Source organism: Notechis scutatus, chromosome 3 (assembly GCF_049901735.1).
Source record: "Notechis scutatus isolate UNSWTSFEM ecotype Mainland chromosome 3, rNotScu1.2, whole genome shotgun sequence".
In the NCBI taxonomy this organism is placed as follows: Eukaryota; Metazoa; Chordata; class Lepidosauria; order Squamata; family Elapidae; genus Notechis; species Notechis scutatus.
In genome coordinates, this window is record NC_142011.1 from 58,226,246 (window position 1) to 58,368,108 (window position 141,863).

Consider the following 141,863-nt stretch of genomic DNA (forward strand, 5'->3'; position numbering starts at 1 on the left):
CTCATGAGAAACAAAGCTGTGTGTCCACAATCCAGGGGGAAAAAATTAGATTCACTTTAGTAAATTCCATATTGGAAACCCGGTCAGTGTCCCTTGTTTTCACAATGGCATATGCCAATGAGATAATGGTATCAAAATATTTTTGAATAGAAGAATTTGGTAGTGATATGCATTGAAAAAGAGGTTGGGAATATCAGGATGAGATAAAACAGACTACACAGTGTTAAGAGATTTTAGGAAGAGAATTGTTTTAGTCTTTGATGGTCAGGAGGAGGCTGGTAACTCTTTTTCTGATGAACCAGTTTTATTGAGAGACACAAACTTTTGAAAGTTGCAACTCACTTCATTAGATGCGCAGAATGGCTATATTTATGTAGGTAGAATTGGAGTGAGGGAAGCATGGGTGGAGGGGAAGACAGGATAGCTGTGCAAGTTGTATGTAAAACAGATTGAAGAACCTTATTAATGAGCAATAGTAATGTGTTAGAAAACCATTGAGTTTGATGAGACATTCTGATATTGCCTTTGCTTGATGGTGCTGTTAAAAGTCCAGCTTTGCCGTAACAGCCCTTTTGCGATCTGCAGTGATGTACCCTGGCAAGTTGCGGTGTTTTGATATTACTTTGTCCTTATTTTGAGTCTTGATATTTTGATATTACCTTGTCCTTGTTTTGTGTCTTGACACACATAAATTCTTTTGCACAAAGTTTGTCCCATTTGTCCTATGTAGCATTAAGAAGGGCATCTGGCATATGAAGAAAAGCATATGAAAGCCCTCTAATCTTTTGTATGTATTTGTTGGGGCGTGTGACAGTGCTGTTGGCATAGATGTGAGGGCAAAGTCGACCTCTGGGATTGTTGCAGGGGCCAGTTCCCATGTTATCTCTCGTTGAATGTGAGACTCTAATTCAGGTTGAGTGGCTGCATGCAAGTATAGCTTGAGACAATTCAGTATCATTGCCCAGAATGAGCTGTAGATTATTAATAACACATCTGAGTGGTTTGAGCTGTGAGCTGTAGGTGACAACCAATTGTATTCTATTGTTCTATTTCTGTGATCTGTCTTTTAATATGTCCTCCCTGGGAATCGATCTGGCTCTATTGATTTGTCTATTGATCTTGATGAGTGAGGATAGTTAGATCCAGTGTCCTGGATCTCTGAGCATTAGAAGTGCTACACAAATATTTTTTTTTAATGTGAAATTTTTACGTATACGTTTCCTGATCCCCTGCTTATTTGCTTTTTTTCTTTAGTGAAACAGAAGCCCTTTGCAGTGATTAATGTAGCTTCTTGTCTAGAGAACTCTGGCAGCTGAATGTAGAATCCATGTCAATGCCTGTGCTGCTTTAAAAATGCTGCTTATCCCTCCCCATTCCACTGTGGGCTCTAAAACCTGTGTATTCATGTGCTGCGGTTTCCTTTGAAAAGTGGAATTAATGGATAACTTGGCCATTGCCATAGGGATGGAAGGGGAAGAAGACAAGCTCTGCCTTTCTAATCACAATGTCTGAGTTGAACTTATCAGAAAAATGAATAGGAGGACCTGATTTTCAGTTTGATGGTGAGAAGAGGAATATCTCCAAACCATTTGTATCATAACATTAGAGACCCTGGTTCAAGTCGAAGCTTAGTTGCAGTAGTTCACTGGTTGACTGTCAATCACATACTCTGAGCCCAGTCTCTCTCATAGGATGGTTTATTTATTTATTTTATGTATTTATTTTGTCAAAAGCTTACCATACAACAGAAACATAAGTTTAAATACAAGAAATAGGAACTAATAATTGGAGACAGTAGGACAGGGATGGTAGGCATGATTGTGCGCTTATGCACGCCCCTTACAGACCTCTTAGGAATGGGGTGAGGTCAATAGAGGTTAGTTTGGTGATGGGACAGTTGGAGGAGGGAGTACTATATGTGCCATCTTGAGCTCTTGATGAAAAGATAAGACATAAATCTGATAAATAAATAGGGTTGGTTGAAGGAGAGACACTGATATGCTTCTGCTCTTGCCTAGGTGGCCCTTTTAGTGGCCTTGGAGAAGTAATCCACCGGGAAAGTGTACCTATGCACACTTTTGCAAAGTACCTCTTTTCTGCCTTACTGCCCCATGATGCTGACCTGGCCTACAAGCTGGCATTGCGCTCCATGAGGTTGGTACCCCTATTTTTTTACCCCCCTTTGTTAAGAAAATCAAGTGAAAACAACAGTGATAGATTCCCCCCACCTCCCCCCAAAGCCTGGCGTATCTTACATTCGTCTCAACTTTCCCCAATAGCAAAATTCTTGCAGCATTTTTAATAGATTTTTAAAGAAAGCAGGTTCACATATGTTCATCCTTTTTTTAAGTATGTGAAAATGGAGTTCCTGATTAACAAGCATGGTTGGTCGATTTCATTGATAAGTATCAATTCTCTAGGATTGATATTTGAATTTGCATTTTATTTGAATTTGAATTTAGGATTTTATTCAAACAGAATGAATTTACATTTTATTCAAACAGAATATAGAAATTATAGTAGCTCCATGCTTGCAAGTAACAGTGGTAGAACATGGCTTCTGTCATATGCTCATAACAGAGAATATAAAAATCAAGAGTTTAACAGGAAGACTTCACTTATTGGCCACTGTTGGGACTGGCAACTCTGTCACTAAGTGCTAGAGACACAAAGCGAAAACTCATGTGTCTGCACCAGGTTTATAGTATCATCATAACTTGAGGACTCTTTATATAAACATGTGAACGAGTAGCTCTAAAGTGCATAAGTGCATAAGATATCTAGCAAGAACTTGCACATGCAGCCCCTTCATTAAGGAGAACCAGATAACTGCAGTGCAAATCAAGTTTTGCTCTGACATAAACCATAAGAAATGTGTATGTCTAAAATTTTATTTTTCTTTACAAGTATTTAAATCCATTCTTAGTTCTCTAGTGATCTTTCCAACTTGTTCAAGACTAATTTGTAACCATGAAACTCAAATCTTTTGGCCACCTAATGAGAAGGAAGGACTCACTGGAGAACAGCCTAATGCTGGGAAAGATTGAGAGCAAAAGAAGAAGGGGACGACAGAGAATGAGGTGGCTGGATGGAGTCACTGAAGCAGTAGGCGTGAGCTTAAATAGACTCCAGAAGATGGTAGAGGACAGGAAGGCCTGGAGGAATGTTGTCCATGGGGTTGCGATGGGTTGGACACGACTTCACAACTAACAGAAACAACTTTGTAACCATATGCTGCTGAAAGTCTTTGAAAGATTTCCCACATCATTCTGAGCCTCGGTGGCGCAGTGGTTAGAGTGCAGTACTGCAAGCTACTCCTACTGCAATTTGACAGATCAAATCCCACCAGGCTCAAGGTTGACTCAGCCATCCGTCCTTCCTAGGTGGGTAAAATGAGGACCCAGATTGTTGGGGGCAATATGCTAACTCTGTAAACCGCTTTGAGAGAGCTCCACATGCCACAAGAAGACAATACAGAGAGTATTTCGTATGATTACCAGCAGGTATCCTTCTATTGACCTAATGTTGTGGCTTTGTTCTTCCTAGGCTGCCTGTTTTGGAGACAACCCCCTCAGGTGATGTCACACATCCTCACCACATTGTTTCAGTGGTCCCTAGCAGGTATCCCCGTTGGTTTACTCTGGGGCACTTGGAATCACAACAGTGTGAACTTGCTTCCACTATGCTGACAGCAGCCAAAGGTGGGTGAAGGATTCCTAATATAACTGTACATAGTTCACTAGAGAACCAGGTGAAATATTCACCAGCTGGTCTTCAAGAGAAATCTAATAGAAAGTCAATTTGTACATGTCATTCAGACCCTGTTGATTACTAGAATAGTAGGCACAGTCATTTCATTAAAAATGAAGGAGAATTTCTGAGTAAATTGTTGGATACAGCAGCTGTTTCATCTTTCGAGCATTTCTGCCAATCTGTACAAGAATGTTCTGACACCGAGACATTTTTGATGCCTGAGAAGTGAAAAGAAATGCCAATGTGCATGAGCAACTGGAAACATCTGCTGTATGCAGACAGTGGGCCTACTCATAAAAGCAATTGCACACTCCGGTGCAGCCTTTATGATTAGTACCAGCAAGCTGGAGACTATTTCCTGCTGGGCTGTATGGAAGAGGGGAACTCCTGGACAAAATAATTCTTTCTCACTTTATCCACAAAGACAAATTGCATTTGTTGATGTGAGCCCAACCATCTATATTAGGGGGAAGGGATTCTTACCTGACTGGATAGTGGGAGTCCCAGAAATCCAAAACTCCCAAAAAGCAAAGTTGAGTTACTCCTAGGATTCCCATTCCATATATTGCAGTGCAGTTGTGGTTCTCGCTGCATATAGGAGGGTTGCTAATACTGGAATGATGGGCTAGTGGGACAAACTACCACTGCGTGACATATAATTGCTTCCTTCGTGTCCTCTTTTCAGACAATTATTTTTCCTAGTTAACTATTGAGGAAAGCTTTGAGACACTATCTTTTGTTTGATTTCTGTATAAGAACTGTAGATCTAATGGGATTCCCACTTACACAGGGCTCATCAGTTTCTGCCCCAGGTTCTCTTCCTGAACTGTGCCAGATGTTATGAGAAATACAGTTCTGAAACAAACCTGAGCAAATCAGGCTTATTGGTTACAGATTTGCTGAACTATAGTAGGACCCAATTGCTCTTTGTCTCATTTTCCTTTGAATGGTTTCTGGCTCTCACCACTGTTTTGCTTTCTGCATGACACCCTTGACAATGTTTTACTCTCTAACCACTTTTGATAGCAGTTTTGGTTCTGATCTTATGGTCTAGTTTTCAAGACAGATGGACATTTAGCTACTTGTGGTGAACAAAAAGGCCAGGAAATTAAAGCTTTATGTTTCAGAGACCAAAGGCATCTCCAAACCAGGAGTGGGATGCTACTGGTTCTGCCCGGTTCTATAGAGCCGGTAGCTCTGAAGAGCAGCAGACACTGAACCAGTTGTGTGTTTGCTGCTATTTGGCCCACCCTCCCACCCAGGCTCTTACCTGTCCTTTATTTCCTGCTTTTTCAAAACCAGCGCTTTGCGTGGCATAGCTGAGGTTGAAAAAGCAGGGAAAAAGAGGCTTTTCAAACACTGTGCACTTACATGCAGTGCTTTTCAGTTGTCCGGGAGGCACAGCCTAAGGTTAATTTACACGCGCGCATAGCACGCGTCAGGCGCACATGTGCACAAAGCACACAAAACATAATCACCAAACCGGTAGTAACGCCGGTTGAATCCCACCCTTGCTCCAGACCTATTCCAAATAGAGAATATTTTTATCTGTAGTTGAATTGAATTTTTTAAAATAAGTTTTGCCTGTTGCAAATTTAAAAATGAAACTTGACTTTGACTTTTATAACGCAATCTAATGTGAACTAGTATATATTGCTAGTATTTATTTTTGTCTGGTAATTTATGATTGCAGTTCAGATTGCAGATTATATACATTGAGTTACAGCCTTTTATTTCTGTGCTATATCTATGCTTATTTCTCTACTTGGCTCTAGAAACAGGCAAAATGGAGATTTGTCATAGAATCCCTTGGTATAGTTGCTTGAGCTGAAAAAAGTTAATTGGAAAGACACTGATGGATCTGAGAAGAAATCCGTAATATTTGAGCCCTCAAACTGATTTCTATCTAGCAGGATATGCAAAATAAGAATAATGTTACTTAGGCTTACCAGTTTATGTAGGAAGATATTTACTATTATTTTAGAAAGGTTTATTGCAGACGTAACCAACAAATGGATAAACTATCTTATACTGCAGGTGACATGCTGCGTCTACGGACTGTCTTAGAAGCAATTCAGAAGAACATCCACTCCTCTTCCTTGATCTTCAAACTGGCTCAGGATGCTTTTAAGATTGCCACACCTGCTGACAGTAATGCTGATACAACACTACTTAATGTGGCATTGGAGTTGGGGCTACAAGTAAGGACATTAATAATCATCAGGAAAAAATGAATAATTTCCAAATCTTTACAATAAGTTGGAAGCCTGCCTTGAGGGTTAATGAAATGTCCATGTTAGCCAATGAAAAAAATCTGCTGAGTTGTGATCTTAAGTGATAATCCTGCTCTCTTACAGGATTTTGGGCATACTGGCCATTTAAATCGGGGATCCCCAACCCCTGGGCCACAGCCCAGTAGCGGGCTACAGTCCATTCAGAACCGGGCTGCACAAGCAGCAGGCAATCATGTGCAAAGTTCCATTTGTGTGAGCAGTGTGCATGCACACCCGCTGCTTGTGCAAATGGAGCTGCATGTGGCACTTGCCACTCACACAGAACCATTCCCTCCTCCCACCACCACCTCTGCCACTGGTCTACAAAGCCGGCAACATATGGGGACCCCTGATTTGAATAATTAAATAACCGCAGTTACATTTCTCAGCTAAAAGATTCAGAATGGGACATAATGCTTCCCACATGGCCTCCAATCTAGGCAGTTTATGAAGTTAGAAGCCAGACCTGTTAATCTTCAAAACGGGTTGAAACAACTTATGTTATTGTGATAGGCTGATCTAGGGAAATGCAACCATTTCTTTGGATATCACTGGTGGGTGAAAAAAAATATTTTCTACTCATTTCTACCATTCCAGGTAATGCGCATGACCTTATCAACATTGAACTGGCGACGGAGGGAGATGGTGCGATGGCTGGTGACCTGTGCTACAGAAGTTGGTAGGTATTTTCACAAATCCATACTTAAAATGAAAGCTGCAGCCTGGAGCAAGCCTCACTCAGCCTTTCCCAACATTGGTTTGAGATTCTGGGATCTCAATTCCCCAACCATCAGGACGGCACACCTGTGTAGTATATTCTGCTCACCCAAAAGATATTAAGACGCTATTGGGCACCAGAGCCAAATCTGGATGACAACTAATATCCAAACTCATGACAAAGATGAGTGATTTCTAACTCATAGTCTATTCCTCCCAGTGTTGACTCCCTAGGTAGCAAACATTGAAGGATTTAATTATAAGGAAAACACACGAAATGAAGATAGGATATGTGACATTTTCCAAATGAATTCAGTAAGTAGCTCAAATTATAGCAATCTTTGTAAATCTTTTTACAATAGAGCTCAAAACTTCATTGCAAAAAAAAAGAGAGGCCAACTCCTACAGGTTAGTGCTGAACTAGACTGTGATGTGCTACTTTCAAGACAATGAGAGACAAAAATATAATTGACTGCAGTATTGGGTGTCCTGACAGAACTATGGGCTTGGTGCTACAGGTCCAGTCTGTTTCAAAATAAAATACAATTATTGCTCAGTTTGCTTACTACCATTGCATGCACCTTGCTGGTTCTTCCCTAACTGGCTGAGCAGTTCGTGATTCTGTCTTGCAGGTGTCCGGGCCCTGGTTAGCATCTTGCAGAGTTGGTATTCACTCTTTACCCCTACTGAAGCAACTAGCATAGTAGCAGCAACAGTGATGTCCCACAGTACCATTTTGCGCCTCAGCCTGGACTATCCACAGCGTGAAGAACTGGCTAGTTGTGCTCGCACGCTGGCCCTGCAATGTGCCATGAAGGATCCGCAAAACTGTGCACTCTCGGCTCTGACCCTCTGCGAGAAGGACCACATTGCTTTTGAGACTGCTTACCAAATTGTTATAGATGCTGCGTCCACCGGCATGACTTACTCCCAGCTCTTCACCATTGCACGGTATATGGAGCACTGCGGGTACCCATTACGGGCCTTCAAGCTGGCCTCGCTTGCCATGACACACCTCAACCTTGCCTATAACCAGGACACACACCCTGCCATCAACGATGTGCTTTGGGCATGTGCACTCAGCCATTCCCTTGGTAAGAATGAGCTGGCCGCTATTATTCCATTGGTAGTAAAGAGTGTTCACTGTGCCACAGTGCTATCTGACATTCTGCGCCGCTGCACCATGACGGCGCCAGGCCTTGCTGGCATCCCTGGCCGCAGGAACTCTGGGAAACTGATGTCAACGGACAAAGCACCTTTGCGCCAACTGCTGGATGCTACAATAAGCGCTTACATCAATACCACACACTCCCGTCTTACCCACATCAGCCCACGGCATTATGGGGAGTTTATTGAGTTTCTGAGCAAAGCTCGGGAGACTTTCCTGCTTGCTCAGGATGGCCACCTTCAGTTTGCGCAGTTCATAGACAACCTTAAGCAGATCTATAAGGGCAAGAAGAAGCTTATGTTGCTAGTGCGAGAACGATTTGGTTGAACTTCTGCATTGGGGGGGCGGGAAGGGAAGAAGAAACTCTGATCATTGTTGGTGGAATCATGCTTATCAGGCAAGACTAATCGTAATTTTCATCGTAGAAAATCTCCCAATTCTTTTGCGGAACATTAAACCAAAAGCAGCATGTTAGGAAGAGTTTGCTTCCCAATGACCACTTACTTGCAAACACTTCAGCAATACCAAAAGGCTAACTAGGAAACTGAATACCTCTTTCCCAAACAGCATGGTGGATGGAGGCAGAAAAGCCAATATGGAAGCACATTACTCAGCCTCTTGCGCGGCCATCTGTGTTCTCAGCTGGCGGGTTTCGAGATGTGCATCCTGCCATAACCGGCGTCACCATTGAGTTAGTGCAGCCTTCTCCAACCTGGTACCCTCCAGATTTGCCAGACTTCAAACTATTTGCTTGGCTGGGGAATAGGATGAGTTGACTCCAGAGTAACTAGGGTGAGGGGTGGGTGGGTGGGGAAATAGCTGGGGCTGGTTGGTTTAGTATGTGTGCAAGTGCGTGCGTATGAAAATCCTTAATTAAAAAAAAAAAGTTAACGGTTCTCAGGGATTGCTTTACTAAAAGTAACAGAAGCATTTATGATACTGTAAATACAATAGTATATGTGTCGAATATTAAATTGTAAAGTTCTAATTATTTATAATTATTGTTTTTTTGTTTGTTTTTGTTTGTTTGGGGATACTTGAAATGTGTTGTGGGCTGGGCTAAGCATTTCCAAACCCGAGAAATGTGAACGTTTCTCAGGTTTTTACCCCAGCATTGTTGGCAAAAAAAAAATAACAAAAGACAAGTGGGTGGGATTTGACTAATGGAAAAATAAACAAAAGCTTGAGCAGACCTACCACAACACGCAACCTTGGAAGAGAGGAGACCAAGGTGGAAACCGCAAAGCCAGATACACCTCAGCATTTCAAGGCCATCAGGGTGTGGATTCGGCCCACTGGCTAAAAGCCACAGCACATTACTTGACTGCTACTTTGTACCATGGCTCCGTATATGGGACACAACATGACCCCAGGAAGCTGGAACAAGACTGTTAGCCGGTTCAGCCCATAGTGCAAAATGCTCTATTTTTGGCCTTTCTCCAAATGCAAACGAATTGATTTGTGCAAGAGATGTATTACTCTATGAATTTAGAAAGGGTCTTCTGTTTTTATTTCATTTTGGTCACCTTGAAGAGCAGGAGCAATTAGCCTGCATGTGAGTCTTTATTTTCAATTTCATTTCAAAACTACTGTCTTTGCTGGCCTCTGCTTAGGTTGGTGCCTTCTTGAGGACAGCTTTCCGCCATAGTTTCTGCTACTTGATCTCCTACTACTGCTTTGCCTCCATCTGAATGTTTAAATGGAGCGTAGCAGGAGCAGAATAGTTTTTTTCCCCTTTTCTAAATGTCTTTGTGTTCCCCTGTTCCAGTGCATCTTAGTTCTAAAAGGGGCAGGGAGGGAATGGATGGGGGCAGGGGTTAAGATGAAGCGTAGTTTAGGAAATGTGGATTAAAATTACGTACTGTCTGACTCCGGTTTTGTTTTGTTTTCGTTTGTTGTTTTTTTTTTTAAAAAATAATCCTGAGAAACTGGTTGGAAGACCAGATAAGCCCTACTCACCCAGTATTTGTTGCCATAAAAGTATCATTCTTCTGTCTCTTTATTTTGTATGTACAACTTCTTGATCTGATGTTTAATAAAAAAAAAAAAAAGGAAGGAAGACTTCGTTGTATCACTCCAGCCCTTTTGGTATCAGTCCATTAATGCTGCCAGTCAGAAATCCTTCAAAAGGAGAGCCATTCAGAGACAATCTGTGCTGCTACTGAGATGGGACTAGGGAGAGGTTACAGTTCCATATTCTGTAACTGGAAGGGGAGAAAATAGTTTTTTCCTTTTCTGGGATAAACAAGATAATTTGCATATAAGCTAAAAGGGGACAGATTATCCCTTTCTCAGACACAGGATACTTAGCCTGCAGAAGCAGGCCATTCAGGAATATGCATGAGGCCTATCTCCTCCTCCCCACATCTTGTGGTACTTCTGAATATTAAAAGCAACTCAAATAATAATAAAAAAAAAACATTGCTGCAAGAAACAGATGGGTAGGAAGCAAGACAAGACAGCCAAATCCTGTACGGAAGGACAGCTGAAGTTCAATTACAATAAAAGGTGTTCATTGATTGTCGGAGGCACTCGGATTAGTTTTGTAATCAATAGGAGCAATTTGGGGATAAACAGTACACAGTTGGGACAATATATGTTTCATAATGAATCCATTTTCTATGGTAGAGGCTGAGAAGAAGATAACGTGTGTGAAAAACCTGCAACTCCCCGGTTCCTTTTGCCAGTTCCTGCTGCAGCCTTTGTAGCTAATTACACCGAGATCCTTTCCAGGATGTTCCCTCTCAATGACAGATACATTTGCTTAGCAGATGACCCATTTCTTTTCTTTTTGCTTATGGATTGTTTCCTCCGAGTCTCTTAAGAACATTTGTTCAGATTGCAAGAATGCATGTGCACAGCATCCACAAAAGCCCCTACGTGTTCTGGGTTGATGTCAGGATAGAGACCGTGGCCCAAGTTGGCAATGTAACGCTGGGAGCCAAAGCCTTCCAACATCTTTTTTACCAGCTCCCCGATCTTCTCCTGTGGAAAATGAAAAATGATTAAGCAGACCAGAAAGCAATAGCACTTAGACTTATATAGCACTCCATAATGCTTTACAGCCCTCTTTAAAGGGTTTACAGAGTCAGTAAATTGCCTCCAACAATCTGGGTCCTCATTTTACCGACCTCAGAAGGATGGAAGGCTGAGTCAACCTCAAGCTTCTTCAGGATCTAACTCCAGACTATGGGCAGTCAGCTTGCAATATTGCATTCTAAGCCTTGCGCCACCTCAGCTCTTTTACATCACATTTTCAATCTTCAAAACTATTGGGGAACTGGGTAGACATAGCCTAGCACAATTCCTTTGCTCATTTGCCTAGCTTACTGTCACATTAGATCAGGGGACTTCAAACTTGGCAAGTTTAAAACTTGTGGACTTCAACTCCCAGAATTCCTCCTCTGGTCATGTTAGCTGAGGAATTCTGGGAGTTGAAGTCCACAAGTCTTAAACTTGCCAAGTTTGAAGACCCATGCATTAGATAAACAAATGGTTAGAGTTGACTGTAGTTTATGACCAATCCATGTTGGAAGCAATCTGAGTTAGAGATAGCCACATTTTGCTCACACTATGCAAAATTCTGAACGGGTTACATAAGTGGGGGTGGAAAAACCAGTGCCTTAAAGCCAACCTTGGTTTGTTTCCATAACAAAGGCATGGTTTGAAGTCATTGATTGGTCACTTGGTCCACAGCACAGAAAAACAGTTGTTGGCAACAGCTCATTTGACCTTCGTTAACCTATAAGCAAGATTTCATTTACAATAGGAAGGTACTGATCCGTGGCTAGTTTAGTTGGGTTAGGATTTGAAAATTGTCTGTACTCCATATCTGAACTTCTCTATCATGGTGTAGGGTCTCCCGCTTGGGTGGGGGGTTGAACTACCCTGTTTCTCCAACAATACGGCCTCCCCCAATAGGAAGTCCCAGCATGTTTTATAGGCATGAAATGAAATTAAGCCCCTCCCCCCAAATTAAGGCCTATATTAAAACATGCAAAATGGTGGGGAATGGTGGGGGGGCTTGTCGTTAGGAAGTACTTTTGTTGCACACCCGGATATGGTGCTGCTTGCGTTGACCCCGATACGAAGTGCCCCACCAACGCCGAGGTCAACATCCAAGCTGTCGCCGCCCGCCCCGAAGATGCAAGGGGGGGAATTAAGTCACCCCTGAAAAGACGGCCTAGCCATTTTTTCGGGGCTCAAAAAAAAATAAGACCCAGCCTTATTATATGAGAAACACGGTAGATGACCTACAAGGTCCCTTCCAACTCTGATTATCTGTTATCTGTTATCAATGAAAGGCCTTGGTTTCTTGTTTCTTTTTACAAAAAAAAAAGAGAGACAAGAACATGAGTTTTCAAACTTTTTCAAGCCGGGGAACTGATTTTGAAAATAAAAAAGACCCAGAACCCCTTAATCAAGAGGGGTAGGGCTTCTGAATGTCAAGCTAGAAAGTCCTTGCCAACTTTAAGCCTAGAGGATTTCAAAGCTGGCTGGGGAATTCTGGGAATTGAAATCCTCCAGGTTTAAATCTGCCAAGGTTGGAGACCCCTGCTCTGTGGGTGGCTTTTTCTTTGTCACTAAGAGCTTTTTCCTTCCTACTCTCCACAAGGATCTAAGGTAAAATATTCTCCCCCCCCCCCTTAATATCTTGTAGAGATTTTTCCCCCTTTGTCCAGCAAAACCCATTCAAGTCCCATAGAACCCAGGGAGAAAACAAATGAATTGATACAAGAAGCCAGTGGCTGCAGGAATGAGCGTAACCTGATCGTTACAACTTAATGCATGTTTCCTTACCTTGGATGCATATAGAGCACATGGATCTAAATTCCCTTGTAAGGTAACGGTTCTTCCAGTCCGCTGGCTGAATCGGTGGGAGGGGGGGATTAAAATGTAAGAAAGACACTTAACCAAGATAAAAGGGCTTGCTGGACATCATTGCCTCAACATACAATGATAACTCCTAAATAAAAGACAAGCTATCAGTCAACCCCATCCATCCTTCTCTGACTAAATTCCAGCTAAAATGCTGAAGCAGAGGAAAGAAGCTACCCTCAAAATCAGAGCTTAGGTAGCTGAGTGGAAATAGAAAATTACTACTTTTCCCATATGGTACCTTATTTTTCTTATTTCTAATTAAAAAAAATAAGGTACAAATTTATTTCGGATTTTGTAAAAGAAGAGCAAGAGAACATACTGTCCATTCTGTTACACTGCATCAGCGTAACCTGTCCTAAAACAGTCATTTCTACACAAAGGTAATATTTCATGCACAACCTATGATTGGTATCTTTACTTAGTCTTAGCTTCAGCTACCATCCCTTTATTTTTCAAGTATCATATGAGAGAGGGATTTGACTTTTATGACAAACTACTCTATTATTGCAGAACTGAGGAAGAATCCCATTTAGAAGAGATGACACTCATACGGAGTTCCCAAGGGAATACAACCCATTTCTCACCGAGCCTCTTGAGGACATGTGGTCCAGTCCAGGCTAACCACCTCATATCCAGACTGTGCCAAATCCTCCAATGCATAGTGGGCATTCTTAGCAAAGATGATCTAGTGGATGGAGAGGGGAGCAGAAGATAGAAAACAACGAGGACAGGGTTATAAGCGCTTGGTCACATAGGAACTCGAATTTTGCATGAAAAAAAAGTTATGTCATGGCTTTAAAATTATGCATAGCAACATGTTTATTTGAAGATTTTCCTTTTCCCTTTATTTGAAGATTATCCTTTTAGGCATTAGAGAGGATGAAAAAGACACTTCTATAAAAAGTAGCGGAAGTGCAAGCCTATTGTCCACCACCTCTGATTATGGAAAGTCTACACTCTAAAATTAAGTTTTGAAATGCCAGCTTTACGCCCAGTTATGATTTGAGGGGAGGGCGAACTGTTCTACTTCAACATCCAAATTCTTTCATTTAGAAATGTATACTTCTATACTAAAAATATGAAGTTCTTCATATTTTCATACTGTTTTGATTCGTCAGGAAAAAGTTCTGATAAAGGAGACTTGAAGAAATTAAAAAAAAAGATAATAAAGTTTATTCTCTTTCATTGGCTACTAAATCAGGGTAGCTATGAACTTTCTGGCAATAGCGGAGGCTACAATTTTTTTGTATTAGTTGCTGGAGTCCATAACTAACTGTACTCCTAGCTTACTTGCAAGCGCTCCATAGCTATCTGAACATTGGATTGTGTAGGTCTTTAGTCTGATCCAGGTCTTTTTACCGGCACCTATATTTTCCTCTCTTCTACCTTTAAGTTTTCAAGAAAATGTCTGTTAATGGTCTTTCAATTGTTGAGAAATACATATGATAGGCGAAACGAGCTTCAGGATTCTACCAAAATGTGATATTTGCCTTTAAAATAAACAAAATGTTGCCATTCTGGATAGAATCGCTGTAAATTCTGGGTAACAATTCAGAAAAAAAGGCAGAAGGAAACAGTCCCATCTCTTACCATTGGCACTGCAGGGAGAGCATTTTCTTGTAGCTTATTCTTCACACCTTTGGCAATGGACCGAATGAATGGGAGGGCAAACTCTGCAAACTGGTCTGGCCCCAGATGTCCTGCGTGGGACTCAAAAACCTGCAGAGCCTGGCAAAAAGGACAAGCAGAGAATCAGAATATACTTCCTGGTTCACGGCTATTCTCCCTCTCTTCTTCCACTTATCTGGGAGGCCCACCCCACTGTTCAAGGCATTCAGTCCAATCTGTCCTGGCATAGAACGTAGGGTTCTTCCACTGGAACAAATCTAAGTTTCAATTGTCTTTGGGTGCACCAAAATGTATTTAGGAGAAAATTACACCAGAAAACCCTCAGGTAGTATTGTCCATTGTTCTTGTCTTTGTTGAAGGTTTTGTTCCAGGATTAGATTGTCACATGATAGCTGCATAGCTTTTATACCTTTTACGGCTACAGAGAATAGCTTTTAATCCTATTCTCAAGTGAAAGAATATTGACCACCAGGTTGCAGTTCCTACATATTTGGTATAATACAAGATTGAGTATTATATAGTCAGTTATATAGTATTATATGTGAGTATTATATGCTAGGCTTCTTGAATAAACCTAGCATGGTAGCCAGTTATATGAATAGATCCCAGTTTCATCATAATAGTTGTCAACTCATAAAACATTTTGTATACACGTTTTATAGTTGACAACAGAAAGAAGGGGGGGAGTTTCAAAGAGCAGACAGCAGTGTGGAATAGAAAGTACATTCCATTCATATTTTTTTCAAAGACTGATTAGATGGCTGAAGCTTCTGACACGAAAAAATCTAATTGGAGAGCATGATTGATGACTCTTGGCTATGGACGTTTTTCGTTGGATGATACACCCAGAGAGGTGGGGGGGAAAGCAGGATCAAGGGTGACAGTGAATTACGTATCTCAGAGTTGGCTATGCCCAGGTTAGTGCCGGACATAGAATGGTGGCTTCAAATAAATCCTCTTTAGTTTTGGGAGTGTGGCTCGAGGCTCATGATTTAATTGGAGTAACTGCTGGAAACCTGACAATAGTAACTGCATAGTTGGATAGTTGGAAGAAGGGCAGAACTCATCAGAAAACTCTTACTGTCTTGGCTATATATATGAACTAGCTGCAAGATATCATCTCTTGAAACATTTTGGGAAGAATAATAATCTGGGAGGAAAAAAAGAGTTTTCTAGAGCTCATAAAGCCAGATCAAAAATTTCAAAAGTTGAAAGTGACTGGTATTTTATATACCATTTGCTGTGGTGCAGAGTTTTCAGGGGTGGGATGCTACTGGTTCTGCCCGGTTCTAAAGAACTGGTAGCTCTGAAGAGCAGCAGACACCAAATCGGTTCTGTGTTTGCTGCTGTTTAGCCCACCTGCCCGCCCAGGCTCTTATCTGTCCTTTGTTTCCTGCTTTTTCAACCTCAGCTGCTTTGCGCGGCACAGCTGAGGTTGAAAAAGCAGGAGAAAAGTGGCCTTTAAAACGTTGCCCACCCGTGCGCAGCGCTTTTCAGCTCTCCGGGTGGCACAGTTTAAGGTTGGTTTACACGTGTACACAGGGAATCGGTAGTAACACCGGTTGAATCCCATCCCTGAGAGTTGTGCTCTGTCCAACATCATCAAAATCAGCTTCGATTTGTTCTTGTGAACTCCAGAAATCTATTCTTAAAAATAATAGAGGAAATACAATCAAATATTTTTGAAAATATGTTCTAAGAACAACGGCCTAAATAATGCACTGCTGATTTATCGATTCAATTACCCTTCCTTGAAAGGATCCTTTTCGGCAGAAAGATAAAAGGAATAGTATATCTTCAGAAACCAGGAACCAGTCTATTTAAGTAAATGTGATGCCTACAAACTTATGGACAGAGGCTCTTCGGAGTCCACTCACCTGAGCACCTGCAGCCACCTGTCTCACCAGATATTCCACAATAACATCAGTCAATAAAGTGAGCAGCCGATAGCTGGCCTCAGGATGCCGGTAGAGCCAGGCCTTGGCTTTGGCCATTGTGTTGGAGCCACCACCTTCAATCATATAGGACATCAAAGTCCACTAGGGATTAGAGTGAGCAAAAAGGAAAAGTACATATGAATAAAAAAGTCAACTTCCAAAGCTAGGCCAGCTTCTGCAATCACATGAACCTTGCAGAAACAGTGAAGCAGTTCTATTACATACAGATTATATGGTTTGCATTGTACTGTACTCTCCTCTGAAACTATATCAACACTTTGTTTATTCTGGAGAGTTACACATCCTGTCCCAAAAAAGGAGCTTGTGAAACAATTCGTTTTCATATCAAACCACGTCTCCTTTGGAATGAAATGCAATAGATAAAAAACCCATCTGGCTCAAATTAAGTGTCACAAAATAAAACTGGTAGATCTTTGTGGAGTAGATGGTTGGCTAGGCAATTGATCAATGTATTAAGTTAATGGTGGAGGAGCAAGAATATAAAAGGTCTGGCTGAAAGTAATTCAGAACCAAGACACTTTCTCCTTCCTAAATGACTTGTCAAATGCTGCTGCCAAAGACTCAGAACCTTCCTGGTGTCCAATAACAACACAGAAATGTAGCACGTTCCTATACTACCCAATAGAAAAGTATTAAGATGCAAACAGGGATTTCTTGAAAGGTTTGTGTTTCCAAATAACTGAACTCACTGGGGCACCAGAGAAGCCGATCAGAGGCACCTTCCCTTCCAATCTGTGCCGTGTCAGTGTGATAGCCTGGAAGACATAGGCCAGTTCTGTTGCCACATCGACCTTCTGCCGAAGCTTCAGCAGGTCCTCTACTTCCTTTAGTGGTTCTGGAAATGTGGGCCCTTTTCCTGGCACCATCACCACCTCCATGCCCAGTGCCTGAAGGGGACAAGTCATGTGGGATAGAACTCATTCCTGTTTTAAAGGTTTGCAAGCACCTCTTCTCCCATGTAAAATCAATTAGCAGCATCTCCTCCCCCTCAGCCGTTTCTCATACCTGAGGCACCACCAAGATGTCAGAGAAGATGATGGCAGCATCAAAAGGAAAGCGTCGTAGAGGCTGAAACCAAAGAGAGTGGAGAAAACACATAAACTTGATTTTTAACTAGGCTTGATTTGTACATGCATGTTATATGACATAGGTGAAATCTAGCATTCATGACGGTAATGGAAATATAAAGCAATTTGATATGACAAATTCAGAGAAAAAGTAAAATGGGGCTAGCATTTTTTATGATGCCATTCTGTGTGGAGTGTTTTTCTATATAAAAGAAAATTAAGAAAACGTAATTGCAGATCTCACCAGAGGCAGCTTCAAGTGCTTCTTGGATAATTAACAAACCCAGCATTGCTGTATCAATGGCACAATCTTGCCTACCATACAGACATATATTGTGCACTAAAGAGTTTCTCTATAGACCAGGGGTCCCCAACCACTGGGCCCCGGACCAGTACCGGTCCATGGAACATTTTCTACCGGGCTGCCGGTTTGCTGGGCGCCGCCATCTTGTTTTGATGAGAAAGTGCTTCCGGTGAGCTTTTCCGGTTGGAAAGCAGCATTTGGGTCCTGAAGGAATCCTCGCGCCTTAGTTTCATCGAAGGGGGGGGCGGCTTCGAACAAAACTAAGGCGCGAGGATTCTTTCAGCACCCAAGGCAAGGCGAGCTGAGCGACCGTCCCGAAGCCCATCGACAAAGGTACAAAGGAGGAGTTGAAGGTGGCGGGGAGAAGCGGGGGATGGCTGGCTGGCCGGTCGCTCGGCTCGCCTTGCCATGCGTGCTGATGCCGGTACCGGGCCGCGGATCATTTGTGATGCCGGTACCGGGCCGTGGCACAAAAAAGGTTGGGGGCCACTTCTATAGACCATTCTACTGCTTTTCAGAATCCACATCACCTCTGATAGTACTATATTGTTAATATTATTTATGTTCTACTAATGAGGCACCACCCTTTTATAAATATATGCTGAAATTTACAGGGAATGCAAGAATGCCTATCTTAGCAGGAGGGAAATTATTGTACATTTGGGGCAGAATATTGTTATATAAAATATGATAATTAACTAGGGTCTTTTCAAGAGCTACAATATGATTGTACAAGAACCGTGGTGGCACAGTGGTTAGAATGCAGTGTTGCAGACTAACTCTGCATTTCGCATTGCCAGCAGTTCAATCCTGACAGGGCTGAAGGTTGACTCAGCCTTCCTTCCTTCTGAGGTGGCTAAAATGAGGGCCCAGCTTGTTGGGGGCAATATGCTGACTCTGTAAACCACTTAGAGAGGGTTGTGAAGCACTGTGAAGTGGTGTATAAGTCTAAGTGCTATTGCTTTTGGAGGGTGGCAATAATTGTGTGCAGGCATTCCAGTCATACTACTAGAAATGTTGGTAATTCTAGGACAATGTGCCGGATACTTGCTGACCTTTTGTGTCTAAAGAAAGAAATAATTTGGTTCAAGAAATTTGCCCTTGACTGACTAGGTGAGCCCTATAATGTGTGCATGAACAGTTACATGTAATGCTTTAGTTACTATTGGAGAATATTCTTCACTTTGCTTAATAAAGATTAACTGTTGTTGTTGTTATTGTAGTTAGTCACGAGGTTGTATCCAACCCATCACGACCCCATGGACAATGTTCCTCCAGGCCTTCCTGTCCTCCACTGTCTGGTTAAATATGTCTGGGCACCATCAAATCTTTCATGCCCTCTCTTATGTTTCACAATTACCCTGTTCCCCTCCTCAAAGGAACAGCCCTTAATGACAAAGAGGAGGAGGAAGTGACCAATAAAAATAGAGGGAGGGAATGATTAGCAACAGCAACTACTTAATGGGAAAAAAATTGAAAATGCATGTGATTGGAAAAGTAAGTAGCTCAGATGAAGAGGCAACTAATGTGGGAAGTTGCCAATGAAAGTATTAAAAGTAGTGATTTAAAATTTTTATAAAGGGGTGAATATTATAAAGTTAATTTTTAAGAAACATATTTTTTTCTATTTTTAAATTAAAATTATATTCAGGTTAAAGACAAAACTCTCAATGGGCTAAACTAGAATAAGATTAATGTATGGAAAAAAAAGAAAAGAGGGTTTTCTTCAAAATGAAAATTATAAAAACAGAACCAAATAATGTTTAAAATGATGCTGTCAGTCTGACAATGAACACAGAAAAAATATTGACAAGTTTATAACAATGTGACAGAAAACAGAGGAAGCATTATATAAATAGAAGATTAAAAAGCGGAAAATGAAATCCCAAAGCAGACAGCAATGTATATAATTTATTTTGTAGGCAAATGAAACTTTAGGTCATTAATGGGTTTTTTTTTTTAAGGCAAAACTACACTGGGTAAATAAATGAAAATAAACCTAATGAAAATATCCCAAATTAAATTCTAATAGAGAACGTAAGAAATACAGACAGTATATCAGTACAACAAGGATGAATAAATAACAGAAGCAAAGAAAAATGAAAAACACCCAGGATACACAGACATTAAACAAGTGGGGCAGAGATAACTTCAGAAAAGAACAAAATGAAAATACACTTAAGAGGTAATTCATGTCCTGAACAGAACTTCAGTCCTGAACTTCAGCCCTACTTAAGAACAACATAAAGCTCTCTCCATACTTGCAGTGTGAGTTCACAGCATGTCTCTGGTGAGCGACAGGTTGCAAAGAAATCCTGAGCTGCTCGAGTCTCACGGAATTCTACAAAATAATTAGAAAGTGGATGGAATGTGGATCGAAGGGTCATTAAATGAACTGTTGTAAGTTGAGGAATACCTGTATTCACTCCCAGGATTCTCCCTAGAATCTGATCTTTAGAATTTTTTTCCATTGCTCTCTTCTCATTTGACAGGAATTTCCTCTTACCTCATAATTCATGGCTTATATATTGTATTAAAATAAAGTGTCCTTACCCAACCCAAGAGAGTCAGGCTGACATAGTGGTTAAGGCATCAGGCTAGAAACTAGGAGACTGAATTCTAGTCCTGCTTTAGTCATAAAATCAGCTGGGTAATCTTGGGCCAGTCACTCTCTTTCAGTCGTAGGGAGAAAAAAAAACAATGACAAATCACTTCTGAAAATTCTGGCCAAGAAAACTGCAGAGACAGTTAGTCAACCAGAATCAATATTGACTTGAAGGCACAAAAACCAATACCACCCCACCCCAAATACTACCAATCACTTCAAAGGTATAGAAAAAGCTATAATATCTAGCCTCCCAAATTCAGATAACTAGCAGGATCCCTTTTCTCTTTGCTGCCATCTAATGGCTATCTGGACATTTACAACTCAGATATGACACACTGGCTAGACTATATTGGGACTATAATTCCATTCAACTCAACCGATATGGCCAATGAGTAAGAATAACTGGCACTGCAACTATTTGAAAGCGATAAACTGTGCACCTCTTGTATAATTCAAGTCACCCTTTCTGCTTTAATTACCTGGCAGGTATCTTCCTGCCTGTCTCATGCACCAAACAGGAGTGTATTTTGTCTCTTCTCCGTGTGCTGCTCGCAAGAAAGTGTCATTTTTCAATTCAGGAAACCCTGTAGGACTAATCAGAGGAAAACAAAAAGCAATATGAACATAGAAGATGGAGACATCCGGATCACTATAGCTGGTGGTATTAAGCAATTACTTCTCAATATAAATTCACCAGCCTTCCTTAGTCTAGAAATGATAAGAGTGGAAATCCTGCATCTGTACAGGGAAAATCAAATAATATCTTTTTAATTCCTCTTTGGGATTATGGGTGCAGTCAAAAGTTAATGATGTCTGCCATAAATATTGTGGCAGCTGATTAAAAGAGGAAAACATCAAACATGGCTCTGGGAATTCTTTCCAAGCTCTTTACCAATGGGAGGCATCCATAATGAAGTAACACGCTGCGTCTGTGCATGAGCATTTTTGTTCCTGTCCCATGGGGTCTGTGCACTGGGAGGAGAGTGGGCTCCATATGTTCCACTCTGGAACATATTTGAGTTGTTATGATTTGATCCCATTTTCTTCACTTTCCAGAGAGTTATCCTGCTGACAGGCAGGCAGGCAGAGTTCCAACCTCTTCACGTTTCTTTCCAATATTCCAAAGGGTTGGAATAAATAGGCAAGGAAATCACAGCTTCTGGAAATTCTTCCCCAACCCCTTTAGCCCTATAAGCAGCCTTAGGAAGCATCTGGGTTTCCTCCCATACAATAATGGGCTGCATCTGGGTACACTTTCTCCCCAGGCACTAAGCAGGTTGAATGCACACACAGATACTCACATATATAGAGAGAAAGAGATAATTGAGTGAGCACACATGTAGACTGTGTATGTTTGTGTGCTCTCCCCTTATGTTGTACATATGTGTATTATTTATCCATATGTGGGAAGCACAAGACAGATGGCATATACTCTGTTCTTGGTCATTCGAATCATAATGAATGCAGAGTTAAAATGGATGTACCACAGGCTCACATTATAACATTTTCTGTGTTTTCTTCTCGGCAGTTCCCCAGCTTCTGATCCATTTTCAGACTTGCTATCTCTACGGTCAGCTTCTCCCCAAATATCTATCTATCTATTAATAAAATTATTATGATTTTTAACTGGGTGAAATGGTGCATCATAGGGCAATGGTTTTTGCACCAGGGCACCTTTAATGGGCTAATTGACAGAATATGTCTAAAATCCAAGATCCATGACCCAACGGAATGAAATTTGGGAAAGATGTGGCTGCTTCAGTGCTATTGGCTGCTGCTCCAGTCACATGATCTTCATTTTCAAATTTCTTTGACAGTTTCTCAGTCATTCTTGTTAGGAATATGAGTCACCTTACAGCTATTTGGGTTAGAAATATATAAACCAGGATAAACATTTTAAAACTGTATCTTTAAGAAAATGCAAAACTGTAATTAGGTGTGGTTTCTCAAACGGACATAAGATGGAGCCAGAAACCTGGGTTGTTTAGTCTGAGTCTCAGAAGACAGTGTGAGTGTATCTCTGTTTCCTTCTGTTGGAAAGTATTGCCGTTGCTACATTTCTTCTAATTGACTGATATTACTGGATTTAATGTAAGTCTGTTACTGAACTGTTTTTTGACACTGGACTTTTGATATTTGGATTATCCCTGGATTGAAAACTGACTGATTTAACTTGTGAATGACTTTGGATTGCTTATTTTGGACTTTGCTTAAACCTTTCTGGAAGTAAAAACCTACATTTACTGTACAGTCTATCTGTGTGCTCTGTGTGTATTATTCCAACACTACTCTCTATCCCTGTATGCGCTCATTCTCCTAACGGGAAATTACCTCAACAATTCTCACAATACTTTGCTCTCTCCCACCCAGCAACAGCCACTTATCTGTCTTCTAGGAAGGGAAGGGATTGGAAGGGAAAGGAAGAGAAAGAAATACCTGTGCACCTATTTGTTCCATCCCCTCTGCGTGTTCCGCCCACCTTTCCCAACCCCACACATGCTTTCCCCAACCATTATGCAACCCATGCTGCCGCCCTGTGCGCCTTCCTTGACCCACAGGGTCCCCTCTTGAGTATCCCAATGCACCTTTCCTGACATACATTGTCTCCCATTGTGTCATCCCTGATCCACATGGCACCTCTTGTGCACAGCACTTCTGGGCTCCCGCTACCCCTTAGTACCCTTGCAAACCCACATTCTTGTTGTGGTTAGCTGGCAGCAGGTGCAGACGGCTGAGGAGAGCGAGGACTCAGATGAGGGGCCAGGACCATTAGGGAGTGGACTGCTGCCTTCAGAGATTGCGGGGGCTGGCAGCAGTGATGAGGAGGCTCCAGAGGAGCCTGTGCCAAGTGCACGTGCACACAGGATTGCTCGTAGGAAAGAGCAGTTACAACAGCACGGGTGACTCGGGAGTAAGGCTGCAAGGTAATGGCCCCTCCCTCAAGAAGATAAAAGCCAGCTATGAAACAAACCTTCTTTGCAGAAGGCAAAGATGTTTTGAAACTACAGCCTCGTGGACAATCCAGTATCCTGAGTTTGTATGGCAAATTATTTCTTGTCTGTTATCTTTTGGCAAACCTCGCACAGTTTGGCAAGGCTTGTGCTTATCACATAATTATAAAGCATTACAAGGTTTTTGTTCCTTTTGAATTTGTGTCTGATTTGTCAGAAAAGGGCGTGAGTCAGAACAATTCCTCCTGAAGCATCCCCAACCAGCACAGCATCTCTCATACACCCCTGTGTCCCCCACGCATTCTTCTTGAGCCACGCTGTCCTCTGCATACTTATCTGACCCCCCCACAGTCCCTCTTACACCCCTGTGACCTCCACATCCTTTTTTATCCACACTCCACCCCCCCATGCATCCTACTTGAACCTCAGGCACCTTGGGCACCCTTTCCAACCAACATCACCCTTAGTACCCTTAGCACAACCTCCCTAACCCTCACAGCATCTCTGATGCACACCCACATATCCTTCTCAAACCACACGGTGCCTCTCACAAATTCCCATGTATCCTTCCTAACTTGCACCTACATGCACCTCTCTTCCCACTCCCAACAGCAACCACTTAGCTGCCTGCTGGCTTCCTCAGTGACTTTCTCCCTATAAGCTTTCCATAAACAAAGAAAATAGGAAGCCAATAGGAATTCCTCTGGTAATATTGAATTGCTAACCAGGGCATACAAAACCTTTGCTAGACCAATACTCGAATACAGCTCATCTGTCTGGAATCTGCACTGTATATCGGTCGTTAATACAATTGAGCGAGTCCAGAAGTATTTCACGAGAAGAGTACTACACTCCTCTGCTTGCAACAGAATACCCCATATCACCAGGCTTCAAATTTTGAACTTGGACAACCTTGAACTACGCCACCTATGGTTGGACTTAAGCATAGTACACAAAATTATCTGCTACAATGTCCTACCAGTAAAAGACTACTTTCTTTCCAACTGTGGCGGAAAGCTGAAAAATAAATGAGACCTCCCTCTCAAAGGCTATTCTTTTAAATGAAAAAATATATATCAGATCTTGATTATTTTTCTAGAAGTGATTATTGCCTCAATTACAAAAGGAAAGCATTTTGAAGATTTTTAGAAATATTCTTAGCTTTGATTCCTCAATAAAAGTTATAAAATAAGCTTTACTCTTACATGCAAACCACAAGTTCTGGATGTAACATCTTCATCTCCTATGGAGATATATCCAAATGCTTCTAAATCCAGTCTTGGGTATTACATACGCACTTATGTAAACGGTGCTCAAATGAAAGCAGGTTTTTCTGTGTTTCTCAAGTAACATAAAACTGATGACAGGAAGTATGTGGCAGCTGAACCGTAATTAAATTTTGCAACTTGACCCCCTCCAAATAAAGGTGTTTACTGGCGGTTTCTTTTCTCAGCTCCAGATTCTTCTTTATTTATTTTGTTTATTTCCTTATATTAATGATACAATCCAATGCTTCAAACCATAAAATCACCACACACAAAAAACAAACACACAAAACTATCCAATGAACTGTCACTAGTTATCAGTACCAGAAATAAACACTTGTACTAAATGAAGAAAGAATTATATAACCTATTCTAAAACCCTTCTGCTATGCTACTACTATTTTTACTCACCAGTTCAAAAACAATCCATAATATCTTCATTTGTTGACTCAGAAACACTTAGAAGAAACTAAAATCATTGCCCTAATCTGAAGCATCTGTCTGAAAAAAACCTGCACCAACAAAATATACCTCCTCCCCTACAAAAATAGTCCCTGTAAACAAAATGAAAAGAAATTCAAAAATCTAGTAGCTTGACTTTGAAAGGGATGGTCCCCTGATAACAGAAATGGAAAACTGACTGATGCCTGACAATACAATCTTGGCTCCCTTTGCCTGCGGTACTCTCTGAGGCAGAGGTGCAGAGCTGTCAAGTAAGCATTCTCCTTGTAAGACCTGTTGGGGTGCTGAGGTTCAGGGTTTAGGATGGGAGAAGAGATTCCTTTAAGGGGGCAAACACATCCTCCAAACTAGGCAGAATTTCAGCCCTCTGAAAGCTAGTGTCCAGGCAGTTTCTCTCACATCACAGCAGAGCTAAAGTTAAATCTCCTCAGCTGTCGAAGAGACATAACAGTATAGGATTACACATGCTGACAGTTTATACAAAAGCAGCTACAAATCTCAAATGCCTCCAGCCCCTATGCCTCTGTCACAGAATAACAATTATTTTTTTAAGTTAGCATAATATTTTTTCATTGTCAGTAATGCAGAGTAGCAGTTAACTTTTGATTACTTATGCTGTCAACATCATTGGTCAGACAAAGAACAACAATATAGGATATTAATCTTTTAAATGCAGGGCGATTCTAAAATAAATTCCCTAAATTTCAGGGACTTATTCCCAGGTAAGTGTTCATAAGATTCTAACTTAAATGGTCCATGTATCATAAGAAAAAACTGTACATTTTTACAATTCCCTTCACTGAGATATATAGAATTGTATTGACCCACACTTCACACATCCCAAAATTAATTCCTATTCAACCACTTAAGTCATCAGCTTAAGGGTCTTATGGAGTGGTGACTCTCAGAATTCTAGCTATTTTGGTTATAGAAAGTCTGTGAGCTATACAATATAAATTAGGAAGAAAAAGGCCGGGGAAAGCCATTCTTTCTAAAGAGGCATAAGATACAGTAGATAAATTCACTCGGTAGGCACAGAACAATGATAGCAGAACTTTGGATTTCACATTGAACTGGACTGTGCACCTGTACTTTTTATTACAAAATATTCCTATTTGGAAATTATTTCGAAATATCACCTTTACAGCCCAATTCTTATCATCTCACTTAAAAACTAAACACTGAGAACTTAAGTTTCATGTCACTGTATATATTACAAAATGATTACACAATATTTTAAACTCTTTTCACATTTATAGTTCTGAAGAAAGGTAAAATAGAGAAGGAGGGTAACGTAAAATGTTCCAAATATTGTGAATTGTAATTCTCATGTTCCCTGACCATAGGGCCATGCCAACTGGGGCAGATTCCAATCGTATCTGGAAGGCTACAGCTTTGCCTTCCTTGAACTAAGGAGCAATTGAAGAGAGAGAGATTCTCAGAATATCATGTTCTTAGGCTGCTTCCCACACCCACAGATTATCTCAAAATGGATGCATAAGGGACATTGGAGCCTCCTGGTTTTTATACTGCAGAACAAAAACAACTATTGAAACCTAATCTCTCTTCTGCCAGCATCATCGATTCACACATTAAAAGCAAGAAAGGCGAAGGATAATGTGCTCCATTAATAAAGTCCTGCCTATCATTCTTGACACAGTGCTATCCAGCTCAAGATGGAATAGTAGTTTCTCTCTGGCTCATCCTGGGCACTCAAACTAAGCATTAGCGTACCGGGGCTGCAAACCACTAGATTTCTCAGTTAAGTGGCCTTTTTTTTTTCCTGGGCCTTTGATCTTGGGGAGCATGTTGGCACGTGAAGGTACCTGCTGCACCCACCGAAGACCTAATGCCTTTGCCACAAGGGGTGGAAGGGAAAAAAGGCAGGGGGAACTTTTCAGCCCAGCCTGGGAAAGGGCCTGTGGCTGGCCCACTGAAGACAATCGAATTGGCAACTGTTATGGATAGTAGGCTATAAGATCTCCGTCTCAAGAAAGGGGTTGGACTAGAAGACCTCCAAGGTGCCTTCTAACTCTTATTCCTTGTAGCATAACGCGGTGCCTCAGAGAAGCAGAGTTGTCCACTCTTGTGCTTCGTCCGTCCCCCCCCATGCAACCCAATTCATGCCGGATGGCTTCGGACACCGCTCCCTAATTTGCCGTATGCCAATGCCCTCCGACCGAACCCACGGCAGCCTTCCCCAGCTCGGTGCCATGCAGGTTATACTACAGGTCTCAAAGTTCTGCCGGCCTTAGTTAATGACCGCGATATTTGGGGACGATGGGAAATGTAGTCCAGTAATCTAGAAGCAGAAAGGAGAGAAATGTTATTTGATCCCCTCTTTCGCCTCCGCAGCCGCTACTCACACGACTATCCCATTCTTTTCCATCTTGCCCTCCACGCTGCGGTGCGTGCCTTTTTCCCGCCCCTGCTGCCTATCAAAAGGGGGGGGGGGGACAAAAAAAAAGTCTCCCCGAGACTTCCGGATTCTTGTCCCGGCTGCCCTCATTGGTGCTCTTGGGACCCGCCCAAGGCTTGCGTCAGAAGAGCGGGGCACCGCTACCGTAATGATTGCCGTAGTAGCTCCGACAAAAAAAAAGAGAAAAGTCAAAGAAGGCTCTATTTGCATGATGCTGAAATCATAAGCTTGAACTCGATTAACATTCAACTACAATATGTACCATATTAAGTTCCAATAAGGAACTGAGTTAACTTAATAAGCCACCACTTGTTCATCATGTTTTTGGGGGATGGAGTTAGGTGTGACAGTGTAATTTTCAAATATATATTTTTATTTATTTATTTGATTTGTCAATCGCTTACAAGATAATAGGTATAAGTATAAACATGAGTAAGAATGCAGGAAATAGGTATGAATAAATGGGGACAATAGGACAGGGACGGTAGGCACGATGTGCACTTATGCATGCCCCTTACAGACCTCTTCGGAATGGGGTGAGGTCAATAGTGGTTAGTTTGAGATTAAAGGAGTAGGGGGTAGTTAGAGGATGTAACAACAGAGTCACATAGTGCATTCCAGGCATTGACCACTCTGTTGCTGAAGTCCTACTTTCTGCAATCAAGTTTGGAGCGGTTTACATTGAGTTTGTAAATGTTATGTTTACTCAGAATGGATCCTCTTGAAGTCGGTAAAGTTTTCTTCCAGATGAGCGTGTTTACATGTTCTTAAAGAAGGAAATTTATCAGTGTCTGTAATTTAATAGTCAGATAGTTGCAACACTCATATGACAGATGGACTAATGCATCTAACTTGTTAAGAACAAGCTAAGAACAAATATTGCAGGAATAAAGGCATTTTTAGATATAACCTAGTCATAGCAACTAGAAACATACCTACAGTCTCTTATGTGGAAGAACTTGACTGAATTCTGCATCAGAACATTGGTCTAGAATTCAAAAACTCTGTGATTTAAGGCTTGGTAAAAAAAATATGTGTAAAATTTAGGTACCAGATCTGAACTGTATAAATCTTGATTCTCTTTGCTGCCATTTTACAATTATCTGTATTTTTTCAACTCAGTCAGATCTGCTAGATTGAAAAAAGAGGTTGTATCAAGAACTGAATTTGCAACTTTGTATAACAATGCTGTATGAATCTGATTCTATAATAGGACTAGAAAAATATTTTATGAATATTTCATGACAACTAATCCTTAACTTACGAGTTCAGTCTATCTCTTGACCCAGGGTTAACTTTTAGACCAATCAATTCATTAAATTATAGTTTGTGAGCAGCAAACAAATAACAATATTGCAGCTCTTTACAAGTGGTTACCTGGATTTTTGCAGCTCTAGCATGGCAGCAAACGGTAAGGCTATTTGTGTAAAAGAAGAAATAGTATGCTATTAGGAAAAAATGCTCAGTTCTCTCTTTTTGGCCATTTTTAATTTTTTTTAGAGATCCCTCCATTTCCCCTTCAAAATTCTTCAAGTATTGAAATGATCTTAATCATATGTACATACTGCTGTTTTAGTTACGTAAAACTGAGCATTTGGAAGTGAAATGTACAATATACCATATTTTCAGTGCACTATGGTTTCTCCCGCCAAAAAAAGGTTGAAACAAAGAAACTGATAAAACTGCCTTTGACAACACCCCATGTTTTTATCTATAGGGTCCTGAATGAAGCTGCGGGTAAGGCCGTTTTTATCTGCAGAGTGCATAGTGTATCTGTAGATGAGTCACCCATGTTTTTTAATCAGTTTGAAGCAGAGGTGGCCTCTGACGGTTAATATAGGAAGACATCACACAGTTCAGAGTTCAGAACTTATAAAATCCCCAAATATTTAATTACCAAACATGTAATAATATACTTAGTAAACATGTACATAATTAGCAACGCGCTGCAGTCATATGCAACACAGAATAAAATTGATTTCTAATGTAAGCAAAGGGACCTGAGCATAAGACTTTAGCCATCACCAGAATTAGCCAAGGTATTACACTGCCATAGGGAAAGTGTTAAATTTCCCTTTCACTGCTGCCACATCATGGTATATTACATCCATGTTTGGTCAAACTATTTTATTACCTGATGTGTAAAAATCCTTCCATTGCCTCTTTCATGGCACCCAAAACCAGGCCATCAAGAAAACAAAATAACTTAATCTAATGATATAGTTTGCATCTTCATTTGTTTGGTAGTGCCTTGAAAAAGCTATGCTATATTCTTCCCCTTGGATGAAGTCCTAAACTGGTTCCAATATGAGTCTTAAAAGTAAATGACTTCCATATTTATTTTTAGATTCATCATTTTAGCTAGATCCTACATTAACACATACTTTTAAAAAAGAATTCTGCTAATAGATAATCCTCTCTCTCTGATGTTTTTCTTCCTTTGACTAAGTAATTTACATTTGGGAAAATAATTCTCCTATAAGAGTCGGAGTTCAGTGGCAAACCATTTGCTTCTACAATGTCTCAGTTCAATCCTTGGCATTTATACAAAGGAGGTGGGGAAAATCTAAAACATTACTATAATCAACCAAACAAAAGTGCTAAATTTGCTAGGACTAGTGGATTAATCCCATAAAAGGCAGCACATTAAGTCTCTAATCCTCAGGAAATATGGTCCTGGGGTTTCTTCAAAGCAAATTGCTTGCTGAAATTTCAAGATTAAGAGAGGTATTTTTTTCAATCATCCAAAATGTTATTAAGAAAACAGACAGTAAGAAATTGGTGCTTGATTGTGGGAGTGAAGAGGCAGAAATGACAGAATTAGCATGATAATCACTGATCCACTAGATTAGGAAAGCATGGGCTGGATTCAGAAATTACCCTAACCCAAAATGCAGAGTGCAGAGGATCTTAAGTGGCATTAACAAGGTAACTACAAAATTCATTTAAGGTATTATTCATCATTTTACATTGTACTTTTGTTCTTTATTGTGGTTGTTTGTATATACACTGCTCAAAAAAATAAAGGGAACATTTAAACAATACAATGTAACTCCAAGTCAATCACACTTCTGTGAAATCAAACTGTCCACTTAAGTAGCAACACTGATTGACAATCAATTTCACATGCTGTTGTGCAAATGGAATAGACAACAGGTGGAAAGCATAGGCAGGTAGCCAGACATCCCCAATAAAGGAGTGATTCTGCAGGTGATGACCACAGACCATTTCTCAATTCCTATGCTTTCTGGATGATGGTTTGGTCACTTCTGAATGCTGGCGGTGCTTTCACTCCAGTGGAAGCATGAGATGGAGTCTACAACCCACACAAGTGGCTCAGGTAGTGCAGCTCATCCAGGATGGCACATCAATGCGAGCTGTGGCAAGAAGGTTTGCTGTGTCTGTCAGCCTAGTGTCCAGAGCATGGAGGCACTACCAGGAGACAGGCCAGTACATCAGGAGACGTGGAGGAGGTCGTAGGAGGGCAACAACCCAGCATCAGGACCGCTACCTCCGCCTTTGTGCAAGGAGGGACAGGAGGAGCATTGCCAGAATCCTGCAAAATGACCTCCAGCGGGCCACAAATGTGCATGTGGCTGCTCAAATGGTCAGAAACAGACTCCATGAGGGTGATGAGGGCCTGACGTCCACAGGTGGGGGTTGTGCTTACAGCCCAGCACCCTGCAGGACGTTTGGCATTTGCCAGAGAACACCAAGATTGGCAAATTCACCACTGGTGCCCTGTGCTCTTCAGAGATGAAAGCAGGTTCACACTAAGTATGTGTGACAGACGTGACAGGGTCTGGAGATGCCGTGGAGAACGTTCTGCTGCCTGCAACATCCTCCAGCATGACCGGTTTGGCAGTGGGTCAGTAATGGTGTGGGGTGGCATTTCTTTAGGGGGCCGCACAGCCCTCCATGTGCTCGCCAGAGGTAGCCTGACTGCCATTAGGTACTGAGATGAGATCCCCAGACCCCTTGTGAGACCATATGCTGGTGCGGTTGGCCCTGGGTTCCTCCTAATGCACGACAATGCTAGACCTCATGTGGCTAGAGTGTGTCAGCAGTTCATGCAAGACGAAGGCATTGATGCTATGGACTGGCCCGCCCGTTCCCCAGACCTGAATCCAATTGAGCACATCTGGGACATCATGTCTCGCTCCATCCACCAACGTCACGTTGCACCATAGACTGTCCAAGAGTTGGGGGATGCTTTCGTCCAGGTGTGGGAGGAGATCCCTCAGGAGACCATCCGCCACCTCATCAGGAGCATGCCCAGGCATTGTACAGGCATGTGGAGGCCACACACACTACTGAGCCTCCTTTTGACTTGTTTTAAGGACATTACATCAAAGTTGGATCAGCCTGTAGTGTTTTTTTCCACTTTAATTTTGAGTGTAACTCCAAATCCAGACCTCCATGGGTTGCTAAATTTGATTTCCATTGATAATTTTTGTGTGAGTTTGTTGTCAGCCCATTCAACTATGTAATGAGCAAAGTATTTAATAAGAATATTTCATTCATTCAGATCTAGGATGTCTTATTTTTGTGTTCCCTTTATTTTGTTGAGCAGTGTATGTATGTATGTATGTATGTATGTATGTATGTATGTATATATATATATATATATATATATATATATATATATATATATATATATTTGTTTTCTTATATATGTTTTCGTATACACACACACACACACACACATATACACATACACACACATATATATATATATATATATATATATATATATATATATATATATATATATATATATATACATACATACATATATATATATATATATATATATATATATATATATATATATATATATATATATATATTATGTGGATCTTTGGTTATTCGGGTTTTCTCCCGTGTAATATTGGAAGTATCTAGGCAACGTTTCGATGAAGTCTCATTCATCATCTTCAGGCTTGTGTCTTCGGCTCTGTGCTTCGAGAATATATTTATGATAGCCTCCAATACAGGAACACAATGTTGCCAGCCAATCAAGACAAAAAAAGCCACAAAACAGACAAAAGATATTAGAAACACCAATCAAGCAGAACACAGCAAACTCCAAGACCAATAAACACAGACCAAGACTCCCAACCAATCAGGATGAAGAAAAAAGCATTCTGGAACAGCAGTAGGCTAGCCCCAAATTTAAAACTGAAACGGCTGTGAAAGTCTGACTCACAGACGAACACAATACAGAAGCCTGATGATGGCAGATGAGATTCTGCTGAAACGTTGCTACAACTTTAAAAGCACAACTATAATGACGTGGGAAAATACTCGAACAAAGCTGAATACCATATATGTATGTATGTATACACACACACACACTCTGTGGTTTTTTTCCCCAAACGCCAAAAACTTTAACCTTAGACTGTCTACTATTGACTTCACCCCTTTCCTAAGAGGTGTGTACATAAGTGCACCAACCTGCCTACCGTCCCTGTCCTATTGTTCCTTTTATATATATTTTTATTTTTCTTATATGTATCCATGTATTCATAACTATGTTTTTACTTATACCTATTATCTTGTAAGCAATTGACAAATAAATAAAATAAAAAATAAATAAATATTCGAGTGTCTCAGATGTTGTCTATATGTCATAGAGTCGTAAGAGCCTTATTGGATCACAACTGGATATAACTGGATTAAATAAAACAAAACACATACAGTATGAGTACATATATGAAATTCAAGCACCAAGCAAGCCAGTTTCTGTACCTGGAATGCCAGTGGGAGGTCATATTTTCCTTTACTTCCAGCTGTTAAGTTCTACTTTGAATCCAAACTCTCAGTAGCAGTCACCCACCACTATTTCAGTATTACCAGCTCAGAAGGTGGGCTATCCCACCCACTTTGTGACACCTCCAGTTAAAGTTAAACCCCTGAAGTGAAAATCTAAAAGACAATGGTGAAAAATGAGACCATTCCTCCTTGCGTTGCTCTGCCCATTAGGGTAGACCAAGCTGGATGGATTACCCAGAGATTGATCCAAAGGCTTGTCACTCTTAAGCTAGGAGTTGGGAATTCCCAGAGGAATCCTGGGAATTTTAGCCTTGAGGACACCAGGAAAAGCGGGGGTGGGGGGGTGGCGAGGTTTAAGCCCGATCACATAGTGTGGTGGGTGGCTTTTGCCTACGAAGATTCAGGTTCAAATCCACTTGATTATAGGCTTTGGTGTAAGTATTCAGCCCAGCTACTTCTCATCTTGTGTTCTTACAAACAAACAAATAAACAAACAAACAAACCCCAGACATCAATGCAATAAATAACACATTTTTCCTGGACAAGTTGAAGTTTTGCCGTCTGTCTTGCTGTTTGAAACACCAGAGGTGCTTGTTTTTCGTTTTCTACTGCATTAACGACGACAACGACGACGACAACAACAACAACAACAACAAACAACAACAACAACAACAACAACAACAACAACAACAATAATAATAATAATAATAATAATAATAATAATAATAATAATAATAATAATAATAATAATAAAAGCAACTGAATCGTGGACAGCCTCGTTCTCCAATAAATGCCTTTTCTTCACTTTGAACCAAAGCCTCGAGGCAGGAACCAGGGTTGGCTCTTCTTCCCTTTTGTCTTCCAGTAGTAGTAACATCTATTGCCCCCCACACACACACCAAAATTTGTGCTTCTCGCAGACATAATCGATCGGTGCGATGTTCTTCTTGTGATTGGGTGCATACGTTCACAGAGGTGACTGTCAATCATCGATCGATAATCTTAACCCATTACTTGGAGTGCGAGGCAGCCAAAATAAGCAGATCTTAAATGGGTTGCGGGTGCGAAACTCCCCGGCGGGCAAAACCTACAAGAGCCGCCCGGCGCTCACTGCCTAACGGGAGCCATTCCCACGCCGCGGACTGGCAAAAATCTCTTCATCGCGACCGCCCTGATTGACTTTCCGCCGATAGAGGATGCTTTACGGTAGAGCAGCCGGAATCGAGGCGGTGGAGGAAGCAGGAAGCAACCCCGGTTGCCTCCTCCTGACCGCCGCGGAGCTTTCGCCGGCTGCAGCAGGGGTGGGGAGAGGCGAGACCCGGTGGTGCGGCTGCCGTAGCTCCCGGCCGCCCCGTCGAGACGGGCAGGATGGTTCCCACGACTGACAGCGAGTCTCCGCACCTGCTGCTGGGCCGGCTGCGCTTCCTGAGCGAGGCGACCGGCTGCCTGACCCGGGCGGAGCCGCTGCCCGCCGCTTTGGGCTACGTGCCCCGCGAAGTGCAGTACAAGCTCTGCAAGGATCCCAGCGCCCAAGGCGCCGCCTCGGCCTCGGGCCGGAGCCTGTTGTCGGTGTGGGAGAGCCCAAGCAAAGCTGCGGGCGGTGCGGGTGCCGGCATCAGGAAAGGTCCGGGCAGGGCCACCATCGAACTGCGCAAGGGATCGTGCATTCGAGCCAGCGGCGAGGAATACTGCAATGGGAACGGGCTCTGGGTGAAGCTCACCAGGGTGAGAGAGGGACAAGGCGGGGCTCCTCGGGCGCGGCCTTTGGACCTGGAGGCTAGTCCGAAGAAACGGAGCGAAACCCTGGCGGGTCGAAACCGTTCCGATCCTGCTATCCACACCGTTCCGAGTGGATCCTGATCAGGATATTTCTCTAGACTGCAGGGGTCTCCAACCTTGGCTACTTTAAGCCTGGAGGACTTCAACTCCCAGAATTCCCAGCCAGCTTTGCTGGCTGGAGAATTCTGGGAGTTGAAGTCCTCCAGGCTTAAAGTAGCCAAGGTTGGAGATCCCTGCTTAGAAGAGGCCAGGCCCGGGCTGCATCCTGAATATTTATTTATTTTATTTATTTTTATCAAAAGCTTACAATATAACAGAAACAAGAATAAACAAGTTTAAATACATGAAATGGGAACTAATAATTGGGGACAATAGGACAGGGATGGTAGGCACGATTGTGCGCTTATGCACCGCCCTTGCAGACCTCTTAGGAATGGGGTGAGGTCAATAGAGGTGAGTTTGAGGGTAAAGGAGTGAGGGTTTGAGCAGGTAACAACAGAATCAGGTCGTGAGTTCCAGGCATTGATCACTCTGTTTGCAGAAATCGTACTTCCTACAATCGAGTTTGGAGTGGTTTACATTTAGTTTATATCTCTTGTGTGCTCTTGTGTTGTTGTTAAAGCTGAAATAGTCATTAGCTGGTGAGACGTTGTAACATATGATTTTATGTACTATGCTTAAGTCTAATCTTAGTCGTTGTAGTTCAAGGTTGTCTAAGCCAAGAATCTTAAGTCTGGTGCTGTGAGGTATGTTCAGAGGCACTCCAGAGTTATTATTTGAAGCTTTTCTAACTTGAAATTATAAAATTAAAAAAGGGGACTTGATGCCTCAACGATTGAGATAGAAGTGGAGATTCCCATTTACCCCCATTCTGTTCCTTTCCATTTGTGGCTGTGTGGCACCCACGTAAATCAGTCATGTAAATGGCTGAGTGGGTGGCGGAGTTCAGATATCCCGTTTTTGCCAAGTTTGGCTCCCAACGATTCCATGGGGATCCCTTGCAGTCTCATGATAGAAAGTTTACGACTAACTTCACCCAAAGGTGGTTTTTTCAAGAAGCAACTGGACTTTCTGGCTTTGCTTTGAAGACATTTTGCTTCTCATCCAAGAAGCTTCTTCAGCTCTTAAAAAAAAAAAAAAACCACCAGAAAGTCCAGTTGCCTTTTGAAAAAGCACCTTTTGGGGGCAACCATGACCTGGATGACTGAGAATCTCCATAGATATTTAGCATTGACTTTGTTCACCATGGTTTCTCCCTCTCCCTCTGCAAATTCCCACTCCATCCTATAGCCTTGATCTCCAAACCTTGCTTAGCATTTGGAAGATCACCTGCAGCCAACCACCTGCCATAAGTCTGTCAGTGTTAGTGTTGCAGGAAACAAATGATCAGTTTTGAACTTGGAATAGACTGACTATGTAAGAAGTGCATGAACTGTTTGGATGTCAAACAGTTGCCAGAACTAGAGACTTCACTTCATGCCTCTTCAAAGCTTATGAGCACCCAAGGCTATAGGATCAGACTGATCAGTCTTACAGATATATGCCAAATTCTGAACATCCATGCAGAAACGTTTCTAATTAATCAAATTGCCAATTCCATACAGTTTGTTGTACAGGATAACATTTTGTATACCGTATATGCCTTTATTTGTATACATCTTTGTTTTTTTCCAAAAATGGGAAATTACTGTGAACAGAAATAGTTTAGCTTGCTATTTTATTTTATTTTATTATTTTATTTTATTTCTCTAGGACTTGAGAGCAAAGAAATATCTCTTTGTTTTATCCCCACTATTCCAACTCTCTGAGTTAAATTGGGACTGGGATAAAATGACAGGCTCAAAAACCACACAGTCAATTCTGGATGGCTCTTTGCTCTAGTTCACCATCTTGTTCACTGTATTTCATTGACTCTGAAATTTGTGCAGGCATATTTATTATCACAAAGACACACCTTGAATTTACATAAGGATTTAATTGCACAAATAGTGCAAAGGTCTTACACATTTAAACTTTATATGTTTGTACTGTAGTAACGAAGCCTCTTTTTGATCAACTTAGACTTTATTGCTCATGTAACTATGTGTTCTAACCATATAGGAGCAACTTCAGGAATACAAGTCTGGTTGTGACCTGGAGGAAGGTTGGGTCCTTATGTGTAAGCATGCAGATAGTGGGGACAGGCTGGTACCAGTGGAATCTATGGAGAGGATTCAGAGGCAGCAACAGCTCTTTGGGATGGATTTTAAACCAGTAATCAGGTACAGAATCTCACTTCTGCTTGGTTGGCTTTGGATGAGTCATTGTGGAGGATACTGCAAATGTGAATGTAAGCAAATATATTTTATTTGTCCACAAATCTCTGGTTGTCAGAGCATTCTTAGAAAAAAATGTGTGGCACAAAAGGAAGATTCTAGAGAGGGGCTATTTTTTTCTAAAACATGTAGATATGCCCATTTTTTAAATACCATTTGTGAATCATAGTGAATGGTTTGTCTTTAAAAATTATTTCACATTTGTTGATTCATTGATCTGATAAATTTCTATAACAACAAAGATTGTTTGTCTAACAACATGGATTATAAATGTAATGTTGTGCACCTTCCACAGATGGCTACATGTTGGTCCATATTGATTTGTTCTCATAATTTTTTCTTAGAATTTTTCTTTGTAGCCAATCAGTTTCTCTTAACTTGGAGTTGATGTTTATAATTTTTTTGGGGTTGTTTGTTTTTTACTCCAGATGGGAACAGGTGGTGGATTTAACATATTCCTTGCATCTTGGAGCAAAGCCAAAAATCATGGAGCCAGATGTGGCTGCAGTAGAGAGACTTCGGTAATTTCATTTTATTTTGGGGTAGGGTGGGGTACTGGTTGCTTGGGGTAGTCAGTGCATTACTTTGGGAATAGTGTTTCGGCCTATGGAGTTGAGTTAGGCTTTGTCATCCGCCACTAGTGGAAACCGTTCTTTGGTATAAAGCTGACTGAAGTAACACACTGGGAGATATATGGTATTATGGGATGAGGAAATGAAAAATATGACTAAGAATGAAGGAATAAATAGTTTCCAGGTTCTGACTATCCCCCTCAGTGCTCCTTCTGTGCTACTGACTGCCATCACTGTTTTGTAGGTTTGTGCCACCCACATGGAGCTATGAATGTGATGAAGATCTGGTACATTTCCTTTATGACCACATTGGCAAGGAGGATGAGAATCTGGGTAGTATCAAGCAATATGTGGACAGCATCGATGTCTCCTCTTACACGGTATAATATTATCAGTGGATCGGATCTCTTTCTAGGGGAAACTCTTCCTCAGAATATCATCCGTAACTTGTTGTCAAGGATTATGTAGTTGATAAGCAAAACCATAAGGGTTGTCTATAAATATTGTCTGTAAATTGTTCTTGCAACTTTCACAGTCGATGATGAAGGATGAGAGGCATTGTATGCTTACCTTGCTCGGCTCACAATAGAAGCTTCCTCTTATTTTAGTTTTAGAATAACCATTATTCTTCAGACTCTTCAGTATTGATGGGCTTCCATTATTCTTAGCCAGTGTGGCCACGTTGACAGAAAATAACACTACATTCCAGCACTTTCACATTTCATTTGTCTGCCTCTGAATTTTGAACTCCCTTTTTTAGTCTTTGTAAAGGATGAGAAACATAGAACTGTGATGACCTCGGGGGTAATGTAGTCCACATACATCCCACCTTGTTCAGTGCAGGTACTGCTAGAGCATCTTTGACTGACAGCTTGCACAAACTGAAAGTTCCTGCTAAGCTGTATCATGTCTCTACCTCCTTCTGTTTTAACCAATTAGTTCTTGTCCTCTGGAATAAGAGAAAATAAGTCCACTTCTTAGTTGTATCTCTCTATACATACACCATTCTTCTGAGAGATTCTGAACTGACTCCAATTTGTTTGCTATGGTACTCCAAATGGGGTCTGAACAGGGCAGCAAATACTGTACTTCATTGAAATGCTTCTCAAGTGAAGCACATTCCATCAGGAACATGTCTGTATGAATAAGTAGGGCTGGTGCTGCTGGGCTAATGTATTGCTGTGCTTCCTTAGGAAGAATTCAATGTTTCATACTTGACCGACAACCACGAAGACACCTACTGGGAGAGTGATGGATCCCAAGGCCAACACTGGGTCCGTCTCAACATGAAGAAAGGAACCATAATAAAGTTAGTAATTAAATACGATCCTTCCTTTCCTAGCCTTTTCTCTGTAAAGCAAGATTTTCTTCCCTGTCATTAGATACAAAGTGATTTAGGGATCAGCCTTTGCAAACAGATTGCTGTTCTAATTCATTTGGCCTTCCCCAAAAATAATTATTCTTCTATTCTGTTTTCTGTATTCTATTGAATGTAGATCCAGTAGCAAGATGGGTTTAGACATGTATTTTGTGTGTGTGGTCTTGATTTGTGCCTAGGCATTCTTCTTTCAGAAAAATAAAATTGAGAAATGCTTAACAATGAAAAACATCTGAATTTATTGCACAATAAACTTTTCAAATATTTCCACTATAAATGTAAGGCTAAGACACTATATTAGATTGTATCAGAATATATGCAGTTCTTCAATTTCATGTCCTTTTTATGTCAGAGATACCCTGTTTCTCCAACAGTAGGGCCTCCCCCAATAGGAAGTCCCTGCATGTTTTATAGGCATGAAATGAAATTAAGCCCCTCCCCCCAAATTAAGGCCTATATTAAAACATGCGAAATGGGGGGGAATGGTGGGGGGCTTGCCATTAGGAAGTACTTTTGTTGCACACCTGGATATGGTGCTGCCTGCGTTGACCCTGATACGAAGTGCCCCACCAACGCCGAGATCAACATCCAAGCCATCGCCACCCACCCGCCCGAAGATGCAACGGAGGGGAATTAAGTCACCCGAAAAGACAGCCTAGCCATTTTTTCGGGGCTCAAAAAAATAAGACCCGGCCTTATTATATGAGAAACACGGTAGATAAACACTTTTTCTTCCTCCAGTGGCTTTTTCTATTAATAACCTGAACCTCAGAGTGACACAAAGTGAACCACAGAATTATGAAAGATATACCCCCTCTTCTTAATTCAGAATAGTCTTATTTTGTCCAATTCTTTCCGAATGTTTGAAAAAAGTCCAGAAAAAGACTGAATCTGATTGAACTGTTTTAAGGTGGGCAGTTCTCCTTTCCTTTTCCCTCATATTTTAGGATAGAATAAAATAGAGAACAGAGAACAGAGAACAGAACAGAACAGAATAGAATTCCTTATTGGCCAAGTGTGATTGGACACACAAGGAATTTGTCTTGGTGCAAATGTTCTCAGTGTACATAAAAGAAAAGATACATTCATCAAGAGTCAAGAATCACAAGGTACAACACTTAATAATAGTTATAGGGTACAATAAGCAATCAAATCATACTAGGAAACAGTCAATATAAATTGTATTTTCCTCTAATTTAAAAGTTGCAGGAGAGGGTTGCAAGAATGGATGCCAAGAGCGTCTTCATGTTTCCAAACATCTATAGTGATGGCTTGTAAGCATGCCAAACAATCCTTTATTGACAGGAATTCTAATAACTGAGAAAGTTTTCAGCAGGAGTTGTTGTTTTTTAAAGAAAGCTCCTTGTGAGTTTCCAACCTTCACAGAACTTTCTTGTGACAACTAATTGGGGTAACTGCCGGAATCCTGACATCTTGCATTGGAAAGTTTTCCTTATACCCCTTTGCTTTGCCTCACATTTGTTATTTCAATTCTCTCCATTAGGAAACTCTTTCTGAGCGTGGATACAACAGATGAAAATTTCATGCCAAAAAGGGTGGCTGTGTATGGCGGTGAGGGTGATAACCTGAAGAAACTGAGTGATGTCGGCATTGATGAGTGAGTCAGGGCCATGGGGAGAGATGGAGGCTAACAGAACGAAGCTGTCCTCCTAAATTTTATTCAAATGGTTTAATAGTTGCCCAGAACTTGTCATTTCCTGTGATATGGGAAGGAGAAGGAGGAATAGAAAATGAAGAGTGTTATATTGATCAAATACTGCTGCAAAGCAAGGAATTAATGGTCCAGTTGCCGCTGGTGAAGTGCTAGGGGTTCATATGTAGTTGTTGGTTGTTGATATTGGGGTCAGTCAAGAGCCACGGTGACACAGTGGTTAGAATGCAGTACTGCAGACTACTTCTGATTGCTGGCTGCCAGTTCAGCAGTTCGAATCTCACCAGGCTCAAGGTTGACTCAGCCTTCCATCCTTCAGAGGTCGGTAAAATGAGGACCCAGATTGTTGGGGGCAATAGGCTGACTCTGTAAACCGCTTAGAGAGGGCTGTAAAGCACTGTGAAGCGGTATATAAGTCTAAGTGCTACTGCTGTTGCTATCATATCTCAGGGAATTAAGGCAGAAAACATTATGAATAAGCCCACAAATCATTACTATCTTAATGCTTTTATTAACCTGCCTGGAATTAACAGAGTAAGAAGCAAGAACTTCATCTCTTTTGCTTTGGGCTGACCTATCATCAGGTTGCATAGAGAGAATAGAAATTCTTTGTTTGGCAATCTGTTTGGTTTCTATACTGGGCTCACAAAGATAGCAACCAACCAGTTTTAGCTAATTTTCTGGTATGCAATTCCTTGTTGTCTAAGGCTTTATCCTACAAATCAAAGTAGAGGACAGCATTATTAATATCAGCATAATTATAGAAAGAAACACTGCAGAGGTAATCCTCCTTATCAACTGCCTCATTTAGCAACTATTGGAAGATACGAAGGTATAACAAGAAATAGCTTTGCAATAAATCTTTACATTTACTATTTTTGGTGTTTTCTGGTCACACGATCACCATTTGAATGCTTAATGACTGGTTCCTGGCAAGCAGAGTTAATAGAGAATGCTGCAATAAAATTGCAAGTCTCAGTCACATGGCGTCTCATTTTACAACCATAATGATTCATTTAACAATTGAATAGGAAGTGATGTCATGAGCCTGATTCAGTCATGTGATTTTCAGCTTAGTGTCTGCAGTATTTAGTAATGGAGTTGCCAGGGCTAATTGTGGTTGCTACGTCAGGACTACCTGGAGTTATCTTTATACATAACACTAGGCAGTGTTATGTATAAATAGATATAGGCAGTATCTACAGTATATATTTTAACATTTTGCCTAATATCTGTAGGTAGCTCTTATATGTCCTATCTGCAGTGGTGTATTAACATTAAGTAGACTAAGCACATACTTAGGGCACCAGGCCCAAAGGGAGCACCACAAAGTTGAGAATATGGCTTTGTTTGTACAGTATGTACAAAGTGGGGAGAGCACCAAGTTTTGTCAGTGCTTAGGACACCAGTGAGCCTTAATCCGCCACTGCCTATCTGACACCACTATTTTAGGAGTCAAATTTCTACCATCCTTTCCCGCTCCCTCCTCGCCCATCAGAGGGAGTTTGATAGATCAATTTGTGCAATTCAGAAGGTTGGAATGAGAACTAGGAGTCTTTGGGTCCCAGTTGCCGTTCACAACCCAATGTAACACAGTCCCAGTTTTCAGATACATAAAATTGAAGTGTTGGCCGAGGGGAGGGTTATACTACTATGTGCAAGATGAAACAGATGATGATTTATTTATTTATTTTTTTGGTCCCTAGGAGCTACATTGGGGATGTATGTGTGCTGGAAGACATGACAACTCACTTGCCAGTCATTGAAGTCCGCATTTTGGAATGCAGAGGTGTGTGGGTGTCAATATGAGGATGAAATGTTTAATCTTTGGGAGGATCATTTGGTAATTCTGAAACTCTAGTTTTTGGGATTTTATTACACCTGTACGCAATTACAAAGAGCCAGATGTAATGATGTTGGAGGGATAGCAGTGGTGGTATTCAGCTGGTTCGCACCGGTTCGAACTGGTTGTTAACTTCCTGAGCACTTTGGTGAACTGGTTGTTGGAAGAAATCATTAGGGAGGAGGACCAGTTGTTAAATTATTTGAATCCCACCACTGAGGGATAGACAGATAGACAGACAAACACACACACACACATATTATAGTTTTAAAAAGAACATAAAAACTACACAAATTTATACCGAATAAAGAAAACAATGAAAGAAAAACAGAGCCAAAAGGAAAAAGACAAAAAAAACATTCTTTTACTTGATTTTTGCATTCTTCAACAATTACTTCTTTCTATAACAGCACATTGTTTAGTCTCCATCTGAAAGAACTAGATTTTCTTTTATAAACCAGACTTAACAGGATTATGGTTTGCAAAAAACCTCTCTTGGTAAAATATCTACTTTGGGAAATCTAGTTGCCAAGCCTCTTGAAATCCAAATCATCTCTATTCTTTAAAAACACCTGTAATCCTTTTGAAGAACATGTATTTTCTTTTGGTGCCATTTTTCTGCTACGTATTTCCAACCCCCCACGCCAAACAATAATTTATTCTCTCTGTACAAAGGAATTAATTATGTCTTTAAATTATTTGCCTTCTGCATATGGTCCTTTTCTGCAGATGATGGGATTGATGTCCGACTCCGGGGCATAAAAATCAAATCTTCTCGGCAACGTGAATTGGGGCTCAATGCAGACATGTTTCAACCAGCCAACCTAGTGAGGTATCCACGACTGGAAGGGAGAGATCCTGATGTGCTTTATTGGCGTGCTGTGATCCTGCAGAGGTATGGAAGTACTAGTTAGGAACACGGATAAAGAAGTTTTAATGAGCCACATTTCCACAACTGTGGATGGGAATAAGAAAATATGCGAGAGGTCTCGGCAAGCAGTTGAATTAATTAAAAGAGCAGATCTTTTTTTATCATTATCCCATCGTAGGCGTGTATCAATTTTCTTCTAGTGTAATAGTATGTGGGGAAAATCTCGGGAGACTGAACCAAGAGAAACTGCCTAGGACAGTGGTTTTGGGCTCCTGTGCCAAAAATTGCACATGCGCCAGCATGCACGCACTCGTGTGCCAACACCCAGAATGCAATGCACGCCCCCCTCCCCATGCCCCCTGCACATGCGCATGCAATCCCCGCCCTTACCTGCACTGCGCCTCACAGCTGATTTTTCAGTTGGTTTGAGGCCTTTTTCGGCCTTCCAGAGGCTTAGAAAAAGCCTCTGCAAGGCTTTTCAGGCCAAATTATAGGCCTGTTTCATTATTTCTGGTGTTACAGGAAATGACGAAAGAGGCCTATAATTCATCCTGAAAAGCCTTGTAGAGGCTTTTTCCAAGCCTCTGGGAGGCCGAAAAAGGCCTCAAACCAACTGAAAAAAAAATCAACTGTGAGGCGCACGCATGCGCAGTGAGGTAAGTTTGCCTGCAGCTCACATGCCAGCAGAAATGGCTCTGCGTGCCACTTGTAGCACGTGTGCCATAGGTTCGCCATCACAGCCTAGGATACGGCCAGAGGAGAGAGAGCATAGTCTGCAGCTTCATCGTGAGCAGGGTAAAAGGGTCTTCGGACTCTCTCTAATTTCTCAGATTGTAAAGGAGATTGAGGGAAGAAGGATTGCACTTTGAGACTTGCAAGATTGATCAATGTCAGTTACTAGGCACAGGAAACAGGAAACATGGCCAGATGAGCTAAGTCTATATTGTAAAGTTACACTTAAGTCTCAAAGTATAATTCTTCCCATCTCCTTTGTAGGTGGAAAAATCAGGGAGGGTTTCTTCTAAACCTCTTTTCCACATACCATTCCACCTAGGAATACTAGATCTCTTTGATTGCAATGCTGAAGCACTGCTTATTTGAGTGCCTACTTCCATAAACCAGGAAGCATCTCATTCTTCCACTAGCCTTTCCTAGTATTATGACCATGCGAAATTCTCTTCATTTTCATTGCTGTTCTTCATTTCATGGTTCATAGTTTCCCGGCAAACGTTTTTTAATTATAAAGGCTCAGAGAATTTGTTTGGGTGGGAGACACATTTCAGAAATAAATAAATAATCCTCAGTGTTAGAGGGATGCATAGAAAAAATTAGGAGGAAAAAATACTGTCTTGAGCTCCTTCTGGACAGATGGAATATAAATCTATAATCATAATATTGTTCTATTTACATAGTTAATCACATGGTACCCCCACCATCATGCATCGCTATATATCATTTAGATATTGTTTCCATATTTTTGGTGCTGTTTCTTTTTGTTGGGATAGGTTTATCAAGATCTTGGACAGTGTGCTTCATCACCTTGTACCAGCCTGGGACTACACACTCAGCACCTTCAATGAACTAAAGGTGAGGTGACTAAACCTCCTATTGATGGATCTATACCTGTGTTGTTGTTTTTCACAATCAATGCAGTAATAGTGACCATTCAGTAGTAGCCAAACCTGCCTTTCCTTGGAAAAACTGAAGCAGTTGAATGAATGTATCTGCTCCAACCTAACTAACATTGCCATCCTGTTTCTTGAAGGTGAGTTGAAAATGATGTAGCAGAGAAGATGTGTAAGCTGGGGGGCTCTCCTTCAATCATTATATAAGCAAGCCCGGCCTTTTGAAAAGGATGGCTCTCTAACTTCACTTTAACAAGAATGTGCACGTTGTGTTTTCTTTTCACATTTCAAGTTCATTTTTCAAGCTTCAGAAAACCTTTTCTATTCATCGTTCTAATCGGATCCTTTTAAACCTGAATTTAAATTGATATGGCCATTTAAAACCCAATTGAATGATTGAACTGCAATTCTTCGTCCTCTGTGGTATCCGCAGGTCGTCCTCATTTAACAAGCCCTCGTTTAACCAATAGGAACTGCAGCAATTATACAAGATTGCTCATAAATCTTCAATAAATAAAAAAACATCAACACTTTTAATGAGAGATGGGAATGACTCTGTTCATTAAATGCACATTTTCCTATATCAGAGTGTTCCTAGTAGGAAAAAGAACTAAGTTATCCGCTTATCAAGAATACTTGGGTGGTGGTCATGATGAGAGCCCAACTGGCTGGAAAAGTGAGGGAAAGTGTGTTAGATATTGGGCTATTTCCCTCTTTGAACCAATTGTTGTCCCCTGACAGCATATCAAACAGTTTCTGTTGCTGTCCAAGCGACGCACAATGCTAATCAGCCAGTGCCTCAAGGACTCTGAAACCAGCAAGCCCAACTTCATGCCACGTCTCTACATCAACCGGCGCCTAGCTATGGAACATCGCGACAATCCTGCCCTTGACCCTACCTGTAAAAACACTGTCTTCACCCAGGTAAGTGGAAACACATAGAATAGCAGGTCCTTCTCCCCTATGGGATCCTCCAGATATGTTGGGACAATGATTTCCCAAACTGCTGTCTGATATTCTGGGAGGTATGGAACTAGCATCTAAAGAGTACCAAAGTAGGAAAGATGTATTAATATTATTCAAGAGTAGTAATTTCCTTCTGTATTTCAAAGTGCCTTTTTATGCTTTGCTCTTGATATAATGAATGAAATGCTGTTGATGTCTGTATCACAGCTAACAAGCAACCATGGTGCAGCCTTTTCAAGATTGGGAAGCATCACTTTGGGATTCTTCAATTTTTAATAGAACGTTTACAGGAATTTTTAATTTGTGTCATGTATGTGTGATTTGTCCTCTATGATGGGTCCATGGCCCCCGGGCTGTGGCCCACTACCAGGTCTTGGTCTATTCGCAACTGGGCCACGCGAATGGAAGACCGGTGCACATGTGCACACGCAGGCACAGCGCAACTTGCACAAGAGGCCGGCCAGTGCATGTGCACACATGCGTAGCTCAACGTGCACGAGTTTAGCTACATGCGCATCTGTGCCAGCATGCTGCTTGCACTGTGTGCCAGTCCGGTACTCATGTGACCCACTTCTCCTCCCTCCCTCACTGGGCTATCAAGCCACAAAGGTTGAGGATCACTGCTCTATGACAAGGGTCTCCAATCCCCAGGCTACAGAATGGTACTGGTCTGTGGCCTGTTAGGAGCTGGGCTGCACAGCTGAGGTGAGCAAGCAAAACTGAAACCATCCCTCCTCCCTGGTCTGTGAAAAAGTTTTCCACTAAACTGGTTGAGTGGCGGGTGAGCGAGCAAAACCGAAACCATCCTCCCCAAGTCCATGGAAAAATTATCTTCCACAAAATTGGTTCCTGGTATCAAAAAGGGAGTGCTGCTCTATGGTATCCACAGGTGATCTTCGTTTTAACAACCTCTCGTTCAGGGACCATTCAAACTTAAACGATGGCACTGAACGACTGATAGCTATGACCAGTCTTCGTGTCCTGATGTACTAATTGTTTCCCTTCCAGTTTCCTGCAGAATTAAAATGCACTTGATGGCTCCAGGGGCAGGATATTCTTGCTTTGCTATCTATAAGCACCATTGTGGACTATATTTTGTTCCACTGTTAAAGCTTTAGCTGCACTTTCTGCTCTTCTTAGGTATATGAAGGCCTGAAACCTTCTGACAAGTATGAGAAGCCACTGGATTATAGGTGGGTAATCCTTGAACTATTTGTCTTTCTTTCTTGCCCTTTTCTATTTCAAGTTTTTGGGGCTCTGAAAATTTAAAGGCCTGTATGACAACTATCATAGAATTTGCAAATAAATCAAAAGTTCATTTTTCAAGGAAAGATAAAACCAAATATTAGAGGTCCTTGATGCTCTCTGAGTCTGGTCGTTTTCTTGCAGACATTTCATTACCGAAGCTAAGTAATATCATTGCCATTGTTTTGGGATTGCACCCCACATGCCTATTACTATGTACCTTACTTTTGCCACAGTCATTCTATTTTTATCACAGGTTATCTAACTATTAATATAATCTTCATAATTGGCTCTAATATTTTGACTAATAACTATCCCACTTGATAACTCTGATTTTTATTTTATCCCAGGTGGCCATTGCGGTATGATCAATGGTGGGAATGTAAATTCATTGCTGAGGGCATCATTGATCAGGGTAAGTTTGAAACTCTGCATAGACCCAAATGATGCCTTGCTTAAATTTAGCCTTTAGTGCTCTGCATTGTTCAATAAAAGGCAAATAAAAGCACTTTTCTTGGCTTTGTGTTTCAGTTTTGAGGAACTGGAATTAAAATGGCCATGTAAAGGTCTAAAGAGCATTTTTGTTTTATTTTGTTCCTTGGTCTCAATTTGTGTTATTTTATTATGCCCACCATTATCGCAATGGTACCTGCAGATATTATTGATTTTGATAATTTGTAATTGAGCATTTAGATTTTCTGTGGATCATGTTTGGATTATAGGCAGCACATTATCAAGGTTATAGGATTTGAGACCTGGAAATTCGGCTATTGCAACAGGCAGAAAAATAGTTATTGTGTATCTGTATTTTTAGTAGTATCAGTTTTTTTCTTAGAATAGTTCTGCAAAGTCCTGATAAAATAAGAATAGATTACACAACTCATAATTTTGATTCTCCCCCCTCCCCCTGTAATTTCCCCCGCAAAAAATGGACTTTCTAAAGTAATGGGAATGGGAATATCAGAAATCCAGGGAAAGTTGATGTTTGACAAAAAGGTAAAATGTGTTCCCTTTTATTTTGCTTTGTTTGTTTTCTTTCTGACAGGTGGTGGTTTCCGGGACAGCATTGCTGATATGTCTGAAGAGTTGTGCCCTAGTTCATCTGAGACGCCCATCCCACTGCCATTTTTTGTCCGCACATCCAATCAGGTACTATTCCTTGCTCAAACCAAAATTAGATCAAGCCTTTTAGGTCTTAAGGCCAAGATAAAAGCTACCTAAGAAGAAAATTAATGGCAAAGAAACAACACTCAGTGTTCTGGAGGTTTTTTCCAATGCCATTGAATTAAGTCTTCCAGAACTGTATTTCATCTGTTACGCCTGCTTGTTCTGCTCAGTGTGTTAAAAGTGCTTCAAATCAAGATTGTTGTTTTTAATTTCTTGTGTCCAGGTTAAGGCACTAACCTGGACACAAGAAATGTTGCAGTATCTCTGTTGGCCTTTGGTGGATTTTCTTTTGCTAGGTGCTGTCGTGTTCAACTGGGAGTTCTTGTACGGAGTTATGCTGATATAATCGTTATACTATTGCTTAGTTGATTGTTTTAAGTAAGATATTTGTCGTTTTAGGGCAGTGGAACTGGAGAGGCCCGAGATATGTATGTCCCAAACCCATCCTGCAAGGAATTCCTCAAATATGAGTGGATTGGGCAAATAATGGGTGCAGCTCTTCGTGGCAAAGAATTTCTGGTTAGTATTCAATATCGACTAATTTCTCTTTGATACCAGAAGCCATGTTTCTTCATACTCAACTCACTTCATACTTTCTATAGACATAAATTTTCTGAACATGTGCTCTGTCCTTCATTTATATAATCATTTGAAAGAATGTAAAATTATCACTCTCTTGTGTCCCAAATATAGCTATAGGAATAAAAATGGGGTGTGTATGTTAGATACCTCCATGTTTTTAAAAATTATTAACCTGCAAGTCTACTCCCCTTATGTCCTATATCACTGAAGGTGAGGGAATAGTGGAAAAATGTCATTCCAGAAAGAGTGTTTCATTCTTATTTATTGATCAAATTGAGGCATATATTCTCTTTTCTCTTGGATTTCTTTATTCATGTTTATGCTATTTCCTTTCATATATGCATTTGGTTTGTTAATTCAAAAACTTTGTTTCTTTTTTTGATTTAGAATTTTGACATAGCCTAGGGTCAAGGGTAAGCTGTCTTTTTCACATCAATTAGCAAACATTTTCCATCTGAAACTATAAATCAACACAGCAAAGAACTGACCAACATCCTTCTTTTCTATAGAGCCTATTCTCATCAGACATTTGAGATAACTTGGGACAATATTTCCTAGTTCGTTGTCACAAATTTAAGTGTTTTTACAAGAAGCTGCACTGGCAATAGAACACCTTCCTCCTGACCCTTGGTCATACTATCATGCAGTTAGGAAGGGGCAATGCCAAACTAAAAATATTTATAGTGGGTCCTTCTCAGTACAAATTATCCTTCTCTTTAATGGAGGACAGTTGACCAAATAACTTCCAATTCTGGATATGGGCATGTCTGATATACAAATAGCAAGTTCCTTAGCTTTAGCATGTGTCAGCCATTCCAATTTTTTTTGACTATGATGCCAAAGAACTCTAACACTATTTTGTTATAAGGTTACAGTGACAAAACTTTGCAAGTCTGAATGTGCTTTTTCCTCCCTTTATTCTCAGAATTATTCCTACTGCCCAGTTCATTGCCTAAGATTATGGTATTCTTTGGAATTAATGCCTTAAATGAGAGACAATATTCTGTTTTATTATTATGTATATACATTTATTAAATTTATTTTTAAATATCACTTTAATAAAAAGCTCAAGGCAGCTAACAAAAAGAAATGCACTTAAAATAATTTCAAGATACTGAAAAACATTGAAACATATCACAAGAAAAAAAATGAAGCAGCAATATTTGAAATAAGTATCTTTGCTTCATCTTTGAAGAATTTGTTTGGACATAGAGTGTCAAATGATGGCAACTACCCTTAAAATGCTGCTTCTCTTCTTTTCTGTTCAAGGTCCTTGCCTTGCCCGGCTTTGTTTGGAAGCAACTGACAGGTGAAGAAGTGAGTTGGAATAAGGATTTCCCTGCTATTGACTCAATGCTTGTAAGTCATGAGTAGCATTTTTGTTTCAGGGTTAAAAACTGGTGTATAGGCTGTTGGGGACTAAAAATATGGAACAATACCTAATTGAGCTAATGGCTTGAAATTATTTTTTAAAATAGTCATTGAGAAGGAGGGATAAAACTTCCTTGCACCTTAGTTTTTGTAGATAACTAGAAATATCACAATGTTTATCAAAACCATCAGAATGTATCTCTTAAGCATAATTTGTTGTTTTGAAAACACTTTGACCATAGGTTATTACATCACATAACGATGACTTCAATTTAATCAAAATCCCAGCGATCTCTTTCTAATTTTCTTGGTTTCTTTCCATGCTCTCAGGTAAAACTTCTGGAGATGATGGAAGGAATGGACAAGGAGACCTTTGAATTCAAGTTTGGGAATGAATTGACCTATACCACCGTACTGAGTGACCAGCGCATGGTGGAACTTATTCCTGGTGGCATTCGCACTGTAGTACACCATGAAAACCGGCTAGAGTTCATCCATCTGGTACAGAAAGCACGGCTGAATGAGAGTAAGGAACAGGTAATTATTGTGGCATTTTAGTAGTATAATTGTTACTTTTTTCTCTACAGTTTATCATCAGTCTGTACCAACATGTTTTAGGAAATATTGGGCATTGTTTAAGCAAATTGATTACAGAAAATTTGACAGAAAATTATACATTCTCATAGACTTGTCAGAAAAGAGTTATTTATTTTTAGAAGAACTTTTTTCCTACGCATCTGTTTTTGATCTTACATATTCTTTTCTTACCTCTTTTTCCTAATCCAGATTGCAGCCATGCAGGCTGGACTTCTGAAGGTAGTTCCTCAGGCTGTCTTGGACCTACTCACTTGGCAGGAACTGGAGAAGAAGGTCTGTGGTGACCCTGAAGTTACAGTTGAGGCCTTGAAGAAGCTCAGTATGTATCTCTGATACTTGGACTTCCTGTTGTGTATTAGAATGCTCTCATCTTGAGGAATATACTGTACATGTTCTTCATTGTACCTACTATTAGCTCCACATGCAATTGCTAGTTAGTACAGAATCCCAGCACCAGTTACTTTATTGAAAAAGTGTGTGGTGAGTTTGAGCTAATTTAGTAAAATCTTTTGCCTCCCAACTAATGGATATTTTTTCATCTCTAATCAGCTGGATCTTGGTATGTAGTTGGCATTACTGTTTCTGTACTGTTTTTATCTTCTTACAGCTCGCTTTGAAGATTTTGAACCATCAGACACCAGAATTCAGTACTTTTGGGAGGCCTTGAACAACTTTACTAATGGTGAGCAGAGTAAACAAATGTTCACTGTTATGTAATAGTGGATATAAGGGATTTTCTGCCATTTATTGAATGATTGCAGAGTCAAGTATATTTTATGAAACTTTTCCCATTGAGAACTACCAGTCTCTCCTGCAGAACCCATTGTTGAGAATTTTTCTTCTTTAAAAAAAAATCATTTCAGATGAGGAGGGGCGGAAGTGATGTCAGATTAAGTAAATAACAGCAGAATACAGAGGGTGAACAGTTTTCACCACAACTGCTATCATATATTTGGTTGCAAGTGACATTTTGACCCATTGAATAAAAAGTAATTCCTGCTTTCCAAGGCTAGCATTTTATGATAGAGCAGAGGTGGGAAAAGATTTGCAGACTTCAACTCCCAGAATTATGCTGGCTCAGGAATTCTAGGAGTCCACAAGTCATCCCTATTTCATTTTCAAAGAGGTATATTATGGAGAGGGACTTGTGATGAACTGATGAAAGCCATGTACTTTTCTCCTTAGAGGATCGTAGTCGCTTTCTGAGATTTGTTACGGGGAGAAGCAGACTTCCAGCTCGAATTTACATCTATCCTGATAAATTAGGGTGAGTCTTTGGGAGAGAAGACTGATTATTGGTCCTTTGGAGTTTTATTATCTGGTAAATTCTTCTGACTTACCTTGTTTTCTTCTGTCTTATGGCCAAGCTCGGAGACCACTGATGCCCTCCCTGAATCATCCACTTGCTCCAGCACGCTCTTTTTGCCCAACTATGTCTCGTAAGTCTTACTCTAGAAGACATTTTTATGGTTGAGCAGAGGTGGGGAACGATGGCCCCTTTAGGATTTGCAGACTTCAACTCCCAGAATTATGCTGGCTCAGGAATTCTGGGAGTCCACAAGTCCTAAAGGGGCCATCATTCCCCACCACTGTGAGGTAGAGACACAGGAAAGAAAATTTGGGGAAGATTAGATAAGAGCAGAACAGCAAGGACTGTTACATGCTGACCAGGAAAGTGATATTCACAGTAGATAATGATAACACAGTTATGGAGTGGAAGAATTAGAGAAATGTAAGAAGTATTAATCTATAGTACAACACAGGAAATGGAGTCTATGATAGTGAGGTAACTTTCATTGAACAACCATAGACAGGTAAGCCAGAGAGTACTCTGTACTATGGGGATTTTCAGAATACCTGGAAATGTTAATCTAAGTTTTTTTATTTTTAGTGCCAAAGTTTGTGAAGAAAAATTGCGTTATGCCGCTTATAATTGTGTGGCCATTGATACCGACATGAGTCCATGGGAAGACTGAAACCTGGAAGGATGCTGGTTTTGCTGATGGTGGTCTGATTTTTGTCCTTGCTACCTGGAACAAGCTCTTGCACTCTGTTTATCCTGACCCACCTTCCACATAGTGTATATGGGTGTACATATCTAGAAAATAAAATATCAAATGTGAACATTATGTTAACATGCTGCTTTTCAAGAGAAGCTTGAGCAAAAGCTTCCAAGCAAAAAGCTAGATAAGATTTGTGATATAGTTCCCTCCTGAAGTCTTTTTACTTTTTTGTCTTTTTTCATTTCTGTTTCTTCCTTAGACTGCAGTTGATTGACACGTATCTGGGAGTAAGCTTAATGCAACTCAGTAGGGTTTGTTTTTTGATTACACATTTGGACCAAAAATGTGTGAATTACACGCAAAACATATACTTCCCTGCCCCTAATTCATCCAGAGATTATATTTCAGAGTCTCTTTTGCAGCAGTCAAGCTATTATTTCCAACCACTTGCCTGTTTTTATGCAAAACCACAAATGTATCTCTGCTTCCCTTCTTTTTTGCCTGAATTCTTATTCTGACAATTGTACCTTAATGATTTTTCCTTTAATAGCTGCATAAACACCTCTGACCACGAGTGGGCATTGTGGAACCATAATTGAAAAAAAAAATCCCTGCCTTAGTCAACAGTTAACATCACGTTTTGGGGTTTTATTTTAATGGTCAGCACCTCCCTTTCCTTCCCTTCTTAAACCTCTGCTTCATACAACCCAAAGGAAACTAAGGCAATTCTCTGCCTGTGATGGTTAAGGAGTAAAATGTTCATCTGCTTATCCCAACCTAGAGCTATTTCTTCTGGCTAAGACCCTTAAAGCAGGGGTCCCCAACCACCGGTCCGCGGACCGGCACCGGTCCGTGGAACAAGTCCTGCCGGGCCGCTGGCTTGCTGGGTGCCGCCATCTTGTTTTGATGAAAAAGTGCTTCGGTGAGCTTTTCCGGGTAGAAAGCCATTTCTACCCGGAAAAGCTCACTGAAGCGCAAGCGCCGCCATCTTGTTTTGATGAAAAAGTGCTTCCGGTGAGCTCACGGAAGCACTTTTCATCAAGATAGCGGCGCCAGCTGATGTCGATACCGGGCCGCGCCATAAAAAAGGTTGGGGATACGGGCCGCAGTGTAAAAAGGTTGGGGATCCCTGCCTTAAAGCCTTTCCCAAGTGTTCTACCTCTTGATTACTATCTTGAGTAACATTGCTAAAACGTGCTAGTTTCTGAAAGCTGAAATCCCAGATCTGTCCATTTATTGTGCAAATAGGTACAACCTGGAAAGAGCTTTGGGGTGGGAAGGTGTCAGAAGAGCAACAAGTTTTTTTGACAAGGGATACCAGTAGTGATTACTCACCCTAATTCATACTGCCAACCTCCCCTTTTACTTTACTCACATGGTCACAGCTGTATTGGTACATTTGCCTGTTGATGCCCCAACACAAAGATTTTGACTGGATGGGAGACCTGACTCCTCTGCCAACATTGCACATGCGGTGGGCTGTAGGTTAGCCACCTGGGTGGCCCGCCCAAGCTGGCGGCTATTGTTGCCACATAATGGGCTTGATTGGTAATTGGGGAAGGGAATATGGCAGGAGGGGGGAAGGGAGAAGAAGGACGGGTGTCATCTCTGCAGCTGGGCTTTTGTCATGCAAAGCGGGGAGCAGGAAGGGAGGCTTCTCGGTTATCTGGCAGCTTCTCTTCGGGGCTGCTCCCTTCTTTTACGCTTTATTTTCTTCATTTCTATTTTTAAACCGTGATCTTCACTTCGCCTTTCCAGACAACCGAGGCTTCTCCATCTGTCGCCCTACAGCAGACCAGCCCGGAAAGCCTGTGAACTCTTGTCAGGGAAGGCGCAGATGAAAGCATTGGGGAAAAGGGGTGTGTGTGTGTGTGGTGTGTGTAGGCGTCTGATTCTGCCGTATTCATTGCATCTACCTCTTCATCACTGAATCGGACAGGAAAAGCGCGGGGAGGGAGGCGGGCGTAGAGGCGAGGGGCTTTCGGAGGTGCTGGCGGCCCCCCGAGGCGAGTAACAAGAACCGGGGATTAGGCGGGGAGGCCTGCTAGGCGAGGACGTGTAAGTCCCGTACCGCCTGTGGCGGGGGATTAATTACGGACCACCCAGCTGGCGGGGAGGGCACCGGCAGGAAAGTTGTGTCCCGAGTTCAAGAGGCAGAAAAGACGCCTGTTGGCTGCCGGGCGGCTCGGGGAAGAGAGGAGAGGAGCGCCCCGCGAGCCGCCTGGCCTTTTCCCTCCTCCCGGCGCTGCCGATGGAGGGCCGCTTCCGAGCTCCGAGCCATGTTTAGGAGGAGCTCGACGCAAGGCCAAGAGGACGTAGCCGACAGCTCGGCATGGCCGAGACTTTTCGGACAGAGGCGCCTCGGCCCTCCGGGAGTTTGTGGCTCTGCTCTGCTTACTGGGCTTCAGTTTCCTTCCTGAAACTGCAGCACCTCTCTCTCTCGTAACGAAGTTGGAAGGTACCTTGGAGGTCATCTAGTCCAATCCCCTTCTCGCTATTTCTGATAAATGGCTATGCAATTTCTTCTTAAAAAACCTCCAGTGATGGGACACCCACAAGTTCCGAAGGCAATTTGTTCCGCTGGTTAATTATTCTCATTGTTAGGAATTTTCTCTTTAATTCTAGGTTGCTTTTCTCCTTGGTTAGTTTCATCCATTGTTTCTTCTTGCCTACAAGTGCTTTGATAAACAAGTTGGCCTCTTCCCTGTGGCAGACCTTCAAGTACTGGAGGATGCTATCTTGTAATCCCTGATCCTGGTCTTTTTTCTAAACTAAGTATACCCAGTTCCTGCAATCGTTCATCGTATGTTTTAGCTTCTAGGCCCCTAATCATTTTTGTTGCTATTCTCTGAATTGTTTTCAAAGCTACATGCACCAAAACTACATGCAGCATTCTAAGTGTGGTCCTACCAAGGCTTTGTAGAGCAGTACTAGTACTTCAAGTGATCTTGTTTTTACCCCTCTGTTAATGCAACCTAGGATTGCATTGGCTTTTTTGGCTGCTACCAAAAAAAAAACCAATGCTCTCTCTCTCTCTCTCTCTCACACACACACACACACACACAATTTTTATTAGAGTTTATAAATACAGTAAGACTAATACAAATAATTAAGAAAAATATAAAAAAGAAAAAGTACCAAGAGATAGAAAAAAACATAAAAAGTAAGAAAACCATATACTGTAAGTATGTATATATATGATATATTTGTATGTATATATATGATCTCCCACACCCCTTTAGACAAGCATAAACAATTTTTAAACTTTATATCTTCTCTAATATTTGAACTTTTTAAAAAAGTTCTCATCTTCCCCTATATCAACTCTTATCAATGAATCCTTTAGTTCCAATCAGCAAAAAGCAATTAAGAGTTACCAGAAATAAGTAACATTTTAATTTTGATCTAATAAAGCCACTCTGCATTCCAATTTATCATTTTCAATTTATCATTTCAGAAAGAAATATATCTTCTGGGGCAGCGTTTCTCAAATCTTATATCCACTCAGTGACAATTAAGTAAACATTTGGAAAAGAATTACCCAATTAAACAAATGTCTATATTTTGAGAGCTGTGGGAGCGGGGAGAGTGGGGACTTTGTTATATTTTTTGGTGAACAAGAGAATTATAGTTGCATTTGTGTCAAAGGCCTAAATTTGTTACAAAAATAAAAAGTCCAAACTCAAGAATCCGTTCGCTAGTTGAATTATTTTATGCAACCCCCCGGAAAATAACTATTAGCAAACTTAATGGTCAAGAATGCTTGTCTAGAAATTTCTGAGGGGTAAATGGTCTCCACCCTCAGGGAATCTCACTTTAAATATTGCTGTATTTCCTGTTTGCGCTTTTCTTTGGGACTTGCTTGTGTGAGTTCATGTTTGGATTATTGCTTGCAGGGCCAGTGAAGTAATTTTGCAAATTTGACTGGTGGTAAACCAGGGGTGTCCAACTTTGGCAATTTTAAGGCTTGTGGACTTCAACTCCCAGAATTCCCCAGCCAGCATTCTGAAGTCCATAAGGTTTAAAGTTGTCAAAGTTGGACACCTCTGTGGTAAACTGAAGGAAGCTGCAAGGAACCTTCTGGAACACCTCTACCAGCAGTCTGTGGAGGACAGCCTCGGAATCACTGTGGGTTGAAACCTGGGCAGCAGCTGGAGACCAAGTCCCTTTACAGGTAGTCCTTGACTTACAACAGTTCATTTAGTTACCAAAGTTACAATAGCACTGCAAAAGTGACTTATGACCATTTTTCAGTTATGACTTTTGCAGCATTCCCATGATCATGTGGTCAAAATTCAAATGGTTGGCAACTGGTTCATACTTAAGACTGTTGCTGTGTCCCAAGGTCATGTGGTCACTTTTTGCGACCTTCTGACAAGCAAAGTCAATGGGGAAGCCAGATTTGCTTTACAACCGTGTTACTAGCTTAACAACTGCAGTGATTCACTTAACAACTGTAGCAAGAAAAGTCATAAAATGGGGTAAAACTCACAACAAATGTCTCATTTAACAACAGAATTTTTGGGGTCAATTGTCATAAGTCAAGGACTACCTGTATTAAGGCGGCTATGGGAGCTGGAGGGCAGGGAAATAGTGTAAAAGCAGGGGAGGAAGTCGAAAGAGCCAGGAATGGATTAGGAATGGTGAGAGCTGGTTCCATTCCACCCTTATTTTCCCCTGACTTTGGGCTAATGTTTTTCTTCCAACAAAATGGTTGATGTTGTAGGGAAAAATAGCAGAAAACATTTCGTTTGCTATCTTGTGTTCCTGAATGAAAGCAAGAAATAAAAGAGTTTTTTGTTTCCAGGAATTAATGGACATCATCTGGACTCAGATTCCCAATCTTGAATTTGTTCTGAGGAGAACTGATCATAGACCTTCCACAAATCTGTATATTCCTTTCAGTTTGCAATTCAGTGGTATAATTTATGTAGCTACATAATACATGTGTCATTTTAGTGCTGCTAATGGTAAACAATGGGAAACTGAAAATCTTCATATATCATCCAGAAAACTGCCTATAAATTTTTCTGCCTATCTATACTGGGAACAATGTTGACGGTTTTGAACTGTGTTAAATGATGAAAGCAGCTGGAAAAGAAAAATTCTACGCATTGCTCAAACAGGCAATACTTTAGTTGGGGTTGATTTATTTGCTTATTTAGTGCTGGAACTTCAATTATCATAAAGACAAAAAAAATCCAGTCGAACATCAGTTTTCTTAGGATTGATGCAGTTGTGAATGTGTGAATGTGTGCATTAGTATCTATATCATCTGTGTGAATGGCTGACTGCCTTCAATTAAATCAAGGCTGAAGAAAGACAGTCTCTATGTATTGAAAGGGTTTGAGAAAGGTTCTGCCTCTTGGAATTTCTTTTACTCCATTAGACTTTTTAGGGTTTAAAAACAAGATGAACTCTTTTCCCATTCAGTGTATCAACAAGCCAAATGTTTATTTTAGCAGTGGTCTCTGTTTTTTTATTTTTTGTGAAAAGAAAAACAACCATTATTATTGTGCATCCCTTGTCCTATTGCCATCCACATTTTTCATTCACAATTCACCTTCTGTCTCTGAGCACAAATGAACTGAATGCCTCAGGAACAAGCGGCCTTGAAATTGAGTATCTTGTTAGCATGTCCTGCCAAACATCTTTCTACAAGACCTTCTCTGCTCTCTTTAAGTTACAGTTGCCTCTTTGGTTGGCAAGATCCGACTGGGATTGCAGTCTGTGTGCTGATTTCAATAAAGAGGCAAAAAAAAAAAAAAAAAAAGGAAACTTCCTGATTGTTCAGACTTAACCTGGCAGATGACAGCTCTATTTTAAGGAACAGATTTGGTCTTTTAAACAATGTCATAAATATAAGTAGAAAAAGGGTAGGTTTCTTAATATTTGTATATCTGGAAAAGTTATGAGTTATGAACCCATGTAGTTGCTAGACATGGCTTATAAAATACACGATATAGTATGTATCAATCTGCTGCACAAGTAGTTCTCAACTTACAACAATTAGAACCGCAATTTTCACTTCCAAGAATCAGGAAGCTGATTCATTTTGAGAAATGGACTGACATCCTGCTATGAAGCAACTGGCTTGAAGAACGGAAGGAATGATGCTTTTAACAGACAGACACTGAGCTTGGAACCCTATAGAACAGGGGTCCCCAACCACCGGTCCGCGGACCGGGACCGGTCCGTGGAACAAGTCCTACCGGGCGCTGGTTTGCTAGGCGCCGCCATCTTTTTGATGAAAAGTGCTTCCGGTGAGCTTTTCCAGGTAGAAAGCTCACCGGAAGCACTTTTTCATCAAAAAAGATGGCGGCGCAGCTATGCCGGTACGGGCCGCGCCATAAAAAAGGTTGGGGATACCGGCGCGGCATGCAAGAAAGGTTGGGGATCACTGCTATAGAACCATTGTGAGTTGGTATAAAAGGATAAGAAACAGCTCAGCTAACTTGTTCACCTGATACTAAATTGGCAAGAAGATTAGGGCTTGGCACTGTGACTTCTACAGGACTTACATCAACAACCTTGAAACAAAGTTTTTGAAAAGAACTATTTCTCATCTTATGGATGCTAGTAACATCCTATTAATTGCACTTTTACAAGCCGAACTTGACTCCCGTGTTCAACATGGATAGCTATTTTAGCTGCTAATTTGAAATGAATCGGCCCTTCTTCTAGGAGGATTCTACATTTTTTCTCTTGGGAGTAGCCATAATTTTAAATTAAAGTTATCGTATATGTTGATGCATCAAACACCTGCCTATCCATATGCTTTGTTTTCATCATCAAACTCTTTTGCTAAAGCCATTGCACACTGCAAACTACAACTAACAGTAGGAAAAAGGAGTAACTAACATTGCTTTTTAAAGTGAACACCCCTAACTGAACCTCTAGGCTTCAGTGCTGTGTGAGAGAACTCAGATCTCTATTTGTTTTTCTTCATTCTGTTTGTTGCTCTGCTTGTGGAATTGGCTCAGCTGTGGTCCCTGTGGCTGCTGACAAGACATATCCATGCACATGTAGACCTGTGCCATTTTGTGCTGCCTTCCTTCATGCACTATGGAAAAATAAACACTATCAGACAGCTGCAGTACAGCCACTACTAAGAGGAAGGTGGAGAGACTGGTTTTTCCAGGAAGGCAGCAAGAGGGATGGGTTAACTCATTTCAGCATGGAGAACTTTGTGTCATCTAGGATTTTGTCAGGGTAATGTAAGATGCAGTTCTTTCTCTTGCGGTCTACCTTTCATTTTCAAAATAGCAAGCTAAATTGTATCTCTTTGGAACAATTGTTTTCACATTGTTCATTCATAAGCCTCCGTTCTCTGCCAGTTTAACTGGAATTTCCTTTCCTGCACCTATAATGAAATCATTTATGCTATCAGTTAATGTAAACTTTTGGCCGAGCACAATTTTTCAGATGGAAATCACCACTATAATAGGTCAACACCTAGAAAAAATCACAGGCTCTTCAACCTTACTTGGAACAAAGAACACCACACAGGATCACTAGAAGATAGGTTTATATATATAATATATATTTACTTTTAAAAATAAAAATTCCATTGCAAGGCTAGACGTCTGTACAAACTACAAAAATAAATCTTTCTTTTTCATATAAATAATTTATATGGCAAAACAACATTATCAGGTTAACAGATCTCTAGCACACCCGCTACATACTCTCACACGTGCACGCACACACCACACACATACAATGTGTCCACTTTTCATCATGCTTCACTGGTCCCAGATTTGCTGAGAGGGCAGGGGAGGGATTGGTTTTTTCAGAAGCACTCAGTTCTTTTTAGACAGTGGATGGAAGGAAGAATTTAATGGTGACAAAACTTTGATCCAAATGCTAGCCAGGTCAGTGGCCCTATAGTAAATGAGTTTTGGGAAATTTCTCTGGACTCCAGAAATCAGTGATGGTTTAAAATAAACTGAATGTGCTTATGTGTAGGCATAAACCTACAAGAAGTGAATCCAACTTAGGCTGGGAAATAAAATTACAGCAGTTTTTGGTGAAAGGAAGGGGTTAAAGTGCCTGGGGTTTAAAAGGAAGAATGTCAATGGGAAATGGATTCCAGCAAGAATCAACTCTTGTAAGAATATGGGTTGATTGTGATAACAGCCTCTGTGCCCAAGGGGATGATACAATTTTTTTCCTAAGCATGTCACAAGTTCAGGTGAAGCCCTCAGAGTGGCTAGGAGACAATTACACTGGCAATGCTTTAAAAAGTTAACATTGAACATATTAATATCATGGTTAAAATGGTAAACTATTAGTGTCTAAATGTTGGGTAGCATCATGCCTAGAAGTCAATAGGAGTGGATTTCCTGTGTTCTGAAATCCCCAAATCGATAATCAGGATCAGCTAAAACAATTTACCTGCCTTAACTGGTACATAATTTTGTTTTGAATAATTTCATCTTTTTTGTAAGAAAGCTGCATATGTTTGCATGTATGTATACAATAGACTGTTTTGATCTCAAGGTGTCAAAAATCCTTAAAGGCTTTGCCAATTGCAGCTTCTCTAATTGCCAACCTCTAATTTCTTGCAACCTGTGTGGGTAGACAACCTAATGCCTTCTTGATATTTTGGACTATGACTACCACAATTTCTTGCTAGTGGCTCTGCTAGGACTAATGGAGGTTGAGCTGCAAAATATTCAGAGGGCATTGAGTTGCTTGATCTCTGGGATGTTGGCTTGATGTAGGTGACCAATAAAAACATCTAAATCCATAAACCTTGCTTTTTTATTCTTTGTGGAAAATTGCCATGTTTGGCAGGCTTAATATCCAGCAGATGAAAGAATAGTATATTAAGCAAATATATCATTTGATTTGATGCTAACTTAAATAGGGAGTAGTTTAACATAAGGAAGTTGGTAACCTCATGTAAATAGATACAACCCAAAAAAAATATTGCTCCAGCTGCCATCTTTTCTCCTTTGGAAAAGGACAGAAAGAAAGGAATAAATAAATAAATAAATATAAGCTGTTTTAACGCCAGGAAAATTTGTGTGTTAACATATATGGTGTCAGTCATTCGCTTGTGGTGCCCAGATTAGACCTGACCAGAAACCATCACTTTAAAGTTCATAGAGAACTTCTGACATTCTGAAATAGAATGGAAAACCAAATTGTTTTATAAAGCAATATTGACCTGGTTATGCAGAAACCAAACCTATATATTAGAATTGGGACTTCTCTTTTAGAAGCACCCTGTTGCCAAATGATAATTCATTTTTAATTTTCTACTAAAGAAGCTGAACCAGAAAGAGAATTCAAGAACATAAACTGCAACCACAAGATTACATTTTTAGGCAGGAGATCAAACATTTCTGCTTTGACAATTGCACCAAAATCTTACAGAGTGGGAGAGGTTTCTGGTCAGCTCAAAAATCTCTCAAAATAGAATCAAAGGGTAGTTTTACACATACAGTTTCTTTTACATAAAAATTTCCTCTGGTAAAGGGGAAAAATGCTTAGGCCACACTTGGTTACCAAGTGTGGCTTGAGTATTTTACTATAACCATAAAGTTCAAGAAGCCAATAATCTCAGCAGAGGAAAAATATTATCAGTAAAAATATCTCAATGGTGTGCATGGCATCACCCCAATAACAACATGGAATGAATGACCTTATTTCATCATACTCTCTCAATCAGGGCAGTACACAACTGAATTTATCATATGGAGATTATTGTTCTCTGTTTTTTTTTCTAGATATCTTCAATCCTTATGTGCAACACAAGCTTTGTAATCAATGTAGGTATGTAAGCATTCTGTATCCCGGCATTGTGTCAAGTACCAGGTTAACTCTATCTTTGATGTTTGAAGATCCAACTATGTTTTTTTCCTGGGTGGGGGAAATTTTAAAAAACTCTCTCTGGAACAATCCCTTACTTCTATTAGTCATGAAGCAGAACATTTAAACACTAATCAGAAATTGCTTAGGAGACATTTTTGTCATGAACATTTTCAGTTGATACAAGAGGCAAGTAAAGTAAGAGAAAGTGTATGCCGTATAGGGGAAGCGGGTAGGAATAGGATCCAGGACAGAGACATCACAGATGCTAGGGTAGGCAGTCCTACTGGTGGGAACCAGAGCAGAAGGCAGCCTGTCCCACACAGTTTGCATAGAACCTTAAGACACATCGCGTCCCCACCATTGCATTCTCCTTTCAGCCCACATTACAACAGGGGCGCTCTCCCAATTACAGCTTCACCCTGGTGTTTCCCTTTAAAGGGAAATTGCCACACGTTTACTGAGAGAGCCGTGAAAATAATAAAAATAATTATAATAATTATAAGGGGGGGAGGGTTTGGCGACTCTTTTATACAGTTTAAAATAATAATTATAATAATATTAATAAAAATAAAAGAATAGCAGCACAATGTGGGAGAGTTCCCCACACGTAGTTGAGTCCTCTTTTCTCCATGGAGGGAGGCTGTTTGGGCAACTAGCCCAAAGAAAGCCATGAGATGGTTCACACAGCTTGTGGAGAATGGTCACTTTCGTTTTTTAGATTCAAGTAGGCCTGATATTAAAAGGGGCACTGGCACAAACTAAGGGCCCAAAATCTAAGCCCTGACACCCAAGAAATCAGAATGCTTTTTGGTGCCAGATACACCTGGGAAGGCTGAGATATTCTCCCATCAGCTTTTTTGCAATATGGATACTGAAAATAACCTGGTCTCTTTGTTCTCAGCAGTACTGATTATGCCTGCAGTTGGTTAGATGCAATGCAAGAGTTTCCATAAATTTAGCGAACTTCACAATCTGTGATGTGGGGTGTATCTGGCCCCCACGCTCACTTGGGATGCCGGCCAGCCCTGAGGCAGGAGTTCTAGAGCCGGTGACTTGGCTTGGCAAAGTGGATGGCTAATGATTCTGCTTTAGGTCCTGTAGTTCCAAACTGTCAGATGGTTTGGGGCCAGGTTTTTCAGAGCTATCATCAGATTCAAACCCCTCATGTGTGTAGCCCCGACAAGATCCAGGCAAAGGTGGGTGCAAAGCCAACATCACCGAGGCAGTAGCTGTAACTGTAGTGAAAGTGCCACCAGGTCCTGAAGGTGGTATTTTGGTGCTGTGAGTAATGGATTTAGTCTGAAGGGGATTGGGAGGAGATGTAGCCAATTGAGACCCTAGTCTGTGATTGGGCTGTTCTTGCTGCTGCAAACAACTTTTGATTTCTGTGACAGCTGCTGGCAAATGGCCACCAGGAGTTCTGGATTGGGTCCATTCTGGGCTGCACAATGATAAAGGTGATTCTAGGCTTGTCTTGTAGCTTTTTACTACCTGCACAGGAGAGAAAAGACTACTGTTAGGTATAGAAGAGAACAGCACAATAATAAAACATTACTCGGAGCAAGCATTTCTCCCATTGTGATACTATTGACCTTGGAATATTACTTTAAGTCTTATTTTCTCCGTTTCAATTACTATATCTCAATGTGCCTCTCCAATGTTGAGTTCTTGGTGCTCTCTGAGTTTGGTTGTTTCCTTGCAGACATTTCATTAATAGCTACGTATTATCATCAGATGTGGGCTTCATCGAAGAGTGCCTAATTCTATAACCCACCAGAACACAACCATTATAACCTACAAAAAGGACAATACTTCTGTATATCAAAATATTGGATATACTTCTGTATATCCAAGACAACCAACCTACTTTCACAAGTATTTAGCATCACTGTAGCATGCCAGCTAACAACATCCCTCTAAAACATTTTAAGCAAATCAGAAAACTCGAGAAAAAACAGTATTATCGCCAATATAAAATGTAAAGACTGCCATTTAGATAAAAGACTGGAAGACCATATCTCCCAACACCAATTGGCTCTCAGTAGACAAAATGAAATTTTAATACATTGATATACTCAACCACAGTTTCAACTGAGAAACCGTTAATGTTTTAGATCAATCCAAATCCAAAAATGCTAGAGAATTTCTGGAAGTTTGGCATTCAAATAAACCAGCCATCAGCAGATACATAGAAATAAACTCTGTTTCATATCATTTAAAAGATGCAATCAGAAATCAAGGAAATATCCAGATAAGTAGAAAACCACACCAGATAAATCCTCAGGAGGAAAAGGATACCTTAATCAAAAAAATCCAGGAGGAAGCAAAGATTGGCAGGGCAAATGACTGTATATAAACAGCCAGCAAACTCCAGTCTCCCTTGCACTAATGATTTTACCTAGCCTGGTAATGAAATGTCTACAAGAAAACAACCAAGCTCAGAGAGTACCAACAACTGAACTGTTCAATCCTGAGTTACATATAATCTTTTCTGTTGGCTCTTCTCCACTGCACATAGAAATATAAGGGGGAAAACATTCTTAAGCAGCAATCCCCAACTTTGGGGGCTTGGGAGGGAGGAGGAGAACCAGGCTGCGCAAGTAGTGGGCTGGGATTCACACACAGCTCAATTTGCATAAGCAACAGGCTGGTGCGCATGTGCGCACACACTGCCCTGACGCTTGTGCAACATGAGTGGTATGTGCACCAGTGGTGGGATTCAAAAATTTTTACTGCGTGTTTTGTGGGCGTGGCTTGATGGGCGTGGCGTGGCTTGGCTTGGTGGGCGTGGCTTGGTGGGCATGACAGTGGAAGGATACTGTAAAATCTCCATTTCCTCTCCACCCCTCTAATCCGCTTTCCAGCTCCATTCTCCTGTGCAGGGCAACAAAAACAGACCCAGCCGTTCAGCTGAGACTCGGGAGGCAGAGAATAGATGGGGTTGGAGCCAGTCAGAGGTGGTATTTGCCGGTTCTCCAAACTATTCAACATTTCCGCTACCGGTTCTCCAGAGCTGGTCAGAACCTGCTGAATACCACCTCTGATGTGCACCTGTGCTTGCTGGCCTGCCATTCACGGCCCTGTTGCAAATAGTCCAAGGCCCAGTAGTGAGCCACGGCCCAAGGGTTGTCCTAAATCATTAGACACCAAAAAAATGAACAATCCCAGTTTTGATTTTGTCCCTTCTCCAATTAATGAAGGAAAATGTGCTCTTATTGGAGCTGCAATCTGGGAGTCTTTGGTCTTCTCTTTCTATGACATAACATCGTCTAGCCAGAAAAACCAAGTTGGTTGTTTTGAGCCCTGATGGATACTTACAGTGATTTGGGGAAAATTTGGGCTTTTGCTGGCCTTGACCAAGATCTGAGATTGAGCTGGGGAGATGATATATGTGCTGCGGTCATCTTCACCAGTCTCTGATGCGCTAACTGTCTCTGAATAGTATTCTGAGTCTGAGGAGTCACCAAAAGCATTTCCATGTTGGCGAATGTAGAAGCTGTGATGGTTAATAGGTGGTGGGACAGGTGATGGTGTTGGCAAGCGGCTGCCATTATCTGCTGGTGTGACCTGTATGTTGAAAAAGAAAGAGATGAGTACAGAATAAGGGAACTAGCAAAAGTTCTCCAGCTGTTGTGCTTTCAAAAGTGATCCTCTAAGCAACCAGCTCAGTCTGGGGTCATTCCCAGAATTGCTTAAAAGTTCTTATATCTGAAGAGCACTTAATTGAAAAAGGCAACTCTAGATATCTGTGTGTAGCAAATAGTGAATCACAGCTGACATATATTGCTCTTAATGTTATTCATCTAAGTTGGCACTTCCGATAAGAAAATGACATAAGACCCCTACGGTGAAATAGTGCAGATCAGAACATCTATATCCCATTATATTGTTTTCTCAAGGAATCTCAAACTTGGAAGGAGTCCAATTGCCTGATTGGTGCTGGAATCCAGATTAAAGCATCCATATCAAACTTCTGCATGAACATATTCAAGAAGGAAAGCTTGCCTTCTCTTTTGGGGATTGATTCTACTGTAGAACTGCTCTTTCTGTAAATAATTATTTTTAACTCTACATCATTATTCTGTGGGCAGCAGAGAACAGTTCTCAGTTAACAAGTATTTAAAAGTGTAATTATATCTATGACTCATGTAATCTATGTTTTGAGGCTGAAAATTGCCAGTTCCTTTAATTCTTCCTTAAAATATTTAATTTTGAGACCTGGAATAACTTTTGTTGCTCTTGTCTGCACTAGTTCCAACTTTTTTGCAATTTTTCTTAAAATAAGGTGGCCAGAATCCAATTCATGGCAAATTCTGACAATGCAAAATATAACAGAGCAATTCCTCCTTTTTTTCCTGTTTTAGGTTTCTGGAGCAGAAATTAAGCTTCAAATGGTGCCTTTGAATGGTGATACTACAGATAGTACTTAATTATGACCACAATTAGGACTAGGATTTTTGATTGCTAAGTGATGTGGTTATTAAGTGAGTCATCACAGGACTAGACTTGATTTTATGATAATTTTACTATGGTTGTTAAGTGAATCACACGGTCTCTAAGTGAATCACATGGTTGTTCATAGTTAAACAAATCCAGCTTCCTCAATTGATTTCGCTTGTTGGAAGCCAGCTGAGAATGTGACACATTGCAATCAAGTGACTACATGATGCTGTAATGGTCGTAAATACATCCTGGCTGCTGAGCGCCCAAAGTGCAACCAGGTGACTGTGGGGATGGTAGGTTGGATGGGGTTGTAACTTTGAAAAGGGCTCATATGTCACTTTTTCTAAGGCTGTTGTAACTTTGAACCATCATTAAACAAATGGTTGTTATCTCAAGGACTATCAGTTCTAAGAGATAGGTAGCAGAGGTGGTATTCAGCAGGTTAGTGGGGTGGGGAGGGAATGGGATTTTGCAGTATCCTCTGCCACGCCCACCAAGCCACGCCCACCAAACCACACCATGCCACGCCTACCAAGCCCCACCCACAGAACCGGTAGTAAAAAAAATTGAATTCCACCACTGATAGGTAGGTAGGTAGGTAGGTAAGGAGAGAGAGAGACACACACACATACAGAGAGACAGAGAAAGAGAGATGGAGATTTAAGCTATCTCTTTTCATTCCTACATGTGACCTACCTCATTTTCAGATTTTTCCTGAAGTTTTCCTTTGGCCACATCTATCCTCCCCATCCACCCCAATTGTAATTGTTTGTAATGTGTTTTAGTATCTCAGTCTAGGAATTCCTACCTACTTTTTGACTTGTTTCTCATGTTAGTAAGCTTTTGTCCATGGAATCCTGCTTATTATTGTTCAGAACCTATGTTCTGCTTTCTTAAAGTTCAAAATATGTGTCTGACTATATTTGATATTAATTTCCCTTAATATTAAAACTTCCATAATTATACAGCAAACCCTGAAAGGTATTGATGGTAAACAAAAAAACCCACCCAATGTCCAATTTACTTATTGATAATGATTTCCGATAGTATCTGGATAGTCTCTTAACAAAATCTGCCAATAGGATTCAGAATCCTTTGTTCCTTTTTATGTATTAAGATATCTTTTATGTATCTTGGAATAAGCTATTCTGGAACCAAAGATCACTTACCTCTGCAGGTGGTCCAATAATAGAAAGTACTACAGGCAATAGTACCAGGCCATTAAGTAGCCCCAGAATAGTCAGGATAGTAAGCACGGCAAAGAAATACCTGGAATGGAAGATGGAAATTAGTAATTGGTGCATATTTGGTTAATCTGCCCATAATAAGACCTTCATTGCTAGATTCACTAATTGTTCCTAGTTTTCTTTTCCACTCTGGAGCTAAAACACAGTATGTAGGTTCACATGTCATGCTAAACCATAAGCAAACAAATCACATAATTAATTAGTGCAATGTATGAACTTAGCCAGAGGTACGGAAAGGCATTTATTCAGAAGGTAGTCATAAGCCTCACTAGGTAGACCAGACCAGAAAATCTATTCCACAGGAAGGCTAAAATTACTTTTATTGAGAGTGGCTATGGTAGCAGAATCTTGCAAGTTTAATTTCACTGCATCAACTCCTCCTTCCTATAGTCTGGTGAATCAGGGAATCTATCTAAATCACTAATCTCTTTGGTTAGTTAACTCCTTGGACTTATTCAACTGGAACTGAAATGCCCCATTATCCATCAGAAGAAAATACCTTCTCTTACTGATACCCTAATATACGGATCAGCAGTTTCAAGCTGTTGGTGACATACATACTCCAGAAAGCCATAAAAGGTCTAAGGCTTTGAGACTGATCATAGGACATTTGCCATGTTGTTTGAATATATCCAGAGAATCAATCTAATATAAATGAAAAAGAAAGAACTGTACCTCAGAATGAAATCAAATTCGGAGCCTGCCAACATAAGTACACCAAGCAAAGTCGAAACGGCGCCATCCATTACAGGAGCAAACGTGTGCTCTAAAGCCACAGTGGAGCGCAGGTTCCGGCTGCCAATGGCGGTGAGAAACCCCTGAAAATAGATTAATAGTCAGAAACATACCTAAGAAGGATATCTTGCAACCACTCTTAGAGACTACTAACTACACAGATGCTGAAGGGATCTAATAGGCTGGATCACTGGATCAGTTCTTGTGCTTAGAGTTGGGTACCATAGATGGGAGGGCAGAGAGCCTCACCTGGAAATGATAGCTCTCACTTTAGTTATTTCATAAAGAAAGTACCTTCTAATGTAAAATAATCCAGAAAGATAGCCAATTAGAGAGTCATGCATCAAAAATTAGAGTAGATTACATTCTATTCTAACCATCCATATTAATTTTAAAGAGAGTACAAATCCATTCTAAGCTATGATGCTAATTCATTGGTCCTATTCTTTTCAGTCTGGATCTAAATATTTTTTTAAAGCTTGTTATCTGCAAAGTTTAATGATACCAACATGCATTGAGTTCACACAATACTTTAGCTTGGTTACCCAATTAATGCACAACCTAATTAACAGGTTAGCTTTGGCCAAGACACTAGCCGTAACCAGCTTAAAAGCTTACTACGTTTAAAGCTAACCAAGCTTACCACGTTGTGCAAATGAGCCACTAGCATAGCATGTTATGTCATCACAAGCCATTATATAGCAATGCAAATGTTCTTATGGGACATCTTACCAGAGCTACATGTACAGTAAATTCCACGCCAATGCCTACAGAAGCAATTAGGATGACAACGGGGATTGCACTCAGTTTGATGCCCATCAAGCCCATGATGCCAAAAAGCTCAACTGTCATCATTGCCAAAACAAATACCTAGATATGAAAGAAATCATCATGAGTACAGCATTTAAAAAAGCAAACCCAGTGGGAAAACAGAATGCTTATGAACGCAAAGCTATGATGCATGAATAATGTTTCTTGCAGAAAATTTGGAGCTGCTAAAGGTTTAAACATATTCTGAATATAGAAGGAATTGTCTATAAAAGCTAACTGATGTCTAAAAAAAGGAAAATTAAATGTGCGCACCCTTGTGTCATTTAACTATTATGTCTTTAGTATCCTTTTTATATAAGAGATGCTCTTAATTACCAGTATATGTTCCATGTAGTTATGGATATTAATAAATCATAAATATTAAAGCCCAAAATATAACTATTGTGAAAATTGAGTAAGAAACATAGAAAAAATGCGAGGAATTTTGTGAGGAATAACCTTACAGAGTTGTTCTGGTGAAAATAAGAGGCAGAAGGAGTGTTATGTATATTGTTGCCTTAAGTTACTTATAGATAATAAAAGCAGGATAAAAATCTAATCAATGCATCTAACAGGCTAGATAATGAGTACTTAAAATTCATTGGTAGCCATTAATCTTCCATACACAGATTATCAGCTGAATTGTTAATATGATACAATGCAATATTTTTTAAAAAATTACAATTAGTTTTTAAGCAAGACAAAGCAAGAACACTAGTGCAAGGCTGCAGATAGGCATCCATCTATAATAATGGTTGAGGAGAAAAATGCAGTGTACAAACTTCTATTAAAGTGGAACAGTATATAACACATCAGTTGTAAATAAACTATATGTTAACTTAAACTTTTCAGAACTATAGAGAGAAAACTGATGACAGAAATAGGTTTGCTTTTTGTTGCAAAAACACCGGCTCATCCAAATTTTATATGATAACTGGCATACAAATGTGATGGTGTGTGTGTGTGTGTGTGTGTGTGTGTCCGTCCGTCCGTCCAATGTGAACAACCAAAATAATTATTTTGCAACCAAATACACACTACATCAACATATTTTCAGAATTATTAGAAAAATTGAGTATGTGAAGAATTGTAATTGTTTAGGATTGCATTTTGGGATAAAATTAAATGTTTTAGAGTATTGCATAGATGAGAATAAAACAGAGGTTGAAGGGGAAGAGCAGAAGGCTCTAATCTCAGGATGCTTCACACAATTTAACCTAAACCCATTTTTAACCTTGCCCCTGACTTATGAGGGCTTGAAATAATACTGATTACAAAGCCAATTTGACAACCATACATATACATGCTACAGAAGATAGTGTTTGAATATGGCAATTCAACATCTTCGTTCTTCCCAAATAACCTTAAATGAAAATACTTACAATGATACTGGCAGTCCAAGGATTGAGTAGCAGCAGGGTGCACACCAGAAATGTGCAGGCCAGCACAATGCTGATGGCTTGCAGAAGCCAGTGGCGCAGGCCAATGTACTGCTCCCAGAAGAGGAATGGATATCCGCTGGGGTAGCTGAATACTCCACGTGTCTGGGCCACCTCATCACAGATGGCACGCACACTCTGGATAGCTGCCACAAAGTCTGATGTGTGTTGAAGCCCATTGAGGTAGAAGGGGAACTGAGCAAACTCCAGGGGCTGTGCAGCTGGGACTAGAGGAAGCAGAGGCAGCCATTAGGAAAATAACCTCCTGGCCCCCCCTCTTGTTTGTAGGCCCCAAGATTAATTGTCCCCCTTTGCCCACATGCCCACCAAATTATGAAGCTAAGCATTTATGCAGCTTTATGGTGTGACAGAATGGGACTTGGGTTGAAACATTGAAATGTGGTACAAGGCTGAATGAAAATGGAGCTTTCATAAATACTCACTTCGAAGATTTTCACCAGTAGCATCATATTTATCATGGATCCATTCTGGGGGTGGCGGATAGAAGTTGGCCTGGGAAGCAGCAAAACCAAGGGGATCATTGCTCACCCACACGGTCAAGCAGATGTAAAAGATGTCAGGGGGAATGATTCCATTTTCATTGACCAGACGGTGAGTTGTCAGCTGTGGGGCAGATGGAAAAATGAGGAAATTGAACAGGATAAAATTCAAATCTCCAACAGAATGCAGATCTTTTGTATCCTTACAAAACCTTTATTTCCAAAAAACACCTTTCACATAACTGCCAGCCAGGAAACACTCCTTTCCCTCTATATATTTTGCAGAAATTCTCTTTTTGCGGTTCCTATATTATTCATTCTTATGGTTCATCTATCCGCTTTCTTATCCTTAACAACTTACTGAGTTAGTCTTAATGCTTACTTGGTTTAAGTTGAAAGGCTCTTTCTTGTTGCCCGTCTGGATAAGGAGTTTGTAAGCAAGGACACCATCTTCCGAACCATTCCGATAATTGTCCCTGGTGATGTGCCCAGCTTCCCAGTCTTGATCAAAGGCTGCCTGTAGATCTGGCATTCAGAGAGGGTAAAATTAAATGAGAGCTCTCCAAGAGATCTGTCCATATTTAGCACCTCCCCTCTTTGTACCATTACTCTTATGCTTTTATCACAATAATTTCGGCCAGGTTCCACAGGAAAGGATTTACATAGTGAAGGGAAACTGACTTTAAACACAAGGCGTTTAATATACTTAAGCAATGTAGGAATATATGATTATTATCCAATAACTTACTGACAAATAAGAACAGTACAATATGGCTAAATAGCTGCATCAACAGATGTTTTAACAGTGGGGAAAAGAAGGAAGACATTATTTTTCTAACTTTCAAGAAAATATTCTAGCATGTATTTGCTAGCCTCCAGTCTCTGCATGTAACAATACTAATATTAACTTATAAGAATAGGGTTTCAATTCTAGAGATAGGAAATATTTTATGGTTGTGTATGTCCTGTGTGGGCAGCAGGACATGCATACACATCACTTCTGTATACAAATAAACACTGCCAGCCAAAGTTTACTTCTGTGCAAAATACAAACAATCAATTCCTATATGATCTGATGGAAATGTTGGGGTTAAAATGTTTACAGAAAGATCTATCAGGGTTTCTGGTAGCCTATAATATATCTTATTCTAAGTGCATTTATGAAACAGATATTTGAACTTTCCTCCCTGGACACATCTTGTTAAACAAAGTACAAAATCCTGGTCGCTCCTGAAATACCAGTAGGTTTACACTCAAAGCATCCTGCAACGAGAACTGGAAAACATCCCTTTTGATGGCTTGAGAGAGAGAGAGAGAGATAGCAGTCTAAGAAAAGTGAGTTGCTAAAGAGAGATTAATTCACCTTGTAGCCAGTCTCGGAAGTAGTGCAGCCACATTTTTGGCAACTGGTGGTTCTCCTCACGTACTACATAGTGGATGGCGGCAAAGGCCTGATGCAGGCTGTAAAGAGCTTCCTGTGAACTTGGGTAGTCAAAGCCTCCATTCGTTACCACAAACATGTTATAAAAGGAGAAATACTTGAACTGAGCTGAAATGAAGGCATGCTCCTTTGTACCTCGTGGTACAATATCCGTCAGATAGAGTCCATCATGCACCTTGGTTGTACCATAGAGGCTGAGGCCCAGCAGAGCTATGAACAGAGCTACCACAATTCCCTGAAAATGAAGGGGAAAAAAGTGTCAAGATGGGTGTGAAGAAACAGTATCCCCCTTTGCATAATGCAGCTTTTTAAACCTTTTTGTTTATCATGAGATTTGGCCCATTTGGTTCTTTGGAAAGTTTATATCCAGGGTTGGATGATAGGCCAGATGATGCTACTGGCCCAGATGCAATCAGTTATCAATGCAGGATGAAGCAGACAGACAAGGTTATGCATCTTATGCTGCCCAAACACAATCTATGGATGATAAAAATGGAGGAAGACATTGTTCCCCAGTTCATTCAACTCCAAGTACTTTTTCTATGTATGAGATGAAATAAAGTCATTGTAGTATCTCCTTCAGTACAGAGAATGGCTGGGGATTCTCCAGATGAAACATCTGCAATGTGGTTCTTACAGCTTGAACTTTTTTATATATATTCCAGAAAGGAAGCTAGAAGAGCCTCAAAGCTGGTTATTCTTAATCCCCTGGTGAGAGAGCCTAATGCCTGAATGAGTGGTGTGAGTTGCCCTTCAAACCTAGCCATTTTATCTTAATTCACTCAGGTCTCATTCTGAACTAACTAGATGTTCAAAGGATCCATATCTGCTATGGTAAATATTCCCCTCTTGTGGGCTGACTTGGCAAGGCACAACCAACTCCTGCACACAGTGAACACATTGTTTGCAAAGGAACACAACTCTCATTTCCAGTTGGTTGAGATAGTCAGGGAAAATTAATTTCCAACTGGCTTTAGTCCTCAAATTGTAAATTTGTGTCCAGGATGATAGTCTTTTTTTCCTACACAGATCAAGATGCTTCCCACCCCCAACTCCCAAAAAGCCACCCTCTTGAGAATGACGCTGTGCTGCCTACCTTAGTTTGGCTCTGCAGCAGGATGGGTGCGTATTTGTCACGAGCAAAGCTGGAAAGGTTCCATCGACAAATCGGCAAGGGCACACATTCTTGGGCTCCTTTGCTTTCGTCTAGCTGTGCCAGAAGATCCCGAGTGGAACTGGCAGGAGTGAAGATTTGTGAGCCCAGAGGATTGGCAGGAAGGAGAGTGGAGGGAGTGGTAAACACATGCTGTGTGGGTGGTAAAATAGTGACTACGTGTCTCCCAGAGGAGTCACACTGAGTGAAGGCCTGCACCGTGGTAGTGATATGTGTGCTGGTTGCCAGGGCTGGATGGCCATGAGGATAAGTCGGTGCGGTGTGGTTGTCATTCACATCAGCATATTCTTGCGGTTGGATCTGGATGACGCGGGCAGAACAGAGGCTGTGGGGGGGGAAGAAGTCATTGAAAACTGTTACAGAAAAGACAGGTACATGATTCTAGAATTTCATGCTGTAAAAAATACATTTGCTAGTTATGACCAGGCATAATTTTCAGACTCTGGAATGAAGAGGAAGGGCAGCCCTCTCCCAATAGTTTTTAGATCCTGCATGTCAATTTTTAAACCTTTGTTTTTAAGAGATACATTTTTGACAGGATAAAACTAGTATCTGGCTTTTGGTGGCTTTGACATTTTTCTTAAGACCTGAATTTGGATTTTTGTTGTTGTATCTAAGTGCTTTTTCAAATTATTCTCCTGTCTTAGAGGCCCAGTTTGTCAGAAAAAGTGTTAAGAGTACTCAGAAAGATACTTGTCTTCACCCCACTCCTAAGGACAATACCTGTAGAAGCAGCAGAGAATATCAAGCCTCTTGTTTTCACGCCTGTGAAGATCCAGACTCAGAATGGCAGGAAAAATGAACAGCACCATGGCAAAGTTAAAAACAACCACTACTGCAGCCTGCAATAAATAAGCAGATTTTTCTTTTAAAAAAAAAGCAAAGTTCTCATCCAAGATTGTGAGACATGGAATCTTCTATAAATATGATAATTGATTCTTCTATCACTTGTTCCCTTTATGTGAATGGATCATTTTGCTTTCTAGAAGGGGCCAGAAATGCTAAAAGGACAACTGCACATGACTTTATGCATCTCATTTGTCCTTCTGTGTAAGAATTTTCTTCACAAATAGGCAGTCTGAGGTGCACACTATGAAATGGAAGAATGCCACTGTAGTTCATTTTATATGGAAAACTGCTGCCACCAGCAATAGCATCTAGAAGCAGAATAAATATTTGGCTCTTACATAAAAGCAGGGGAAAGCAGCAGGGAATTTCACTTGTAGGTGACTTCTAAGGTCCTTTCCAACTTTAGGATACTATAAGCATATTGTATGAAAGCTGTTGGCAAGAGGAGCTTACCTGTAGAGAGAAGGCACGCAATGCAGGGATAGGCACAAGGGCAGCCATGAAGAAGGCAATCATGTTATTGACAGATGTGAGTGCCACACTGGTGCCACTACGTCGTAGGCATTCACCCGTCCGTTCCTGGGTAAGAAATGTGAAAATGAGCAACACAAACTCAGAATGGATCGACAATAAACCCTGAGGTTACAACTGGCAGTACACAGCATCCTAAAATCTAGACAGATATACTCACCTTGATAGGGACATGCTGACTTGTCTCCGTGAAGGCATGTGCTAGCAAGAACATGTCATCCACGCCAATGCCAAGTGCCAGAAAGGGCAGCACCTGTACAGGTCAGGATGGAAATGTAACAAAAGGGACATGATCAAAACCTACCCAACTTTTGCAAAAGTCTTGAGAGCTGAAAGCAGTACAGTTCCAAGAGTTTGAAATACTCTCTACAACTCAACATATTCATAATGCTGTGCTAGGATAATGGACTAAATCCAACTCAATGCTTAATGTTGATCTTAACAGGCTGAATAGAAACAGCAATAACAATAGCTATTCGTAGTCCTTTTACAGCTTTCTCTAAGTGGTTTACAGAATCAGCACATTGCCCCCAACAATCTGGGCCCTCATTTTACCAACCTCAGAAGGATGGAAGGCTGAGTCAACCTTAAGCCAGTATTACTAACGTTGCAGAATAGAAAGAAAAGAAACAATGTAGAATGAAAAGTCACATATTTTTGTTTTAATCAGGAAATCTGGACCTCTCAAATGGGGAGAGCGTACCTGTGTGGTGGCTGCATTGAATGAAATCCCAAGCAAGGAGCAAAGTCCAAGTCCTGCTGCTACTGAAAGGGCAACTAGGAGGACCCCAGCCAGGCCCACAGCACCCTGCGATTTGGAGCAGTCCCAGCGCAGCAGGGTGACGCAAGCATATGCTAGCTAAAAGGAGATGAGAACAGAAATTGTAAGGGTAAGAGTAGGAATGGGGAAAGTGTTCATTGTCCATAATTACAGTGAAATAAATAAGGAAGGAAAGATGGAAAGAAGCTGCCACGCACCATTAGCAGGTAACCACCAGCCACACGGATGGCACTCACATCTGAAAAGGACTTCATGATATCACTGAGTGTGGTGGTAGAAAAGGCATGAATAGTCTGAGAATAATTTGAAGGCAGAGATTCCTGGGCCACCTGGAAAGAGACAAAACTGGTAAGACATTGCAAGAAGAACATCTAAGAAAATATTAGTACGCTTTTGCTGACATTCCTATTATAAAATAATATTTTTCACAGAAATGCCTAGCATATTCCTAGGGAAAGCATATGTTCATAAACAACCTACTGCTCAATTAGCTAATTGTCTTGCACAAAAACTGAAACATTTCCAGAAAAGAAAAATCTGCCAATTATGTCCATCCTAGAATCCACTTACGTACAATAAATCTCTTGCCGATATTTTCTCTACAGTCCCTATTTGGCTGAGCATTTTGTATCACTAGATAAAAGATCATAAGATGTCAAAGAGATATTTAAGCATGATTAAGCCTGTATATTCAAATGGCTAGTGTGATCTGCTGTCATCAAGGTGGGAGTTGGTTTTTCCCCCCCCCAAATTTTGTTCTATTGTACTTTACTAATTTATTTGATTCTTTTTGTTAGTTTTTATTGTTTTTTATTTTTATTTTTGTCTTTTGTTTTAAATATGGTTTTACATTGTGTAAGCTGCCTGGAGTCGCCATGGGTGAATAGGTGGCAATATAAATTAAATAAATATTGCCACACATATCATATCTTCAAATCTTAGCCTGGGTGGGTTTTTTTTCCTTGTTAAAGGAAAGAAGACAAGTCCTTGTCTTCGTTCTGCATGCAATTTTTCAACTCTCGTTCCATACTTGCATCAGGCAGCCCACGTCAGGCGGCATATCAATGCCACTACCAGAATAGCCCCATTGGCACCTCACCTCAACGAATTCCCGCTGCCAAGCCTCCAGCACAGCAGCAGCCTTCTCCTCGCTCCAGCTGATATCATGTATCTCGTAGTCATCCCGGTAGTGCTCGTAAAGCTGTCGTGGGCTCATCAGCAGGAACATGCTTTGCAGGGCTTCAGCTCTGGAGAAAGAGAAGCCAGCTTAGAGTCCCCCTTCCTCTGCCCAAACTCTGCAGCCAAAGCATTCTACCCAGTCTGAGGTAGGAACAGGAGCTCTGGCTTCTACTTTTCTTTCATCACCATCAGCTCTTTCAGAAGTTCATTTTCAGCACTTCCTTCGTTCCAAGCAAATGCTCCATATACACATTCTAAACTTAATGCAAAATGAATGATGCTGTAATGTCCTCCAGGTTTCATGGGAAAACAGGTTGGCTAATGCTCCAAGCAAAGTCGAAGAGAAACCATCAGCCTTTCCAAATGGAAAGGCTAGGATGGCAGATATTGTAGGCGTATCATTTGTGCTTGTGGAGATGATTGTTCAATATTGTTCACCATGTGGTTTTTTTCAACCCATCCAAAAGCACAAGCCTTCATGCACTGAAAGAGACATGAAGGTTTATTTTCTAGAATATCTTGTGCTTGCATCTCAACCTTTGAAAAGAAGTGAGCATACTTTTATATTTCCTACTTGTTTTGTTGCATTTCTTTTTAAAATGAAAACAGCCATTTCTCTTCTCATCAGCAATATTTATCTTTCACCATTTGTCTATAGCCCTTTACCTTGACAGACATGAAAGGTTTCAGGGACAGAGGCATCCATAATAATTTCTTTCTACATGCATAACGTATGAGAAAATTCAATAATGATCCAGATCGCACCAGGATGTGGAATGTGTCTTTCTATACTTAAGTAGCAGTAATCTGGCCAATAAATGGCTATGGACCCAGCTGTTGTGGTAGCTGGCAGCAGGTGCGGATGGTGGAGGAGAGTGAGGACTCAGGTGAGGGGCCAGGACCATTAGGGAGTGGACTGCTGCCTTCGGAGATTGTGGGGGCTGGCAGCAGTGATGAGGAGGTTCCAGAGGAGCCTGTGCCAAGTGCGCGTGCACGCAGGATTGATCATAGGAGAGAGCAGTTACAGCAGCACAGGTGACTCGGGAGTAAGGCTGCAAGGTAATGGCCCCTACCTCAAGAGGATAAAAGCCAGGTTTGAAGAAGCGTTCTTTGCAGAAGGCAAAGATGCTCTGAAGCTCAGCCTCGTGGACAGTATTTGAAAAATCTTGTAAATTAGTTCTTATCTCTGGGCTTTTGGCAGCCTTGACAGACAACTTGGCAAGGCTCTTTCTTGTCAGAGCTAATTGTAAGCAGCCTTTTATCTGTGAAGAAACAGAATTCGTGGATGAAACCTTAAAAGGTGGGGGCTGCTGCCTTTGTCTTGTGTTTGCTCTCTTGGAACCCAGTTGGGTCAGAACACCAGCATTGTACAAAGGATGACAAAGAGATTGGGAGAAGACCAAATTTCCAAAGTGGCCTTGGTACAAGGGAACAATTTTGAAGGTCAGATTCTGCTGAGAAGCTCAAATGTGCCTATATTTGAGCTCCCTCTAGAATCTGCCATTCAGAATAGTAAAAACAGGTGTTTTAGTTTTAAGATAGTATCCACATTAAGTGGAAGAGGTTGGGGTGAGCAGTAGCTTCAGGAAGGAAGAGATAACAGCAGCCCAGGCTTCAGGGATCAACATAAATCCCAGGGCTGAGAAATGCTTGCCAGTTGTTCCCGGAGTCAGGCCATAGACATGCACCCATCATTCACAGAAATTGAAGCCTCAGAAGCATCAAGTTACATGCTGGTTCATGGGCCAATATAGCACAATTCCAAAGTGTAGAGGAGGAAGAGAAAAGTCCACTCATTTCCCAATGGAAAATGCGTTGAAAAACAAATGTACTGGGTGGCACTGACCATCACCTTTAATTTTCCTCTGGGCAAATCTTTAATTTTCCTCTGGGCACACTATTCGTATTGATCTGCAGGCAGAATCTCTTAGTTGTCACGTTTATTCCAAAACAGAAAACTTTTCCTAATATACATAGGGACTCACAATCCAACTTACTTTTGCAGTTTGCCCTGAGGATCTTTTACTGTGCCCCCCAAGATGAGTTCCTCTTGCCAATGCATGTATTTCCGGGAGAAGCCATGGCAGCCACCTGTGAGTTCAGAAGGGATGTGTGGTTTCTGGCAGGAGCAAAAAGAAGAGAAAGCAAAGTGAATATGCCATCAAAGAGTTTTCCATACTAAGCAATAATTCTCTAAAGCCCATTCTGGCTCTTGAAAGCTTAGAAACTACAACCATTGAATCCCCAAAGAACCCTGTCTTACTTAACACTGATTATTCACTGCAAATGTGCACAAGCTGGTTAACTGTGGCAAACAAAGGTAAATTGTTGCTCTTTGGCAAATGTCAGATCCAAAAGAAACGAAGAAATTATTAGAGGCAGCAAAACCTAAAAGAAAAATATCAAACTGGGCTTATGAGAGACAAAAGCATTGTAGTTTTACATATTAGTGCTAATTTACTTCCTAATAAGAAATTAGGCTAATTAGTTTAACAAGGCAAATTAGGCAAAAAAGTCTAGGGATATCTGCCCCAGTGTCATTCAATGAATGGGGATTTGAACCTGCTTGCCAACAAGACTTTCTAAAACCACACTATTCATACTGCAATGTATCTCTATCTATTCCATTTGCTTGCAGGTTTTCCATACATCAGTTATGAAAACAACAGAGCACCTGACTGGACAAACAAACAAACCCAAGTAAATGAGCATTGGATTACATCTATCAAAATAAAGACATATAAAAATGTCCAATGATGGACATGAATCATTCTCCTCTGCAGATTCGTTCTGGTTTTCTGTGACTGAAAAATGAGCAAACACATGCTGATGGTATTTGGTCAGAAATCTTTCTAAATATAAAATCCTCTTTCTCTCTGTGTTTGTGCGCACATACACACAGCCACAGATGCTTGACCACCGGCACATTGGGTATTTCTTTCAGACCTAAAGGCAGATCTTTCCTTTTTCTGTGGTGGAAAAAAAGGGGAAACCGGATAGCCATAATGATAACAGTCTGGCTTTCAAGCCAGGAAATGTGGAATTATGGCTGCAATCCCACCCTCCCACTCCCTCAGCCGGTCCTCCGTCACATGGCTCCCAGTCTCTGTGTGCCTGTCTGTGTTCAAGGGCTGCTCCCTCCTCCTCTATTTCCCAAAAGCTGCCATGCTGCCATCTGTTCTGGGACACATTCCAACCCTGACCACCTGCTGGTCAGCACTTGCACTACGTCTGCCTGAATCAGCACTATCAGTCCGGCCTGAGCCTCCTTGGTTACGGGGCCCCTGCATTCCGCTTCTTTTATTTGGTCTCCCCAAACCCCAAATAAGAAGGGCAAAGCTAATGAAACTGGGGACCCCACAGTTAGTTGAGGCTGTCTGGCTACACATAGCCTGAAAACATGTCTCTGGCCTTCAAGAAATTACCATATGGTTTCATACAAACACATATATATGACAATGAAGTTTGTAAGTTCATCTCCTTGATTCTCTCCTCCACTCAACCAAGAGAACCATCTCTCTTTGAAGCCAATCTCTTTCATTTTCACACATATAACTTAGTGTGTACTTGCAGTTATCTTGTAGCAATACTAAACATCAGAAAATGATAATAAAAATACAAAATAAACAAAATAAAAATTCATAATAAAAATTCTCACTGAAATTGGCGAAACAGAGAATAAAAATCAGTATTTGATCAATGCTTAAAAATTATCTTTATATATTGTCAAAATACAGGAATATTACCCTGGTGGAATATAGGTGTCATATAGGTTTCCCCACAGTGACTATCCCCTGAACCAGAGATGGTATTCAGCAGGTTCTGACCAGTTCTGGAGAACCGGTAGAGGAAATGTTGAATAGTTCGGAGAACCGGCAAATACCATCTCTGACTGGCCCCACCCCCATCTATTCTCTGCCTTCCGAGTCCCAGCTGATCGGCTGGGTCTTCTTTTGTTGTCCTGCACAGGAGAACGGAGCTGGAAAGCAGGTTAGTGGGGTGGGGAGGGAATGGAGATTTTGTAGTATCCTTCCCCTGCCACGCCCACCAAGCCACACCCACCAAGCAATGCCACGCCCACTAAGCCATGCCCACAGAACCAGTAGTAACAAAATTTGAATCCCACCACTGCTCTGAACAGTAGCTTCTCATGAGGAAAGTTAATTTAGATTGGGGAAAACAACATAGGAAATGGATTAAATAGACCAACAGCCAAAACGTAAGCAATACCCCCATCAAGGAACTACTATACAAGCTAACAGCCCAACAGAAGAACCTCCAAGACCAACTTCCACCAACACTGACAGGGCAAGCACCAGAATATAAATTGAGAACAAACCCCACTCCTTACTAGCACTGATGATGTTACCTAGTTTGGGTAATGAAACGACTACAAGAAAACAACTAATCTCAGAGAGCATCAAGGATCCCTCATTTCAACCCTGAGCAACTCCCTCTCCTCCTTTAGCAAATTACTTTAAACTTTGGGGGAAAAATCAGGTTGGTTCTTATTCTTATAAATGCACCAAAAGTTGGGGGAAACTCACCTTCTGGCTTTGGCTGTTGGGAGCACTATGAGGACACTCAGGGTCAAAAGGATCAAGACAAGGCCGCTCCATATAGGCCTGGCCAACCTCTGCCTTATCCAACATCTCCTTGAATCCTTCGAGTGAGGCAAATTGACCCAGTTCCTCCATCAGTTGAATAGGATCTAAATTCGTCCACTGAATATCCCGCCGGCCCCTGTAGAGACAAAATGCTGTAGATTAATAGGATTCAAAAAAAAGTATCCATGGGCCCTGCATACTGATGTCGCTCAAAGTGGCGATACCTCTCATACTCGTGCCCACTTTTTAAATCCCTCCAACCCTCAAAGCCACCTCTGCTCTGGCTGGTTCTGGACGTCCAAAAAGAGGCGCTTAAAGGCACAGTAATGAATCATTTCTCCTACTCATGGGGGAGAATTCCACTTAGGGAATCTGAAAAAGTTCAGAACTGAAAAAAAAGAGAAAAATAATAAATGTCCACTGAGGATGCATGAGATCAGGACCTGGATTACTAATTAGCTTTTGGGGTTAAAAAATACCCAAAACTGGAAATGGGACTAAAAATTGAGTGGAGTTATTGGAGTTTTAAATGAGAAGCATTTCACACTACAACATTGTGCAGTAAATCTTTTTGCATTTCTTCTATTTATCCTTTTCTTATAGTGAAAGAGTCATAAAAATGTTACAGGATTAAACTTTAAGTAGCCCTTTGCCTCATTAATAGAGTTGTTTATTGATTTTGCTCCAAAATTATTGATTGTAATTGCATGGTTGGATTTTTAGGAACATTTTTAATCCTTTGTCATAAAAGAAAAATGCATTTTAAAATTCAATTATTGGAACGTTTTGATTTGTATTTGTATTTGTATTTTTTTTGCAAGAACAACAGCAGAGCAGTCCAGTAGGCCAGCTATTATTTATTCCAAAGAGAGTTCAGCTAAGAGGAGGCTCTAGAGGAGAACATAATTGCCTTGACTGGCTGCAAAAGACTTATTTAGGGATAGGAGGGATTTGTGGAGGGTTTGAACAGGCCTTCATTCCCTTTGTCCCCATACATTAACAGGATCAGGCATGCTGCTTTCCTTTTGCTTGTGGCTTGGAGAGCCAGCTCTGAAGTAATTGGACAGTGCCTCCCTGGCAGGACCAGAAAATGTAGTTATGCACAAGGATGAGAACATGAACAAATTACGCTTATTTGAAAGAAAAAAGAGAAATTTTCAACAGGAATGGAGAGGAAAGAGAAGAATTCTGCATAGGAGAAAGGTATATGTTCATCAAATGTATCTGTATATAGAAACTGCAGTAAGTATGGATAACCATACATTGGCCTCCATACACCCAGCATAATTACCCATATTTTTTTTTAGCAGCGGCTACTACTGGAGGCACCAGCAGAATAAACAGAACTGCTTGTTCCCTTCTACATCAGAATTCAAACAAATACTGACGGTGCGTGATCTGAATGGGTCCCTGATCTTGTCTAGGCCAAGATGGAGGATGTTATCTGCACAATTCTGCTGATGTACTGGTTATTCTAGTGGAACCTTCCATGAATTGGTGTCCTGGATAATAACTTCTGGAATTTACCAAATAGTAACGGTTGGATAGAAAAAGGGAGTTGAAGTCCCACCACATCTAAACAGCACCAGGTTAGGAACGCTGCCCATCTATCACTAGTACTCTTATCCAGTCCTGTCATATTTCTGCTATGGGCAACAGCTACATCTATCGAAAAGCAATGAGAGATGGTACAGCAACAACAACCCTTTTGTGCGAACTTGATCATCTTTTTTCTAGTACAAAATATTTTTATACATCTCTTTTCCAGTAGAAGTAGTCGTGCACCCGAAGCTTGGAAATGAATAGCTATTGAATTTCTGGCCCTGTAAAAGTGTAATGGTATGTGGGAATGACCTTGGCAGACCGGGCCAAGAAATACTGCCTAGGAAACAGTCAGATCAGATAAGAGGCAGCACAGTCTGCAGCTGGCTAGTGCGTGGGACAAGAATCTCAGAACTTCCTAATTTCTTGGGGTGTGAAGGAAAGTTGTACTTTCAGACTTGCAAGATTTTGAAATCTTGCAACACACAAACACACACTTACATGTTTGTATATATATAAAAACATATACAGGTAGTCCTTTTCTTACAACCACAACTAAGCTCAAACTTTCTGTTGCTACCCGAGACCATTATTAAGTGGGTTTTGCCCCATTTCACAACTTTTCTTGCCATAGTTAAGTGAATCACTGCAGTTGTTCATGTACTAACATGGTTGTTAAGTGAATCTGGCTTCCCTGATTGTCAGAAGGTCACAAAAGGGGATCATATGATCCCTGGACATGGCAACCCTCATAAATATGAGTCAGTTGCCAAGCATCTGAATTTTGACCATGGAAGTGTGAAAAATGGTCACAGTTCACTTTCCTCAGTGCTGTTGTAACTTGAACGGTCATTAAATGAACTGCTGTGAGTCGAGGACTACCTGTACATATTTTAACATTTTGGCACTCTAATAGCAAAATATGTTCCTATTGAATAGCTGCCCAGCTGAAAGATGTTAGAGTTCGTTTCTTTCTCATGCAAAGCTGGCAGCTTTGTGTAGGTTAACCTTCCACAATGTGGTGTCTGCCAGATGAATTGTGAGTGCAGTTTTCAGAATGCTTAATCAGTGTGGCGTATCTGCAAGACTCCAGGTCAGGGAAGGCTGATGCAGATTCTCCTGGCCAGATTGTCTTGTCTGCTAGCCAACTTCTGCACAAAAAAAAGTCAGTTCTTCTCCCTTCTGTCAGTTTGTTCAAAACAAATATAATCTCTCTTCAGAGCCTCCTAAAAAATGTGAATTTTCTCTCCCTAAATCTGTGGTGAATTCTTCAGTGTTTTCCCTGCTTAAGGTTACTACGTAACCATATCATTTAACTTTGAGAATCGAAAGAAAGGGGGGCAGTAATATAAGTGTAAACATTGATTATTAATAAATTTGTAATAAAATAGATTGGTGTTTTTTGAGATCTTCGACAAGAATAATGAAGAACGTCTTGAATTATTTTTTTATAGTAATGGATACATACTAAACTCAAAGATGGGGAAATGATGAAAACTCAAGCAGCGTAAGTCTTGTCCTGGTTTTGGCAGAATCACCCTCCAATCACTCATGAAATCTCAGATCCCAAGAAGTTTCCTCCTTGCTTGATTCCCACATTCCAAACAGCCCACAGCTCCTACTCCTAAAGAGAGCTTCTTTTATCTGCTCTTTCTTGCTTCACTGAGCCAAGTCGAGCCCTTTTGTTTTTCCATAGATTGCTGCCTTTTGTTCTCCGAATTTTCACTCCCTTTGCGTTAAAAGGAGAGGGGGGAAGACAGAGAGAGACCCTCAACTGAACTGAAGCGGAAGTTGGAGCAAAAGCTCCCTGTTTCAGACATTCAGAAGAAAAACTTTTGGGTGTGTGAGTGTGTGTGTGTGTGTGTGTGTATAAAATATTTAAAGAGTAAGGATATGTAGGATATAAGAAAGGTAAACTTGGAAACTAAAAGACAGGTACAGAAATAAATGAGCAAAGGCTTTGCATTTAGACCTATCAACTGTAGTGTCTGAAAAGAACTAAACAACCTGGTCGATTGTCCTTGTTGTCTAAGAAGTCTAATACTTCTTGAAAATCTCCTTTTTTTAAAAAAGGAAGGTTAAAGATATTATAAGCAGGTGGTTCCTTAAAATCTCAAGCATGATAACCACCTTGAAAGAAATCCTACTATATTCCTAGGGGTAGAAGAATACATCTTGACTTATTGACCCCAAGGAGCCAGTAATCATGCCATCTACATCCAGTGCAATTAAATCAGGTCCTGTTCTGCTTACCTTGGATTTGTGCTGCTACTGAGTTCAAGGGGAAAAGCACTGTACCTCCCCATGAGCCTCCTGGCAGTTGGATGCTGTAATCCCTCCCTCTTTACGTTTTTTTGTTTTAGAAATCTGTTTTCTCCTCCTTTACTCACTCTCACTGTCCTCTTCCACTCAGCAGCAGACTGAATAAAGCTACTATTCCATTTGTTGGGTAACTTGGAGCTTTCAAAGTGTCATTAGCATGAGAATATGTGGTGTTGCCATTTGCTGACAAAGCATAAGTCTGCAGGGCCCCTTACAGACAAACATACTTGTAAACACAAAGAATGCTGGTAATTGTCCCTGGCCCTCCTCCCCCCCTTCCCCATCCCTATCCCCTCTAGAGGGCTGGTCTCCACAACTTCACTCTCCCCCTCCTTCATCCCCCATTTTGTACACCTTAATAGAAATATAATTACAAGGCAGCAGAAGAAATAAAACAAAGCAACTGAGCCCAGAAAATTTGGGGAGGAGACTGATGACAGCAAGTGGTAACCCCAGCCCCCTTTCATTTGGAATGGGGACAGAGAGCAGACCATGGGACTTTAATCATGTTCTCAAAGTATTTGACATAATACTTCTATACTGTCACCCGTACACTGCTACCTTCTTGCATTGAAAGCAGGTGACAAAGGCAAGCTATAGTTCTTTTTCATGTTTTGTTTCATACAAAAAGAAGGTAAATAGTAATACTATCAGGGTAGAAGAGAGCTCTTTTTCCCTATCCAAACTAATATTACAAAACATTTCTGCCTATGCTCTTGATGTCACATCCATTCAAGATGGAAAGCTTTATTCCTGGTATATCTGCCCTGAGATCACTCAGAATGACCACTGCTTCCTTATAGAAGCTGTGATCTTGAATACATTTTGTTATGTAGGTAAATATCTTGAAGGCACCAGATACAAAGGAAGCTTTATCTAAAGTTGTCAAGCTTTATCTAAAGTTGTCAAGCAAGTCAAGGAAGAAAACTATTATCAGACAAGGATCCTATGGTTATCTGTGCAGAAAATATAGCAAAGGACAAAATGTTTTCAAAGGAAATTTTTTAAAAGATCCCCTTTCCATCAGCTAGACTCTGTTCTACAGTCTGCCCAAACTAATCCAGTCTTTCCCCTAAGCAGGGGTCCACAAACTTGGTGACTTTAAGACTTGTGAACTTCAACTCCCAGTCTCAAAGTCGCCAAGTTTGAGGACCCCTGCCCTAAGGTGTTGAGGATAATTGAGTTCAAATGTTGTGCCTGAATTTTAAGAGTAAACCTTTGCAATGCCCTCTATGTTTTTGGGCTAAAGCTCCCAATAGCCTACCCTCCAAATTTTAGCCTATGGCCACTCCTTAAATCATAAATATTCAATGAACCCTTCTCTTTTTTAATCAGTGATCTTAGATTAGGTACGCTGTCCATCCTTATTGGGCATTATTTAGCAAAAAGAATCAGCAACAACCTTCTCTTTCTTTTTCCTTTACAGAAATTGGCTTTCCCCAAACTTCTTAGCCTTGTCAATTAAGATCGAAGAGTTGGCTTCATATTTAGCATGTGATACAAATCCTATCAGTTTGGTTTCATCCTATTCAATACATTGAAGAAATGAAGAAAGGGTCAATTAAGTAACCAAATTAAGTTTGTTGCAGGACCCAGCTAGTTTATGGAAGAGCATGACAGTGCTCTGATTAGTTGAGGGATTCTTTGAAAGAAAATACTTTTAATGAATATTAAATAGAAACATTTAATGTGATATATGGGAAATGGGAATTGGAGGAGGACAAGTTTTATTGTTTTGCACAACTCAGTTATTATCCTATGAAAAAAACAAAGCAACGAGGGCTAATCATATCACATATTTTCATCGGAGATATGAAAGATAAGGGCAGAAAAAAACTCTAGTCATAATATTCAGTGCTTAATGAACTGTACCTTTTTCATAATTAGGAACCCATCATATGGCCGCAGGAGAGAAGGACAGAATAGCATAGCAAAAAAAAGCAGACACTTACGGTAGATAAGCAGACCCTCCTTGTAGTTTGGCACCATCCCAGAAACAATCCAGTGGAGTCACAACAACACAGGGGAAGAGCTTCTCAATCATCTGGCAATAAAAGGAATAATAATCATGGCACATAAATATAAATTAATGCAGTCTACAATCTAAACACATCTTACACTGTGAGATATTGAAAGCCAAGTCATTGGCTAGTTAATGGGAAGTCTTCATTCTAAGGATAGCATCCTGACTAATGTGACAGTAATTTGGTGACCTTGTACAAAGGGTCAAACGCTGCCGTTTCTTACAATCCAAGCCTAAGGAATATAAAGTCCTTATAAGTAAAGATCTGGCACTTCTGAAAACAAAGAAGGACAAAATAAATTTTCCTACTTCACAGAATGGAATGGAGATAAAAATTCAAAGGCAGCTGGTATCTCGAATAGAGATAAGTGAATATTATTAGAATAAGAAGTCCAATGTGTATTAAAAAACACTGCCACCAGATCTCTGAATCCAAAAGGATGACTTGGAAAGTTGCTCTTTTGTGATGGCATTTTAAAAAGATTCCACCTATTCCCCCATAGCAACCTCAAGATCACTGCTAGCATCTATTCCACTCTCCAGTAAAACCAGTAATCCTCCAGGAAATTCAACAAAGAGATCTTCCCAAATGATGTTTCACCTCCTTTCTATAGCTACTACACAATGATGGGACAAATGGGTTGTTGTTGTTTTGCTTGAGAGCTGCATACATATATGCTTTGTATCAATGTTCCTCAACCTGGGCATCTTAAAGATGGGTAGATTTCAACTCACAGCATTCCCCAACCAGCTCATGCTGGCTGGGGAATGCTGGGAGTTGGTCTACCCATCTTCAAGTTGACCAGGTAGAGAAACACTGCTTTAGATCCTTAGGAAGACATGTCTATGAAACTGAAAATAGTTGGCCTTTGTAGGTGGGTAGCAGTATGCATGGATTTGTTTTGCTTGTAGAGTTCTAGTGAAGCATTTCCATGCATATTTTAGCCTTATTTATTTTTTAAAAGAGCATCAATAAAAACAGACATTTTGATGTTGGGATATTCTGGAGGCTTCAGATTGGAACCTGAGAGACCAAATGCACACCTGGGTCATCAGCTCTCATTGTAGAGGCATATATTCCCTTGTATACTCACCCGTGCAATCATTCCGTTCTCAATTATTGGGACACCTGATTTGTAGCATATTTTGTTGAGATCCCACGATCTAAGAGTAAGAGCAGAGACAGCAAACATCAGAAAACCAGGAGTTCTGGGACAGAATTGTCTGAACTAATACAAGATTAGTTATGAAGATATTTAAATCAGACTTCACTATATTTCAAGACAATAAATTTCTGAACATCAGTTCTTGGACAGAAGACCATGATTTGTATATCCTATTTATGATTTTGTGGTAGCGTATAGTTAGTGACTACAATAGAATACTGAATTAACTAGATCAATAGGTAATTTTGAAGATCAAGATTGCTTGTGGTTCCATTACCACAGACAGTGCAATTCAAAGAGCCATAGAAAATCCAAACTACTTTCCCAGTTGCCGCTAGCAGGTAGAAATCTGCAATTATTGCCATCCGCCAATTTATTTGCTACTAAGGGATGATTACATATATTCTGACTGTCTTGTTGGTAAGTTAGTTAGCAAATCAGCTAATTGGCAATAACACAGTTGATTCTACATCTAATAGACTGCTGGAAAAAGGGGGAAAATCTCACGGGCTTTTTCCTTGCAACGAACCTACTCAAAATTAGCAGGAGGAAGCCAGCCATCTTCAGCAGAATTGCTGAGAGGAAAGGGGTGGTGCTACTGAGCTCTACCCAAACAAACAGTAAAACTGCTGATTTCCTGCAATGGAAAACCAGAGATCTGCAAGTATAATTACAGAGGAGAGGTGCTTATAATGAATGAATGAAAACAATCCAACAGAACAGATCTTATTATTAGTGTAATACAGTTGCTCCATTTCAGACTTACTTTCCAAATAGTAAGACTTGGACTTTACTAGCAGCCAAAGCAGCTTCAAGATGCATTTCCAAGGCATCTGGAGTTAGGATGTTTTCTCCTTCCTGTTTGGGAGTTTGTATTAGCATCTGGGATGTGTAGAGAGATTCTTCACCAAGCTTTTCTCTTGTGTATCGGAGCTCTTGGCTGACACGACTGCCCTCTGGAGAGAGGGAGAGAGAGAAGAGAATGGAATCAATATACCTTTCCCTTATCTCTGCCACTGTTAAATCAGCTCTCACATTATCATCAATCAAGATATTAAAACTGGGGATATGTTCAAATCAAATACAATTCAGTTAAAGTTTTACATACTATACTACTCCATCTTAAAAGTAATCCTGAATATATTTGGTTTGTGACCTTCTGAAGCTAAAATAGCCCTGAAAAAAATGACTTGTGACTGGTCATTGCACTTATGACTGCAGCAGGTTCTCCACAGTCATATGATCAAAATTTGGGTGCTTGGCAACCAGCATGTATTTACGATGGTTGCAACATCCCAGGCTCATGGGATCATCATAGTGACTGTCCAGCCGGCTTCTAACAAGCAAAGTCAATGGGGGAAGCCAGATTTGTTTAAAGGCATGATTTACTCAAGAACTGCAGTGATTCACTTAATAACCATGGCAAAAAAAGTTGTAAAATTGGGCACAACTCACTGTCTTGCCTAGCAGTGGAAATTCTGGTCCCAATTGTGGTAATTAATCAAAGACTACCTGTATTTTTGATAGATTCAAGATGAATAGTTTAGTAATGCATTTTTCTCATGCTCAGACTTAAAATGCAAATTCAACATTCTAATATATGTCATAGTAAAAGACTTGAGTCATCCACAGAGAGTATCTGCACCAAACTAGCATCAATACCACACCGTCCTATTCCCACAACGTCATTCTTATTGGATAATCCTAGGATCACTAATTTCAGCCTGCTGAATTGTCTAGTAGATTCCACAATCTTATCAATTAAATCTAAATCCTTCTAGGCAGTTTTACAACTTTCATAGAAAATATATTGGTTGGTTTTCCCTCTTTATATAAGCAAAGTTTATTAACTAAGTAACTGAAATACTCCAGGTCAGTTTAAATTAATTTCATAATCTCTCTTAAAAATATCCTGCAGAGAAGCAAAATGTTTTCCCTAAATTTTCCCCACATTGCACTTTTCAGTTTTTGGGCTCAAGCAAGCTGTCTCTCATCTCTTGAACCCAAAGGCTGTTCATTGCAATTTACAATGTAGCTTTTAATTAGATCTGATCTGATTTAATCTGATCTGATAGTCAGGCTGCAAGGTCAACACTACAGATTTATGTACTTTCAAAAAACACACAAACCCATAGCATGGACTGAAAATGAGGAGAAAAGAGTTATTTTTCCTCTCTTTTTTTTAAACAAAATGTTAGGATATGTTCATTAATCCAGGAATTGCTGTAGCTCAGAAGGAGCTACTGATTGACTGAAAAACTTTACACTTGCCTGCTGGCCAGCTGGAAACATTCATGGTGTTCCTTGCCTGATTGTAACATTCTGAAGTCAGCAGAAATAACTCTAACTGCACAAGGGACTTCAAAATGCTTTGAGAACTCGGAGAGTTGAAGCAGTAACATTAAAAAGTGCTATAAATGGAGCTTGACAAACAAATGTTAGTTCTATTGAATCCTGAAAGATATAAGAGATGTGCTCAATTCCCATTCTTCTTTGAAATCAATGGAAGATGGAGAAAAATAAATACACCAGCTTCACAGCAGGAGGCTACAAGAATGGAAACAGCTGGATCAAGCAGATCCAAAACTGATTTTGATTCACTCCTGCCCTGAAATGGGACCTTTTGTTGGCTACCACCACTCCAACTTTTCATCTGCCAAAGAACAGCAGATACTTACATTATGATGGAGTTGCCTCAGCAATGCTTTTATCTGTGAAGACTCAGTAACTCACAGTCCTAATGTTTTCCACCTATTCAAATTAAAGGATTGGGATTGCTTTTAACTGTGTAATTAAATAAAACTGCATAAATTACACAAATTAAGATACACATAACACTAAATGGCACTTGGCATTTTATATTCCTAAATTTGGCAAATGTAATTTCCACAATTGTCAACTCCTTCCTTTCCTTTACAGTTATTTTTCCACTAAAATTCACCTGCCAATTTGACTTCCCACATTGTGAAGGATCTTCCTTCTCAAGAAAACATTAGACAAAAGCATAATGCAAGATAGCAATTTCTGGGCCTAGGAATGGGTAAGAAGCACTTGCCCCTTCTAGATCTTCCACAATAGACTTCAGCTTTAGTGGTTGTGATGTTTTCTGTTTGTGCTTTAAATAAACGCATAAAACAAGTCAAGAGGATGCACTTGATGGAGAGTTCCATCAAGTTCCACTACCAAAGTAACAAAAAGAAAAATATTGTCTGAGTCTAAATTATGAGGAAGATTACAAAAACACCTCAGATAGATCTTCCTCCAATCACATAAATCTAAAAGAAGACGGGAAGCACAATCAGACTTGCACAATTATGTTACTATAGGCCAGGGGTGTCAAACTCAAGGCCCAAGGGTCGGATTCCGGCCCATGGGGCTGCCCTGGAAACAGTGAAGGACCGGCCCACGGTGCCACAATCAATGAAAATGGAGCTCAGGAGGGCTGCATGTGGCCCTTCCAAACTCCAGTTTCTCTGGCAGAGGGTGGCAAGAGGCAGTTGCAGCCAAAAATGGAGTTCGCGAGGGTCATGGGCAGCCCCCCTGAGCTCTGTTTTCACTGGCAGAGGGTTGCAGGAGGCCATAGCAGCTGAAAATGGAGCTGGGGAACCTGTTTTTGCTAGCAGAGTGCTTGGGCCACCATAGGCGCCCCTGACATGAATGACGTCAAGCTGGCCATGCCCACCTTGGCCACATCCACCCCAGCCCCTTGAGGTCAAACAAAACCCTGATGAGGCCAGAGGTGATATTCAGTAGGTTCTGACCGGTTCTGGGGAACCAGTAGCGGAATTTTTGAGTAGTTCGAAGAACCGGCAAATCCCACCTCTGACTGACCCCACCCCCATCTATTATCTGCCTCCCGAGTCCCAGTTGATCAGCTGGGTCTTCTTTGGTTGCCCAGCACAGGAGAACGGAGCTGGAAAGCAGGTTAGTGGGGTGGGGAGGGAATGTGATTTTGCAGTATCCTTCCCCCAGGAGTGGGGAGGGAATGGAGATTTTGAAGAATCCTTCCCCTGCCACACCCACCAAGCCACGCCCACAGAACCGGTAGTAAAAAAAAAATTGAATCCCAGCACTGGATGAGGCCGTCAATGAAATTGCCTTTGACACCCTGTATAGCCAATTTAAATAGAGTTATGTGGACTCTACTTCTTAATCTGATTTACCTTGTAGAGTAGCAAGAAATCACACATATGCAGAACACAATGTCGCCATTAATTTTGTGACAGAAAATTGACTATTGTACATTGTACTAGTGTTTCAGGATTCACAGAAATGATATAAGAAATGAGAGTTTTTATATTGTAAAGTGAAATGGGACAGATTTCAAAGAATGAAATACTTCTTTGTACCAAGAGAGGTTGGAACTGTAGAAAACTTTAATGGTGACTAACAAGATAACTCTTCTTCTTGTCCATCAACTTCATATATAAGTAACCTTTTAGATGTTCTTATGTCAAGATGCCTAAAAGTAAGTACAGGTAGCACACTTCGGACCCCTGCCTAGGTACTCAAAACTGTGTCATTCCAAAAAAATAAAAAAATAAGACAGCTTTCAATGATGCATCTTTGCTCTCTCGGAAATAACTGTGAGAACAGAAGTTAAACAACCCTAAATTGTAATCTTAAAACACTTCCGCCCCCCCCCCAAACTATCTGAAATTGTGCTGCCAATCCCACTTTGCCACCAGATTTGAAGAGTTATGGAGGTTGAGATATTTTAAAGATGAAAGTGGAAGTGACTTGCCTCCAGAAACTTCCTGCTTTCTTTCCCATTCTTAATACTTCTAACAATCCATCCCACACATTCCAGAAGGATGATGGCATCCCCTATAGTTTTCCAGCTAATTAGGGCAAAGAGTTATAAGCAAGACTTGAGAAGTTGCAACCTTCCATTGCTCTCTCTGTAGTCAATCCTCTGTTCAGTTCCTGGGGCCTTAAGTCTTCTTTTAAATACCTGATTGAGATTTGTAGCTGGCGGTTTCAGCTATGAGTCTTTGGACAGTTCATTCCCCTTTGACTCTGCCTCTACTCCTATCTAAATGGGGATCACTATCTAAATGGGGAATGGAACAATACCATTTCTGTTGCCTACCATTAGCAACATTGCTAGCCCTCTTCTAAATACTTCCACAACAGTGTTAATTTCTCCTATGAAATAACACATGTACAGTCAGATACTTTATCTCAAGATAAACATTATAACTCAGTATAGAACCAACACTGCTCTCCTTACCCACCACTAGGATCAAGATTTGCTGCACTGCATCTTAATGAAGGGCTGGGGGAGAGGGAGAGGAGGTCTGCTAAAACATCTTGCCAATTTATCGGAGAAACTCATGAATATCAGAGATGACTCTATTCTAGAACATATTTTGGAAGCACAGTGAACCCAGGCTGAGAAATGCCTAAGTCGCTGGTCTTATTATCATTCTGCACAAACTGAGAGTGCCCTTGGCATAGGCATGTATCCCCCGTGGCTGCATGATGCTTTGTGTAAAAGATGAAAATGGACAGGTACAGCAGTCTTTCAACTATCTATTCAACTGACTGTTCTATCTTCTCATTAAAATGCAACTCCCTCATATTCTTCCCAGGATCCCCATTTTGAAGATATTATTTTAAGCTACTTCTTCTGGTTATAACACTATATTTCTTTGCTTTGCTATAAAATCATTACTTTAGGGTACAAGCAATTTTTATTCCTTTTGTAAATCCATTTTATTATTTTAAAGGGACTGACCTCCAATTCAAAGCACCCCCACAAAAATGACACTACTTCTATGTTTTTGGAGAATGGTCCTATTGCTAAACCAATCCCAAACCATTTAAATCTATAAAACCAGTATGTTTTTGTTCAACTTGTCCCATATTGTAGGGGCATAACTGCTATTTTATTTTATGTAGACAAGCAGAGCTCAAAGCACAGAGACTGAATTCTATTCTGAATCATATTCTGTCACTTTCATGTCTAATGTTCTTTTTTCTAGATTGTTAGAAAACATAAACACATATAGTAGACACAATTCAATCGTTAAAATGCTACAAACATCACTACAAATGTCATTAATAGAATGTCACTGATAAAGCAATTTTCTTATTAAAGTTAGATTATTCAGAAATATAAGTAACAGAAATATTACGCATCCTCATTAGCTACCATTTTTAGGGTTCGTTACTAAACATGAAAACCATATTGTGAAAAAAATAAAAATAGAAATTATGATGTAAGTGTGTCTTGGGATAGAGTTATGGTCACAACAAAAGTCTTATATCTTGCACTAGAACAAGGCTGTCAAACTCACGGCCTGTGGGTCAGATGCGTCACACACTGGCCAAGCCTAAGCCTGGTTTAGCAAAGGCAGAAGAAATTGCGATATGTCACGTGACGCCGCTGTGACGACACGAGTTTGACACCCCTGCACTAGAAAAGCCTTACTAATAATCAAGTTGCTACCTAAATATCTATATCGTTTACAGCAAAGATTTTTGATCACTCAAGTTTTCATTATCAGGGCATTTTAACTTTGGCATAACTTTTAAAAAACATTTTTAGACTTAATAACAGAAAATGAGGACATTAACAAAAACAATAATTGGATAATGACTTTGGGCTAATGTTGATCTAATGTTAGAGGATTCTTTACCAAGGATTGTGTATCTTCTAATAAGGATAGCTTATGTTTTTATGGTAATCTCAGTGCCGAAGAGCTACTATTTTGTGACTTTTCAGTATAAACTATAATTCCAATTCTGTAGTTTGCATCAGCTGAATTCTCTCACACACAAAAACACCCTCCTAGGATGCCAGTAAGGGAGGAGGCCATGCCAAGGAACATAGGGAGGGGACAGACACACACTACATCCTTCTGAGCTAGAGGGGAAGCATCAGACTCAGAATCCAAACCATTCCAGGCTGTTTGGGAGGCAAAACACCAGGAGTCATGCTGTGCTATGCTGATCTTGACTGGGCCACCCAAGAGGAAAACCACACATGCAAAACCAGAATATGAGGAAGGGTGGAGAATATGTTCAGTGCAAACTCTAAAGCCACAGGCAAAGATGGATCCCAAAATTTAAAAAGTCCATCTTGACGGGCTTTAAGTATAGACTCTCATTAACAATTGCCTGGATATGGTTTTGTGTTGTACAATGGCCAGGGCAAAAATAAGCATGGAGAGAGATTGGCATGCATACAAATCCCTCCCTTTGGCACAAAAACCTGGCTTAACTTTGCCCTTCTCATTATCTGCACTGTAGAAAAACTCCTGAACTGAACTAGCTAGCCTTGTTTGTGCTCTGCTTTAGGTGAATAGTGGCTTAAGAAACACTAGGAGCATTTAGTTCTTTATTACACCCTTTGTAGTAGAAAAGGTAGAGTATCTGCAAATGTTGTGAAGTGGAAAAAGAGGGAAGCTCTTCTTATAATTAAGTTTAATTTGGAACAGGAGAATCTGAAGCTTCAAAGTGGATTGAGGAAGCCTCAAATTCCAACACCTTAATTAACCAGGGAGCAGCATGAAAAGACAAGGCAAACTGAGAGAAGCTGCCAAGTATGTTTATATGGGGCATTCTCCTCTCTGACAGAAAGGGAGTTAAACTAGGAACCGTCAGTCATTATACAACACCTCCCTTCCACATCTGCTCCTGTTCACTTCCCCCTATACTGAGACAAGTGCTTTGTTTGTTGCAAAATTGGGAGAGGAGGTTCTAGGATCCAATGAGGTAGCAACAGTGAGCATGTTAATGAGAAGTCCTATGCAAATTCTTTTTTATTCCAATTAACAAAAGAAGCCCTCTCCTTTTTCATGCAAAAGATTCTCTTCCCTCATGATCAAACCTCAATTGTATCTCTGCTGAGTACTAGATTGGATTATCTCTCATTCCTCTTCCATACATTGCACACATACACACAGGAGAGATACATAACCCATTCCCACAGCCTCTCAATTCAGTTTCCTCATACAAGAGAAGCAGGGACACAAATACTACGCCTGTAAACTGCAGATATCCTGGATCTCAACTGTGCAGTAGATCCCACAGGATTTGTACCTAGATAATTTACTTTTACAGACTTAGTGCAAGAATCTGTTTTGAAATTTTGCTTGCTGTCTATAAGGCTACAGAGTACAGTATTGTTAGATCATACACTATTTTTTTTATTCTTGCAAAACCATAGCATGCCACACTGTGTTATGATGCATCATATGGGACTATTATGTGGTCATTCACAGAAACATCCTAACAGATTCTGGGACAACGCAATCAACTATCTTACCTAGCTGAGAAATGGACAGTTGTATAGCTGAATTGCAGATGAGATCAGTTACCTGTTGTTGACAAAAGCAGTGTTTCAGTTAACACCATCTTTCTCCTCTCTTTCCTCTTGGATACAGCAAAGCCACTTCTTGAGCAGTGAAACTTCACAATTGTCCCTATAATTATAGGTTCTTGAATACATTGCTGGACACCTCCTTTTTCCTAGGTGGGCCACCCAGATAGGTCCCCCTAATAGGCCCTCCTATTTTGTTTCCAAACCACTTATAAGAGTCCAAGTTAAAGAAGATAGGTTAGGGTTTTTGTAGTTATCGGTGCGCCTGGCAAGGGAATGGTGTAGCCTTACAAACATTCTTTGCTGTTGAGTACTAAAACAAGGAGTCTTAGAGTCCAGGATCAGATGAAAGTAATTGAAAGAGAGTATCTCTGTTACTCTTTTACAAGCAGGCAGAGACCATTCTGGTAGACATTTGGCAATTAAACTGATTGCTTTGCTGAAGTTTGTTTTAATTAGGGCCGGTGTCATTTCCTTTTGATTGAATTGTCTCATTTTTCAGTTGTAATTATGTTTATTTGTGTTTTAATAGTGCTGAGCCTCCTTGAGCACAGTTTTGGCACATAGACAAAATCTAAACATCATATCTAAACCGTGAAAATAATCAATTGGCAATTCTTCTCCAAGAACACATGTGACATATTTGTGTGTAAGTATAATTAATTACCATATCTGGGTTCCAAACATCCAGATGACAACTACACAGCAGTAGAGATCCAAGAAAATTTGCTGGCATATAATAGCTGCTTGGATTTTTATAACCCAAATATGGAAGACCTAGTGTAATTTACAGTAATTTAGAACTACAGCATAGGCCCAAGATTTAAATCCTTTTCCATAACATAGTCCTCATCTAGATATTTATTTATTCAGTGGTACCTTGGTACTCAATTGCTTTGAAACTCATTGAATTTGGTACTCAATGCCTTTTGACGTGAAAATTTTGTCCCGGTAATCATAGTTTGCTTGGTACTCAATGCACAAGCTAGAACTTGTTAGCTGCCTTGTGACTCATTACATTATTCCTTGTGGAAAAATTGGTTTGGTACTCATCATTTTTGGTACTCATCGTACCTCCCGGAACCAATTAATGATGAGTATCAAGCTACCATTGTATTTCTCATTTCTAGATCGCCCATATTCCTTTCCCTGTCACCTACAAATGTTCATTAAAAAGAAATAATGTCCAATAACACAGTATATTCTTCTACACAACCTAATTTTTGGTTAAATGATCAGAGCTCTCTTAGCTCCTGCTGAACTTTTCCTGTGCACCAACAGGCAGGAAGGACATGCACCGTAACAAAACGCAGGATAGTGAGTTCCTGGGAAAAATGAACTCTTGCAAGTCACTTTGGAGTGTGATCTTATAATGGTATGAAAGAACTCATGTTTTACTCAAAGACACAGAAAACTTTTTATTTTCCATGTGTGGATTGTTGGGGAGCCCAGAAGTGGTGAGGGGAAATCTCATGCTACAAATATGTACCAACCCAGAAAAAATATGTTTAGAATGTCCCATTTTAATCATTTTAATCTAGAAGGAAAAGCTATTACTAAAAATGAAGATGGGACTGTTAACATGTGATAAGCGCTAATACGTGCCTATGGTTCCCAGGCAACAGATTTGGAAGATAGAAAACGTATCTTAACCTTTTCAAATATTGTAATTTTAACATTGGAAAAATTGCTGTATTTCCCAAGAAAGAAAAAAAAAATTCAGCACCACCTCTTCCAGTTTAAAAGTGCAAGGAAACTCAGTGGGGAAGCTGGCAGGAAATCAGAAGTCACTCCCACTTGCCCATCCAAGGTCATTTATTTCTCTGTTTAGGTAAGGAAATATCTCTGAAACAATAATCCAATGGGTATAGGCTATCTAATGTACCAGTAAAACTCTTGCACTCATGCTGTTTAACTGGGCAAAACAGTGCATCATAGAGCAACAATTTTTGAATGAAGGGCTAACTTACAAAATCTGTCCAAAATGCACTATTTATAAAATACGAATAAGGCTTGTTCATTTAAATAACTTGTGACATTTTCTGTGTTTAAATAATTTTAACTGCATAATGCCATAAATATACAGTATATTTTACAGTATATGTAAAACAGTTGAAAAATCTTATATTACTACCGTTGTAATTCATTGTAATATTGTTACCATTGTAATTCATTGTAAACTTTCCCCCTTCTTTAATGTATCTTCTTTCTTTTTAAAATTTTGTAAAAATATTTTAAAATGCATATATTAGTTAGAAAGTCTCTCAGTTTGTTTCCTAAGATACTTTACAAGTTGATACAGAGTCATTTCTAAATCCGGTAGAAAGTGCTACCTATTGGAATAAGAAATTAAGCAAATAGAAGCTTTAATATGTTTTTTTTTTTTTTTTGCAGAAGCAATAAACTGCCCTCAGTGACACAGCAGTTTTCAGATAACCTGAAAGTGCAAAATCTGTGATATTCTCAGCCCAGAAGAAGGCAGCCTTATAATAACAATCTGATTAATTGAATGGTTAGAAGCAAGAATAATTTGTTATATTCATAACTTCCAACATCTATAAAAATAGGTTGACTTCATTTATATTATATAAAATCAGGGTATATTCTACAAGAGGAAAACTGAAATATTTCCTGAGGACTAGCAGCAAACAGTCTAACAATCCTAGGGAAGCCACCATTCTCACTTGTAGAAAACATCCAAGGATCTTCTCTGAGAGTGTAGAGAATGCTTTGTGGGTTAATAGGAGAGTGCTTTCTTTTAGACTCAAAATCTTACAGAAAAAGTAATTGGTATAATTAAATTTTAGTTTTCCATTATTTTTACAACCACTTAGCTTGATTGCAAAGCAGAGATGAAATATCTGATAATAGATAACCAGGAATACAAATCCACAACATACAATCCCCTTAGCTCTATCTGATCCCATTTTCCAGCTACTTCATTTCAGAGCTACATATGGTTGACTCCCAGATCTGAGTGACAAAACAGTAGCAACAGTAGTTACTCGAGATATGAGCTGCTTGCATTACTGTAAATGAAGTGGAATTTCATCATTTTACATTGAAAAGCCAGCCATTGCCACACAACATCTAAACATATTGTGTCTTAGGCAATCATCTCATGCTGGTACTACGTCACTATTGTGATGATCATATATTCCTGCTGCTTCAGGAGCAGAATTCACTTATAAAAGATCACTACAAGTTTTACATAAAGGCAAAAATCAAAATGAAGATATTAGAACCTAAAGTTCCTATTTATGGCAATTCACTTGATTACATTTGCTCTGCTTTTCCTCCTGTACATATTTGTATCCTGGAAATATGCTACTTATTCACGACATTTGTAATTTGCCTTTAAAATTTTTATGAACTGTTAAATACTAAAAATGGTATATCATATACGGCATATTGTATTCTGCAATTTTCCAGGTCAGTAAATGATACTGATTTAAAGTAAAATAGTATTATATCAGATTATACAATGTGGAAAATATGTTTCTTATCTGGATCTTAGGGGTGTGCAGAGCTGTTTTGAGTCAATTGAATACATTCCCATTTCTCCTATAATTCCACATTTTCAGAAGAATAAGCCAAAATCCAGGCCTTAGTCTAAAAGTTGAAGATAATTCTTACTGCTTTGTGCTCAAGTTCCAGCTGGGATCTTTCAGTTCACAGCATTTGCCAGAAGAAAGGCTTCAGTGATCAGATCCCAGCAGCTGAGTGAACTCATTTGAGTTTGGAGGAACAATTTTCAAAGCTAGCATGTCTGGAATAGAAAGAAACAATCTGAACTGTTCTTGAAGTGAGTAGTGCTTGAACCAACACAAGTTGAGGAAGTTTAGCTAAGAAAAAAATCTATAGTTCACATGTTGTACTAAGCCCTGGATTATTAAAACCATGTTTTTTTCTTAATAAACCACAAGTGGTTGGATTAACACATTTTAAGCCAAAACTAAACAAAATTACATTATAGTTTCGTAAAATGTGTGAATTGAATCACATTCAAAATAGGAAGATTTAACCAACAAGGTGAGTTAAGAACATGATAAAAAATGAACATATTTAGAAAATATTCACTTTAAATTGTCATTCCTAAATGCATGGGCTATTCTTACAGATTTGGATAAGGCATTCCTGTAGTAATAAAAAACAAAAGCTCCTGCTTCTCAGTGTCTTAATACTCTCAACTATAGTGTCTTGTTATCATAATTCAATTCCTATACAGTGGACTATTTTCTGGAGATGGGATTTGATATGCTTTGTTTTTTAACACCTATTGAGGATTTGGATATACGCCACAGAGAGTTGAATTTATGATGAAACTGAATTCTGATAAAATGGAATTCTTAGATTGAAATGTTATTGAGTTTGTTAGCTAGACAATTTTCCTGCTTTAGATTAAACAATTTCACAATTTGATATCTTTGTCCATAAAGTCTCAGATAGCCTCAGTGACTAAGAAGTATCTTTCTCTGGCTTTGAATGGAACAGAAGGACATCTGTTCCTCGACAGAAAATCCTTAGCCATGACAACTGATACTAGTTTGTTGTAATGTGCTAAACCAGGAAGTACCTCAATATCAGTTTAGATTGATTCAGCTAGTGCAATACACAGCAAGTAGAATACTTAATAGAACATTTAATGAACACATTGATTCAATGCCAGGAATTGCATATAGACTAGCTGTTCACTATCAGTTGTAGGGTTTTCTTTCTGAATTACAAAAGTCTAAGTGAGTTAGAACAAGATTTTTTTTTAAAAAAAAACCTCATTACATATAAAGTGGTACATTGGTACTCATCATTAATTGGTTCTGGGAGCCACGATGACTATTAAAAACGATTAGTACCACTCAATTTTTTCCCATAAGGAATAATGTAATGAGTCACAAGCCAGCCAACATCAACAAATTCTAGCCTGTGCATTGAATACCAAATAATCAATGAGTACCAGGACAACATTTTTGTGTCAAAATCCATTGAGTACCAAATTCAATGAGTTTCAAAGCAGTTGAGTATCAAGGTACCACTGTAAGAGAATATTCAAAATAAGAAGGTTGTATTTATGAAGTCCTAGTTAGCATTATGACAACTTATTAAGACTATGTAATTTAGAATTGCTTCGTGGAATGGGGTGGCAGAGATCTGCTTAGAGGTGATCATTATTCCTATGAATATGGTACACATCATTTTTATCCATGGTTAATTCAACTGTTTATTCAACTGACTCTATATTCTATTTTCACATGGCACAGTATACTGAACCACCTGTTGTTGTTAGTTGCGAAGTCGTGTCCGCCCCATCATGACCCCATGAACAATGTTCCTCCAGGCCTTCCTGTCCTCTACCATCTTCTGGAGTCAATTTAAGTTCACGCCTACTGTTTCAGTGACTCCATCCAGCCACCTCATTCTCTATCATCCCCTTGTTCTATGGCCCTCAATCTTTCCCAGCATTAGGCTGTTCTCCAGTGAGTCCTTCCTTCTCCTTAGATGGCCGAAGTATTTGAGTTTCATCTTCAGGATCTGGCTTTCTAAAGAGCAGTCAGGGTTGATCTCCTCTAGGACTGACCGGTTTGATAGCATTGCAGTCCAAGGGACTCGCAGGTGTCTTCTCCAACACCATAGTTCAAAGCTAACTGACTACAAAAGCTAGGTTTAATTGTTTGCCTAGTAGCACCTAGCTGACATTGATTGATCTAAAAAGTTATGGATGGTCAGACTTGCTTAGACTTAGAGGGGGACTACTGAGAATTCCAGCATTGCTTGGCAAATCACTTCTATAAAACTGCTAAGAAAATTATACATAAATCTATGCATGCACAAATATTTTTGCTTAGACACACTCCATGAATAGATGTGCCAGAGAAGTGGGAGAAACCAGCTACATTTTTTAGCATTTGATGTACTTTTCACTGAAAACTCAGGATTTTCTCAAGGCAACTACAACTTTATTGGAAAATATAGTGCTCCAATACTTGCATCATTCAATTTACAGAGCTTAAAACAAAAGGTGTACTAAAGAGAAAAGCATTTCTACTTTAAATTCTTAATTCTGTTGAAGCAATCATGTCCAGTTATGTTCAGAATCAGAATGGGAAAGACTCGGCCACAAAATATTTGGAGTTATCAAATGCCAGTTGCCTAAATTCCCTACATTTTGTTAGATTGCCTATATTTGTATATACATTATATTTGTATGTATCCTGAGGAAATTCCTCCTTTTGTCCAGAATCTAGAGCACTGATCTCTACTGTCTCTTGTCCAAATTTGTCTATTTAAAGGAGAATATATCCAAATGAAACTTTCAGAAGATATTTAGTGGAAAAGAAATCAAAAACTTTCCTTGGACACAAAACCTTTTAGCATTCTAGGTATCACAGCCATCAAACATAACACAAACCATAAACAGCCACAAAATTAAAGCACTTGTAAAGCACATCTAGTTCCATGTGCTAAGTGGTATTAACTCAAGCATACCATAAAGCCCAGAGAGGATCCTTATAATTTTATTGAAACAGATTAGTTCTAGCTAAATCTCTACAGACTGTCACTTGACTGATTAAAATGATTATTTCTATGATAGCGCTAGCCATGTAAGATCCAACCTCTCAAAGCCAAAATCTACCAGATCCTATACTTTCTGCAAGATACTACACCATGCATATATATGAATGTATCTTATGAATTTGGGGTTGGCATTAGAGGAAAAGAGAGCATCTCCAAGAACATTGTCTACAAAATATACATTGGAAAAGTACACGGAAATATAAACATTCTGATACTTGATATTTTGCCTTTATTTAGTCCCAAGTACTGTAAAGATTTGATGAACCTGAAGAGAGATATTGAATGGTACCCTATGTTGCTTTGGTGGCATCATACTTTTTTATTATATGACATTTTGAGTTGGTTTTGAGTTGAATTGCTTTTAAAAATCATTTTTGGGTTCTCTGTTCATTACTGATATTTAATCCTGAAGACTACAAAAAAGTAGAATCTCCTTGGTAGTAATCTTCCTCTTTTTCTTTAAGTCAGTTGCCTATTCTAAGCTAAGATAGGCACAGCAGAGTTATTTTAATTTTGCTCCCATTGTTTTAAAACATTGTTTTTGTACTGTTTGGGCAAGAAAGCAAGAATATAGAGATACAGGTAGTCCTTGACTTATGACCACAACTGAGCCCAAAATTTATGTTGCTAAGTGAAAAATTTGTTAAGGTAGTTTTGCTCCATTTTACAACTTTTCTTGTCACATTTGTTAAGTGAATCACCACAGTTGTTAAATTATTAACATCGTTTTTAAGTGAATCTGGCTTTCCTGTTGACTTTGCCCGTCAGAAGGACAGAAAAGGTGATCACATGACCCTGGGACACTGGAACCATCATCAATATGAACCAGTTGTCCAGCATCCAAGTGTAATTCACATGACCATATGGTCTTCAATGGTCATAATGTGAAAAATGGTCATAACTCACTTTTTTCAGTGCTGTTGTAACTTCTAATGGTCATTAAGTGAACTGTTGTAAGTCGAGGACTGCCTGCATTTCTATGGATGAGATATTGTGGCAAAATATGGGAAAGAATATACTTTAAATAAAGCAGTGCATCATAATTAGTGATTCACCAAGATAAACATAAGCACCCATCTATGCAGAAAAAGCCATCCACTTTGTTGCTACTTGCAGCTAAGGAACTATGGAATTGTTACTAATTGGCAATGTACAAGATAAAAGTGTCTGTTTTTCACTTTGAGCTATATTTGTGCAGATCTGATTTTCAAGATACTCAGCAAGAATAGGAAAGCATAGGCTTCTAGGTCAGACATGATCTTTGCAGGATGGTCTCTCCCTAAGGACATCTGCCTGTCCTACCAGATCAGATAAGGTGTTCATGCTCCTAGTCCACTCCTAAAATGATGCCATCTTATGGGACCTAGGAAGCATGGCTGTTCCATGGCAATCCCTGACCTATGGAAGACCCTTCACCCTGATATTTGGCAGGTCCCCAGCCTTTTAACTTTCCAAAAAACACCCAAGACCTGGGTTTTTCCTTCCAGTGCTGGATAGGTTGAGATGAACTTGTTGTGAGCTGCCATGGGATAGTTCAGCTATGGTGCCAGGTCATATGGCTTTACTGTAATATTTTTATTTGTAAAGATATGGTGTTTTATATTTTTGGTGTGAGCCACCCAGAGTTTGGTACATAATGGGCTGTTATATAAATGTTTTAAATAAATAACTGACCAGAATAACAAAGAGTACACAATATAAAGGAAAAATATTAAACACAGTCCATAATGCTTCAAGTAAACAAGTTAATGTGTATTTTGAAGACAACGTAAATTAATTTTTCATATTTATAAAGGCTTTGCCAAAGTCCAAGTGCACTTCTCATTAAAAGTTTGCGAAAGTTTAACTTGGGTAAACATAAAAAAATGCAAAATCAGGGAATATTGCTTTTTTTCCTTAGGCTATAATTGGCTTCCCTACATTTGGTTCTCAAGTATCTGCAACCAACATATTCTTTTTTGCTCTTTATTCCTGGTTTTAACTAGCTTGCTTACCTTTTATCATTCAAAAACCTTGCACATTTTTTTCAATTACGTGTTTTGGAGTTTAATATTTTGGGGGGTCTGAAAAGGTTTTTCTGATATTACAACCATAACTGTGCACAAATGTTTTGTGCTGAAATCTAGAGAAGATACTGCATTATAGGCCAAAAGCAACTAGAGTAGTCTCATACTAACTTACAATTATTGACATCTGTATGCATTGTTATAGATTGCAAGATAGTAACAGATCACTTAAAAAAGCAGATCTCTTACTGGTTTTCCTTCTTATTTAGAAGAGAAATAAAGCAAATCTTTTAAATTTAAACAAGATAATAAAAGCATGCAGAACATAGTTTCTGGAATTCTTTTCAAATCCTTTACCAGCAGCATAGGAAACATCTGTATTTTGTTCTCTGTTATGCAGCAACTTATTTTGTCTATGGATATATACGTCTTCTTTCTCTCAAATATTAAATAAGGTGTGTGCATATGTGTGGACCTCTCTGTGGGATGTGACAGTTTAACAGAGTAAGTCCATATGTGGTGCTCCTCTGTGGATGGATGGTTTGGTTTAATGAAGGAGGCTTATATATGTATTGCCACTGTACACATCTGCCTCTGTGATGGTATGCAAGTGTTTGCTACAAAGGTTGCTCCACATACACTCTATCCTGTGTTATATGGTAAGGGGAAAGGATAGTTTGGAAGGGAGGAATCCACAATATGCCAAGCTACTGCCCAAATACTTCTCCCATCAGAATACACTGGGGATTTTTTTTTTCCTTCACGACCCCTGACTAAATGAAGTCCATTATAGAGCTAAATCTTTTTCTGCTGACTTCTGCTGCCATACCAAATTTGGTTTTGTTCTATTGCATTTTGAGAGTTATTTAGTTGATGGACAAACAGACATACACAAACCTAAGCTCCTTTTTCACAATGTACTTCTATTGCTGGGTTGGGTTGGGAAAAACAAAAAGCAATAATTAAAAACAAATATCACTGAAGGAAAGGCCTTAAGATTAAATATTATGAATATCCATGATGATCCTCTTTTTTTTTTTTTGCTTTATATGTGACTAAACTAAAAATATTACCCTTAATATTAGATATCAATGCTATGTAAACTTGTTGCCTAATACAAAAATGTGTCAAATGACAATTTTTAGGAAGAATTATATCATATTTAGTCTTCACTACAGACCTATAAGGTTTATTTTGGTTTACAGACTTTAATTATTATGAAACTTGTCAACTCCTTTTTTAAAGGATTGAATAATATTTTGCACTGCCAAAGTCTGGTTGAAGCCTTTCATGCAGGCAAGTTACCCGGTATGTGCTCACTGCAGTACTAGGAAACTCCTCAATAAACAATTAGAAGCTGCCTTATAAGAAGTAGAAAACAAGTCTAGATGGACTTGGACTTGAGCCAGGTTGAAAATAAGGCCCCAGCATGGACAGTTTATGTTTGGTTTAATCCATGATTACTCCTATCAGCAATTAACTGAATAATGCAGCCATAATGGAGACCAAGGGGACAGCTGTGTCCCCTCCAGTTCCATGTGGAGATCTGATTTCTTGGCTGACCTGAAATAGAAAGCAGGATGGTGGAGGGGCAATACACACACACACACACACACACACACGGCAGTGGCAGCTGAATCTGAATTATTTTTTTTTGCAGCGTCCCCTGCACAGAGCAAGCAGCACGCACATGCCATGGGCCACCTTCATAGTGTTGAAGGCCGGATTAGCTGGATTAAGGCGGATATGAAAGGAGCCATGCTGCTCAGGAGGAAGTCTCACTGAGGGCAGGCTAAAAGAGCCATTTTTACCTGTCCTGGCTGCTCTGCTAGCTGCCTACTGCTGTCAAAACACATCCAGCCAGGATCCTGTTTCTTGGCTGGCTCCATCAAGAGAAGAAAGGGTGCCTGGGCACCCTATTAAGCTAACCGCTTGGGGCTAAACAGTTTGAGGTAGGGGGAGATGTGCTGCATCCCCTGGTGCTTGTTCTCTAACAAACCTAAATCAGGGACAAAGACAGAGACGCCAGGCTGCTTTCTAAATAAACAAGGTGGGGGGGGAATGCTGAGTGCTTGGCAGGCCGGGCAGGGGATCCGGCTTTAAGAGCAGCAGTGAAAGGCCTGCTTGAGGCCTACTCCCCAATCCCCAGACCTGGCTTGTCCTTTTGTTTATTCCAGACCTAAATTAATGTCTTTATTTACCAGAAATGCAAAGGGCTCAGGTTCCCAGTACGGAGGGGGTGAGTGGGGAGAGGAATGGCCTGAAGGAGCCTTGGCCAAAGATATGGGGAAGGCCCGACCCCCGAAAAAGAGGGCTAAAAGAGATTCAGTTTGGAGCCATTCACTGCTAAGACTCTTGTCAGCATTGACATAAATTTCCACTGGTGTTGGCATTTACGCATTTGGCATTTCCATATGTATAGAGTTGCCTGGACTAATTATGCTAATCATCTCCTCTGTTGGCCGCTGTGAAAAATGCCCACATTAAGCACTCCACTGCCTGCTAATGTGACTTAATGTGGGGTTGAAACATACATTCATCCCCCTCTGAATGGTCAAATTTTTCCACATTGCTGCCTTCATTCAGGCAAGAAATGAATTTTTTGAACTCAGACCACTTTTATTCTCGGGGAAGGGGGGTGGACCAGAGAATAACACTCCTCTCTCCTTTTTGCTCTCTCCATTTTCTGTCCTATAGTTAGCCTCTTGCCAAAAAAATAACATTAAAAAAAATCTAAACATTTTTCCACACCTAGGCCTTAAATTTTTGATTCCACATTTCCAAGCAGATGAACAAGGTGGAGAGAGAGCCCATTTTTATTTTAACTTGTCCTTCCTATTTCTTTTCTCTTGTTCAGTTGCCCCCCCCCCCAAAAAAAAAGAGGTTTTCCTCCCCCAATCCTTCAATTCTTTGGAAAACTGAAACAGCCTGAGTGGCAACTCTAGCAAGTTTCAGCTAGTCTGAGAAAAGAAAGATCCTTTCAAAGCAGACCATCACAGTTAGAAGATGCTTCTTAGAGCAAATGTCAAAGCAAAGGCAGAAAACAAAGCAGATTTGGAAGACAGTGGACAAATTTCTTTTATTTTTTGTCATTATATTTCTGTTTTTAGAGTATATCTGAAAACACTTTAATTCTCTAGAATTATCAATTCAAGAAACTCAGTGCAGTTATTAGTAATGGGCAAAAATAATTACTTTGCATGATAACTTTAAATTGGTTTTTCCTGAACTCTTTAAACACTGGGTTTAATTGCCAGCATTATTCTATTTCTGACATTGACACCGCTAATATTATTCTGTACTACAGGTATAAAATAATAACTTATTGGCAAGCAAGGAAAATGTTTTCTTCCTCTTACTATTTTTTTAATATGCTTTATTTTTTATTTACAGTGCTCAATACAGTGTAATTGTTGTTTGTGATGCAGAGTCACATATGTGAGATGGGTGATCATATAAATTTATTAAATAAATAAACTATTTCATTCTTCATACATGTACTTTAATTGGGTTTGTGAATCTCAAATTAAATTTCTGATCTTTCTGCCAAAGCTGATACTGAATGCAGGCTAAGATGATTATGGAAGTAACTTATTTTCTTAAATCATCACAAAAGGAAATTCATATAATTATTGTTGTAAGCTGTCATTTCAATAGAGTGGTTGGCTTATCTATGAGTATACATTGGTTGTCTAATTTAAGAAGCCTATCAGCAGATATTTCTTTCATAGAAGTAACAATTTGGCTTTTCTTTTGTAAACAGGCACTTTCTATAGAATTTTGAGAATATGTGATAATTCTTTGTAGCCTGTTGCTATGAATTACCTAATTTCTTTGGTATTTGCTGGATCCTGATGTTTCACAGCATTTTGAAATATGCTTTTTTATGCATATGCTTCAGTTTGCTGTTTAATAATAAACTTCATGTTGGCTATTCAAAATCAATATAAATTTCATGCAGTCAGTCATATTATCTCAAGTTCTGTTTCCAATTTCTTTTGCATCTATGAAACACAAATGCCTAACACTATGAGAAAGAACTACGCTTCAGCCTATGTCATCCATCTCACCCTTTTCAGATTTTTCCTTCTCTTATCAGCACCAAAGTCGTTCAGAGCCTTCAGCTAGCCAGTAGGCCACCCACCTCTGCTGCCCACCCAAGAATATTACTTACACATATACATTGAAGCCCCTTGGTCTCTGCATTCAGCTGCCTTGGGGGCTTGTTTATTTGCTCTTATGAGTGAGGTATGCAGACCCCACAGTCACAGTTTATTTATCTGTTCACAAGGCTGGCTAAAGTAGAAAAGCCTAATTGAACATACGATGGGCCATCTAACATTCTTCAAATTGTCCACTTTGATGAGGTTCATCTCCAATCACAAACATCCTGTGGTCTGATCTAATTCAAAGATAGTTTCATTCATCCCATATGCAGAGGCGTCAGGCTAAATCTGCTTCCATCAAACATCAACTCTCTCTCTGAATGAATATATATCTTCTGTTTTCGAATCTCAGCATTCTATATACACAATTATTTCAAATAGTTGAGGCATTCTTTATTGAATATCACACAAAGACATGTTAGATCACGAGACTGAAATGAATTAACAGAATGGAGTTAACATGTCAGGCTTGTATCGTCTCGGAATATCCAAATCTCAGAATCTTTCTTCCTCTTATTCTGCTTCAAGTCACATACTATATTCAAATACACAAGTTAATTTGCTCCTGTGTTATTAGGCCCTTTCTATGTCTCTAAGGTAGAACTGAATCTAGGATTTGTTCTATCCCAGTCTACAGGATAAAATATGCTGTCACCTCATCCATAACTTACTGTGCCAATTAAGTCATTTGATTTTGACTATTAAAAGAAAATCAATCTTCACTGAATGATCCTATTTAAGAGGGAAGATCCATAGCAAAAAAACAAATTCCAGATGTAACTCCTGGAGCAGGAAACACAACTATCCTTTAATCTGTCCAGACATATTCAAGATATGGAAACATATTCAAGGTCAGAAGAATCTTGTCTACCATTTTAGAACAACAAACATCTGTTTGTCCAATAGCACTTTCCAGATCTCTGGGTAACTAGCATTTCTTCATCTTTTTTTCTGTTCTTGTCCACTTAATATGAATGGGCAAAAAGCCTTCCATAATTCCCCCCCCACACACACACACACTTTTTGCACACTCTGGGGAATGCAAGATAAAAGCATTTAGTCTGCCAGAATAATCATCCAGTAGCAGCTACCTTTAAAAAAGTCCTGCGGCCAGCTACACTAAAACATTCTAGTTAAAAATTAAACCTGCCTTCTTTGAGGTCACCCTGGCCTATAAATCAGTCATGACCTTTTGCCTCCGTAATACTTGCTTGTTTCCAAGCCTCAAGCTTTAGATTTAATCCCTACTGAGCAGTCTACCATGGATATAACTATGCCAACAGGCAAGTGCCATCAAAGAGATTAACCTACAAGGGCTTCTATCACTATCACAGTTGACATCACTATCAACTTTTTCTCTAGTATGAAACTGGTGGTTAGGATGATCACTATGAGTAGTACCCATAGGCATGTTTAGTATTTTGTACACTGATGTAACTGAACATTTAAGAGGTTCCTTTCTTGCTCCGAAATTCCAAAAACCAGATACTAATTTTAAAAATCTTATATTCTTTATAAACTGAGATTAATCCCCTTTTGGCTTTATCCAAATGCTGTTAGTGAACTGTTTAAAATTCTATGGGTTTTAACTAGAAATAAAATATTTTAGTTGTTAGAATGCTACTACATGGGGTTGGCTTTAAAAACACACACACTTTTTTAGCTTAGTTCTCACCAAATGATGGTAAATGTATTTCAGGACTATACCCTTCATGCCACAGATCAGGATTCCCATAATCTTCCATACACACAAACAAATCCTACAAATAGAAAATGAATATTTCAAGAAAAGAATGATTTAGAGCATTCTTTCTGATACGCAAGGTTTTTTTAAAAAATCTAGAAGTGTGTTTGGAAAACAGAGGAGCACTTGTGCAAGCTCCCACATGTAGGTTAAAATAATACAAGCCAGACAAAGATTATCACCTGGGTTTTTACATTTATGTTAAATAAGGCTTAATTTACTTATGAGTGAAGATACTACAGTATTCCCATCAATTGATTCTAAGTTGGAGACAAGAAAAAGAAAACCTAAAATCCAGGGGGGAAAATGTTATGAGCTTTCAGGAAAGTGCGCAGATTCAAGTATTTATAACTCATTGTTATAAATACCTGTAATATATGACAGAGTATACTATATAAATTTGAGAAATCCTCTGGAAACTCATTCATCAGGTCATAGTAAAGAAAAGCATATTATTTATGATTTCAATTCAATGCCAGTTTTTTCTTTCTAATCTGGATGTTATTATCAGGCTATTACCACCCACCCACCAATTATACACAGAAAGATTCAAGAGATTAAAAAAAATAAAGATTCAAATTTAAAATGTTACTTTGTGGGATAGATAAAAACTCATGTTTCTTACTCCAGAATTTTTGCAAATGTCAATATTATTGTTTTACCACATTTCTAATTATAAGATGCCAATCCTGAATGTTGCTCATGGAATATATTTACAGTATCTTAATTGTTAGTAGTTCTTTGGAAAATGTTCTGAGGTTTTTTTTATGCAGAGATAACACATCCCAATGTGTCCAAAAATGATACTTTAGTAAAAATTGAGTTGAGGCTCAACCTCCTAAACTATGAGGAAAAAGCTTGATCTTTCACTGCTGAAATCACATTTCAGTGCATAAAATTGGTCAAAATCATTTGTGCTCAAAATCTGAGGAGAACAATGTCCACCTAAAAGAAGTATGAACTTAGTGTATCCTTAGCTTCATGGAAAAAATCCACCTAGGATATCACTGCCTTCTTTCTCTGAGTCATTTAAGATATCAGCAGTAGAAAAAGTTATTTTATTAAAACCAAATAATGGTTTGATCTTTTTCCAGAATAAACCACAAAAAGATTTAACAACCTCAAAATCTTTTAAACCATTCATAGTTCAAGAACATAAATTTAATTTGGCAGTTGCTTTGTCTCAAACATTCTTACAGACCAAAAGACATGACTTGCAGAAATATTTTAAATAGAGGTTTTCCTGCTACCATTCCTAATCAACTGATATCCTTTCATATCATTCAGTTCTGAAGTAAAGAAATAATGCCCTCAAGATGAGGAAAAGCCTTAGTGCCTTTAGGTCAAGAAAATCATATCTACACTACATAAACCAAAAGCACCAAATCCAGGTTTAGATGGCAAGTCTTATCTACACTTGTATCTACACAAAATCTTTTCCAATCTGTTATTCTTCTGGTGTGCTAGGAATCATGGTGAAGAATGACAGGAGTTGCACTCTGAATGGTAACACACTAAGGAAGGATAATTTATAACAACATTTCACATTGAACAATTAAGAGGAAGGAATCTAAAGAGGAACAGTGTGCAAGAACAGGTGACAGCCATGATTATTTTGATGACTAGAAAAACAGAACATCAGATGTGGTGTTGATTTCTATAATAGCTATATTCCAAGTTCTTTATTTAGCATAGTGTCTGCTATCATTTCTCAGACACTATAGATTGAACATTTTCTGCTTTCAGAACCAATGTTTGGATAAAAGATACATTTGAAGGATGATTCCCATATCCATACAGGTAGTTCTCAGCTTACAACAGTTCACTTAGTGATCATTCAAAGTTACAATGGCACAGAAAAAAGTGACTTATGACCATTTTTTACACTTATGACCATTTCAGCATCCCCATGGCCACATGATCAAAATTCAGACACTTGGCAACTGACTCAGAGTCCTGGGATTAAGTGATCACCTTTTATAACCTTAAGACAAGCTAAGTCAATGGGGAAGCAAGATTCACTTCACAACTGTCTTACTAATTTAACAACTGCAGTGATTCACTTAATAACTGTGGCAAGAAAGGTCGTAAAATGGTGCAAAACTCACTTTGCAAAGGTCTCACTTAGCAACAGAAATTTTGAGCGCAATTATAAGTGGAAGACTACCTGTCCATACTCATGAAATAAATTCGGAGAAGTTGCCATTGATATGAACCTGCAGAAAAAATTATACTACAGTAGGATAAAAGGAGCCCCTCCCTAGATCAGGGCTAACAATCTGTGCTGTGAGATCTACAGGTCACTTTCAATATGTGGATGAGCCCAGAGTTAAATCTGGAGGTTTAGGAGAAGAGAAAAAGACTAAGGGAAAAACTCAAAGTACAGAAAAGAAAACAGGATCCCCATGTACCAACTAGTTCTGATGTCTGGCATAAATTATTTCTTCTTCCCTTAAGAATTACCTCTATACAAGGAAAGAAGAGGTGGTTTAAGACAAGAGAATGGGCAAAGAGAGCTGCAAAAAAAAAAAAAAAGGAGAGAAAGAGGGACACACCCACTTTTAACTCTGGTCTATCTATTTTTTGGTTTCAGCCTTGTCAGTCTCTGAAATGCAGAAGTTTTCCTCTCACTATCCAAGATGTATCCATTTAGGGTTTTCCTCAAACTAAAACAATCAAAGATGACTAAGGATGAAGCATATGTCAAATTCAGTCATGAACCCAAATATATTGTCTGCTTTGTATTCTATGCATAGCACCATAAGTAATCAGTTTGGAGGTAGTGGATTGGTAACAGATTTAGAAATCAGTATGTTGTTAACCAACTTATGTTCAAGAGACCCACAATAGCTACAGAAAAGAATGCAGAATTCAAAAAGCACTTTTACATCAGTACTTATTGCCAAGAAAAAAAAACTCTGTTTTAACTACCGAATGATTTATAACCACATTCATAGAATAGAAAATGGAGAAACAGCAGGAAAGGAGATATATATGTGCAATCTTCTCTTCCTTCCATCTGTAACTTTTTGTATCCAAATTTCCCAGCACATAGCTATCCACAACAATATATCTCAAAATGATGCATGGCAAATGCTAGTCAGCTGATAAACATTGCATTTCACTGAAGTACAAGCACAATCAGAATGATTTGCTGTAATACACAAGTTATGGTGTTGAGAAGTATATATTCAAAATGCCATCGGTGAGAATTTCTTTTAAGACTGTGCATAGGTTCTCTTCTTAGCAGCAATCAAAGCTGAGCCCTAGATCCTGCAAGCAGCAACTCAACACTGGGACAGGCAAAAAAGAAGAACCGTGTGGCAAAAAACTGAACAAATGTCAGTGGCCAAACAGTAACTAAGAACAAACCTATAACTATGTAGGTTGGGGGGGGGGGGGTGTTCTTGATTTGGACTAAGATGTGTTGATTACAAAAAAGGGTATTTCCCATCTTTAAATGTTTAAACAGCTGCAGATTTTTGATGGATCTCCTTTTTGCCATAAGACTCTATCACACAGAGGCAAGAAGTAGGGGAGGGGAAAAGGCTAAGGTTGAGGTATTTTCTTTTCTTTCCAATCCCCTTTCAGAGTGTGAAACAGGTGGGTAAACTTTACTGGCATTCATGTGAGTGTGGTTTTATTTAAAAGGGAGTGGGAGGGTGGAAGAGTAAAGTTGCCTTTATTGTTGAACAAAATCCAAGAGTAGTTTAGGACCACACAGGGAGTTTGGGTTGTGCAGGGGGAGGAGGTGTGGAACGCCAAAGAACGCTGACAGTCATCACAGAGAAACATCTGCTCTTGGAAAGCTCCCAGGCTGCTTGCAAAAAAAAAAAAAAGTATAAATAAATAAATAAAGTCCCAGGGTGTGAAAACTCAGCACAACCTGGAGTTGGAAGGGAGAAGATTGCAAGGGAGTGGATGGAAGGGAAAGAACAGGGTGAAATAGCAACAATTTGAAAAGAGTTAGCATGCTGGACTTCCTAAAAACATCATTTTTTAAATCAAATTAAAGTGTATTCATGGATGATGCCATTGTTTTGGGCTGGCTGCATTTAACCTGAATTCATTTTCAGTTGCCAGAGTGTGGGATCCAAACCAAAGTGCAACTGACAGCTTGGCTGCAGGTTATAATTATTTGCTCCTTCAGTATTACCCTCAAAACTATAATTCAGTGTTTGAATATCAATAATGCAATGAACCAAACAGGAAGTGGTGGCAAGAAAATCCATATCTGAGGGGAGAATATCAATTTAATTATACTTGTATTTGTGAAGGAATGCATTTTCACTGAAATCTGGATTGCACACTTACAATGAGACAATGTGCACAGGCACACACATGCAGAATAGCGATGAAAGTTTTATACACAAACATACACTCCTACGAACAAGTCTGGCAATGCAGTCAAACTGTCTCTTTTAAAAAGTCATTAAATCTTTGGACTGTAGGTAAGATATGCTTCCTAAAACTTGTGACTTTAAGTCATAGTTTTTTTTAATAGATTAATTTACACGTGACTGAACAAACCTGAGATTAAAGAGAAATTTCCTGGCCTAGGCACAAGGTCTAGAGAATAACCACAATTTCATTCTTATCAGAAAATGGCCTGAAGGATAACTAAAATTCTTTTGCTTAAACTATATAGGTGTACCTCTGCATAATACTTCATGTCAGACTAGCAATTTGGAAAGTTTCTCAAAGAGAAAGCAAAATGTAATAAATAAGTAAACATCAAAATCCGTGGTTTCCCAAAACTTCAGAAACTGTCCCTAATATGTTGCATCTCATTAGTGAAACCTTCAAAACAGATACCTTCTGGATATCTTTTATCCACACAATCTCTGTAATCTTAAGTGACAAAAATGAACAAAACTGAAGTAAAACCCATATTTATTTACATTTACTTTGAAGTTGCCCACAATTCCATGAGAACTGCCATAAAACACGAAAAGTCTATATTCCATACTTTAACATCTGCTAATCAATGTTTATCTGTTGTATGTAATGCAAAGAAATGTCCTAAAATTATTTTGTTCTATTGAAAAGTAAAAAAAAATTTTTTTTACTAGTTTACATACACACACCAGGGCACAAATATATATATCAAAATATATATATGAGCTGGCTGGTACTAAAACTAAATTTTCTTCCAATGTATTAGACAACTTCTACCTCACTCCCAACACACTCCATGCTACATGTACTCCTCCTAAGCAATCACATCAACCAGGAAGAAACTTACCTTCTACCCAGAGCTGTTCAATGTCAGTCTCGATGGAGGCTACTCGCAGCCCTACTGCCAGTGCCCCGAAGACCAGCAGCCCCACAAAAAGCACTTTGCCACAATGACGCTGGATCCAGCAGCCCAGTGTAAACAACAGAGCCTGGAACTGGGCCCGCAGCCACAGTGGGGCTTTCTGGCCAACAGCCTTACCCTGGGGAGAAAAACTGAAAGTTAGCCAAAATGATTTCCTTACATGGAACATCCTGTTTGAGGATTAGCTAGCACCGGGGTAAGGAAGATTTACTATCTTTAAGTGAAGCATTCCTGTGAAATCCTACTCTCAGATTTGTGAGGCCATAGGTGTTCTGTATAGTCATCTGTTACGGCTCAACTGAATCTATTTGCTAGTAATTTGTTAATCTCCTCGCTGATTCTTCCCTTCTAAGTTTGAAGATATGAGTTTGTTTAGCCGCCCTTTGCCTTGGGCAGTTCCAGATGCATGGGACTGAACTCCATAATTTTCACACACTGTATTTTAGGGTTGTGTTGGCTGAAAATGATGGCTTTATAGTCTCACACACCTGAAGGATGTTTTAGAAAGGCTGCTGCACTAGTGACTGATGCTTCTAGATATGGGTCCATCTACACTTATATTTTGGCTATGCAAAAAAAAAGAAAGAAAGAAAGAAAGAAAGAAGTCACTGTAAAGTTTACAGTTAAGACTTGGTGGGATTGTCCCACCAGGATAATGGCTTAGAGAAGGAATCTCACCTTCTCTTTCTCCTGAACACAGCTTTTAACTGAAGCTCCTTGTTTGGTGTCTGTAGCCTCATTGCAGCTAGAAGGTCAAGGATCTGGTCAACTTAACTCCCAGATACCCTCCAGGGAAAGAGGGGAGAAGAAGAGGTGTAAGCTTTTTCTCCCCATTTGTCAGCTGCCTCTTTTTGTCTTATCTCACTCCCTCATCTTCTTCCACCCTTCTCTCCGTTGGCTCCCTTGGTCTCCCCCAGCGTTTCTTCCGAAGCCCTGACCATGGTAGTCTTGCCACATGACTGGAGAAAATCCATCCTCCTCCTCACACTCGAGTGGCTGGGTCCCCTTGTTCCTAACCCCTTCGCATCGTCTCAGGGATCTTTTCGGGAGCAGGCCTTTCCTGGCTCCCCATTTAGGAACAGTCCCCCCCCCCCAAAGGACGGCTCTGCCTCGTCTCCCCTCTTTCAATAAGAACAAGCTTCTGGGACCACAGAGCAGACTCTGTCTCCGGAGCACGCATGCGAGAGCCGGCCCCTTTCCTTTCATCTCCCACCCCAAAGAAGCCGAGGGACTCCTGGAGGGTCCATCGCCGCGCAGACCCCACGCCCGCGCCCCAGAGGGCTGCCTTTCGCCTTCACCCTTTTGCAATTGCTCCTGACGGGAAGGAAACCACTCCACCCACCCCCCATAAGTTTTCCAAACTCGTCTCCTCCCCATCCGTGGGAAAGCGCCGCCGTCCCGCTTCCTTACCTTGGAGATCTGCTTGAGGGCAAAGGCTGCGTGGCAATAGCTGGGTCTCCGGAGGAGATCGGAGTTGGCAGCAGCTGCGTAAGGCGACGGGAGCTCTCCAAAGAAACCCCCGCTCCCGGGGACCGGCTGACCCGCAGCCATGGTGCGGGGTCGAACGAGGACGGTGCCGACGAGAAGCGAGGGAGCTCCGGCGGCTTCCCAAGAGCGGTTAATCCACGAGAGAAAAGTGCGGGGTCCGAGGCTTCAGAATGGCTTCTCCGGGGATCCCATGCGAACATTATGGGGGCGAATCCGGGGCCATCCAGGCGCACCCCAGGCGCCCTTGGCGCCGCCCAGCGTGGCCCTTCGAGAGACCGCGGGGAAGCGGGGGGGAGGCGCGGGTAGCAAGCACTCACACAGCCTCCTCCGAGAGCGAGAGGAGAGGCGCTCGGGTGCCCGGTGGTGCAGTGCGCCTCGGAACCCGTCCCACCAACATTTGGAACAAACAGCCTCCTTCGAGATCCTGAAAAGAGGAAAGCGCGGGGGGGGGGCGGGAGGAGGAAGGTTTGGTTTGATGGGAAAGTGCTCCAGTTTCCATTGGCCGAGGAAGAGGCAAATTACTCCGCAAACATCTCCTATTATTAGCTGCTAAGCAACAGCTCACCAAAGTGGAGAGAGAAGAGACCACCCAGGCAGCGCCTCCCCCGCCTCCCTCCTCCCCGCCTCAAATCAATGAGGGCAGAGGGAGGGAGGGAGGGAGCCTTGCCTTCCTTCCACACAGGAATTCTGCTCCACAGATTTTCAAATACTGCCCGTTGTCCCTTTCCAGCTCTCTCTCTCTCCCCCCCCTCACAAAACCCCAATCCAAACGAGCTCCTTTATTTGTAATTGCAAGCGGACGTTCGGATACACCGAGACAGCTGCAAACTTGCGGGCTGGGGCGGGGGTAAAGAGGCGAGGAACTTTGGAGCAGGAAAGAAAAAATATATATAAAGGAATAAAACTTTTAATTTTAGGAAAGGGCAGCTTGATTGATTTCAGGAAAATTAATAGGTGAATCCAAATCGGAACTAACACCAACAGGACATACAAGAGAAAAAGACTAGAGTGGTGACGGGAGGGAATGATTTCAGAAAGTGACAACATACAGGCAAATGTTCTGTGCTTACATCAGGAGTTATGCAGTACCTATAAGCAAAAGGAAAGGTTTAATCATGTGTAGGGTATTGTGATTTCCCTACAGAGAAAATTGCGTTCTCTAAAGCCAATGGGCCCAGAGAAGGAGTGAGTCAACAGGGTTAGATATGAAATTTCCAAAGGAAGTTGAGTCCCATCATCTGTCCCTTAGAACTTAAAGTCGTTCTATATGTATGAGATTGTTATCCCTAAATTTTTAAAGGGAAAAGACACTCACTAACCCAATGCGTTCAACAACCGTCTTATTACTTTTGTCTCATTTCCCCCAAATGTTATGCCAATGACCAATTTTCTGCCATATTGAGCAAGGAAAATGACTCCGTTCCGGAAATGTGGAGAAATATCCTCTCTTCCCAGGCGAAGAATTTCTGACTGCTCATTTCGACCAATCTCCATTGGTCAAGAATGGAAACGGAAAAACTACAAAATGAAAATAAAATCTGAAGGTGGTCGGAGGAGAGAGAAGAGAGGCTTCAAATTGTGTAGGGCTAGGCCGATGTCTCTAGATAAACTGGAGGCCTCTTGCGTTTTGTCTCAGATGTAGATGTGTTGCTCTTCAAGCAAAACCACGTTAACAGGCAGACAACATAAAACAGCATTCACATTCAGAAGAAGCCCAAGGGCACCCCCAAATTCTGCCTCCCACTCTGTTCCAATTCCATGTAGGAAAACTGACCGAACTGGCAGGTGACTTGTTCTTTTAAGATGGGGAACAGGGCAGCATTCTTCCCCACATCTGAAGAGAAAAGACTTGCTTGGAGGCCTTGGCATACCCACCCAGCTCTCCCTCCTCCTCCTCCCTCTTTCAATCATGGGGCAATTGCTTGACTGGCTCTGGCAGGAGAGAAGCCCTCCTGTTTCCTTCTCATCACTGATAAAACACACAACCAGCCATTTATCAACAACAACAACAAAAGAAGAAGAAGAAGAAGCAGGGAGGAGCCTTATGTCATCCTTTACTTCCCCATTCATACAATTTTCCTATAAAATTAAAGCAGTTTGACAAAATGCAAGCTGCCTAATGCAGTGACCCTGTCACCCTCCCACAAACAAACAAAGAGTAACTGAAACTGAACAGAAAAATAATTTCCCAATAGTGAGACAGGATATGAATTAATCAGATGTAGAATAGAAGACCACAAGAAAGCTTCCTATTAATTCTGAAGCAAGTGAGTAAAAAAAAAAACAACCCAGGTGGTGGGAGCTTCTATATGGACAGTCTTATGCTACTGATCAAAAGACATTATCTTTTTTTTTTTTTTTTTTGCTGAAGATGGTATAGTCTGTAGAAGATGGTATAGTCTGGACTGTTCCCTCTCCCCCAGACATAACAATTACAGAATAAAATTCTCTTCTGAGGTGTGGTATAGAGTTAAAATACTGGATACCCAGGGGTGGGATTCAAAATTTTTAACAACCAGTTCTGTAGGCGCCACTTAGGTGGTGGGCATGGCTTGGTGGGCATGTTATTGGCTGTGTGTGGCCAACTCAATATCACTCACATCAAGGCACGCATCTCCTCGCCTGGCCTCTCATGACTGTGGGGATGCTGCAACAGTCGTAAGTGTGAAAAACGGTCATAAGTCACTTCTTTCAGTGCCATTGTAACTTTGAATGGTCATTCCACACAAGGAAAGTACCAGCAAAGGAGGGGGGGAAAACTCCAGAGAAGTTCCTGAGACAGGAACTCTAGTCCTGCCAAGAATGTAATAAGGGTTAACGGAGAGGCAGTTTCTGTAAGCAACACCAGAATGTTTCCTTCCTGCCTTCCTTACAGGATTAGGCCAGTAATTTCTTTTAACAACTGGTTCTCCTAACTGCTTAGAATGTTAACAACTGGTTCTAACGAATAGGCGCGAATTGGTAGAATCCCACCCCTGGGGATACCTGAGGATATTTGGGTTCAAATCCATTCACATACTTGAAATTTATTGACAATTTTGGATAAGCTACTCTCTGTGGAACCTCTATATATCACAGTGTAAATGCAGGGGCGTCATGTGCAGGCCACACCCACCCCAGCTCCACGAATGGAAAAAACATTGCGAAATGTCACATGATGGCAATGTGACACTACGAGTTTAATATCTGTGGTGTAAAGGAAAAACTAAAGGAGACAGTGCTATGTGCACCACCTTAAACTCCTAAAAGAAAAGCAGGATCGGTGGTGGTATTCTACCGGTTTGGACCGGTTCTGCCGAGCTGGTAGCGGCGATGAGCAGCGGAGACCAAACTGGTTCTCTCCACCATTCTGCTGTGGAGCCCACCAAGCTCCCATACTCACCTTTATCCTCTGCTTTTGAAGCTCAGCTGCTTTGCGCGGCACAGCAGAGTGCCACGTGGCAGCTGCTGAAATGACCGAGAGAGTGCAGGCTTGCAGGAGGTGAGTTGGAACGCCTCTGCGGCTGTGCAAATGCCTCTGCGCCCGTGCAGAGTGTGTGTTTGGCACACATGCACGTGCAAAGTGTGTGCACACATGCAAAGCACGCCTACCAAGCCATGCCCACCAAACCGGTTGTAAAAAATTTGAATCCCACCACTGAGCAGGATGTACATTTAACACACAACAGGCCACACGAATAAGCCACATGATTACTTACTGATGCTATTTAGATTGCAGCAAGCATCATCTCTCCTTTCCCTACTGTAGTCAGTTAACAAGTAATGGGCCTGTAAAGGGGATATTTTCTTTCAGTCTACAAGATCGTTATGTTTATATTTCTGTCAGGAAGCAGGAAGAACTGTGCAAGCATCTAATAGATATTCATTTATCTACAGACTCTGAGCTGGATGAAAATGGCCCACCATGGAGGAAAGACCATTATGTGACCACCGTTCCCAAATGGTGGGTCTAGTTCAGGGTGTCCAACCTTGGCAACTTTAAGACTTGTGGACTTCAACTGCCAGAATTCCTCAGCCAGCTTTGCTGGCTGAGAATCTGGGAGAAGTCCACAAGTCTTAAAGTTGCCAAGGTTGGACACCCCTGGTCTAGTTTCTTCAAAGAGATGTGAAACAGTCTGAAGTATAGTCACATGATTCTTTGAAGGAAAGCTCAGTTTGGACAACCCAGACAGATCAGACTTGTATTTAGATGCATTTCAGCATCCTCCTTTATGGAAAGGAAAGCTCTGTTCAGTAATCCATCGTTGTAAAATCATCACCACTTTCTTATTAGGCAAATATGGAAAGATCGTGGGAAAATGGCATAGTGGAATATTTTATGAACAGATCACGTGAAAGAAGGGAAGTTCTTCAAAAGCAATCACACCGAAATTTGTAACACCCATTTCCTGAACAAATTTGGTAGCTCATGAGAATGGAAACAATGTTCATTATCTTTACATCTGTAGAGAGTAAGGAAAATTACTTGAATGAAGATATGTAGTAATCATTACTTGGCATAAAGAGATGAAGCATTTTTTAAAGTCCACAAAATGAGATAACATTTGAAAGTGGCTCAACCTTCCTAACTCATTCAAAAGGAGAAGGAGGCATAGCACGAATCATACTTGAAAGATTCTGTTATTATAATCAATAAAATTAGCTATAGCCTTCCTGTGGAGTTGATTTCCTGGTCCCTTGTATGGCTGACAATACCTCAGTATAACAAGCTAAGTATTTGTTTTTGTTTGTTTGTTTCATTTTTTTTCCTTTGGTCGCTGATGTTACTCCCATAATAATGGTTTATGTCTTAACCATTAATAGCAAAAGTTTTTCAGTTTTCATTTTCCGGGGAAAAATAATTTAATGGATCATCTAGTTTAATCCTGGACTAATTGTCTCCTTTATGTTTCCTTTAAAGTAGACTTTGCCTTACTAAGTTGCATAATGTGGCGAAGCTGGTTAAAAAGAGACTGGAGAGAAAAACATTTTTTTTTTGTAACACAATAATCCACTTTTCATATAGATCATCAGGGATGAATTCATAGCCTGCCAAATATTGATGAATGGTACTTTCCAGCAGCTCTTGCTTGGCCAGTAGAGAGGGGAAAAGTTGGAGGCTAATAGGTTCACAATCTAGATACATTGCTCAGGCCATTCTTTTCTCTATTGCGGTGTTTTTCAGCCTTAGCAACTTTAAGACACATGGACTTCAATTCCTAGGACTCCGCAGCTGACTGGGGAACCCTGGAAGCTGAAGTCCACAGACGTCTATAAATTGCTCAGATTGAGAAGCACCGTTTTACTACAATCAAGCACGGAAACAGCATTTCCCAATATGATGCCTTCCAGGTACCTAGACTCCAGTTCCTGTCATTCTCTTTCAGTTCTGTGGCAAGTAGGATTGTTGAGATGTTTAGTCAGATACATTTGAAGGACATTGGCTTGGGAAAGAGGGTTCTAAGGCATCAGAAAGTCAGCAAATGAAACGAATGTGATTTTAAGATTCCAGAGTGCGCTGGTCTCCATTAGTAAATTATTGTCTCCGACTTTTTCCTATGAGGCAAAGGGATAGTGACGTAGTTAAAAGAGTCCAGCTAATGAGAACAAATTCTCTGCCTAACATCCCACACATTCTGTCTGTCTATGAGTGTGCTGCAGCAGCTGCGGTAACAACCCCCACTCCATGCTGATTTAAACTTCCTCAGTGCTCAACTACCAGTTTCATCTCCTCCTTGGGAACAATATAAGTAAGATCCCTAGGTTTCCCCCACCTTGAAGTATTATCAACTATCTGGGTGCAGAATTTGAAGCTGTCCGAACATTGCTGAACTGCAATTCCCAGGATCACTCACCATTGACCAGGCTGGGTCAGTCTATCAAAAGTTGTAGTCCAGCAACATCTGGAAAGCTATAGTTTCTCACTCCTATTTATTGGCTATTTGAAACTGCAGAGCTTTTTTTTGGTAAAAGTCCAAAAGGAAATCTCCAATTCAATATTTCTTTGTTTCTCAGGATAATACTTCATTACCTATGAAATGGATTGCTTATGCTATGTTTGTTGGTCTTTGAGGTGCCACAAACTCACTTCTATAGAAGATTATGGGCCCCGAAAACAATATTCTTGCAGAAATAAACTTTCATTTCCATCATTTCATTCAGCATAGGTGTTCAATTAAAAGAAGTCACACCTGAAGAAACTATCTAATTTTTTTACCAGCTTTCCCCAGTTTAGGGCATATCTCAGACTGGAATTACAATTTCCAAGTGGTTATTCTACACTTGAAGATCAGTTTATTCAAATAAAGATCTCAGGACTAATACTGCAACATTCATTGCTCTGGTTTTGTACAGAAAAGGCTGTGCTTCTCTCCATAAGCAGCACATAAAGTCTAATTTATGGGCAGGATTCTTTTATCTCATCATTTAAATTTTAGCTTTAGTTTCTCTTCTGGGGAAGCAGATCTCACAAACCTAATTTAGTTTTCTCTCAGTCCTCCAGCATAGCATTTTTTTTTTATGGTGTGGAGGTGATAGTAAACACTCCTTCCCTCCTCCCTCCTTCTCTCTCTCTCCTTGAATGAGAAGAATTAGAAGTGGTCAAGAATTTGTAAGGTTACCCTTATCCTATGCACAGGGGTCTCCAATCTTGGCCACTTTAAGACTTGTGGACTTGAACTCCCAGAATTTCCCAGCCAGCAGGGAGTTGAAGACCGCAAGTCTTAAAGTGGCCAAGGTTGGAGACCCCTGTACTAGCAGCAATGTTGATATTATAAGTGACCCTTCCATCAATAAATATAAAGATAAAAAAGCAATAAACTTATATTACAAGAGACTGGTTCTCATACCTGAAACTTATTTGGCAAAACAATGCTTCCATGAAACATGTATCAGTACTAGATGGATAAATTTGTGTCTAAAACTCACAATTCTTGCTAGATTATGAACTTCAAAGTGATGTAAATTATCATAAACTATTGAGGGACTACTTGTTTTTAAAAGATTTTAAACAAGATAGAGAATAGGTATATAAGCTTAAGTTAGCTAAGTAGTATCCATTTTTTAAAGAAGGACAAGGAATGTCATACTATTTACATCCCATTCCCTGAGATAAACCTATACAGAACTTCGCTTTCAAACAAATCCATCAGCCATTTGGATGGAAGATGTAACAATTTCCCAACTACTTACCATTTATGCTCTTGGAAGATTTGACCTATTACTTATTGCATTGCAAACTTTAGAAGGAACTTAGTGCTGGATTCATTACGCCATTGTTAATCCAACTGAATCAGTGTAGTTTAGAAGGGGAAAAAAAATCTTTTTGTTGTCTGATGAAGACAAATATGTAATTATACAAATTATATTGTTTGTGTTAGCTGCAAGGTAGATATAAAATCACATTCTAACAAAGAATGTTTTACTAATTGAGGGAATATAATGAACTGATACAGATTGCTGTCATTTTATTTGAATTTTGCTAAAACCTATGGTTAAATATTTCAATAAAGGAGAATATTTGTAGTTCAGGGTTGAAATGAGGGGTCCTTGGTGCTCCCGTGGCTTGGTTGTTTTCTTGCAGATGTTTCATACCCAAACTAGGTAACATACTACTGTACTCTAGGTAACATACATAAGTACTGGTAAGGAACGGAGCTTGGTCTCCATTTATATTCTAGTGGCTTACCCTGTTAGTGTTGATAAGGGTGGTCTTAGACAGGGGTGGGCTGCTGGGGGTTCGCAGGGGTTTGGGAGAGCCCCTAGCTAAGATTCTGTGCAGTTCAGAGAACCCCCAAGTCCCACTCCTGGCTGGCTCCGCCCACCCTGCCCTGCCCCTCCCAGGAGTCCCCACACGGCCATTTTGGATGCAGGTAAGTGCAGGGCACACATGGAGGCTCGGGGAGGGCAAAAAAGTTCAGGAAGGTCAGAAATGGCCCTGTTTCCGGCTTCCAGAGAGCCTCTGGAGCCCGGGGAGGCTGTTTTCGCCCTCCTGGAGGCTCGAGGAAAGCCTCCGGAGCCCAGGAGGGCAAAAATGTCCCCCACTATGGTGCAGGAGGCCAACTAGGCCACACCCACCATGGCCATGCCCACCCAGCAACTGGGCAGAGAACCCATTGCTAAAAATTTTAAAGCCCTCCCCTGGTCTTATAGTTCTTTGGTTGGGCTGTTTACTGTTGGCTTGTTTGGCAGTTCCTTGATTGAGATATTAGTTATTTGATTGTTGGTTTGATGTTGATCTTGGAGTTAATCTATGAACATCTGGGTGCTGGTTGCTGGTGGGTAGCTGTCTTGGTCTTTTTTTCCCCTTTTTGGCCTGTTCTCTCTTTTGCATTGTATGTAGATATTGTTTATGTCTATATGTCCATTGATGGCTAATTTGTCAGAATGCCAGGTTTTTTATAAATTCCCTAGCAGTTTTGGACTTGGCTTGGTCTAGGATGGTCACAGTTTCCCAATTGAAACTATGACTGAGTCTATCCATAAGTTGTGAAATTAAAGAGTTTTCATCTTTAATTTTTAAAGATTTAAATATTGTTTCACATTTGTTTTTTTCAAATTATTTGAACTATCCATATAGAGTAAAAATGTGCATTTCAACTTCTTTTTTGGCCAATTGTTTCAGAGAGCTCAGCTGAGCTTCTGCAATAACTCAATTGGTCATTGAGACGGAGCCACAACTTTAAAGAAGAAAGAAACGAGAACCCCCCTAGTGGACAACAATAGAAGAAACTGCCCAAGAACATGTCTTTTATGCCCTCATATAATACTCAGAGTAAACTATACTGCTTTATTAAGTAGCTATTGATAACTCTGACAAAATATCGATAATGTTGACAGTCTTAAGAAACTATATAGCCGAAGTTGATTAATGCTTAGAGTTATATGATTGCCTGTTACTAATGCTCCTTTTATATGCTTATATGCTCCTTTTTAAAATAGAATTTTAAAAAATCTTTATTTATGCAATAAAAAGCACAATACATTAGAAAGTGTGTTTATCCTGTGATTGATAACAACACAGCCATGGCAGAATGGTGCTATCTCCTTGAATAACAAACTCTTTATCTTTCAGCTTCTTGTTACCATAAAAAGAAATGGATATTAAAACTTTTTTTTAAGGTCTACTATAGATGACTGCATGCAGGCAGATACTGAATTTCAACATCGTCTCTGAAGTTCATTAGGTAATTAGACATCAAACAAGCTTGCCCTAAGCATTTTCAACAGAATGGATTTTGTGTATTAAACAGTCTGTGGTTTGACCAAATTGAGTGGGCTCATAAGCATCCAATAGAAGCCATGGTGATATTACATATTAGCATCACACAAATGACACAAAATATGCAATTAAATACAAATGATATAATTTGTTCTTTATGTAATAATGTCAAGATGCACATGATGCCATTTATCTCCACCCATCCATATTTGGGCTTCAAAATTAAAAGCAAAATAATTTTGTACTAATTCAAACCACTCGTTCATTTAGTCTGCTGGAATTGTTTACCTCTACTGTAGGTGGTCTCCAGTTCTGGGGCATCATGCACCCCCAAATCCAACTTCTGTATGCTCCAGAGCCTCTTCCAATCACAATGACTGAAATGTGGTGTTATGATTTCATTTTAAGGCAGGGAAGTCAGAAAAACTATAAAGGAAACTTAATGCAGATTTAATCCCTCCAGAATAATACAAGAAAATCAGGGCCTCATCTACTGTACAGCAGTGGTCCCCAACCTTTTTTATGCCGCGGCCCGGTACCGGCATCAGCTGGGCGCCGCGGCCCGGTACCGGCATCAGCTGGGCGCCGCCATCTTGTTTGATGAAAAGTGCTTCCGGTGAGCTCACCGGGCACTTTTCATCAAAAATGGCGGTCGCTTCCAGTGAGCTTTTCCGTGTAGAAATGGCTTTCACCGGAAAGCTCCGCGTGGCGCCACCATCTTGTTTTGATGAAAAGTGCTTCGGTGAGCTTTCACCTGAAAAGCTCACGGAAGCACTTTCATCAAAAACAGATGGCGGCACCAGCGCTTCAGTGAGCTTTTCCGTGTAGAAATGGCTTTCTACCCGGAAAAGCTCCCGAAGCGCTGGCGCCACCATCTTGTTTTGATGAAAAGTGCTTCCGGTGAGCTTTCTACCTGGAAAAGCTCACCGGAAGCACTTTTCATCAAAACAAGATGGCGGTGCCCAGCAAACCAGCGGCCCGGTAGGATTTGTTCCACGGACCGCTACCGGTCCGTGGACTGGTGGTTGGGGACCCCTGCTGTACAGGATTATCTTGTTTGTCCCCAAATGGTTAAACCCAGCCATTAGAAGGATGACCAACTATTCTTTCTACTGACTGGCCACATCCCTTGAGGATTTCAGACAAGAGTCATTCTCCAGTTCCCCATGATTTCTTATCCCACCTTTATTATTTTTATAAATGTCTCAAGGTGGTGAACATACCTAATACTCCTTCCTCCTCCTATTTTCCCCACAGCAACAATCCTAGGAGGTGGGATGGGCTGAGGATGAGTGCCTGGCCCAAGATCAGCCAGCCAGCTTTCATCTAAGGTGAGACTAGAACTCTAGAATACAGTCTCCTGGTTTCTAGCCTGGTGCCTAACCTAGAACCTTTATTCAAAACCTATATTCCATCTTTCAGACTGCCTGTTCTTTTTAGGCTCAATAGATAGCATTTTTCTCAAGTTTTTAAACTCACTCCCCCCAATATTTCAACTGTACGGAGTTTTATTATTTTAATAAAATTATTAAATTATTTAGTCAATAGAGTAGAATTCTTTATTGGCCAAGTGTGATTGGACACACAAGGAATTTGTCTTGGTGCAAATGCTCTCAGTGTACATAAAAGAAAAAATACGTTCATCAAGAGTCAAGAATCATAAGGTACAACACTTAATAATAGTCATAGGGTACAAAAAGCAATCAAAACATACTAGGAAACAGTCAATAATATGCAGTTCAGAAGAATGACTCATTTACTCCTTAATCAAAATACATTTACTTTTGAAAACATCCCAGCCTGGGACCCGCAGGTATGCTAATGTGTTGTGTCTATATGCATTTACTTATAGAAAAATGTCATTGACTGAAAAGCAACAGGATTATAGAATCAGGTATCTTTGATATTATTTATTTGTGAGTAAACCCTACTGGATTGTGCATTGTTACTTGTATACTAGTCTGTTGAGCTGCCCAGTGTCATTATATGAGATAGGAGGTCATGTACTGTATATCCTGTAAATAAATAAATAAATATGCTCTTACGTTATAGGAGTATAGTCCACAATTGTAAAAGCTGCAATGAAACACATGGCAACACAAGCCAGCATTGGCCATTTTTGTCTTATTCCAAAGAGACAAACAAGCATCTGTTTCTAAAAGGGATGTGTATATCATCCAGTGTAATATTTATAACAATATAGCAATAAAAAGATGAATAGATCTTAGGAGAGAATGCACTCTCTTTACATTGCAGAATTAAAAACTCTGCTATATGCTTCACTGTGAAGAGGAAAACAGCACTTAGTAAAAATCTGACATTTATGTACTTTTAAAAACAAAAAATAAATAAACTTTCTTGGACAGAAACACACCTGGAATTTTGTTATGACTCATATCAGCAAGAACCTATGCAGCTAGAATGTATATTCATTGGGATTCACTAATTCTGTACCAACTTACTGGTGGAAGAACTTAATGTCTCTGAGAAAATGTCCAGTGTTTTTTTCAAACTAATCTATACCATGTCAAGAGTAAAAAGGTAAAGTAACATATGTATTAGTCATTTCTAGCTGTAGGGGGTGGTGTTCATCTCCGTTACAAAGCTGAAGAGCCAGTGCTGTTCGAAGACGTCTCCATGGACATGTGGCCGGCATGACTAAATACTGAAGGCGCACGGAAAGCTGTTACCTTCCCATCAAAGTGGTCCCTATTTTTCTACTTGCATTGTTACATGCTTTCAAAGTGCTAGGTTGGCAGAAGCTGGGACAAGTAATGGGAGCTCACTCTGTTACATGGCGCAAGGGATTTGAAGCACCGAACTGCCAACCTTTCTGATAGACAAGCTCAGCATCTTAGCCATTGAGCCACTGCGTAAATTATCTTTATTAGAACAGTTCCTAAGCATGACTAATTTACAAGTTTAAAAACAGAATTACTGTAGCAATAGCAATAGCACTTAGACTTATATACCTCTTCACAGTGCTTTATCAGCTCTCTCTAAGCAGTTTACAGAGTCAGCCTATTGCCCTCAACAATCTAGTTCCTCATTTTACTGACCTCGGAATGATGGGAGGCTGAATCAACCTTGAGCCATTTAGGTTCGAATTCCTGGCAGTGAGCAGTGTGTTAGTCTGCAGTACTGTATTCTAACCATTGCACCACCATGGCTCATAATTATCATACAGTAATTCATATTGTCCAAGCAGACACTCTGATGACCTAAAAATGAAAGAATAAATGAGTGGAGGTGGATAAGAGAAGGAATAGAAAGCTGCTCAAATTGCTTTTCCATCTTCCTGACAGATTCTCAATCAATTGGCAAGGTACCTGCTTATTGGCAGTGAGGGCAAAACTGTCACCAGGGCAATACCATCCCAAACAAATCAGGAGCCAGATCCACGAACAACAGTACCTTCGCCCATCCAAAAGCTATGATTTCATGGGTAGATTCCAAGGCAGCAAGAACAAGACTCAAACAAATCTAACAAGTTTGGCTAGTACAGTGCCACAGTTGATTTGAGTTTCTATATGAGACTAATGCAGAGAATTATCTAATTTTATTTTCCACCATTTCTAATTCTAATTTTCACTGGCTCAAGGGTTGCCTTGGAGCTTGCACGGGGCTGCTACTATTTGAACTGCAAAACTCTGGACAACCATATGAGATGCAGCAAAAAGATTACCCGAAAGACTCTTTCCTCCCATCTAATAGTCACCTACATTTTTACAGCCTAGGTCTAATAGCCTTAGTAGCCAAGCACAGAACAGGGAGGATGGGTTGGGGAAGAGAACCTATGCATGTTGGTGAACTAATTTGCACATGAACCAGTGTGTATCAGTGGGGTAACATGGGGCGGGGAGCAGGCAAAGAGAAGACAATTCTGCGCTCAACTCTTACAGTTTGTCTCACACACCAACTACCCGGTGCTTTAGACTGGACCTGATGACACAACTATCACTGCCACCTTTGGAGACAGGAGGCCTCGCCACCCACCGCCAGCCACAGGATTAATTATGATAATGTATTTCTTTTCCCTTTTGTCACCCTAATGAATGGTCTCCTTTAAGATTTTAAGGCCTTTTGTTTGTCCCGTTTTTTAAGGCGGTATTGTAGGATAGGGGATAGCAGGTGGCACGGCCAAAACAGGGTCTTTTGTCTTCTTCAGGCGCTTTTATTTTTCTGTGGGGGGGCTGGGAGGGGGAGGCTGCCTGAAGATGCAGAGAAGAGCAGAACAGGGAAGTTCCTTAGTCACTTTTGCTGTGCTGACAGTAATAGAAGAGGGGGGAAAATGGGAGAAGGAGAAAGTACACTTCTGACATATTCTCTTTCTGCAGCTCTTCATGCTGAACCGCTTATTCCCAATTTATACTGCCATTGCAAGATTCACAACTGAGGAAAACTAAATTGGGGGTTGCAAGCAGATATCCCTGATCAAAGCATCCGCATTAGTTCTATCCAATGTTGGAGGCAGCTGGACCTATTGGAACTCAGGAATAGTCATGATATCCTATGTGGTGAAAATGTTCATGTAGTCAGTTAATGTCTTTGAGCAACTCCTGTTCTTTTGAGGAATCTAATCTCAACATCCTTTGTCAATTCAATTTGGCCAACATGAAAATCTGCTTCGGTTCCAATACGCCTAAATGCTAAGCAAAATTCTGGAGGTTATTCATGTTTTGAAATGCCTAAAGCATGACATGCCTATGCACAAAGCAAATACATACATACTTGTGGAATTTATTTTGTCCTGTAACAGGCGATTATTCATACTACTAAGTCTGAAATACACCATCAGAATTCACAGACTGCTTTTGCTCCTGTGTCTAAAACACAAGCTGATGAAAGATTTTTTAAAAAAATGTATGCAAAGGAACAGATAAGCTGAGCTTCCAGAATATATTTATTCAGAATCAACTATCTGGAGATCGATACAAAATTAATGGTAACTCTATGCAGATGGGCAGTCAGTTATTTAAGGAAGAGCTTATGCACAGAGCTCACTCAGTCAGAAATCAGTTTTTGGTATCATAATTGAGATGATTTCCTAATTGATAATTGATGATTTCCTACAAAAACATTGTTTTAGAAATAATCTGAAATTTTCTTCATTTCAGCAACCTAATTTAGGAAGGAAAAAAACACTTTACTTTGCCATTATTGAACAGTAATGAATTAGAAACCTTGCAGTTCTGCACTGAAATTCATCTTGGGACCATTCAGCTGATTTCCTTTAATCTCTGATATACAAGAATAGCAATAATATAAGGAAAATGGTACAAATCTATATAGTTGATGATTTCTTATATACACAAAGGGTACCCCATATATTATTCTTTTGTTTCATTAAATTTATAAGAATACCCAACTCTATGATGAGTATGAGCAGCATATATTATAATTAATCCTAAAATACACTTAAAAATCCAGATGCCCGGAAGAAAACCACCACTTGAATCATTAACACACACAAGACACAATTCACTTTAACCCATGGTTTAAAATCTGGACAGAGTGGGGACCAAATATATCTTGGGGTGGGGGGTGTTCCAGAAGCTGGGGCTGTAATTGAAAGTATTTTTCCTAGGACCTGTCAGATAATAGTTTTTAACGGAGGTGATCTGGGGCATAGAAATTCTGCCCAATTGTACAGACTAGGCAGAAACTAGGGAAGACTAAACTGAAGACGGCCCTATAGCGCCATTAATTATTTTTGTTTGAAATTTGTAAGAAAGCACAATAAACACACATACAATATATGGAGAGATCACAACATTTTTAAAACATAAAATTGGTCCTCAGAATCATCCCAGTAACTTGGGACATTGGGTAGTTCATAGAAACTGAAATTGGTCAAATTGGATAGTGTCAGGTTTCTTGGAACTTAATATGTAACTAAATAATATTTATTCCAGCTTTCCCCCACCTAGCACTTGCAATTGTATTGGGTGGTAGTTCTCAGCATTCCCAACAATTCCCAAGGGGTTGGGAATTGTAAAAATAGCAATCTCAACACAGCTGGAATTTTTTTCAGATTAAGAAAAGCTGTTGATGCTCTTTTCCCAAACAAGATTGACAGATTCCATCTGGATTTCACATAAAGTTCAGTCTAGCTCAGCATCTCTCTGAAGATTTGAAAAATATTTTAACTCTAAGGAAAGCAACGGCAACAAGATTGTCCTAGTGCCCTTTTACACAGCACATCAAATATTTGTTCTTTTTCTTGCATCCCCTGGGACATATGCAGAAATAATTCTCACATCATGCACCTGTAAGAATTGCAATGCTACCTTTTAGAAGCCCAGTATCTATTTGATTATCAGCTGGGGCACAAAGGTTCCAGCTTCACTAGGCTGAAGTTTTCCTGTTGCTTAAATTGCAGACAGACAGAAAGACAGGCAAATCCATGAGGGACACATATCCCAGCAGTCCTTTTCACACCCAGCTCTGTTTATGAGGGAGGAAATTGTTTGCAATTTAGAAACACAGAAGCAAATGTAGGAAAGTGCCCTGTGAAGGTGCAGAGGTCAAACATCCAAGCAAACACCATGAAACTTGGGTGGCCTCTGCTTGATCAGGCAAGAGCAAAGCTTTTTATCTTGTCCCAGCTCTTCACATCTCATTTGAGGAGGAAGGGTGTTTCCTCCTCACACCCCAAAAATCTGCATGAGACAATAAGGGAGCAGTTCTTTGCAACAGGACATTGAACTGGGGCTTGCTTGGAGGAAGTAGGGAGGGAGAAGTCCATTTTAGCAATGAACTCACCCACATAGATTCCCAGCACAGACATTTGTGCATACAAGTTATAATAATCTGTTTTGTGTATACACACACACACACACACACACACTTGAAGCATGAAAGCAATGGCTGTCTCCAACACAGATGACAGATATGTTAGTAGAAGCCCACAATTACACACACATATTCCAAGAGAAAGTAGGGACTACGCAAGATTCCCACTTTTCTCTATTAACCTAAGAAGTAAAATAATTGAGTGATATTTACTGTACAGTATCAAGAGAGGATTTCAGCACATGCAGGAAGCAAAGTTATATCAGGCAACTCTCTGTAGCATATGGATATATTAGAGTAACCCCTGGTTGGTCAACCGTCCCAAATTATAGCCTGGGATATACACCATCCTAAGTCATGGCTTGTTTAAATAATCTGAACTGAACAGATTCATACAACATGCCCAAATACTCCTGTTTAAGAATATTCCTTGCTGTCAAGTCAGAAGTGCAAAAGAGAGAAAGAGTAGAAGCAATGACAGGGCTAGGTGGCTGGCCATTTTGAGAATGGATGGATGACCACCCCTTTCTCAAAGTTACTTTCCTGTATGCTAATTGTTGACATAATATAGATTGTGTTTGCTGTCATAGCATACTTAAAACTCTATCCTTTGGCTTACTTTGCCTCTTTTAAAAACAGCCTAGGTTTTGTCCAATGCTTCAGTTTTTCTTGGGCTCTAAAGCCTCAGGCTGTTAAAACAACAGTTGAAGGCCTTGACAACAGTTGAGGGAAAGAAAACAGAACTGCTCTTGCATTGCCCCCTCCCCCACACAGCAAACTTACAGATGAGCGAGTTTTCCACATATTTGTCTTGAGGACTAGCCAGGCCTTGTCTCCTACTACGCAACATGTTCCTAGTTTTTTGGTATTTTAACTCCAAATTATTTTGTATGGGATCTAATGCCTTGTTGTATGAAAGATACCCAGATTTACAAGGGGAGGCCTGCCAGTTGAACCTTAACAGGGGGTAAAAGGGAAGCAGGGCAGACAAGCCTTAGAAGCAGAAACCCTGTGAAGGTTTAATGAGGTGCTGGTCAACCTTGTTTACAGACTGGATTAAGCGTCTGTGACACTAGAGTCCAGGCTAGGGTAGGAAAGAGAATTGATATTCAAGTCAGTAAAAGGTGTGTATGCGTGTATGTATAGGGGAAAGGCTGTGGAGCAAGATATAGTAATATTGAGTCCAAAGAAGAAGAGGCAGCCAACTTAAATCCACTCAGAACTTGTTTCATAGCCTTGGTCTGTGAACCACTGCTTGTGGCAAAGAGATATCTATGCAGCATCACAATTATGTATATTGAAAATACAGTTATTCCATTATTCTATGTCAGGGGTCTTCAAACTTGACAGCTTTAAGACTTGTGGACTTCAACTCCTCTAGTCATGTTAGCTCAGGAATTCTGGGAGTTGAAAGCCACAAGTCTTAAACTTGCCAAGCTTGAAGACCCTTGTTCTATGTTCTCTATCATAACACTAAATGTAGCCAATCATGACTGAACAATTTTTTACACTGGCTTCTGGGATGAGGATGCTCATTTTTGACTACTCACCTCCAAATGCTGCTTCATATATTGGATCCAAGTTAGTCAGGACTGACAGGCATTCCTACTATAGACCGAGGATACAAACTTACTGATATGTTCTAAATTAGATTTATCCCCTAACAATTACAAGCTGGGGCTGGGCATGTATATTATATGCCCTGCCTGAGTTATAGTATTTGGAATTGACCTCCACAAACTCTGATGAAGAACTGAATCCTTGGAATAGCTGAGGGGGTCAACATTGGCTTAGTAGGGGGGCAATTACTTTATTTGTTAGATTGGGAAGACTGGCTTTGGTCCACCCTCAGTCACAGAGGCTCATCAACAAGGCTTTGGAGTAGTCACTCTTATTTAGCCAACGCACCTGACAGGGTTGCAGTTATGGAGAAAAGCAGTAATAGGAAGCACCATATATGCTGCCTGGGGCTATCTATCAATAAGTTAAACAAATAAATATTTACAGACCCCTCACTTCCCGGACATAAACTGTTTCAACTCCTTCCCTCAAAACGACGCTATAGAGCACTGCACACCAGAACAACTAGGCACAAGAACAGGTTTTTCCCGAAAGCCATCACTCTGCTAAACAAATAATTCCCTCAACACTGTTCAACTATTTACAAAGTGTACACTACTATTACTGTTAATCTTCTCACCACTCCTTACCACCCATCCCCTCCCACTTGACTGTTTCCTAGTATGATTTGATTGTTGATTGTACCCTATGACTATCATTAAGTGTTGTACGTTATGATTTTGATTCTTAATGAATGTACCTTTTCTTTATGTATACTGAGAGTATTTACACCAAGACAAATTCCTTGTGTGTCTAATCACACTTGGCCAATAAAGTATTCTATTCTATTCTATTCTATTCTATTCTATTCTATTCTATTCTATCCTATCCTATCCTATCCTATCCTATAAATAAGAAATGAGTATAAGATTAAAGATCCCAAACGACTGGAATCTAAACATCAATGAGAATCAATCCTGTATGATCAAGAAGCAGATCTCACACCATTAATTGGCTAGACAAAATTAAAATATCTTTTCCACAGTCAGCAAGGATAAGAATGAGAGCTGCAAAAGAGCAGAAAGGTGAGCAGGAGAACGCGGAGGAGGTTAGCAGCTGTGCTAGAAAGGTGTTATCCAGGAGTCAAACATTTGGGCTGAGGAGATCAGAAGAATTCTGAATTAAGAAAAAAACATGGGGGGGGGGAAATAAGGAGTGAAGTCCAAATCTAAGGACTGCAAGCCAAGTTTTACTTAATGATAGCGCTAGAAACTGAGCCAGAAACGTTTTCCAATAGAAGCAGCGAAGAGGATTTATCCCCTTTTGGAAAGATGCTGTGAAAAAAAAAACAGAAGAGCAAAGCCAAGGGAAGAGCAATTGTGTGAAAATGATCACAGTTCAGTAGTAGAGACATGCTTTATGCACATATCATCCAAAGTAGAAATCCACAGCAACTGACTTCTGTCTGAAATTCTGGAAGCTTCTGCTAGCCAGGATGGACAATGTTAGGTTCTATGGTCTGCCTTGGCACAAAACTTCCTATGTTCTGCTGAGGGCAGGGGCCTCACAAAGGGTATACCTGTGTGTCTGCATAGGTGTGGGGAGTGAAAGGGATGCTGTGACTCTTGCATGGTGGCTGCAGCAACAGAGACAGCAAGGAAAGGATGTCAAAGAGTTCCCGGTAAATTCCTAGTAAAGAAACAAACCTCTATACTGTATTTTCAAGGGAGGAGCTTAGACATGATTAAGTTGGCCCAGGGCCTTGCACCATGGGAAGCATCAAGGTTTCATTTGGCATACAGAACGTTTTAACTTTGGCATGTGGACAGAAACTCTTTTGTTGCAAGAGTTGCTCTAACTAGTACCTAGTGAAGCTGGCTGAATCTCTGCAGACTGTCCTGCACGCATCTCTGGCCTCCTCAGCCAGGAAGGGAGAAGGCTAAACCCATAGCAGTTTACTAGCATCCCAGGGCTCCCTACTCTTTAACAGGCCATGGCTAGAAACAAGGAAGTCTCTCGCTCCCGCTAGCAGCTAATTAACTAATTAACTCTGCCAAAAACGCAAGCAGATGTGTCAGTCCCAACGACAACTGTACAAACTTGGCTCAACTACACAACCTTTATTGAAGACTCATCCTACCAGCCTCTGCCCCCTTACACACATACACGCACGCGCGCACACATGCACCCACACACACACAAATAATGGCAAGCTTTATGAATGATAAATTCACAAATTCATTACCTGTCAAAATGCCTAAGTTAGCCTAAGTTACCTGACCATTGGATTAGGTGGATAATTCAGCTCTTGGAAATCCAACTAGCATGCATGATATATTGTAGAAATGTTAAATGGTGAGAGGAGAAAAGAACTGAAGTCTAAGTTTAGCAGGAAGTATTCGATATATAGCAATAGTACTTAGACTTATATACCGCTTCATAGTGCTTTACAGCCCTAAGAGGTTTACAGAATCAGTATATTGTCCTCAACAATCTGGGTCCTCATTTTACCGACCTCGGAAAGATGGAAGGTTGAGTCAACCTTGAACCGTTGAGAATCGAACTGCTGGCAGTGGGTAGAGTCAGCCTGCAATACTGCATTCGAACCACTGCACCACCATAGCTCTTTACTTAACTTTATAATCAGGATCATGCTTATAGTCATATATTTTAGGAAGGGACTCAAGGCAGAACAGCTAGAATATCGATAGATCTAGATTTTCATCACACACACACACACACACTATATATATATATATATATATATATATATATATATATATATATATATATATATATATATATATATATATATATGTATGGTGTTCGCTTGGTTCGGTATTTCCCACGTCATTGTAGTTCTTTTAAAGTTGTAGAACGTTTCAGCAGAATCTCATCTGCCATCATCAGGCTTCTGTATTGTGTCCGCTGTGAGTCAGACTTTACAGTAGTTTCAGATTTGAATTTGGGGCAGCCTATTGCTGTGCCAGAATTTTTCTTCATCCTGATTGGTTGGGAGTCTTGGTCTGTGTTTATTGGTCTCGGAGTTTGCTGTGTTCTGCTTGATTGGTGTCTCTAATATCTTCTGTCTGTTTTTGGCTTTTTGTATCTTGATTGGCTGGCAGCCAACCAATCAAGCAGAACACAGCAAACCCGAGACCAATAAACACAGACCAAGACTCCCAACCAATCAGGATGAAGAAAACCATTCTGGCACAGCAATAGGCTGCCCCAAATTCAAATCTGAAACTACTGTAAAAGTCTGACTCACAGACGGACACAATACAGAAGCCTGATGATGGCAGATGAGATTCTGCTGAAACGTTGCTACAACTTTAAAAGAACTACAAACCAATCAAGCAGAACACAGCAAACTCCGAGACCAATAAACACAGACCAAGACTCCCAACCAATCAGGATGAAGAAAAACCATTCTGGCACAGCAACAGGCTGCCCCAAATTCAAATCTGAAACTACTGTAAAAGTCTGACTCACAGACGGACACAATACAGAAGCCTGATGATGGCAGATGAGATTCTGCTGAAACGTTGCTACAACTTTAAAAGAACTACAAACCAATCAAGCAGAACACAGCAAACTCCGAGACCAATAAACACAGACCAAGACTCCCAACCAATCAGGATGAAGAAAACCATTCTGGCACAGCAATAGGCTGCCCCAAATTCAAATCTGAAACTACTGTAAAAGTCTGACTCACAGACGGACACAATACAGAAGCCTGATGATGGCAGATGAGATTCTGCTGAAACGTTGCTACAACTTTAAAAGAACTACAATGACGTGGGAAAATACCCAACCAAGCCGAACACCATACATGTAGTACCAAAAACTTAAGAAAACATATATATATATATATATATATATATATATATATATATATATATATATATATATATATATATATATATATATATATATATATATATATATATATATATATATATATATATATATATATATATATATATATATATATATATATATATATATATAGCTACCTATTCACCCTATTCACCTATTCACTCATGGTGGCTTACAGAATATAAAACCACATTTAAAACAATAAAAACTAACAAAAAGAATCAAATAAATTAATATAGTACAATATAACAAAATCACTCCCCAACTTCCATGCCCCGCCCTGACGACAGCAGATCACACAAACCATTTAATGGGCTCCATCCTGCTCTGAGTTCCCCAGGCCCGCTGGCAAAACCAGGTCTTCAGCGCCTTCTGGAAGAGTATTAGTGAGGGTGCTATTCTAATTCCTGGGAGAATGATGTTCCAGAGAGAGGGAGAAGGTCCTTCTTCTGGGTCCCACCAAGTGTGGATGGGACCCGCAACATTTCCTGCCTCTCCACTCTGATGGGTTGGGTAGATGTGACCGGCAAGAGACGTTCCCTCAGATAACCTGGTCCCAAGCCATAAAGGGCTTTAAAGGTGACAACCAGCACCCTGAATTGCATCCAGAAGCAAATCAATGCAGCACCTGCAGGAGAGGTGATACTTGTGCATACCGGAGTCTGCACAAAACCATGCAGGCCGCTGCATTTTGCAGCAATTGGAGCTTCTGGATGCTCTTCAAGGGCAGCCCCGTGCTCAGAGAAGCATCTACAAATAGACCTTTCCTTACAACCGCCGTTGGACTGGTAATTAAATGAATGGGTTGCTAAGTGAACCCACAACCGTGCTTTTATGATCCTTTGCTTTAGAGACTTGTGAAGGTTGCAGCTGTGAGAATTGGCCATAAAGTTATTTTTTTAATCACCACTGTAACTGTGAACAATCGATAAGTAAGGCAGTCGCTAAATGAGGACTACCTGTATATTCCTCCT

The 141,863-nt window shown here is 40.2% G+C and overlaps 4 protein-coding genes across 6 annotated transcripts in view; 2 read left to right on the top strand and 2 right to left on the bottom strand.

The window, feature by feature from the left end:
• ZSWIM5 (zinc finger SWIM-type containing 5) overlaps positions 1-9,812 on the top strand; it is a 144,630-nt gene extending 134,818 nt beyond the window's left edge. For both annotated transcript variants that reach the window (XM_026665767.2, XM_087960179.1), the window contains exons 10-14: positions 2,019-2,154; positions 3,547-3,701; positions 5,791-5,954; positions 6,624-6,705; positions 7,376-9,812. In XM_026665767.2, coding sequence (XP_026521552.2) covers positions 2,019-2,154; positions 3,547-3,701; positions 5,791-5,954; positions 6,624-6,705; positions 7,376-8,238 — 1,400 coding nt within the window. In that variant the 3' untranslated portion in view covers positions 8,239-9,812. The remainder of the gene's footprint in view (positions 1-2,018; positions 2,155-3,546; positions 3,702-5,790; positions 5,955-6,623; positions 6,706-7,375) is intronic.
• An 80-nt stretch (positions 9,813-9,892) lies between these two features.
• On the bottom strand, positions 9,893-27,482 carry UROD (uroporphyrinogen decarboxylase). 2 transcript variants are annotated; one of them, XM_026665770.2, is made up of 10 exons: positions 27,403-27,482; positions 20,838-20,950; positions 20,012-20,091; positions 17,385-17,447; positions 17,069-17,266; positions 16,299-16,460; positions 14,383-14,520; positions 13,377-13,477; positions 12,712-12,778; positions 9,893-10,896 (listed from the first exon to the last, which is right to left on the bottom strand). In XM_026665770.2, exons 1-10 carry the CDS (start codon positions 27,423-27,425, stop codon positions 10,732-10,734), a joined length of 1,110 nt encoding a protein of 369 aa, XP_026521555.1. In that variant the 5' UTR covers positions 27,426-27,482; the 3' UTR covers positions 9,893-10,731. The 2 variants fall into 2 exon arrangements, with proteins under 2 accessions (XP_026521555.1, XP_087816307.1); XM_087960181.1 differs by having other exon boundaries at positions 24,986-27,482.
• Positions 27,483-34,262: 6,780 nt separating this feature from the next.
• On the top strand, positions 34,263-53,337 carry HECTD3 (HECT domain E3 ubiquitin protein ligase 3). Its single transcript, XM_087960177.1, has 21 exons — positions 34,263-34,955; positions 37,110-37,270; positions 37,753-37,845; positions 38,141-38,276; positions 39,090-39,205; positions 40,779-40,892; positions 42,653-42,735; positions 43,519-43,684; positions 45,166-45,247; positions 46,027-46,209; positions 47,392-47,444; positions 47,847-47,911; positions 48,542-48,645; positions 49,063-49,182; positions 50,515-50,604; positions 50,947-51,153; positions 51,403-51,532; positions 51,821-51,895; positions 52,399-52,480; positions 52,581-52,652; positions 53,105-53,337. The coding sequence occupies exons 1-21, from the start codon at positions 34,599-34,601 to the stop codon at positions 53,187-53,189; spliced, it is 2,574 nt and encodes an 857-aa protein (XP_087816303.1). The 5' UTR covers positions 34,263-34,598; the 3' UTR covers positions 53,190-53,337.
• Positions 53,338-60,727: 7,390 nt separating this feature from the next.
• On the bottom strand, positions 60,728-119,832 carry PTCH2 (patched 2). Its single transcript, XM_026665658.2, has 23 exons — positions 119,376-119,832; positions 117,891-118,083; positions 90,594-90,783; positions 89,756-89,825; positions 88,591-88,682; positions 82,715-82,910; positions 80,165-80,286; positions 78,088-78,235; positions 77,186-77,317; positions 76,911-77,066; positions 76,368-76,460; positions 76,130-76,255; positions 75,551-75,669; positions 74,750-75,152; positions 73,576-73,888; positions 72,595-72,737; positions 72,156-72,336; positions 71,656-71,939; positions 70,196-70,333; positions 69,404-69,546; positions 68,651-68,750; positions 66,357-66,605; positions 60,728-64,529 (listed from the first exon to the last, which is right to left on the bottom strand). The coding sequence occupies exons 1-23, from the start codon at positions 119,514-119,516 to the stop codon at positions 64,113-64,115; spliced, it is 4,149 nt and encodes a 1,382-aa protein (XP_026521443.1). The 5' UTR covers positions 119,517-119,832; the 3' UTR covers positions 60,728-64,112.
• Positions 119,833-141,863: the final 22,031 nt, after the last annotated feature.

Coding starts and splice junctions, on each gene's coding strand:
- UROD (XM_026665770.2), bottom strand. CDS start 27,425: ATGGAAAAGAATGGGATAGTCGT. Junction 16,461..17,068: donor TCGGCTTCTCTGGTGCCCCA/GTGAGTTCAGTT, acceptor TCTAATCCCTAG/TGGACTTTGATGTCCTATAT. Junction 12,779..13,376: donor ACATGTCCTCAAGAGGCTCG/GTGAGAAATGGG, acceptor CCACCGATTCAG/CCAGCGGACTGGAAGAACCG.
- HECTD3 (XM_087960177.1), top strand. CDS start 34,599: ATGGTTCCCACGACTGACAGCGAGTCTCCGCACCTGCTGCTGGGCCGG. Junction 47,912..48,541: donor TGAGGGCATCATTGATCAGG/GTAAGTTTGAAA, acceptor TCTTTCTGACAG/GTGGTGGTTTCCGGGACAGC. Junction 51,896..52,398: donor CTTGAACAACTTTACTAATG/GTGAGCAGAGTA, acceptor TTTTCTCCTTAG/AGGATCGTAGTCGCTTTCTG.
- PTCH2 (XM_026665658.2), bottom strand. CDS start 119,516: ATGGCTGCGGGTCAGCCGGTCCCCGGGAGCGGGGGTTTCTTTGGAGAG. Junction 78,236..80,164: donor CCTCAGGGCAAACTGCAAAA/GTAAGTTGGATT, acceptor CTCTTTCTCCAG/AGCTGAAGCCCTGCAAAGCA. Junction 76,256..76,367: donor GTCAGCATGTCCCTATCAAG/GTGAGTATATCT, acceptor TTTCTTACCCAG/GAACGGACGGGTGAATGCCT.